The 144,179-nt window shown below is 43.3% G+C and overlaps 1 protein-coding gene across 2 annotated transcripts; it reads left to right on the plus strand.

The window, feature by feature from the left end:
• The first annotated feature begins 39,017 nt into the window (after window positions 1-39,017).
• LMCD1 (LIM and cysteine rich domains 1) lies at window positions 39,018-116,142 on the plus strand. 2 transcript variants are annotated; one of them, XM_006132806.4, is made up of 6 exons: window positions 39,020-39,307; window positions 82,149-82,237; window positions 90,114-90,369; window positions 101,248-101,583; window positions 111,662-111,877; window positions 113,947-116,142. In XM_006132806.4, exons 1-6 carry the CDS (start codon window positions 39,281-39,283, stop codon window positions 114,103-114,105), a joined length of 1,083 nt encoding a protein of 360 aa, XP_006132868.2. In that variant the 5' UTR covers window positions 39,020-39,280; the 3' UTR covers window positions 114,106-116,142. The 2 variants fall into 2 exon arrangements, with proteins under 2 accessions (XP_075794822.1, XP_006132868.2); XM_075938707.1 differs by lacking the exon at window positions 111,662-111,877 and having other exon boundaries at window positions 39,018-39,307.
• Window positions 116,143-144,179: the final 28,037 nt, after the last annotated feature.

A 144,179-nucleotide genomic window follows, 5' to 3' on the forward strand; every position in this document is an offset into this window, starting at 1 on the left:
TTTTTAAAACCCCGCTGGTTCGAACCCCGTGCAGCGCGGCTACACGGGGCTCGAACTAGGTAGTTCAGACTAGGATTCCTATTCTGAACTACCGGTACACCTCGTTCCTAGTCCGAACTACCTAGTTCGAGCCCCATGTAGCCGTGCTGCACGGGGTTCGAACCAGCGGGGTTTTAAAAATGGCGGCTCCCCGCTTATGCAAATGAAGCCCGGGAAATTCAAATCCCGGGCTTCATTTGCAAGTGCGGTATGCCTACATTACCCTCCTAGTTCGAACTAGCGGGGTAGTGTAGACATACCCTGAATGCTGTAAGCCCGGGAAAGAGGCTTCACACACTGCCCCTGCTCCCAGTATAATCTTGCAGCTCCCACTGGCCAATAGGAGCTGCCTGTTTACAGGACAGGCAGCACATGAAATACCCCTCTCCCTCTGAGCTCACAACATGAATAGCTGCACATGGTCCCTGACGCCAGGGTAAGGCCAGGACCCTGTCTGAGGAACCTGCTAGGCTGCTGGCCAGGAGCCACACAGGTATGTGTCTCCCACCCAGAGCCTGACTCTGGCACCCCAACCCCTTTCTCCACTCACCCCTCTGTCCCCCTCTTGCACCTCTACAGGACCCTGCACCTCAATCACTCTCCCCCTCCTCCTGCACTCCTGCCCTACGTCACAACCCTCTCCCAGACACTGCACCTCCTCCTATACCCTTCCTCCAAGTCACAACCTCTCCCTGGCCTTGCATTCCAATTTCCTACCCCTGATCAGAACCCAGATCTTTTCACCCCCTCCTGCACTCCTGCCCCAGGTCACAACCCCCTCCCAGCCCCTGCACTCCCTCTTGAACCCCTCCTCCAGGTCAGAATCTTCTCCTGCACCCATACCCCCCTTCCAGACTCTGCACCCTCTTTTGCACCCCAGTCTCCCGCCCCCTGTCAACCTCCCTCTCCCTTCACCCAATTCCCTCCCAGATCCCATATTCTCTTCTGCATTCCAATCCCTTGTCCTAAGATCCCTTCTGTGCCCAACCCCTAACACAGACCTTGAACCTCTTCCATTAATATCATGGAAGAGTGCAGCCCTTGATCACTGACCAAATTTGGGGTTGCCCCCCACCAAAAATTATTGCCCACCCCTACTTTAGGGCCATATCTCAGGTACAACCAGAAGTTTAACCAGACAGTAGAAGGTACAAAAAGCAACTGTGTTCAAGAGGGTAGCGAATAATGACGTACAAACTAAATCAGAATCAGATTCTAACCTCAGATCTAAAGCTCCTGCAAAGCCAAAACAGCATTTAGAAGTGAAGTCAGGGAAGCGGGCACATGTTGTGTGAATGGCGCCTCTGGGAGAAAAAGTGAACCAGTTACACTGAAGTTAAGATGAATCTGATGGTGACATTTCAGCAGACAAAAGTGCATTTCTCAGTTCAGTCACATAATGCTGTGCCGCAGCTTTGTCAGCTTCTGTTCCAGACAGTAGAACAGACCTTAGCTAACATGCAAGTGAATGGCAGTAATGTGATCTCAAGTGAGTGAGTAGTATGTCCAGAGGTTAAGGTCAGAGTACTGTTCTTATGGTGGAATGGAGAAGTTCACTGAAAAATCTGACCTGCCTTTGGCGAAAGAGAGCTGGTAACTAAATTTCTACTACTCTCCTAATCATGTGAAGCATTGGTACGTATTTCAATCTCATGCCCACATCCCTTCACACCCTCCTTGACACTTAGCTATACACATAGGCTGTGTCTAGACTGGCAAGTTTTTCTGCAAAAGCAACTGCTTTTGTGGAAAAACTTGCCAGCTGTCTACACTGGCTGCTTGAATTTCCGCAAGAACACTGACTTCCTACTGTCTGAAATCAGTGCTTCATGTGGAAATGCTATGCTGCTCCCGTTCGGGCAAAAGTCCTTTTGCACAAAGCTTTTATGCAAAAGGGCCAGTGTAGACAGCTCAGATTTGTTTTGCACAAAAAAGTCCCAATCGCGAAAATGGCGATCGGGGCTTTTTTGCGGAAAAGCGTCCGTGCCAATCTAGATGCTCTTTTCTGCAAATGCTTTTAATGGAAAACTTTTCTGTTAAAAGCATTTGCAGAAAATCATGCCAGTCTAGACATAGCCATAAAGTAATAAAGCATTTACAGGTGGTATGAACCTTTTACTATAAGTTTGAGGGGAGAGGGGAGAGGAAGAGGGAGAGGGAGAGAAAGTAAGCGTATGTGTAGACCGCAAGGCTATTTCAGGATAGCAGAAGTATCTTGTCCAAGGAATGCATCCACTATTTTGAAATAATTTTTAAAATAACGGATGCACTATTTCAATATGCCTGTAAACCACATTCCACGAGAAATAAGGAACGTCTCAAAATAGTGCTTTATTTCAAAATTTGGCACCATGTAGATGTGCCACATTTCTAAATAGCCAATTTAAAAAAAAATCAAAATAAGATAGGTAATTTGCGTATCTTATTTCGATTTTAGAGTGCAGTCTAGACATACCTTAAGAAGGTGCTTATGGTAGTGGTATGTCCAAAAGTAAGAAGATAATATTGTAATTCAAAGTATGTACCTAATCCCTTAGGGTATGTCTACACTACAAAGTTAATTTGAACTAACAGCAGTTAGTTCGAATTAACTTTGATAGGCGCTACACATGCAAACACCTATTTTGAATTTAAATTGAACTAGCGGAGTGCTTAATTCGAACTAGGTAAACCTCATTCTAGGAGTAGTAATGCCTAATTCGAATTAAGTAGTTCGAATTAAGGGCTGTGTAGCCACTTAATTCGAACTAGTTGGAGGCTAGCCCTTCCCAGGTTGCCCTGGTGGCCACTCTGGGCCAAACCAGTGAAACTCTTCTGCCCCCCTCCCGGCCCCAGAGCCCATAAAGGGGCACGGTCTGGCTACAGTGCTTGTGCCAGTTGCAAGCCTGCCAGCACCCAGCCAGCAGACCCTGCAAGTGGCACAGCATGAGCCAGCCACCCGCTACCACCCAACCCTCCGCCTCTTCCAAGGACCAGGCTGGCGGCTCCCAGGAGCCTGCCAGGGGCCACAAAAGGTGGGCGCCCACCTAGTCTAGTGCGGAGATCATGGACCTCATTGAGGTTTGGGGAAGGCCTCCAACGTCCACGATCTCAGCCCTAGCCACAGGAACGCTGCCATCTACAGCTGCATGGCTGCCAGCCTGGCCACCAGAGGCCACATGTGGACCCAGGAGCAGGTCCACTGCAAGATCAAGGACCTGCGGCAGGCATTCTCCAGGGCCTCCCAGCCCGGGGCCGCCCCGGAGGCATGCCCTCATTACGAGGCCCTGGACCACATCCTGGGGGCTCACGCAGTCCATGTATCCCTGGTGGTGATCGACCCTTTCCCCCAGTCCAGTGGCTGCTGAGTGCTGTACCTACATGAGCACTGCTCCGACGGTGGATTTCCCCACACCGAACTGGTTCCCGACGGATCGGTAGCTGTCTGGCATGGAGAGCTTCCACAGGGCGATGGCCACCCGCTTCTGGAGGGGGATGGCGGGCCTCATGGGAGTGTCTCGTCTCTGCAGAGCAGGGGCGAGCCACTCGCAGAGCTCCAGGAAGGTGTCCTTCTTCATCCTGAAGTTCTGGGTCCACTGTTAGTCTCCCCAGTGCTCCAGGATGATGTGGTCCCACCGGTTGCTGCTGGTGTCCAGATGCCAGATGTGACAGGGCACGCTGGCGTCCGGGTTCTGCTGCGGCTCCTCCACGGCCCCCAGGGAGGCCAGGGGGAGAGGCAGGAGGCTGACATGCACCAGATGGTGCCAGGCAGCCTCCAGCCATTGCTGGAAGGCTTGCAGCAGCAAGTCCAAAAACTGAAACAGCATGCCCAGGGTGAGCTCTGGCTCCATGATGCCAACTGCGGCGGCGCCCCAATGGAACCACCGACACAGGCAGGTGGAGAGGAAAACGCTTTGCTGTCCCTCGGTGAGGTAGGCAAGCAAGCGGAAAAGCTGAGAACTGGCTGTCCAGAGGGGTCCCTTTAAGCACAAGCCTCAGATAGCCTGAGACAGCAGCCACACCAAGCAACTACTGACCTGATGCCCTGCCGGAACCGGTTTCAGCTGCCCTTAAATGCGACCCAGTGTCCAATCAGTGTGGACGCACTATTTTGAATTAGCAAAACACTAATTCGAATTAGTTTTTGGGTCTAGATGCGTTATTTCGAATTATCTTATTTCGAATTAACTAATACATTAGTTCGAATTAGCGCTATAGTGTAGACATACCCTTATAGAATCTAAAACCAAAAGAGATCACTTAAATAATCTGATCTGACCTCCATTATAACACAGGTCATAAGACTTCCCTGAATTAATTGTGGTTTGAACTAGACCATATGATCTTTATAAAGTCCAGTCTAGGTTTTAAAATTTCCAGTGATGGTGAATCGATTGCAACTGTTGGTAAACTGTGTGTACTGGATAGATATAATCTGGACACAAGGTCAGAACACAGCACTGAAGTTGGATATAGTGTTGACGTCAAAGCTCTTGGAGGGAAGTTAGAAGCTGCATAGCACTTAATCTCTGTGATGTCGCACATCCTATGAATTAATAGACAAATCAAATCAAACATGGTACAATTAAAAGATTATGTCATCAAAACCTACTGACCTTGATCACAATCTCTAGGCAAACATTTTCCTTTCATGAGGAATTATTCTATTTAATGACAAACAACACACACTTTTTAAACTCCAGATACGTAAATGGAGATAAATTCTACTTATCATAGCTTCTTCACGAAATGGAACCAGTAACAAAAGATTTTCCTGTGATTAATTCCAGTGCTTTCTGCCTACAATGTTAACCTCCTATCCTCCCTTAGGCATTAAAAGATAAGTGTTCTTTTGTGTATTTTTAATGGAACAGAGGAGATTATACATTTTAAAGGCAAAATATTCTCCCATATCACAGGTCTGTATGGTGGCTCTCATCACTAACCTCCGCTGAATAACAACAAACATCACTTGAAGTTATGCATAGGAAGGGAACAGAGCCAAGTTATGTCAATTGAAGAGAACTTTGCCTAAGGATGAGTTGAGCCATTTTATATACTTCCTTGCATTTCTCCCAGGACTCTCTAGGTGGCAGATGCTGCCTTACTTGACACAGGTTTTGCTAAACCTATAGTATTTTCTTAGTAACTTTACAAGCCTTTCCTGATCCTGGTTTAGGTCCAGATTTTGTCTTCTTACTCAAGGTAAAGAAAAAAACAACAAATGGTCTGGTAGAACTTTATAGACTAACAAAACATGTAGATGGTATCAAGAGCTTTCGTGGGCACAGCCCACTTCTTCAGATAACCAGAGTTATGAGTTTAGGATGTGTACACCCAAAATAAATAAGAGAGGGGAAGGGGAGGGAAGAAAAAGGAAAGGGATATGGTTGTGTGGTATGGTTACCAGAAAGAATTTGTTTCAGGTTAGGGGGTTGTCTGTAAGCAAGAACGAATTCTTTCTGGTAACCAAACCACACAACCACATTATAAGTCTCCAGGAACCCAGCCCTGCAACCAAAAACGATGTCAACTCTGCCCACATATCTCTACTGGCGAATTCATCACTAGAGCCAACAACATCAGCCACCAAATCAAAAGGTCATTTGACTGCACATCCAGTAATTTGATCTATGCCATCAAATGCCATCAGTGCCCCACTGCTATATATATTGGACAAACTGGACAGTCTCTGCGGGAAAGAATCAATGGACACAAATCAGATATACATAAAGGAAACATACAGAAACCTATTAGGAAGCATTTCAATCTTCCACATCACACGTTAAAAGATCTCCAAGTAGCTGTCTTGTCATAAACCAGTTCTACAAGCCAGATCCACAGGGAAGCATTGGAATTAGAGTTAATCCGCAAATTAAGCATTTCTTTGTGCAGATTTATATTTATATTCAATCACTGATCTTTCTAAACTGTCTAAGCACCATGCGTGGGTTCAGACATCTAAATTCAGCTATCAATGGCAGCCCAGCTAAGGAATTTCTGCACACCTCTGCACAGTGTACTCCTACATGCCTGCCACTGTCAGAGTCATTGAAGTGGGAAGTGGTTTTCATTTTTAAACTGTAATGGAAAAGAACTTTTTGTTGAATAGGCGAAATGAGGGAAGGACCTAGTGATGATTAGCAAGGGTCCTCTTCTGCATGTTGTGGTGGATGTACAAGCACCTCTGCTGATTTCAGAATTAGCCAGGATGCACTAAGATTGTTCTCAGTATGAGGAAGCTTGTCAAATTGGGTCCCAAGTTTCTCAGATTTACAGAAAAGTTCATCAATACTGAGTTGTAATAGCTTAGCTAAAAGGATAGCAATCTATGAACTGGTTCCTAGTGGACACTTGACCACACCACCAATTATCACAATTTGCAATCCTCATTGGCAATCTCAGCAAAAAGGACAAGAGATGAGTGATCCATGTGGGTGGAATGGACTCTTTCAAACATAGAGGTGGTCACCTCAAAGCAGGATGAATATGAATGATGCTGCCCACACTAGGTCTATCTAATATTCACTTTGAAAAATAGACCTCATTGCTACCTGATATAAATCAGCGTAAGTCCACCAAAATCAATGGAATTAGGTAGATTTACATACACTGAAGAGTGGGCGCTAACACCAGAGATTAACTCAATTGTGTTATTATAATGTCTGGCTCATGATATTACTTTTATGGTCTAGAGAGCATTTCATTCTATGTGAACTGATGTGTGCACATTTTTGCATGTGTAATAGTGTACAATGGGTGTGCAAATCAAGTCCTAAGGATCCTAAAGCAGTTTTTGTGACAGTAAGGATTTGTTGTAATGTCTTTAGCCAAAATTTCCAGTTTCAACAACTGCTTTACCCCCACCAGATGTGGCTGCCCTTCAGTGGAGTACTTTGGAATAACAAATAACATATTATTGATTATTTGAATAAGAGATCCTCCGGAAAAGGGCTTATTTTCCGGAGAATCACGTCTAGACTGGCGCTTTTCTCCGGCTTATCCCCAAGCCGGAAAAAAGCGGCAGCCATGTAAATGCAAATGCCGCGGGGGATATTTAAATCCCCCGTGGATTTTGCTATTCCGAAGTCTACATTAGCATCGCTTTTCCGAAAAGGGGTGCCAATGTAGACACAGCCACACAGTGTATGTTCGCCAAACTTTTGCAGATGCAATCCAAGATTGATAAATTATAAGAGTTCAAACCCAAGGCCAAGTTCACATGCATTTAAGGTTCAGTGCGACTATTTCACATAGTTTGTCACAACTTATCCTGTGACTTTCTGTCAGCAACACAGCACAGGGTATGATTCAGCAGTAGTTGCTCTTCCCCACCCTCACTTACCAAACTTGTGAAAAATAAATGTTTAAGATGTCACTTCAGAATATGGACCTTCTACACATCTAGCTTATCAGAGTTTACTTAGCAGTAATACTATCAAAATAAAACTACCCAATATGTGACTTCTTTGTATTGTGTCCTGTGGTAATCTGTGTCCATTAGCTGTCAAAGAGATGCTAATTTACCTCAACCAATTGGATGTGAAAGTTTGTAGAGCATCATTGGGCAGAGGATCAGTACAGACTGCACAGTCAGTAGGAATTCACAGGTTCATTGCTTGACTTGTTTCCCACTTTCAGATTTCAAAATAAAACAGGTTGCAGGGGCTCCCTGAAGATACAGAAAACATCTCTAGTCTGAGAGCCTTGTCTTAAGCCACTGTTCAGTTTCTTGAATGTGACCATGCTAGCACTGTGAAGGTGTATAGTCAAAAACATGGTCAATGCCTATTTGCTTCCACTGCAAGCAAAATACTGCTGTATTCTGTCAGACTACAGAACAACTCCCATGTCACCAATGGCACAGTGATGTGCAAGTAATAAATGGAATAAAATGACCCCCAAGCACCTATTCTTTACAGGCAACTCAGCCATATTTCACATCAATTAAATCCCACATCAAATGCACTAGAAATATCAGGAGTAGTAGTGGAAATGCTCTGAAACACAGTTGGAAAGTCTTACCTACTATATATATGAAAGAGTGTGTCTGTCTGTCCGTCCATCCATCTGTCTGTCTTTCTGTTTGTTCAAGAACTCCTCCTTGACAGTAAGAGCTAGGAACACCACATTTGATATGCAGCTTCCTCTTATCAGAACTTAAAGCAAAGTAAGGGTTTGGTTGTGCCAGGAAAATGGGGTGTACCCAGAATGGAATTGTTTCTCATAAAGCCAAACGGAAAAGAGTCAGAATCACCAGGCAGTTGAAGGGCTGGCTGGGGGCATCCCCCAGATCCAGAACTATCCCAGCCCCAATTCTTCCTCCTCCTCCCCCCGGTGCCCTTTAGGAAGGGCAAGGGCAAGGGAGCTGAAGCTCCCCTCTGTCCCCATACATCCCTTTTGTCAGGGAGCCAAGGGGAAAGGTCACAGTTTGCTGCATTCCTCACTCTGGCTAGGGAGTGCAGAGGGCAGATGAACCTGGACCTACCCCAGATAGGGGACATGCATCCCTTCCCCTACTTTGCCTTTGGAGTTGCAGCTGCCATGGAGAGGCACTTCTCACCTGGCTCCAAGCTGCTGCTCTGGGTCAGAGCTGGGATAGTCCTCTCTCCCCAGGGCAGCCTGAATATTGAACCCCTCAGCTACAGCCCCAGCCCAGAGCAATGATTTAAATGAAGCATGGACATTTTCGTTCATTTTCCGAAATACAAAAATTAATTAAGTTAAGGGCTCAAGCAATGATGAGTAAATCTTCTAGTAAAATATATTTACCACTGTTGTTATAATGCACATCATTGCCATGGGTTGGAGGGTTTAAAAACATTGGCTAGTGGATCTCATTTAAGATTGCAGAGGATATTGCAATGAGATGGTCAAGACAGTTAGACAAGTACAATTTTTTTACTCTTAGGTTACATCTACACTAGCCCCCTAGATCGATCTAGGGAGGCTAATGAGGGCAACCGAAATTGCAAATCAAGCCCGGGATTTAACTATCCCGAGCTTGATTTGCATGTTCCTGGCCGGTCACCATTTTAGAAATTGACTAGCCCGAAGTAACTGCCCGCGTCTACACGCGGCAGTGAAACGGGATTCCGATTTAAAGCCCTAACTCAAATTAGCTGGTATTCCTCCTATTCCTCATGAGTTCTACCATCTTTTTATAATGAATTGTCATGGGCAAGTCATTTAAACTCCATATGAACCTCTGAAAAAATAGTTATAATACTCCCTACTTAAACACAGCCCTGCTCAGATTAATACAGACCAGAAGTGCATTTTGAGATCCTTAAATGACAGATGTCCTATAAATACAAAACACATTAATTTATTACTCAATGAATTCTGAGAGGAGTTAAGATAACTAGAGATGATCCAAACCAACCCTCTGAATTTCAGTGCCCCAAATCTGGGCACATGAACCTAGATCTGACCCAGACTGTATAGCTAGACACCATCTTTATTTAGACCCAAAACAAATGCCCTGATCAGAACACCCTTAAATGGGCAAGTCTACACTATGGGACAGACCGACAGGGCAGTAATTTATTCAGTGGAGGTTGATTGCTCACATTTATATTAGGCACAATAGATTTACTACAGATCCTTCTCCCTCTGACTCCAGTACTTCACCTCAACAAGAGGTACAGGGGAGACTATGGGAAAGCATCTCCTGTCAACATACCACTGCAAAGACACTGTGATGAGTAGATTTAAGTGCGTGGACGTCAGCTCAGCTATTCAGGTAGCTGCAGTTGAGTAACTTAGATCAATCTCTCCCCCGTAGTGCAGACAAGCCCTGTGTCTAAACCTTTTAACTCTGCATCACTTCTCATTATGAGATAAATAGATGTGTATAGATCTATATATGCCTAGCTTGTTGCAGGGCCCACTCAAACATACACCTGTGTCCAAGCATACTCCCAGGGCTACAGTGGGTCCCATGATAAAAGGGATTCCTGAACAAGAGTTTTCAGGAGCAAGCCAGCCTTTTTAAAGGAGTGAAGTGTGATCAAATAATAGGTCTATTTGCCATATAAATTGTAGCTGAGAACTTTTGCTAGTAACCGGGTGAGCCAACAAACTCATCAGGTCCCGGGACAAGGTATGGGAAAATGGCTCTATGCCTCAGATGGAAGGGGTGGGACCCAGGTAGCTGGCCTTTACCATAGCCAAGACTACATCTCCCTCTCCACCCCCCGCAGTGCCTGGAGTGCAACACCTGGTCCTCTGCAGCATGATGGCGGGTGCTTTGATGGTGATTTAAAGGACTCAGGACTCTGGCTGCTGCTGCAATAGCATCAGTGGTTGGCAGCCCCAGGCCCCTTTGAACACTAGGTTCTGGGGTACTTGCCACCTTCACCCCCCCCCCACTCTACAGCAACCACAAATCCAAAATTAAATTGCGATTAGCTCCCATTTTCCATAAACTTAAAAGCCACAAATGAAAAGGAATGAAATAAATATGGTAACTTCTTGTATTCCTTTGTCTAAAACCTTCTCAGGTGGAACCTCCTGAAACTGTGTAGCTCTAACATGGACACACACTCCATGGTTCACAGAGCTGCTGCTTCAATCTTGTTGTGCTCGCTGTCAGCAAACAACAGCATTAATATTCCAATGATTTATCAGCGGGAGGAATTAGATTCTCAGTGGATCACTGAGTACATCTGGACCTGGCTAATGAGCGCATTCTTCACCAGCACAGCAATTGTGGAGGGCTTGCAAATATTTTAGACATGATTCACAGAACCAAAGGTCTTGTTTACTGATATGCTATTTATACCTAGCGCAATTAAACCTCTTTGTAAGAAGAAAAAAACGCCTCAAGTATGCCAACACTGGCACTCCAGTTGGAAGTGAATATATCCTCATTTAAAGAGGTTAGAAAAACACCATTAATAATTTTGATAGTTTCTCTCAGGGATATTTATGTCACAGTCTTTATCTAACTGCATAAAGTATCATATATTATAGGCTTCTGACAGCTAAAAAAAAAAGTGACCATTCCCCTTGAACCAACCAATTTTAAAAGGTCTGTCCATTCAACTGTGAGCAGTCTGGAGGTGGGGTTTTTGTTTATTTTGTTTTGTTGGCATTTTTTTTCTGTTTTGTTCTGTTTTTGCTCAGCCTTTTCTGACAAATTAGGAGTATCCTCAATTGAGGGAATAATCATTAGATTTCTTTTACCAGTTCAAGATTAATCTAAGGAGTTGTGAGGTGAAAGTCAAAAGGGGCTAGATTGTGGTTGGTCTCTGCACAGAACTTCAAGATGGAGACTAGCATGAAGGCCCAGAGCCTCAGTGGTATTTAATCAATGGATGTTAGAAGCCTAAATGCCTTTATGGATCCTGGCCCAGTGAGCAGACATAATTGCAGTCCTTTCATGCTATAGGGGATGAGATGGGCAAAGATGAGATGAGGCCTCTTCAGATGCGGGCCTCAAAGTGGACAACCAGCTGCATCTTTTAAGGCATGTGGCAGTACTCGTGTACTGTGGAGCTCCAAAAATAGCATGTTCCTTGTGTGGGCCATCACTTTAAAAGCACGAATAAGCCCAAGAGCTGGAGGTTCAGTCTGGAGACTCATTCAAAAAGATCAGAAGACATATAGGGAAAACTTCATGGAACCAAAAAATTTCACTCAAATTCCCTTGAGAGCAGCCCTCTTAAGTCAAGTGGTATTTTCTGTTCGTGGAAACATAAAAAGTAAGAGATTAAAAAAAGCCTATTAGATCATCCAGTCCATCTCTCTGCCAATGCTGAAGTGATGCCGGCAGCACATGCATCTGTGTCAGCTGGTATTTTTGCACTTCAGTTTCCCATCGGCCAATGTCAGGAAATGGGGGGGGGGGGAAGCAAACCAATATTTTTAGCTTCAGATCAGGAAATTTTGGGCAACAATTTGGGTTGAATTATTGGGTCCAAGCCCAGCTCATTGAGTAACACACCACGAAGATTTTTTTTGCATTACATTGTTGAGAAAAAATAATTCCCATTCGTTTTGATGGGAAATGACATCAAACTATTTTACTGTCTCAGACACATTTTGGTAAATTCCAGGATCTGGATCTGTAATCTTTATGTTAACTTGCACATCGTAATGCAGAGTCCCACTATAGTCAATGGGTCAACTCCACTGAACGCTGGCAGTGAGTTCAGCATAAGCAGCCATTGTAGAATTGGGCCCAAAGTAATTAACGTGTCTGTTTTTCTTTATATGTTGGAAAATGGTTAAAACACATTCCCTAGCCAATATCTGTTGGATATCGGTCTTCACCAAATTAGTTTTGTAGTGCATCCCAATCCCTTACCATTGGCTATCAGCTTCACACTGTTTTGTGTCTGCCTCTTACTACTGAGTGATATTGCTACTACAGCAGCTAGTCTTTACCAGTTCCAATTAGTAACCTTAATAATTCTCACTTATTAGTCTGTACTCTAGTGCAGAGCCTAGAGAACAGACACAGAGACACAAAACAGAGCTACACAAATTGGGACATGCAACAAAAAGCTGACTATAAAAAGACATACAATTATTAGCAGAAAACTATTGGCTCTGTTTGGACCAGATTAATACTTACATATCAGAACTTCAAAAACAGCCAAAAAGGTAAAGCCAACACAGAGAGTGACATCTTCTGATAATCATATTGATGTGGGTGTCTTTGTCTTAAAAGAGAAAGTCAAAAAACTCCATACTAATATCAATGTCATAAAGACCTCATATAAACTAAACACAGCCAACTTCATGCATCAGTGTGGCTAATTAATGGTCAAAGTATTTTACGGGTAAACAAAAATTGTAATTTACTAAGACAAACCCCGATAGAGAGGATAGGAATAGAGCTGTGAATAATCTAAACATCATCATATAGCAAAGCAGGATAGTGAATATTGGGCAGGAGCCCTAGCTTTTCCCCCGGATAGCTCCCTTCATAGCAGAATACATTTCCTAAAGGAGATTACAGGCAGTCCCCGACTTACGCAGATCCGACTTATGTCGGATCCGCACTTACAAACGGGGCTTTTCTCGCCCCAGAGCTCGCGGGTGGCGGGACCACCCAGAGCGCAGCGGTCCTGCCACCATGTCCTCCAGGGCAAGAAAAGCTGCTCCGGGTCTCCCTGGTGTGCTGGGGGGGACTCCCCAGCACAGCAGGGAGACCCGAGCAAAGCCGCACAGGCGGCGGGACCCCGCTGCCCGTGCGGCTTTGCTCCTTTGCCCCAGAGCAAAGCCGCACAGACGGCGGGGTCCCCCACCTCTGCGGCTTTGCTCCTGTCTCCCTGCTGTGCTGGGGGGGAGTCCCCCCCAGCACAGCAGGGAGACCCGAGCAAAGCCGCACAGGCGGTGGGACCCCGCTGCCCATGCGGCTTTGCTCCTTTGCCTCCGCGGCTTTGCTTGGGTCTCCCTGGTCTGCTGGGGGGCGAGGGGGTGCAGCTAGTGCGGCCCCCCCCCCCCCAGCAGACGAGGCTTTTGTTGCAGGACACCTGGGGTAGAGCAGCTGGGGTGCTGCTGGGTTGGTCCTGCGGGGACCTACCCGGCAGTGCCCCAGCTGTTCTGTCCCAGGAGTCCAGATTCAGCCGCTGTTGAAACTGATCAGCGGCTGATTCCAGGAAGCCGGGGGCAGAGCAACTCTGCCTAGGGCTTCCTGTAGTCAGCTGCTGATCAGTTTCAGCAGCGGCTGAATCTGGAGCCAGTTCCGACTTACATACAAATTCAACTTAAGAACAAACCTATAGTCCCTATCTTGTACGTAACCCAGGGACTGCCTGTATAGTTCTTTCAGATGATGCTGAGCTCTGCCCTTCTATGTCATATCACCTAAAAGTGACACAACTGTCATTTGTTTAGGTCACTTTTACAAAGAGTAAATCTAATGAAAAGCTAATAATGATGTTTGTCATGTACTTAGCATATTTAGCCATGTTCCTATGGTTTTACAGAGTACAATATGTGCTGTACCTTTGAAATGCATCCAACATAGAGTGGTGTGCAGCAGGCAACTGATTCACAACATGAGACTTGGACATTTTGGCAAAAGGCACACCCCAACTATTAAAAAAATCACTATAGGGTCTAGGGGGGGCTAAATATTACAGTGGTCATTAAATAATGCAAATAGATCTTCCCTTCAGGGAACCTCATTTTCATACACAGAAACTCAAAATTTGTGTGTACCAAATGATGCTTGTTCACAGAAAGCACTCTTAAAAATTTGTGTTCCCAACATATCGATCTATACCCTTGATTGGTATGTGAGAATGCTGTTGGTGCGCAAAAACCCAAGTTTTAGGTTGTGTAACTGTAGGTTTAAATTTTATGTGTTAATGTCTGTGCAGAGCAGATTGGAATTTGGTTTTAAGGTATCACCTGGATCATCTCCACCTGGTAATACATGGAACTCAGTTTATCTCTCTCCCAAAATGAAAAACTGAGTTATTCATCCTAGAATCTGAACCTAGGTTGTTTGAAACCTTATGCTTGTAATTAAAAAGTTGTCCCCTCCAGCAAGAAAAAAACCCACCAATAAGACAAGCTTTATTGTTCATCCTGTGGTAAGCAATGAAAGAATTAACATGAAATATTTAGGTATGAACTGATGGGGGAAAGAACAGTAGCCTTTGTGTAACATTTAAAATGATGTACATGTTAAATAATTAAGTTTTTGTACTATGAATGTGATATTAATACATTTCTGAGTGTCAGCTCTTTTTAAAAATGTATTTTATTCAAATCGAAAGCAAACTAATGTGGATTTAGAAAACATGAAGAGAGTGTAGCAAATTGTAAATGCCTTCTACTTTATCAGCATTATAGAGTGGTATTCATTTTAAAAATAGCTTTTAAAAACATGCATGACATACCATAATAGAGATGATTGTATTTCAATACATCATCCTGATGATTCTCTCCACAGCAATGAGTTATGCAGACACACAGAGCTCTGTTCAGCAAATACGGTATGTTCCAAGTCGCAGTTGAGGGAAAGAAACATTTTTGTCTCTTGATTCAGAATTGTTCACTGTTGCTACTTCTGAACATGAATGATTACTGATTTTATCTACACATACATCAAAGTCCAGGAAGCTGTCATCTGGATTACACCACACTAGGAAGTACTGTCCCTGAAAAATATCCAATGTTCATTATAGCCAAAAAAACCCACCTAGTTCTCTTATGATGAAGTCTCATAAGATTGCAATTACAAATATGACAGATCTCAGGGACCCATTACAAAATTTTCCAACTACATCTACATTGCACAGTTATTTCGGAATAAGCTATTCTGGGATAGTTATTCCAAAATAGCTTATTTCAAAATAGAATGTCTACACTTCAGGGAAGCCTCAAAATTAGTCTGAGGCAGGCTTCCCTAATGTAGACATGCTATCTTGATTTAGAGTCCCAGGAGGAAAACTAAGAATGGCTCTGGTGAGGGGCAATTTCGAAATAGCAGAAGTGGAGTGTCTACTCAGCCCATATTCCGAAATACCTAGGTATTTCGGAATAGGTGTTATTCTTCATAAAATTAGGTTTACAGAAGTTGGAATAAGCCATCCGTTATTAAGAAATTATTTCAAAATAACGTAATGTCTGTGTAGATGCTTGCATAGTTATTTCGGAATAACGGCCATTATTCCAAAATAACTTTGCTGTGTAGACACACCCTAAGCTACCAAAATCAGGAACAATTCCTGAGATCCTCATGGTTCTTGCTTTGTCTTTAGCCTTCAATGAAATCTGTAAGTAGAAAGCACCTCAGGATCTGTCCCAATGGAAATACATGACCTATTTTATTAATAGCCAAAAGAAATATGATCTGATAGATAAGTCTCTTGACACCCAGTCTAGTATTTTAAGTTTTCATTCCTGTTGGCTATGGGCATCTTGCATCACCACTCTGTGCCTCAATTTCCCCATATGTAAAGTACTTGAAGATCCAGGGATGAAAAAAGCATTATAAAACTCCTAGGTGTTATTTGTATTACTTCTTTAAACCGTTCAACAATGGAGCTATGCAGATACCTGTGGTTCTAGTTTGCAGGGGTTTAGGCAATTTTTTTTATTTCACCTTTAAATGGAATAAGTTTGTACCTCTGTAGAAAAGGGGGCTGTGGCAGTGTCTGCACACCCCGTCACAGAAGTAAAGACTATTCTGGGTGAGGACACCACCCGATTGGCCGTAGGGTTGTCGGCCATCTCTCTAGTCTATAAATATCCCCTTGTCTCTGGGTAACACTGAGTCCATAAGCAACCCTGCTTTCAGGGCAGAATAATCCAATGACCAGAGTCCATAAGCAGCCCTGTTTACAGGGCAGAATGGCCCAATAGCCAGAGTCCGTAAGCAGCCCCTGTCTCGGGTCAATACAGAGAGTCAGTTAATAGCCCTTGGCGTAGGACAGTATGGCCTACCAGCCAGAGTCTGTAGGATTCTTGGCTAGTGTCCCGGTAGGGGGACCCAGGTCGACCCTGTTCCACTGGGTCTGAATCTAGGGTCCTGTGAGTGGTAGATCGGTCTACCACTCTCTCAGCAGGGAATCCAGCCAGAACATGCTGAGTGCACATGGGCAGGAGAGGGCAGGCCTGTGCCCTCCCTGAGTTGCTTCCTACTGGTGCTGCTGGGGCATCATCCTATGTAGCGGCTGGATCTCCCGACTCCCCAGCAGTGGCTTCTCCCGGGGGTTCCGATGAGGCTGAGTAGTGGCAGACTCCTGGTACTTTGGTTCCCACTGTCTGGATCACTGGCCATTGCAGTTCCAGAACTCTGGCTGGAAGACCTTGCCCTTTGCTGGCCAGCCCAGACCGTGCTGCTCTCTTGCCTTTTTTGCTGCTCTAGCACTTGGAGCATGCCCAGTTTGGTTGAAGGGGCAGGACTTCCTCCACCCACAGAGTTTTCACACTTCCTGTTCTAGTGCAGGGTATACACACCCCATCACAGGGACTAGCAGAGCTCTAGTTCACCAAAAGATCTAGCCACAAAGCTTCTGAGAGACTGTGACCCTCCCAACTGGCTGTTATCCTTTCACCAAGGTGTATATTTGTTCTTTTTCTTACACATTATTACAGCATAAAAAGGCTTCCAGCAAGGTTTGCAAGCAAGAAAAGGCTTCCTGGCAGCCTTCCTCAGCCAAGGTTCATCCTCTGAGAGCCCCTTACTTCCTGTTCCTTCCATTTATATCCTCTCAGTTACATTGTTAGCCCAGGGATTACCACCCACATCCTCATAATCCCCCAACAGAAAGTGTTTAATTACTTATAGCTGAGCCTGCAGCCTTATTCATCAACATCAATGAGCAGGGTCCTTACTAATAGTGCCCAGTCACAGCTCCTTAGCCTGGATTTTGCTTTCCTGCTGCACTATGGGTGCTTTCTCTGCTATCCAACCCTGACTCCAGCTTAATCCTGAGCTCAACTCCTGATTCTCTCTCCCGTTCTGACCCCTGGCACTGGTTTCTGACTCTGACCACTAGGCCTGACCACTGTCACCCTGATCCTCATACGGGTTTGCTGATGGGACGTGGTTGCCACAGTAGACTTGACTAGACTTGATGACCCAGGGGGGTTCTTTCAGTCCTATGGGCTTATGTTCTTGTGGCCATGTGGATGAGGAGTTCTTTAGGAAGAGAAGCAGAAAATATAAAATCACTTTAACTTTACTGAAAATACATGAAATTCTGGCTGTCTGACTAATATTGGCCCTCAGCCAATCAGAGCCCAGGTATCGACGTACGCTACTGAGAAATAATTATACAAATAATACAGCATGCAACCGTCGGGATGGAGGGAATCACGTATCTGTTAAATAAGTGTGCTATTTACAATGCTCCATTTCACAGCCTCCCTGATTTTAGATTGATTGAGGCAATAATTCCATTTCAAAAGTAATTTTAAAGCATGCTTCAATTCTGCCTTCATTCAAGATTCTCACCTCTCCTGGGAACAAGTTTGAGAGTAGGAAGAGTCTATTGAGAAAAATCAGACCCTGGTGTTCAGTACTGCGGTAGATTAATAGCTTGATTAAGAACATTCAAGCTTTTGTTATAAAGTGTTATTTTCAAATACACCCACCTTCCAGACCGACTCTGTGGACAAGGCTGTGCTCCAATCATCCATCCACCCTGAGGTGGATTCAGATTATGAGCTTCTCAGCACAGCATTGAGCCAGGAGAAGGGCATATTTTCAAGTGACAGGGGCAAAGTGTTACAGCACTCTCAATCAAATTAGCAGACAACCTCTGAGTGGGAGCCTCGGCTAGATGAATGAGCTGGCAACAAGTAACAACAAGATAATAAACAAGATTAATGTGAAACTAATGGAGGAATAGAGATAAATACATGGAATAGCCATGTAACACCACAGAGGTTGTATGGCAGATTTCTGGCAAAGAGTTTGGTTCAGGGGTAGGTGACACATACCTACTGAATCACTAACAAAAATCCTCAGTACGTCAAAGGAACATGAAGCATTTGAAATGACAAAAGCAAGGAAACTCAGCGTTGCAGATACACATCTGGGCTGAAACACAGTCCTTAATTTGCTCTTTAATTTAGACCCAGATTCTAAAAGATATTTAGAAACCTACAAATGCAGGTAGAGCTTTTGAAAATCCTGCCAGGCACTTGTATGCAGCTGTAGGTGCCTAAATACCTTTACAAACCTAGCTCTGAATAAATATGAGAAGGCAAGCTATTGTGATGTGAATTCACAATGTCCATCTGAGTTTTCTCTCCTGCTCTTGTATGCTAAAGGTGGGTTCCAAAAAGCGAATTTAATATATTTTTGCTATTTAATTGGCTTTTGGGGCAGTTTGTAACAAAAACAACCAAAACAGCAGTTTGTAATTTTATAGACAGAACTGGTTGAACAACAACAAAATAGAAAAAATGGAAAGTTTTCACTGGAAAACATAAACATTTTCAAATAAATGTATCTGTAAAGTGATATTTCCAATCCTTTCAAATGAGCCAATACTGAGGATTTTAACTCATTAATGACAGTGTGCCCACTCTACTTGTTCTGCATTTTGTTACCTTCTCACACTCATTTCCTTCATTTTTCACAGTGTTCCAAAAGGTTAGAACAATACCTTATTTCCTCTGCACCAATATTTCCTACCTCTCTCCTTCAATTTCCTACTCTCAATCCCTGCTTCTTTTGCCTTGCTCTCCATTGTTGCCCTGTGTTCGACCTGCTCTTCCTCCCATGTCTACCTCAGAACCCACTCAAAAATCTCACACGTGTAAGATTCACTCAGAACCTACCAGAACTCACATTTATTTTAACCTCTGCCCCTTCTTCCTCCAACCCAAGAGTGGGCAATAATTTTTGCAGGGAGTCACTGCATGAATTTTGGTATGTGATCACAAGTTGACACCAGGTCCCCAGGAGAGGGTGTGGCCTATGGTGGGAAGGGCGGGGCTGAGGGCTACAGAGAGAGAGAGAGAGTGAGTGTGACAGAGACACACTCTGTGTGTGACAGACAGACAAGAGTGTGGGGCAGTGTGTATGTGACTGTGTGGCATAGAGTGGCTGGGTGTGACTAACACTGAGAGGGTGTGGGCTGGCTGCTTCTGGGTAAGTTTCTGAGAGAAGCCATGCGCTGTCTCTTTAAGACAGGGAAAGCTGTCCTGCTGTGTCATCTCCCCACCTCCACCCCTGCTGCGTACAGATGGAGACAGAGAGAGAACAAGATTGAACTCTTGGAAACAGTGCACTGCCTCTTAAGACAGGTAAGTGACTCCTTTGTCACTTACCAGACATGCTTCAGATTAGAGAAGCTCCACTGTGTGTGTGAAATTGCTTTTCTGAGTAAATACACCAATCAACTTGTGCAGAATGAGAACACAATTACATACCATTTAGACTGCTCATTAGTTGCGTGTTCCTTTAGAGTTATTCAAGGGGGAGACAGTGCTGTATTCCTTGTACTCAAACATCTGTAATTCCTGTACTCAAATATCTATAATTTATATTATAGTTCTATTGGCTTCTTTCAAACAAACTTGTATCTGCACCTAAAAGACAATAAAAGGGGAGATATTTGCAAAGGCTCAAATTAGTTCTGAATTAGAACAAATGTATGGCAAGGTGTTCTTGGCTCTGTCTGAGGTTTTGCTCAATAAGTGAGCTTTTTGAGCTCACCCCAGTGGGATGAACATAGCAACTAGCTAAGTAGACACAGAAATCTGTTTCACTATTCTAGACAGTTTTAAGACGTGAAAGTAAGCCAGTATACCTCACTGCACTGCTCCAGCAAGGAGGAGCTGGCAGGCTGGGGTGCTCTGCTGCAGGGGGAGGGTAGCACATGCCCAGCCAGGCTCCCGGGGCTCTCCAGCAGGCTGCCACACTAAGCACTAGGCAGTTTACCAAGGCTCAAAGGGGGGTGCCCCCACACCGGTCCAGGACTGCCTGAGCTCTCTTACACCAGGGCTCCATTTAAAGGGGGGAGCTCCCTCCGAGATTCGTACCAGCGTGCTGATTGCCTTTGTTCCCTTTCCCAACAGGGAGCGAGGGGGGAATGCACAATCTGCTGCAGGCCTCTCACTCTGGCTTGGCAGGGCAGGGGGCAGACTAACTGTGCACTTTCCCCTCACTCTCTAAAGGTATGTCTACATTTGCACCCTAGTTCGAACTAGGGATACAAATGTAGGCGACCGAAATTGCTAATGAAGTGGTGATTTAAATATCCCGCACTTCATTAGCATGATCACGCTGGCGCGTTACTCTGCTCGACAGTTGTTTCAAAAGTGAAAGTGTGTGCCGGGATGTGTTAGTTCGAACCAAACCCCTTAGTTTGAACTAACGTTACGCCTCAAAAAATGAACCCCTTGGTTCAAACTAAAATGTCCCGGCGCGCACTTTCACTTTCGAAACAGCTGTTGAGTGGAGTAACACGCCGGCGAGATCATGCTAATGAAGCGCGGGATATTTAAATCCCCGCTTCATTAGCAATTTCGGTCGCCTACATTTGCATCCCTAGTTCGAACCCTGACACTCCCCAACCCTCTGCCTTGTGTCCCCCACACTCCATCCCACCCTTACATTTCTTACAGGTACTGTTGTATCACAATCCTCACCCAACCTCCAGCTCTGGGGGTCCCACCGCGGAGGGTTGTGATACATCAGTGCCTTCAAGAAATGTAAGTTACTTTCACCCCTGCCTGTTCCTCAGATGAAATAAGCTATCCGAGCAAATACACTTTTTTGCTAGTATTTTTATGTCAACACCAATATAAAAATGTTACTTTAAAAAAATCTCATCCCTAAGCAACAATATTATGTCAACAAATGTTTCTAGTGTAGACTTGAGTAAAATCGCAAATTTGGACATCCTTTTAAACTGAGGTTTTACTCTGATTCCCATGTCAGCAAATAAAGGAAAAACAGTTACATTTGTAATCTTATCTGCCACTGGAAAGAAATGAGTTTTATAGTAACCAGATGCTTTTCATTTTTAAGTCTCCCATGTTTTAAACTTTCAAGATTATTTTATGAGCTAAAGCTAAGCTCCTAGGATATACATACTTGTTTTAAAATCCATAATTGTTTTCCTGATCTTGTGTGCAAGCTGTGAATATAGACAGCTTTAGTGAGGCCCTGGAGTATATGCCTACTGAAATATCAAAACGTAAACAACATTTTTTTCATGTCCATGCAGAGGTAAGAATGCCAAAGGTAACACAGAATTTGCTTATTACATCTAACAATAGCACATTCTTCTTCTTTTAGATATCTTGATTGATATTTATTGTTACAGTAAATGACAGTTTAAATGAATGCTAGTGCTTACGCAGTGCATCATTAATTAAAAAAAAAAACAGGACACCAGCTGTCAACTAACAACAGACCCATACACATGAATAACTGGGACAATTGGAATACAAATAATGCTAATTGAAATTGAACCTCTTTATTAAGAAAGGAAAAATTCCAAACAATATGTATAATTACATATGCTACAGTCAGTAAAAATGTGCCTGAAGTTATCTGCTCTAAGTGGCAACAACAAAATCACTAGGAAAAATTTACATGTTCATTAAAATTAGACTTGTCTCCATGAATAACTTATAGTGAGATGTGCTTCATATTGTGCTTGTATCAGGGGGTAAGTTAATGAGTTCCTGTCATTTTGAGGCCTTTGTGTGAGTTCCTCTGTTTTTTATTTATGGATTCAGTCTGTGAGTAGAACTCTTTAGGTCAAATATGTATTCCTCCAAGATTTTTCACTGGTCTTCAGCTTTGATTTTGGGGCACTCAAGAGAACTATTGATTTCTAAGTTGCACACTTTTGAAAATGCAGAGTTAACCAAATGAATGCACCTGAGGTTAGGAACAGAAGTTAGTAAAGGTTGTCCCTCATTGTCTTATAGTTATGTAAATTATGAAGTTCTGAAAAAGTATTATTGTTATCTTTGTATTCATGAATTTCTAACGTACATCTCATCCTGGGATTTCAGTAACATCTATAAAATGTAAGGTAGCAACCTTTCAATCTACAAAAAAAGATGCTTTTTTCCTCTCTCATGTTATCCTATTTTGGAAGAGGGTCCATTCTGGAAAGTTGAATGTCAGGAGCTATTTTGGTGGCAGTCCATTCTACTGCTAGCACTCTCTGGTGAAGGAATGAACACACGAGTAAAGAGATGAGTTTTACCATTCATTAAGAAGGTGAGAAGAGTTGGACTCATCCTGATCTCATTGGACAGAAAATTTCACTGTAGAACAATGCCCATCCTGCTTCCGCCTACTAAGAATTTCCCCTTGGGGCAATCAGACACAGCACAGGAGCCAGTCATAGGTGTTGCAGAGAGAAAGGCAGTCTGTGAGGTGTCTGTGAGCTTGTTGAAGACTTCAGGATCAGGGCCATCCTTAGGATTTATGGGGTCCTATGTGATACTATTAAATTGGTGCATCTATATCTGATGGGGGATGTGATTTTTTTAGAGATGTGATTTTATAATATTCTGAAATGCAATAACGAACTATTTTAAAGCAAATTTTAAACAAAGATCCTGTAGACTAATAGTAAATTCAGAAAATGACAGTATGTACCTGGGCTCCATCCCACCCTTAAATGGCTCTTTCATAGGTTCAGTGTTCTGCTAATAGGTCTGGAAGGCTTTTTCACTAACTAAATTCTCCCTGGTGGAAGTGAAGCCACAGACCAAGGATAGGAAGAGGCTGGTGGGTGGACATTAAGACCCAGTGGTGCCTCAAATTTTTGGGTGCCTACGCAGCTGCGTATTCAGTGTGGGTATGTCTACACTACAGAGTTTTGTCAGATTTTTCCGACAAAACCTGTGTGTATCCGACAAAACCGGAGTTACGTCCACACTGCAATCGTGTTCTTCTGAAAGTAAATCAAAAGAACAAAGGGGGCTTTCTGGCATTGCTAATCCTCTTTCTATAAGGAAGAAGCCTTTTTCTTAAAGAGTTCTTTTGCAAAAAGGCATGTGTGGATGGGGAAGAGGGAGTTCTTTTGCAAGAAGAGGAAAGAGGAAAAATCACAGGTGCCCTTGTGACCACTCCATCCATAGTAATCACAGCTTACATGCGAGATAGCATCCATTCAGTGTGGATGCTATCTTTCGAAAAAGCAGATCACTTTTTCAATGCGCTTTTGTGTGTGGATGCTCTCTTTTAGAAGAAGCTTTTTTGGAAGATCTCTTCCAAAAAAAGGTTCTTCCGAAAGAAGCCTGCAGTCTAGACATAGCCGGAATGGGTAAGGACAGCCCTCTGCAGGATTAGAACCATGCTCATGAAGCAGATCCAGACGTGGGTCAGTAGCTAGTGCAGACTACAGAGAAGCAGGATGACCTGGCCCAGGGTGATTTCTCTTACCCAGAAGGTGTACCGACTGAAGCGTGCGATCTATCTCTGGTAAAATCCATTGTAGTAATCTAGTGTGGAGGTCTCAAGGGCAGAATGTGTGTATCCAGGTTCACAGAAGCTGGCACAATTTTCTGTCTGGCTAACATGGGGGGGGGGGGGTCATTTTCATTATAGATGCCAGGTGGCTATTTTGAGTGTAAAGATAAAAGTTACCTGAGACCTAGGGAGATAATCTATGATTAGGAAGGAAAAAGGCTTGTTCATGTGAGTGATCCCTTCAGAGAGGCTATTCACTTGTGTAAGGCTCTGGAAGAAAACTCCCCATATACAAAAATAACCAAATTAGGAAAATCTGCAAAACAATTACTATGTCTAGAACCACATGTATTACAGTTTTATTTTTTAATCCAAATTATTGGATCTATTTTTGTCCATAAACTCTATGACTCATTAGATTGCGGGCATTGGGAAAAAGTCAAAATATGCTGCCACAAAATATTTCTTAGAGAAGCAGCTGCAGTATTTTTTTCTTCTTCTTGCAGTAATATATCTCTTCACAGATAAATACAGGGAATATTGACAAGTACTTTGGGTTGGTTTTGTTTAACTGGTAATCAATATGAGAGGAGCTGCCTTGTTTAATTGTTTTTCTTGTATCACTTTCTTTTCTTCCAGACATTTTTCAAGCTCATTTTAATTTGGCTGCTTTACTCTGATTCAGAGTCTGTGAGATTAGAGCATTCTCTAAAGCATATCAACTAAATTCAGAATTTCTTCATATTCTCAATACCTTGTTCAGGGAGTAAAAGCAAAAACAGCCCGGGAGAGGCCCTTTCTACTCCAGTGAGTCCTTTGTGTTCATACAAATGAATAAAATTGTCCAAGAATGTAGTAATACTTGCTCAAAACAGAGCCAGTGTGAAATAACTCCTTTTACCACAGTGTCATCTCTTTGATTTGCAGCTCATAAACTTTATTTTACTGGAACAAAGGACTATACAAGTTGTACAGAAGATTAATATCACTGAAAAAGTAAAAGAATTCTCACCAATATATTATAATGTCACATTTGCAACTCGAGCAATATACTCCTGAGGGAATTCTGCATCAAAAAAATTAAAATTGTTCAGCAAAAAAAAATTAAAATTCTACACAAAATATTTTCAGACTCTGCAGAATTCTGTATATTTTATATGTCAAAATAACACAATATAATCACACCGGTTTCAATTAGTTTTGGCCACTTATTTCAAAATATCTGTCAGCCTGTATGTCTGTAACAATACATACAAAATACGTACAGCAAAATAAGAAACTGTTTTTGTTTGATAGATTGTTTGGTTGGTTGGTTTTTACAAATTCATTCCTTACCAGGCATATTAACACAGAACTCTTGAATAATAATTCATTCAGAACCATATATCCCACACTCCAGAAGCAGTGCGAAGGCCGTGGGGGAGTGAGGAGTAATGGAGGAGCTTAAGGAGAGGAAAATAATTGCTGGGAAGGAGCCTGAATGTGAACTTGGAGGGTTGCTGGGTATGGGTGGGAAAGGTATGGAACAGATTTTTTTTTTGGTGGGGGGGACAAAGAGGGACTGTTAGGAAGCTTCCACCATGCAGACCCTTACTGACCCCATTCATTTTCTCCACACCCACTCATTTACCCAGGCCCCCATCCTCTTGTGGCCCTGAACCTCCTCTCCCTGTCCTCATGTGTTTCTAAGACCCCACTCAGCCACTCCCCTGTAACCATGTAACCCTGTGCCTGCATTCCCAATTCAGCCTCCTCCTGGGGGGTGCCCTTCCCCACCAGCCCTTTTGAGCCCCAGCTCATATAGCCCATGCTCTCTGTCTTTCCATAGCCCCATCTCTTGAGCTGGCCTGACAGGCGTGGTGAAGAAGGCTCTGCAGGCTCTTTCTCTTCATTATCTGGCTAGGAGCAGCTGCTGGGTTCTATTGCCACACTTCCACCTGGTGGGCAAAAGGTGGAACTGTAGCAACTTTTCAGCAGCTGCGTTTTCTGCACACAAAAAATAAATATATGCATGGCTCATTAATTATGCATGTACTGAGTGATACAGAACTCCCCCAGGAGTAGCAAGTACATGTGTAACCTTTGTGAATCTGTATAGCCCTTGCACAGGAAAATTTCTATTGTCTCTGGGTTACATGCTCATTCTTATGTTCCAAAAATGCAAACAACGGATGGGAGCTCTGTTACACTGCAGGCAAACATCCATGCACATTCGGGGATTACAGTAGCATATCACCTGCCCATGGATGATCAGGTTATCTCTGTGAGTCAGTGGATCTACCCAGGCTATGTCTAGACTACAGGCTTCTTGCACAAGAGAGTATCCACACTGCAAATGTGCATTGAAAAAGCGATGCGCTTTTTCAAAAGAGAGCGTCCAGTCTGCCTGGATGCTATCTCATATGTAAGCAATGATTGCTATGGACAGAATGGCCAGTAGGGCACCTGTGCTTTTTCCTCTTCCCTCTTCTTCCCTGTCCACACATGCCTTTTTGCGAAAGAGCTCTTTCACAAAAATGCTTCTTCCTCATAGAATGAGGATTACCAATTACGCAAAAAGCCCTCTGTTCTTTCAATTGACTGTAGAAAGAACGTGCTTGCAGTGTGGACGTATCTCAAGTTTTGTCAGAAAAACAGCCATTTTTCCGACAAAACTCTGTAGTTTAAACATAGCCTTACTCATTAGTTTATCAAGCAACACTCCTAACAATGTCTTTTCTTCAGGGTTGCATTTTGTTTCTTCAAATGAAACAGTTTAAAATAATCTCCACATATAAACCCAATGATTTCTCCTGAGCCAGGATCTTCTGTACCGCTCTCTCCTATGTGATTTCACTCTCCAGCCTTTCTGCTTGGGAGTCAAGGAGAGTCTTTCTGCTCACTTCTCCTGATGCCTTTTTGCAACAGAATGGCTTCAGCCCTTCAAGCCAGCTCCCTATAGTATTGCACTGCCAGGACACCTTCCTGAGGGTCTCTTTGTTACCTTCTTCTCTCTAGCCTGCCCCCTGGACTCAGGCTGTCATTTATATTGGAGCAAGCTTGGCTCTTGGTACCAGTCTTCTGTTGCAAGATCCCAGGACATAGGCTGGATCTGCGCTGCACTTAGTCAGTAAAACTTTTGTCAGTCACGGGGTATGAAAAAATACACCCCTGAGTCAAGGTGCGTTTTTCACACCTCTGACTGACAAAAGTTTTACCAGCAAAAAGGGCCAGTGTGGACAGTGCTTTGTTGGTGGGAAATGCTCTTCTGCCAACACAGCTACTGCCACTCATTGTGGATGCTTTTATTTTGCCAGCAAGAGACCTCTTTCCTGCTGGCTGTGCTGCTGTAAGGTATGCACTATATACATACCTTAATCCCTTCTCCTGAGAAGATGGGCTGAGTCTAGCACAGGGTGCACCTGAGAGCTCCCTATCCCTTTCTCTCATTCTATCTCCTTGATTTGGATATGTCTGTTCTGGAAAAAAAGGTGGTTTATACTGAGATTGCTAAATCAAGAAAGCTATCTCAAAATGAAATCCAGGTGGAGACAAAGCGCTATAGTTATGTAGCTAGTGAGGTGAGGTGTAGAGTTGAAAGGGGGTGAAATGAAAACATTGTCTGAATTCCTCAGGTAAGAATGCTACACTGTCACCATTCCTGTTTTCTTTTCCACCAGGATTTTCTAATTCCTCTGCTACAAGCAGCAAGGCTGTGTCTACAATGGCATGATTTTGTGCAAAAGCGGCCACTTTTGCGCAAAAACATGCTGCCTGTCTACACAGGCAGGGAGTTCTTGCGCAAGAACACTGACATTCTAATGTGTGAAATCAGTGCTTCTCGTGCAAGAACTATGATGCTCCCACTCAGGAAAAAGCCCTCTTGCGCAACTGTTCTTGTGCAAGAGGCCAGTGTAGACAGGCAACATGAAATTCTTGTGCAAGAAAGCCTGATGGCTAAAATGGCCATTGGAGCTTTCTTGCACAAGAGAGCGTCTACCCTGGCACGGATGCTTTTGCGCAAAAGCACATCTCTTGCGCAAAAGCACATGCCAGTGTAGACGCTCTCTTGGGCAAATACTTTTAACACAAAAACTCTTGCGTTAAAAGTATTTGCCCAAAATCTTGCCAGTGTAGATGTAGCCCAAGAGTATAAATCAAGAATATTAAAGTCAACCAAGTTATACCCTACAATATTTGTACAAGAAAGTGCAAAATCAGCCCCAGAATGTGTAAGTTGACTGAAACATTTTAAACCATAAGAATTATTAAAAGAAAAAAAATCCTACCATGCCCCCCGCTCTAGGAGAATGGATTAGATAACTTAATACATCTTTTCCATCCCTTTAACTTCAGAGCTTAAAAAAACCTCCCATCCCTTCCAAACCAATAAAAAAGTACTTAAAGGAGACCGGAAATTGACTTAAATCTTCAGCATCTTGTCAGAATAAAAAAAGGAATCCCGTTTGATTACAAGTTATGACTGATTTCAACCTTTTACTGTTGATTTATCAGTTGGCAGCGATTTTACCTCCATAAAGCAGGCTCCTGTCTTTGTAGTTCAGTTGACCTATGAATGCTCTTCAGGAAGCAGGAGTCTGATGACATCTCTGCGGGGATACTTTTGTTCTGATAAAAACTGCTGGTGAATCAACAGGAAGCTCAGGATCTTTTGCTGTTCTGCTTCTGATAATTGAGCATCATTCTCCTTCATCAACTGTCATCAATTTCCCGAAAATGATGGCTACAAAGATTTAACTGTGTTGAGTCATAGAAAGATTTTGTGTCTTCATCACCTCTCACCAGACTTCTTATTCAGAAGCAGGCAGTGATAACTTACTTTGGAATCTTTCCCGTGCCACAGTTTGTGTCCTATGTTCCTCAGAACTGATTTTCTTTTCTTTTCCTATATTGCTAACCAAAATTACTTCTCTTTCTGTGTCACTGATCAGCTGGCCAGTTTCACATCAAGAGCAAATTTCATCTTCAAACAGCTGCCAGTCATGGTTATTTAATGCTGCTTATAGAGTGAGTTTTATTTAGGAACATAAAAATTTCCAGATTGGATCAGACCCAGGGTTCATCTCACTCACCCTAATCCTGACAGTGGGCAGCAGCAGATGCTGCAGGAAGAGGTGTAACAACTGCATAGCTGGTTGATGTGGGACAATCTGCCCCGCAATAAAAGTCTCTTCCTGTCTGCTAATAGTGAGCGATTGGAATAAACTTTGGGTTTCTGAAGAGGCATCCTGGTTATGGTTTAAAACCACAGATAGAAAACACAGTAAATAAATCATAAAAAGAGCACAGTGGTAAGAAGAAAATAATTTGAAACATACCCGCAATATGCCCTTTTTATTGATATGCAAATTAAAAACATTAATTAAATAACCATCTTTATATTTTTTTTCTTTCAGCTGTTGTACTTACTTGACAAGTGTCTTAGATAACACCAGTATGTAAACTAGCAAGATGACTGCTCTATTATTATTTTTAGGAAGTCCTATGGTTTGGGTTATACAGCAAATCAGATTAGATAATCATGGTGGTCCCTTTTGGTCTTGTAAAATATAAATCTATAAACCACTAGAATGTTTGAGAGTTTATACTGGATGTTCCTTAACTATAATTAACACTAACTTCCTGGTTCGGAGATCATGTTGCACGTAGTTCAATCGTGCCATAAAAGCGGAGGACTTTAGCTATATGGCTTCTGACTAGGGGTATGTCTACACTACAGCACTAATTCGAACTAACTAAGCTAATTCGAATTAGCGCATCTAGACTTAAAAACTAGTTCGAATTAGCGTTTTGCTAATTCGAACTAGCATGTTCACACTGAGTGGACCCTGAACGGAGGTTAAGGATGGCTGGAAGCAGTGCCGGCAGGGCATCAGAGTAGGACTTAAAGCATGCAGCTGCTGTCTCAGGCTAGCCGAGCACTGTGCTTAAAGGGACCCGACCCCCATCTCGGACAGACAGTTCTCAGGGGTTCCCCACTTGCAAAGCAGTCCTGGCTTGGAGTGCCCTGAGTGCCCACACTCGGCACATCACAGCACTCGGCCATCAGCCCGGCTGCACTTTCCGCAGGCTGCCATCCGGGGGGGGGGGGGGGTCAATCAAGGGGCTTCAGGAGAGCTTCCACCCTGAGGAGACCTCAGAGCCAGCCCAGTCCTCCCCATCGGGGGCTTGTACCCCATTCCTCCCTCACCTCCTTCCACTTACCCCTCACTAGCCCCCCTTCCTGATGTACAAAATAAAGGACATGTGTGGTCAAAAATAGAAACTCTCTTTATTGAACAAAACTCGGGGAGACTGGGAAAAGGAGGTGGGAGAGGGGAAGGGAGAGAGTGGGAGAGGGGAAGGCAACTAAAATGATCAGGGGTTTGGAACAGGTCTCATATGAAGAGAGGCTAAACAGACTGGGACTTTTCAGCTTTGAAAAGAGGAGACTGAGGGGGGATATGATAGAGGTCTATAAAAGCATGAGTGGCGTGGAGAGGGTGCATAAAGAAAAGTTCTTCATTAGTTCCCCTAATAGAAGGACTAGAGGACACCAAATGAAATGAATAGGTAGCAGGCTTCAGACTAACAACAGAAAGTTCTTCTTCACAAAGCAAATAGTAAACCTGTGGAACTCCTTGCTGCAGGAGGCTGTGAAGGCTAGAACTAGAACAGAGTTTAAAGAGAAGTGAGATAAAGTCATGGAGTTGGGTCCATGGAGTGGTATTAGCCAGGGGGTAGAAATGGTGTCCCTGGCCTCTTTTTGTGGAAGGCTGGAGATGGATGGCACGAGACAAATGGCTTGGTCATTGTCTTCGGTCCATCCCCTCCAGGGTCCCTAGGGTTGGCTGCTGTCGGCAGACAGGCTACTAGGCTAGATGGACCTTTGGTCTGACCCAGTACGGCCATTCTAAGCTTAGGGCTCAGGATCGGGGGTCTCAGTGGACCACCTTGATTTTCATGCACACCTGCTCCTGGGTGGCCAGGCTGGCAGCTCTCCTGCCCTAGATGGCCACTTTCCTGTGCCTAGTGCGGAGGTCGTGGATGAGGTCCACGATGTCTGCACTAGACAAGGCGGGCACCCGCCTCTTGTGGACCTGGGCAGGCTCCCGGAAGCCGCCAGCCTGGTCCCAGGAAGAGGTGGAGGGCTGGGTGACAGCGGGTGGCTGGCTCGAGCCGTGCCAGGTGCAGGGTCTGCTGGCTGGGTGCTGGCAGGCTTGCACCTGGCACGGGCACCGTAGCCAGCCCGTGCCCCTTTAACGGGTCCGGGGCCGGGAGGGGGGCAGACAAGTTTCCCTAGTGGTGCCCAGAATGGCCACCAGGGAAAGCTGGGGAGGGCTAGCCTCCCACTAGTTCAAATTAAGTGGCTACACACCCCTTAATTCGAACTAGTTAATTCGAACTAGGCTTAGTCCTTGTAGAATGAGGTTTACCTGGTTCGAATTAAGCACTCCGCTAGTTCGAATTAAGTTCGAACTAGCGGAGCGCTAGTGTAGCGCCTATCAAAGTTAATTCAAACTAACGTCTGTTAGTTCGAATTAACTTTGTAGTGTAGACATACCCTCATATGTTTATTTTCTCTCTTTCTCTCTCTCCCTGCCCCGCCCCCCTCACTTTCCCAGGTCCCTACCCTGATTCCTGTATCCCCCACACCACTACATATATATATAGAGAGAGAGAGAGAGAGAGAATGCATGTATGTATTTTAGAAATCTGAATGTCTGACTGAGAGTCCATTTGTTCAGGAAGTCCTCCTAAATGGTAAGAGCTAGGACAATCATATTTGGTATGCAGCTTCCTCTTCTCCTAATTAAAACCAAGATCAGGGGTTGGTTGTGCCAAGAAAACTGGAAGTGCCAGGAATGGGATTGTTTTCCATAACATGGAAAGGGAGGGGCTGTTTGGAGGGACGTGATACTGAGAATTGCCACTGGGGGCAGCAGGCTGACAGAGGAGAGCTACAGTGCACAGAGACAATTGGACAGCAGCACCACAGAGACACTGGCCAATAGAGCTGGGGCTCTGCCATTTTGCCTGTCAATACACCTGGTAAATAGCACTCATGCCCCAACTACACCCCCCCAACCTTTGGATGCAGTGCTAGGATGCATGCCAGCCAGGAGGGAGGTCATCAGGGGGGGCAAAACAGAAGGTCCCTGGTGGCCAGAGGCAGCTGGGGAAAACAGAAGACCCCTGGTGGCTGGGGGAACTGGAGACTGACAGCCTGTGTTGGCCAGAAGGGATGGGGGAGGAGAAAGCCCCACCGGATGGGATTGCCTGCCCTGAGCTCCTCCTCATCCACCAACCCTCACTCTCTCACCCCCAGCTCCATGCACCCAGCCTCCTGCCTTGCCCTGCTTCCCTCACTTTCCCAGGCCCCTACCCTGACTCCTGTATCCCCCACACCCCACTAGCCTCCTGCCCTGAAGGACCTGGGCAATGCTGGGTAAGTTTTCTAGTGTGTCTGTGCAAGTGTGCATGAGCAAAGGAAAGTAAGAACAGCTCCTTGCTTTCCTGTGCAAACTCTTGACTTTGTATCCAAGTGCACAAGTGCAGTGCAGATAAAACTGCTCCCTGATCCCTCTAAATGACCTGCACGAACCCTGAAGCATGAGGTTGGATGATAGCCACTCATTTCATGCAGAAATGTGAGGGCACGTCTACACTGAAGGGCAAAAGTTGAATGACGCTACGCAACTTCAGCTATGTCAGTTGTGTAGCTGAAGTCGAAATAGCCCAATTCTGCTTTTGGCGCTGTCTACACAGCAGGAAGTTGAAGGAAGAACACTTTTCCTTTGGCTTCCCTTACCCCTCGTGAAATGAGGGTTACAGGAGTCAGAATAAGAAGTCATCCAGCTCGACATTACAGGCAGTCCCCGGGATACGTACAAGATAGGGACTGTAGGTTTGTTTTTAAGTTGAATTTTTATGTAAGTCGGAACTGGTACATATTGTAGGGGAAACTCTAGCCAAACATTTCTCCAGAGCTCAGTTTTATTCTCCCACACCTCACTTCCCTCAGTCCTTTATTCTCAAGGGCTGTGTCCAGACTCAGGGGTTTTTTCGAAAAAAGTAGCCTTTTTTCAAAAAAACTTCCCCTGCGTCCAGACTCAAGCCGCGTTCTTTCGAAATTAATTCGAAAGAACGCAGCTTTTCTTTCGATGGCGGTAAACCTCAATTTACGAGGAAGAACGCCTTCTTTCGAAAGTTCCTCTTTCGAAAGAAGGCGTTCTTCAATGTAAATAGGGCTTCTTCGAAAGAGAGCATCCAGACTCACTGGATGCTTTCTTTCGAAAAAGCAAGCCGCTTTTTCGAAATTTCTCCGTGCAGTCTAGACGCTCTCTTTCGAAAGAGGCTCTTTCGAAAGATGCTTTCGAAAGAGCCTCTTTCGAAAGAAGCCTGCAGTCTAGACGCTCTCTTTCGAAAGAGGCTCTTTCGAAAGATGCTTTCGAAAGAGCCTCTTTCGAAAGAAGCCTGCAGTCTAGACATAGCCAAGCTGAGGTGTCTGCTGAGAAAAGCCGCTACGTGTCTCCCTGGTCTGCTGGGGGCGGGCGCTAGCTTCGCGTCTCCCTGGTCTGCTGGGGGGAAGCAGCTAGTGCGGGGTTGCCTCACCCCATTTGTAAGTAGGGATGCGATGTAAGTCGGATCCATGTAACCCGGGGACTGCCTTTGTATTTCAAAATAATGGCTTCCTGTGTAGACATCAGTTATTCCAAAATGCTGCTGCTGTATAGATGTAGCCTGAGTGTTGTTAGCACATTAAGGGAATTGCAGAGCCTTCTGGTCTCTCCAGGCCCATGAAGCAGAGAGTGAATGATTCCCAGACTCATAGGCTCCAGCCAGAAGGGGGTACCATTATCATCTAGCCCAGTGGTCTCCAACCTTTTTAACCTCAAGATCACTTTTTTAAATGTAAGTGCAATGTAAGATCTACCTCAAACCCAAATACTCTTGCCCCACCTCCTTCCCGCCCCTACTTTGAGGCCCTAACCCAACTGCACCCCTTGTCCAAGGTCTCATCCTGCTCTCTCCATCCCCCTTCCTCTTCCATCCTCGCTCACTCTCACCAGACTGGGGTAGGAGGTTGAAGTGCTGGCTCTGGTCTTGGGCCAAGGGGTTTGACATGTGGGAGGTGCTCTGGGCTTAACCCAGGGTGGGGGATTGGGATCCAGGAAGGGTTTCAGGACGCAAGTTCTGGGAAGGAGTTTAGGCGCAGGGGGACTTGTCTGGGGCAGGAGGTTGGATGCAGGAGGAGGATCAGGGCTGGGACAGGGGTTCAGGAAGCAGGTTCTGGCTGGGCACCATTTAACTAAGATGGTTTCCGGATGGTGGAGCAGTGGGGTTAAGGCTGGCTTACTCCTGCCTTGGCCCTGCACCACTCCTGAAAGCAGCTGGCATGTACAGCAGTGGCTCCATGGTGCCGTGTGCTGCCCGTCATCCACAGACACTAAGCCCACAGCTTCTCCTGGCCAGGGTTCCCCATTACTGATCAATGGGAGCTACAGAGTGGTGTCTGCAGGCAAGGACAGCATGTGGAGACCCCCTGCTCTGCCTCTCTCAGGGGCTTCAGTGACATGCCAGCCACTTCCAGGAGCAGCAATTTCCACAGGGATAATGACTCGAACCACAACAGGTTCAGCATTTTAGAACTCACTATTCAATGAATTAAATTTAAGTGTGAGAGAGAAATGAAAATTCTGAAAGGCACAGCTCCATCAAACCCCAAAATGACCACACTTTGCAAGCAGCAAAAGAAGTAACAACAACCGCCCACCCGTGTGTTGGGTCGGGAGATGACAGTGAAGGACAGTGTGTGTTTGAGAGAGTGACAGAGATTTGCATTGCCAAACTCCCTCTATCCCCTTCTCTTTGTGTGGAGATGGAGTACAGGAGTGGGGGGGGGGGAGAAGGACACCCTTACATCAACTCTCCCCCTCTTCTCCCTCCCACACCCTGCACAGCAAACAGGAGGCTCCCAGGGGAGCAGCTCCAAGGCAGAGGGCAGGAGCAGCATGACAGTGGGTGGAGGGGCAAGTGAAGTGCCAGCGCTTGGTAGCTTCCTGGCCAAACCAGTCAGGATCACCTGTCAGAGGCTCTAAGATCTACTGGCAGGTCCCAATCTACTGGTTAGTGACCACTGATCTAGCCTGAACCCCTCTGCACACAGGCAATTGAATTTCCCTCACAAACAGGACTTAGAAGAGTGGTTCTCCAACTGAAAGGCGGGCTCCCCTCAGGGGCGGGGAGGAACATTGGGTTGGGGCGCTTGCTGAGGGCAGGATCAGTCCCCATGGTGGGCAGGGAGGGAGCACGATGCTTTTGGCCCCACTTCTCCCCTTGACCAGCACCATCTCTGATCCTATTCAGCCCCCAGCTCGACTCTGTCTCCACGCCCAGCTCCACTCTCCCTCCCTCTTCACCCTCAGACCAGCTCCAGGCCAAGCCACCATTCCATTTCCCGCCCTGCTCTGTTGTGTCCATCCCCCCACCACCAGACCAGCGCTTCCTTCATTCCCTCTCCACCCCGAGGCCGTCTCTGACTCCATCCACAGGACCACTCTGCTAACGGCTCTGCCTCAGCTAGGTTCTGCCTTCATTCACCCTCTCTGCACCCTGACCAGCTTCACGTCCAGTCCCAGCTCTTCCCCCATCCCCAGTTCTACTCCCAAGCTCCACTACCAAGAAAGCCTTGGCCATGCAGTAATGGGGGCGGGAGGGGTGGGGAGATTGCAGATAGATTCTGTTATTGGGGGGGTGCGTCTGAAAGAATTTCAGCACCACAATTTTAGAAAAATATTTAATGTCCCTTTAAAGACTCCAAAGGGGTGGCTAGTTCAACATTGCCCCTGGCAAACTGTCCCAGTGTTTGATTAACCTCACTGCTAGGAAGTTGCAATTTTCTTATTTTAAGGTTGCATTTGTCTAACTTCATTTGTAGTCAGTGGATTTTGTAATGGGTTTTGTCAGCAAGACTGAAAAGCCCCATGCTCTTAGACAGCTTTTCCATGTGTGTGCGCCTAGCCACAGTGCCCAAGTGTGATCCAGGAACCTCTCAGTGTCAACTGACAGACGACACCGGGGGTGAGTACAGTTTTACAGAGGTCCACCTGGTCAAATATATGCCTAGTAATTCACTAAAGGGTGACATGTGAGGTCATCATAATCACTGAGGCATGTATATATTGCTGACATTTAAGGGGCTGTGAGTGTACGCTGAAAATTATGTTCTTACAGCAGGTAACTTGGAAGACGTGTCTCAGACAGGTTTCTTTCAGGCTAGGGGTAACAGACTCCCTGTCTGGCAATTGTGTGTTGTATGTTTCACAATGTGAGCGTATTTGCACACTGAGCCAGATGCTGATTAAGTGACTGTGAAAAGTACATGAAAGGAGCATGAAGATAAAAACAACCAGTGGGGGATTTCCTTTTTATTAATAAGGACAACAATTGTTCCGATCTATCTGGAGTGCAAACAAACACTCTGGACAGTCACCAGAGAAGGCAAACTGACAGGGTGATTTGGCTCATGAATGGAAGAACATCGCCAACCAGTAATCAGTTGTTTCCAATACTTTTACTTGCTATCCCTAGAATCTCTGTATGTTGTTAAATACACTTTTACTTGTTTTCACTATCTGAGTGCTGTGTGCTAAGCAGAGCAGTGGTCGGAGATATAACCAATAAGCTGGATTGTCCTGCTTCCATAGCAACACCGACTCTGTGAACACTGCAAGGCTATGTCTACACTAGCGGCTTCTTGCGGGAGTAATATGCAAATGAGGCTAAGCCTGGAATATTGCTGAGCCTCATTTGCATACCTAATGAGCCACCATTTTTTTCAGAAGAGGCCCTTGCTCAAGGAGCGTCTACACTGCCCCTTCTTGCGCAAGAAAAACCCTCTTGCGCAATGCCGTTATTCCTGAAAAGTAATAGGTGTAATGGCGTTGCGCAAGAGGGTTTTTCTTGCGCAAGAAGGGGCAGTGGAGATGCTCCTTGCGCAAGAGCCTCTTCTGAAAAAAATGGTGGCTCATTAGGTATGCAAATGAGGCTCGGCGATATTCCACGCTTAGCCTCATTTGCATATTACTTGCGCAAGAAGCCATGAGCGTAGACAAAGCCCAAGTGTGCAGGGGAAGGGGGACTGGACCGTTCAGGGAAATGTGTGGAGGACTCAATACTTGGCATTTGCCTCTTAATAAGCTTCAGAGAAGCAGCAGGATCAGTGAGGCCTAGAAAGTCTCATGTTGTCTGTGGCTAGTAGAGTCGGGAAGCTGGCAGGCACAGATTAGCTTTCCTCACATTAAGGGCAGCTGATAGTGAGGTGCCTCACAACCATGGTTGCTTCTATGAACCGTCACATCAGGTCCCCCTTCAAATCCTCTACAGCAAGAGAAGCAGGGAACTGTAGCTCATTGTGCTGCTTTTGGAGTGACACGGCCACTGGCTGCCCCACACGCATTCCATGTGGCAAAGTCACAATCTAGCCCTAAAACATTAAAAGTGCCCCGCCATTTCCTGGTTCCTCAGGGGAAGCTACATGCATATGGATTTGAAAAGTGACTTCGTAAACTTATTTCCATTTCCCAGACTGCCTTTTTTAACAATCTCAGAGATGTAGCCGTGTTAATCTACATAACTTTAAAAAACGAGTAGTCCTGTAGCACTTTAGAGACTAACAAAAATAGTCCTGTAGCACCTTAGTCTATAAAGTGCTATAGGATTACTTATTGTTGGGTTTTTTTAAATATCATTATGCCATTCTAGTCTCAAAATGCCTCTTTGAGGTGTGTGTGGGGGCGGGAGGAGGAGGGGATCTGGCTTTAGAATAACTCCACCAGTGGGGTTTTTAGGTATGTCCAGATTTTCTCCCGTTTAATTTCTATTCTGGATTAATTTAAAAATGTTCAAATTTATCTAGTGGAAACTTGAGAGACAGGTCCCCACAGTACGTGTCGGGTGGCATAATCAGTGGTTGCCACTCCAGATATGAGCTATATGTATATGGAAACCACTCAGGGCTGAGCAGTTGTTTTTCTTCAATGCTAAAATGTCTATTTTCACTCCTGAACACACAGTAACAGGATCCTGCTCCTTGCTGTTTTGACTGGACTTCCCATTTTCTCTGTGTTTTTCAGCAGCTTTTGGATTCAGGCACCAGTTAGGAAGTGGGAAATAGGAGAGGGAAAGGGTGGAGGGAGGAAACTGAAAACGTTGCCCTGTAGGATCCACTTAGACTTTCTTCTCGACACAGGGATTTTGTGTTTAAATCTCTGAGGAAAAAAAGAGTAGAAATGAACTTTTAAGGGAGATCAAACAGTTCCATATTAAAATGAAGGGCTAATGTATATTTATTCTACTCTGTTGCACTGTTTTTCCCCTCACCAAAACAATGACAAGGGAATAATCTCTTTAGATTCTTGCCCTTCCTATTTGATTTATGTCCACTCTGAAAGACTGACTGGGCACACTTGTACCTGATTGAAGATTAATGAAATCCCCCTCTCCAGCACTTCCCAGTGCTAATATATAAAGCACTGGCAGTTCAAAAAAGAAAAAAGAATAAGAATAAGCGTGTATGTGCATAGGATTATTGAGAGGATGCCTGTTTTCACTGTAAAATGTTTTAATGACTCACCCATGTACTGTGGTTTTAACAAATCATATATCACCCCACAACCCTCTCAGAGCTCACAATCCTACCCCTTTTCTCCAAACACACCCCATCGCAAGAAAATGTAAGGTTGACTTGAAAGATAATAGCATGGTTTAAATCAACACCTTGATTATTGTAAAGTGGAGATGGGAGGGGGGGACAGTGAGAGATTGGGGGAGAAGAGGGCAGATCAGCTTTTATTTTCCCATTTTAAAGGAGTAAAAATATCCTTGCTTCTCTTACATAACACCCCACCCTTCCTTTTGCTCTGAATGAGTTGGTTTTCCAAGATCAATGCTTTCCCCCACTTCTTCCTTTAAAGGGAAAGAGGAAAGGGGAAGATGTGATGCAGATTCCAGTTTCCCTGCTTGTGATTGCGTGGGACAGATGTGCAGCAAACTCTCAACAGCTGGGACTGGGTGGGTCTACTCCCCCCACCCCACAGCTACCCGCCTCGCTCAGGGGTTAAAGTGAGCGAAAGAACCTGAGGATCAAGTCTCACTCCGGCATTGGAAGGAAAAGTTGGAGCCCCGCCTCGGATTGGCTGACAGTATTTTAGAGGGAGTTGTAGCCTCCAATTAAAGGGGCACGGTTCAGGCAGGCTCTGCACAAGGTTTGAAGTGCAGCGGTGCTCACTGCGACCACGCTAGTCTACGGCCATTTACAAGCACAAGTCATTCACCGGCTGCTGCCTGGCGTGAGTGGAGAGAGCTGACCCCTTGAACACCAGAAGGGCGAATACACGGGCAAGGCGTGTCATGGATCTGAGCCCAGGCATTCAAAAGGTGAGTTGCAATGTGCTTTCTGCTTGGTGCATTCTTCCTACCTAGCACTTGCCTGGCAGGCTAAGTAGCGGCTAGCGTCTCCTCCCCCCCACTTCTGTGGCTGTTGCCAAGTAAAACCTCCAAACTAGTTTTGTCTAATGAAAACTTTAGAGACAGGTCCCCACAGCACGTGTCAGGTGGCATAATCGGTGGTTACCACTCCAGACATGAGCTATCTGTGTATCGAGACCACTCAGGGCTGAGCAGTTATTTTTCTTCACTGCAGAAATGTCTATTTTCACTCCTGAACACCCGGTAACAGGGTCTCTGCAGTTAGCTTGTGTGCAGGGAGAATATGGTGTCACCTTGATCTTTCCTGGGCTCGTGCCAGTGGAGGTGTTAGCCTCTGGGATGAGGCTACTGTAATGTTTTCCAAAGTAGACAGTTAATCTGCTGACACTTCCTAGGATTTACTTTCTGCCACCGTGTGACTGAGTCCAACTTGACAGAGGCTGATAAACTGGACAGTCTACCTTTCTTAACAAACTGGTAGGTAGCCTGTTTTAGTAGTGCTCTAATAACAAAACCCCAGTCCCCTTTGCCTGTTGGAGCTTCTTTGGCCACTGCCAAAATGCTCATTCAAAGTACTGACCGCAGCAGCTCAGACAAAGGTGCTGCTAGCCCCTGGGATTGAACACTTACTCCCCCAGTGCTGGCCTGGTTCCCAGCTTGGTGCTTCCTTAACAAAAGTGCAGATCAACAAATAAAAAGTGAGTAGTTTAGTCGCCTAGCTTGAGGGCAGATCACTTACCTGCACAGGATGGAAAGAAGCCAGAGTCTGGAAGGAATTCAGTTCCCCATTCAATGGAGTCATTTATCTGCTAAGGATATGGAGAAATAACCCCAGTGGATGCAGTTTAAGGATTCTTTCCAAATCTCTTTGAGGTAGTTATCTAGCGGTGGAAGACTTGTCTGACAACACTTGCTGCCTAAATGCATGATGGGAGCGATATCTTTGGAAAGTTGAGATTCTTTATGAACTATTCCCCCCCAGGCTGTACAATGAGGGAGCGTCATTTAGAATTCACTCTCCTCAATAGACTGGAAATCTGCATAAAAATGGGTTTGGGCTTGTTCCTTTCCTTGGCAGAACTGGAGTATAATAGGAACATTGTCATTTCCTTGATTTTAGCACATTGTATGTGCCTATGAAGAGCTTTCCACTTTTCTCCAAGGCTCCAAATATATATTTGGGAAGGGGGAATTCTTGTGTTGTGGGAGGAGAGAGATTTTATATACCTGTGAGCTGCAGATAGTGGGAGGATTTTTTTTCAGTTCTATATTTTTGCACCACTGTGTGACAATTACACTCTGCCTGGTGGAAGGGGCAGTATGTAGCTGTACAACCCCAAAAGGAGCTGTGATGGAATGTTGGCTAAGTGGCATTCATGCTTACATATAGAGCTTGATCCTTCAAGCGCTGAGTGAGGGATGTAAAATCCAGTTAACTGGTTAACCAGTTAAAGGGGAAGGCGGCGGCGGCGGTGGCTGCGGGGGGGGGGGGGGGGGGGGCGGAAGGAGGGAGAGGCGGGAATCGCTCCAGTGGCCACTCTGCCCACCACTGGGATGGAGCAGTCATTGTCCCCCACACCTTTGCAGGCAGGGGCTGCTCTTGCCCTCACAGGTGTACGCCATAACCAGTAAGCGTCACCCATTTAGCATAAGGCTTACTATTTAAACAATTAAACATTCACATCCCTATTCTGAGCGCATGCTTAATCTTAAACATGTTAGTAACCTCTAACACCAATAGAACTACTTCTGCTTAATTATCAGCTGGTGTTCTTGGGTACTGTACTGATTCAGGGAAAGTATGAGTATCCTGCTGAAGTGATCAGGGTTGTGAGTGGTTTTCACTATGCATCTGAGAACTATAGAAATTAATTGAGTGATTAATTCTGAGACTTTTTTTGTCCCTTTCTGGGCCTAATCCAAAGCACACTGAAATGAAGGGGGGAGAGGAGGTCTATTGACTTACATGGACTCTAGATCCATGCATAAACAGCAGACACAGAGGAAAGGAATGCTACAGAGTAAGTGTGTGTGTTACAAAACTATGCACTAAGGACATAATAAAAATCCTCAGGGATTTTTATTAACACAAGTTGAACTATATAAAGCTTTTGGACAGGAAAATGTGTATCAAGAAAACTACTTCAGTTGGCCAATGCTAGTCCTTATCTAAACGGATATGGCTCAGAGCTCCAACCACCAGTCTCTACTAAAGACTCAGTTGGCTCTTGAGAAATGCTTGGGGAAGGGAGGAGTGTTCAAGACTGGGGTGTTTCCAGTAACTTTATCTAGGAAAGCTCCACCCCTTTTCTGGAAGTGAAGACCCAGGCCTCTTCCATGCTAGCCTTTTGAGTCACAACAGGCAAACAGTTCAGTGGCTCCTGAATTTTAGTGGTCCGTCTCCAGAGAAAAGATACAAGGTGCCTGTTGCCTGGGAACTGGGAGTTCTTTGGCCTTATTTCATACACCAGCATGGCAGCATAACAAGGGAAAGAGAAACCACTTCCTTAAAGTGAGATTGTAGAAACCTAGGGATGCATTCATTCTCACAATAACACATTCTGGGTGTCTTTAGCAGCTTAATGGCAACAGTCCAGTATCATAGTGCCCCCAGGAGTCCAGTATCATAGTGCCCCCAGGAGCTGGTTCGGTACAGCACATGTGGACTCACACTGGCGCTGAATTTCAGGGCTTTTGTTCTAATGACTATAGTCACCCTGGGATCTACCAGGTTTTGGAGGCAGGTCCTCTTCCATGGCAGGACATGGGGGGGGGGGGGGGGGGGTTCCCCATGGAACCTCCAATGATCATCTTCACCAGAAATCCCACTCTTGGCTAGGAGTGGGGCATCTGTGTACAGGGCCAGCCTTAGGCTGATTGAACCTATTCCCCTGAATGTGGCCCCATGCCTAAGAGGGCCCCATCCCCTAAAGCCGCAATCGACTGGTTGATCACAAGGCCTCAACCAGTGGATCGTGAGGCGTTCGGGGCCCTCCATTCTCCCCCCCCCCCCCCAAGAAGCCCCATTACCTACTTCCAGCGTAGTGCCAGCTTCCCCGGGGTGGACGGAAGTCCTTCCTGCAGCTTCGCGCCACTTCTGGGGATTCTGGAAGTGCACTGGCTGCTCCCCTCCCACAGCTCTGTAGTGTGCTGGGCACGTGGCAGGGGGTGTCAGCGCTGGAGGAGGAGTGCGGTGCCGGCGGCTTCCCTGCAGCACTGTGACTGCAGGACTCAGGAGAGGTGAGTCAAGTGCAGGTATTTTGGCCCGGCCCCCTGGGCAGGCGTGGTACTGCAAGGGGTTTTGGATGTACCATGGGTGGGGGGTTTGGCCGGCTCGGGGGGGGGGGGGGGGGAGGGGAGAATCCTGGGAAGAAGCTGTGCAGGGGACTCTCTGCCCCCACTTCCCTCCTGTTCCCTTCCCCAGCCGCAGAAACCTGTCCCCAGTACTATGTCCCCTGCTCCCACCAACACAGTTGGGGCTACACTAGTGAAGCTTGGTGGGGGAGGGGGGGTTGGAGGAGGGTTTTTTGCATCTCACTTGTGTGGCCCCAACTGACTCTTCTGTGGGTTAGTGACCTCTGACTCAAAACAGGTTCTCTGCCCTTCTCAGAAATAAAGGCAATGAAGAAACTTTTTGTGTTTGACATAGTATTCTATTTAAAAATGAAGCCTGGCCAACAAACCCCCAATTGGGGCCAAGCCCCCATCTGGCCACAGCATCATTGCACTCCGCTTTCCCGCAGGCCCTACATCTGAAAATCAGTTGTACAACTATCAAAACAAATTATTTTTCTACTATTAAAGTGAAAACCTATAATATCTTTAGAACATGGTGACTTCTATCAATGGGTGTCTAGACTATATGGCTCCGTTGGAGCCATGTAGATGAGTTTACTAGACATAGCAAAATGAAGCGGCGATTTAAATAATCGCCGCTTCATTTACATCAATATGGCTGGCACAGCGTGGCGGCCATATTGATGTAATCAGCTGATTGTCAGCACGATGCAGTAGTCTAGATTAGGATCAGCCGACCCCAGAACCCTTTGTCAGAGCCTGTAAGCCTCGTTTCACTGAAAGATTTTGCTGAACAAAAACTAAGGAAGATAGTTTTAAAAACATAGGTGAGGAGTACAATAAAGTCCCTCTTAACTAACGTGATATTTAATGACGCAATGTACCAAAACATTGGTGTGTGGTGTACTTTTTTTTTCTCTGCTCAACAAAAATCCTGGGTGCCAGGGCCCCGTCAAAACTATTCAAATTGTCCCTCAGAGGCACAATCCCTGCCATTGATCTGTTCTATATGGAGATAGCTATGTGTCAGTCACATACAGATAGGGCTGGCTTTAGGAAGTGTGGGGCCCAATCTCCCACTAGAGATCTAAAGGGGTAATTGGTTACCTGGCTAGTATTGTCTTAACTGAGTGCTTTCTGAGGTAACTGGTTAACAAGTGCCTGGATGACTGCATTACAGGCAGAGGGCTATGCTAATGGCCCCTGCCGTGACACATGGCAGGCTGGTTAACCATATAGTTCAACCAGTTAAAATCCTGTTTAAAATGTTACATCCCTGTGTCTCTCTAGGCTTTCTCAAGAAAGAGTCTGTATAGTCTGTCTCCCTGCACCTTCCTCCCCCTGAGATTGAGACCATAGCCCTGTTTTCTCACTGCCCTACTTGCTCCCTCTGGCTCAATGACCCCATGCATGCACACTACTGTCCTCTGCTGAGCTTTGGGAGCTAATACTGTGTGACAGGCCCCTGCACCAAGTTCCTGAGGAGTCAGCTTGCTCATATTGCCCTCTGTGAACCCTCACAGTCAGTCCATCCCTGAACCTCCCTGATCTGTGCTGTGACTTCTCCTGCCCATCATCTTCCTCGCCCCTTCCATCTCTGCTGTTTGTTCTCGTGGCCATCCACTCCCCATCTTTCATTCCCTCGCTAGGCAGGTTGGAATGCACCCTGGCCGAGGAGTAACGGTAGTCCGGACTAGGAAACCTAGTCCGAACTACCTAGTCTGTGCCGCATGTAGCCGCGTGGCACGGAGTCCGCACTAGGGGACACTTAAAAATGGCGGCACCCGGCTATAGGCAAACGAAGCCCGGGAAATTCAAATCCTGGGCTTTATTTGCAACTCTGTATGACTACATTAACCACCCTAGTTTGAACTAGGGTGGTAGTGTAGACATACCCTCCTTGAGTAGTGTTCCCTGTAAGCTGAGTGCTTGGGTGGCCACTCAGGAAGGATTCAAATGCTGTCCAGCAGATTGCTTGCAGCCTGTGTTCCTACTGGTAGAACACATTTGCATACGTGGTGATGCACACAACAAAATTTATGCCACATATAGAAGGAAACATTTACAGGGAACACTGTCCGTGAGTGTATGTGTGGTGGTTGGCATGTTTGTACTCAGGGTGGCTAGCACCAAAAAAGGTTGGTGTTTTGAAACCTTTCTTGGGGCAGAAAATACTTTCTGCCCCAATCTGCTCTAGCTATGCTTCTCTCATGAGATGGTGGGGTGCCTCACAAAACCACTAGCTGCTCCATGAGGCTGTCTGTGCTGCATGTGGTGGAATGGAGGCTTCATGCACTGATCATACCCGCAGCAGAGTATCTCAGCTCTAACTGGTCAAACTGGCCAATGGGAGCTGAGAAATTGTGCTGGGGGCAGGGACTGTGTGTGAAGCGGAAAGATACATGGAATAGCGGATGCTTTGAGCCTCGGGCAGTGGCAGGCAGGGAGCCTCCCTCAGGGTCTTGCTGGGCTGCTAGCCAGGAGACATCTAGGTAAGTACCTCCCAGCCAGAGCCTGCCTCTGGCATCCCACCCCTTCCTGCATGTCATCTCCCTGCCCTAGGTCACCACAAACACTCTGCACCCCCTTCCCCAGGTCACAACTCTCTCCCAGACCCTACACCCCCTCCTAAATCTCTCCCCCATGCCAGAATCCCCTCCTGCAGTGCTAGGGATGTAAAATCCAGTTTAACCCATTAACTACTTAAATGGGATATGGAGGGGGGGATTGGGCCGGGCTCACTGCAGGGACTACTCCGGCTGGGCCCACTGTCAGCCTTGCTAGTTGAAGCAGCCCTCCTGCTTATCTATAACTGGTAAGCATCACCCTTATCGGGGGATACTTACTGGTTAACCATTCACATCCATGTCCTACACCCATGTCCTGTCCTGGACCCTGCACCCTAATGCCTGCCCCAGATCACAATTTCCTCCTTTGCCCAAACTCTCTCCTGAAGTCCAGTCCCTTACCCAAGCTCTCTTCTGCCCTCAACTTCTGTCCCAGATCCCACACGCCCTCCATAGAAAACTGTGGCCCTTGACCATTTATCAAAATCTTGGGGTGGCCCTCCAGCACATATTGCCCACCCCTGTGATATGGATGACCTGTGCAGGAGAACAAGGGGGACTCCTTATTTCCCCTTCTTGCCCAGTGTGAGGTGTCAATTATGTACCGAGATCACAAATCTGCACATGTCAATTCAGCCATCTATAGCTCTCTTTTGTGGATACAGATTCTGTATCTGAGCAGGGCTCTAGTCACAACCTCTACACTAATCTGTTCTCTCCCAGAAGATCTTCATATGTGATATGAAGGCATCTGATGCTGCACAGCCATGGATCAGAGGGGATATTTTCTACTCTGAATACAGAAACTTGTTAGTGACTTTCCAAAAGATTAAGCTTGACACATATCTGTCTTTCTGTAAGATGGTGTCAGTAATTTTGAACTTCCTTTAAATGTACAAAAAGAATCGCCTGAGTATCTCATCTGCATTATGGAGATGTGCAAAGACATGTCAACATGACACCACAGTTACTATTTAATGGTCAACATGGGGCTAAAACTTCCATGCAGGGAGTGAAGGAGATAAATTATTGCTTATCTTCTACCATTGTTCTGACAAACTGTCTGCTGAATCAGAACCAAGCACAACAGTAAAACAGAAACAAGTTTGCACTTAAAGGGAAATGCAGTTGCATAATAAATACCTTACATCAATCTGTCTGAATAATATAAGATGTTTAGAGGCACATGAACATCTTTGCAGTAGACAGCTGTTTAATTTCCTGAATTGTGAGAAGGGCACTTTTTTTCCTGGGCACTGGGTGAACTACTGTCAACATTTAATTTGGCCTGGCAATGTCGCACAGCCAGTTTGAGCAAGTCTGTGAATGTGAGTCTGGAATTCATTAAGGCTTGTTCCATGCTCCTAAAAGTGTTTTATTTTCAATTGCTGTTGGGTTTAATTATTGCTGATGTTTTGCCCAGTGTATTATGGAACTCCTCTGAGGAAATTAAAACATTGGGGGGGGGGGGGAAGCATTCAGCTTGGAGAAGTAGTTTAGATTAGTTTTGAGAGAATCTTGCATTCAACACAAATATATAGGTTATTGGAAACATTTGAATGGGAACTGGAAAATAAGGGTTCATGGGCTGTCCCCCTCCCCCCCCCCCCCCCCCCCCCGATTAACCAACAATATGATCAGAAAAGGGAAATTAAAAACTGTTCAAAGCCAAGCTGAAGCTTTGTTTCGGGTGATGCAAATGTTTTCTTTTTCTTTCTTTAAAGAAGGGGGGGGACTGTGCCCCCCATACATGGGATCCTGGTTAACTTTTTAAATGGGATTTTACATCCCTAGTGTAAATACCTAAGTAGTTTGCCCACTTTGGGCAGCACAACTTAGAGGATGGATTTCAAGTATCCATTCTTCTACAAAGGAATGTTATCTTGCAATTAGAGGGAGATGGGTGCGTTCACTTACAAGTTCAACACTAGCCACTTAAAACAAGTAATGCTGTGGCACCGTGGAGACTAACAAAATATATTTCATCTTAAGAAGTAGGTTTTGCCCACAGAAGCTCATGATACTACATATATTTTTGTTAGTCTCTAAGGGCATGTCTACACAGCAGGGCTAAAGCCGAAATAAGCTATGCAACTTGAGCTGACTCAATTGTGTACCTTAAGTCGAAATAGATTATTTTGGCTCTTGGTGTTGTCTGCACAGCAGGAAGTCCAAGAGAGCACTAGTCCTCTGACTTCCCTTACTCCTTGTAAAATGAGTTACAGGAGTTGGAGTAAGAAGTCCTCCAGCTTGACATTATGTGTAGATGTGACCTAAGGTGCCGCAAGACTACTCATTATTTTTAAAGTTGCAATCCCTCACAGCTATCCCTCTGAGATTATTCAAGCCTAAAAGGCTAAAGATCTTAACTTTTTAATACAATAAAAAGGCTTTTTTTCCCCTGCCTTGATTTCCACATCACATGCAATGAATGGGACACTTCCAACCTTAATTAGCTTCATTAACACAGGTCCTATAATTGACAGGTAACTTCTTTTGGTGTTACAGAATACAGCATATCTATCTAACTTCCACTCCAGTTCAACTGATGAAGTCAGTTTCCCCACGAAAGCTCATGAACTAATATATTTCTTGGCACTTAGTGACATGACTGCAGGATTGCTTGTTGTGTTTGGAAAACACAAGATGTTTCTTCTTTGTTTAGTTCCAGTAGATATTGATGGTTACATGTAATGTATAATTCAAGAAACCTATCTGTCCTATTTAAATGGTAGTCCCCAGGGGTCATGATATCTGCATGCCATGAATAGTACATACCCTAATGAAAGCAATAGTCATCCCAATGGAGTTGAGTGACTAATAGCACTGCAGCCATTAGTCTGCGAAGGAAAACATTCATGTTCCTACAGAGGTTTGTCTCCAAGTATTTCTATGTACTGAATCAGAGTTTGTAACAGTCTGAATTTGGTACAGGGGGATTAGATGTTATACCCACTCCCACACCTTTCTTTCACTTAGACCTAAACTGTTAAGGCACTAATGCTGTTCTGTTCTGTCAACTGTGACCTGTTACTTTAGCTTTCCCTGATCTTGACTTAGACTGCCTTGAATGAGACCAAACAAATTGTCATGTACCTTTGGCAAGTTGCAGAATGCATGGATGAAGAGCTTGTGTTTTGGGGCTCTATCTAGACTTCAGTTCCCGCTATAGATCACCCTATGGTTCAGCCCTCTTAAAATTCCTCCTACAGGAAGAATGACTGGAGAACTTTGTATAGCAAGTTAAGTGAGGAGCAAGTCTGAAGTGCCAAGACTAACTCCTATTTTTGAATGAAAGGATACTTAGTGAAAGAAGGGGAAGGTCTCTGGAGGTGCTATTCTGGGACTATTTAGCTAACGAGGTCAATATTTTAAGCGATGCCTCTTTCCCCACTCCAAAGACATTCTCACCACACCTGACTGTGGCTGTAAATTCTTTACTTCTGTCAGTCCGCTTCCAGCTAATCTCATTCTAATTATAGACCCTTCCTCTCATCACCACCACCACAACACCTTGTTGGTATTTTATTCTTTCCTCTCCACTCTAGGCAGAAGTGCAGAGTCTTCAAGCCCTCCCCCCTCTTCATGCCTGACTTCTTAAAAAATGCTGTTGAGACCACTAGAATTAGCGTCAAGTTTGGGGATTGGAAACCTGCTGCCTGAAAAGCCACAGTTCAAAAATCTGGTCTAAAAATAATAATAATAATGAAGTCATTGCAAAACATTGTGGCATCTGATTTAAGAGTTTAAATTCATCCAAATTTGACTATTTGGACTCTGGAGTACCATAAATCCCTCTAGAAAATGAAATTTAGATTCCTGAGTCTGTCATGTAATGCTGAGTGCAGCAATGCTTAAATACATCTAAAATCTGGGCCGCAATGCTTAGCAACTTCTCAAGGAAGAGTCTTTAAACTAGCTAAGAATTGAATCCTCAGAGTGGGCTTGAGGAAAGAGAACCCCTTGTCCCTGGTATTGGTGGGAATACCCATGTAACATCACACTCATTACTGTACATGACCTACTTTCTAGAAGTGAGACTCCATCCACTGCCTAGCAGACATGTCTAATGGCTTGCCATAAATTCCAAAGAGGTGAGTACAAGAATAGGGTCCTGAGATCTTGAGTAAGGATTGCAAATGAGCTGTTAAAGAGATGTCTTTCTGAAAGTGTGGCCTTAATTAGTAGGCTCTGAAATGTAACCCTTGTGTAAAATCCACATGTAACTTTGAAAATCCAGGCTGTGGCACTTATGAGGCCCTCGGAGTGGCGCAAGTGGAATGATAATTCCCTTCCCCTCTTTCATGCACCCCTGGAACCAGACCAACTAAGATGCTGCCCACGATTGAGCAAGGGTCACCCTGATCATAGGAGCGCTTCACAAAAAGGGAAGAGGGAGTGGATTAAAAAGCCCATAGGGAGATACTTTTGACTTATTTAGCAGATAGTGTGGGGGGGGGGTAGGGGTGTATGTGGAAGTGTAATATCCCAATACAAACAAAAGCAGCACAGTCCAAATCTGATCTCCATGCACTTGATCTTCCTTTTACTAAAACTCCTGGGCTATGTCTACACTCGCAGCTTCTTGCACAAGTACAGCTGTTCTTGTGCAAGAACCCACAGAGCATCCACTCTGCCCGCCTGCTCTTACACAAGGACAGCATGGTAAGAGGGCTTCTTGCGCAAGAGCTACACTCTTTTCTAATAGGTGTAACCTCTCTTGCACAGGAGGGCCGTGTGGACGCTTGGCAGCAATTTCTTGCACAAGAAATCCCTATGGCAAAAATGGCCATCAGAGCTTTCTTGCGCAAGAGAGCATCCACACTGCCATAGAAGCTCTTGCACAAAAGCACATCTCTTGTGCAAAAGTACATGCCAGTGTAGACACGCTCTTGTGGAAGACTTTTTTTTGAGCAACAAGCTGCCAGTGTAGACGAAGCCCTATTGCTTTCAATGGAAGCAGGTTCCAGTTCTATATTACACTTTACACTAATACTTGCTACAGTCCCATAAAGCTACAGGAAAGTTCCCCCGGGCTTGCTCAACCCCTGACAACCTGACCAGGAAAATGTGTTAGGTAGGGAAGAAAGCCTTCCTGACATCAGGGAATCTCTTCCTGTCCCCAGGAATGCATAGGGGAGCAGAGCCAGTCAAACAGTTTGCTGCAGTGGCCAAGATGATTCTACAAGCAGGGCAATGTTTGGTGCAGTGCATCCAGCCTGCACCCTCAGCTAATGTGATTTCTATGTATTGCCAGCCATAAGCAGAACTAAATCTGCTGTCTTCACTTCAGGAAGAACACTGAGGTAGGATGGGTGTAGATGTACCTCCCTAGCCAACCACCTTTCCTCAAGGTAAAGGGAGCATCTGTAGGACTCGTTTATTTCTCTGGGGATCCACAGGGGAGTCACATAGGTGTTCCCTACAGCAAAAGGGGCCTCATCTGATGAAGTGGCTCTTACCCATGAAAGCTCATGGTTCTGTTTTTTTAAGTCCGTGAGGTGCCCCAGGATTATTCATTGGTTTTTAAATGACCCTGTGTCCGCTTCATTGATCTCTAGTTTTGAACAATATAAATTGTGTTCATTTGTAGAACAAGTCCATTTGATTTGATGTTGGCTCATTAAAAAGATGACAATTATGCTCAAATATTCTAGACTACAGTATAACTGTAAAATATTAACGAGCTAGAACTAGTAGCTCTGTAAAGCCATAGCTTTTTTTTCTCTAAAGTCCCTTTGCCTAGGTTACAAATAGATAAGGGTCTGATGTTCACATGCCTTGGATTAAGATCAGCCCTGTGTTTAGGTACCAAACTCCTGTTGGTAGCCGTGCAATTTAGGTGCCTAGAAACCTTGAAAGGATTAGAGCCTTCCTCCTTTTTAGATAAATATCCACACTTTAAAACTTGTCATGATTGTTTGTTTTAGCCTTGGGCCTGCATTGTTTAAACAGTCCTAGAGTGGTGTGGATTTGGAATGAGGTCTTCTGGCAGACCGTGCTCCCTGAGTGGCACACTCATACAGCCACTCCGATTCAAATGCCACCCAGCTGATTAAGAGTGCCTAGTTAGGCTTTTTGTTTCTACTGGTGGTGCACATTCATACATGCCTTGGTGCACACAACTTATTCCTCCCATGGATGGAAAATATTAGAGGGAACATTGCTGGCAGAGCTATGAGGAGAAGCTATGAGCACAGTTTGTGCTTCTGATCTTTCTTTTGAGATGAACACTCTTCACTCTAAAGCTATATCTATGCAGCAATGTTACTTTGGAATAACGGATACTATTCTGAAATAACATAGTCTGCGTTTACACTATAAGCAGTTATTTCAATGTTGAGCTGGAGGACTTTACTCCTCATAAAATGAGGGTGACAGAGGAAGAGTGCTCTCCCTCAGACTCCTGACTTTCTGCTGTGTAGGCAATGCCAAAAGCTATTGACATAGCTCAACTTGTGTAGCTTATTTAGGCATTTTAGCCCTCCTGTGGAGACTTACTCTAATTGACTATAATGGATTCAGGATCAGACCCAAGAGTAATAACTGTCTGGCATGCACTGAGTCCATGGTAGTATCTTCCACATAAGAAAAATTAAACAACAAATAGTCTTGCAGCACCTTAAAGACCATCTACATGTGTTAGTATCATGAGCTTTTGTGGGCTCAACACAACCCACAAGTGGGTTGTGCCCACAGAAACTCATGATATCTACATAAGACTACTTAAGGTTTTTTCTGGATAGTCTGTAACTTGGCTACCCCTCTGAAGCTTTTTCCACATAGTCACAGTATATGTCTACACGGATATTAAAAAAAGCTGGCCTACGTCAGCTGGCTTGGGCCGCAGGACTAAAAATGGCTTTGTAGATGTTTTGGCTCAGGTTAAGCCCTGTCCTTGTGAGGGCTTCACTTCATCTTGAATGGTGCCTTAGAGGTGCTAAGCACTCTCACTAAACTTTGCCCAATCTTGGATTTGGCAGTGACATGCTGAGGACCTTTCCCAAACCTGAAGAAGTGTGGTGGCTTCAGTGTGGCTTGACAGCTTGTCTCTCACCAACAGAAGTTGGCCCAATAAAATATATTAACTCACCCACCTTATCTCTAATCCTGGGACCAACGTGACTACAGTATAAGAACAGCCACCTTGGACTAAATGTCCATCTTGCCAGTAGCCTGGTTTCTGGCAATGGCCACTGCCAAGTGCCCCAGGGGGAATGAACAGAACAGATAATCAAGTGACCCACTCCCAGCTTCTGACAGAGGTTTGGGACACCAGTGGCTCTGAATCAGGATAGGCATGGATGAACAATGCTGCAAGTCACTTTAATCTCAAGAATGATTGAGCAATAACTGTTCTTGCATACCAAGGACCTAGCCCTGTAGTCCTGTGCAGGAGCTCTTTTGTTTAAAGTCTGTGGGAATTAAGGATATGCATGCACTACTGTCACTCAGCCATGTAGGTTGCTAATGTCAAGTACCTAAATGTGAATATACTTTGCCTTGAACCTTTAAATACATTTTCCCAAGCATTTCTTCTAAAAGCCCTGGATTTCCATTCAAGATTTTGCTGTTTGTCTTTTGTGATAACCTCACCTACACAGGCCCAAGAGTTCCACCTAGGTGTTAAACAGTGGTTATCATACTCAACGACAGGCTTTCTCCATGTCAGTTTTCTTCCTGATGGTGCCTACCTCCCTTTGAGCAGTAAATACTGTGAGAATAGGGAATGGAATCTATTTCCATCCTTGGACTAATTGGAGTCAGGTGTTCAGCCACAGCTTTCTCTTATGTCCATAGGCAAGCTTTAACTTCTGTCAAACAAGGACAGTGGTGCTGGAAGACAGGGAGGGGATGGGGGGGGGGGGGGTTGAGATTTTAATCAGTGACATTTGTGAGCCTCTTTAGTAGCCTTGAATGGAAAAGGCTACAGAACTATGAATTATTGGTGTATATTACGACCATAATATGTTGCTCATGGTATTTTAACTAAGGTTGCCAGGTGCCTGGTATTTGTGCCTTCCATCTGTTTAAAAAAAATGCAGAAAGTACCAGACATCTAAAAGGTCTGTTTTTCCCGAGGCTCAGCTTGGGGCACTTAACAGGAGGCAGCTTTTTTCTTTTTTGGGGGGGGGGAGGGGAGGTTGTTCAGTATCTTATTTATTTTGTGAAATGATCTGGCAGCCTTAATTTTAACCCTTTTTTGCCTCCAGTGGGAAGCAAACTCAGGGGGCACACTTAACTGAACTGCAGTACTTGAATGAAACACACTTTAGTGCTATAATTTAGTTCAAATTTGGACAGATGCACCCCCACGCACTTGCTTTTGTGTTGATAATTCACACTAAGTTTTTGAAGCTCCAGTTGCAAACTAGTGGAAAAGTCTCTTCATCTTATTTTAAGAGCCTGTCCTTTCTTTATCATGAATTCACACTCTTGTTAGAGGAAAGGAACTCTGACTGCCAATTATGTGCTCTTGGAAGAGGCTGATATTTGCAGAGGCTACATTATATCTTTGTGGCACTAGAGGTTGAAATTTGGCAGCTCTGCTGAAATAGCTTCCTTCGATATTAATGCCTTTCTCTGTGCTTTATGTATTGCCAAAACAAAAAGGCATTGTTTCTAGGGTAAACTTCCCACAGGTCTGAAGTGCAATGTCAGCTACTACTCCCAATGTTCCAGATGGCACCAATTCATTCCCTGACATCTTGCATCCAAACCCTCTTTACTGGAGTAGTTTAATACAGCCCTTAAAAGCAACTTTTTCCTAAGGTTAGTAACATGAATATTGGCCCTTGACCAAGACTTGGTAACAAATTAGCTTGAGATATTGTATACAATAGACCCTGCAAATGGTAAAACAGTCACAACAGTCCCTCTTTATCCCAAGACAAAGGAAGGCATGTACTGATAAATCAACTGACAACTTGTCACTTTTTTTAAGTCAATGTAATGCTGAGGAAAGGTGCAAGATTGACAGCCCTAGATGGCATCTTTGCTATATCTGTAGAACTTCCCAACGCTGCACATTAATGGTTTGAGACGCAACTGAAGCTACTGTCTCCTGGGGAAGTACTGTCTCCTGGGGAAGAGGATTGTTCAGTTGCCACTTTAACCCCTGCTGAGACTTCCAGCATCAGAGCAGTTGGCATGATAGTGCTTGCCATTAGGAACTTGGTAGTGAATTCACAGGTGAGCAATGGGCAGGGCTCACCAAGCTGCGTGGTTCAGCATGCTGCACATGTGCTGATGGCACTGAGGCACCATGCTGGGCTATCATCTACTTGCATGTGGTGAGTAATTACCTAAATTGTCGAGCCCTGGCAATGGGCATGTTAGCATGGTTGAGGAGGAGCACCTTCCAAAAGTCACAAGAGCAAGATTCTCTACAGCACAGGAGTAGAATATGAACTGTGTGCCCTGAAAGTAGTCCTCTCCACGGCCATATCTACACTAGGAGTTATTTCAAATTTACTAAGTTTGACTTCTGGGCACCCAATTTTACAGATTTGAAGTTGTCTTCACTATGGGAAAGAATGGAAATTAGTCTGAGGCAGGCTCCATTAATTAGCAGCATCTGGACACAAGACCCCAATGCACTAAAGTCAATGAAGAGTTTAATGGGACAACCCCATTTAAGTCAATAGGGAGTTCTTGCCACTGACTTGAATACAGAACATAGCGTGTGTGTATATATATAAATTACAGACCTTATCATCCAAGCGCTACATCTTGCATTCAACCAGTGGAGAAGCAATGAAGTAAACATTTTGCTTAATTGCAAAATAGTAAAACCAGAGAGCTTTCACATACCATGCAAGAGGCATATCAATTCCAGATACAAAGTGAATCAAAACACATTGAGCCAATGTGAGCTAAGTTCTTGACTCTTCAGTTTAACAGTTACTGCTACCACCCAAGATTTATTTGTTACAGGGCTAAATGAGTTGCAGGGCAGGGGGAGGAGGAATTGATATTTGGTGCACACATGTTTGGTTTTACCCCCACAATTTTTATTTTAATATTCATTCATGTCAATATATATCAACTCGAGCAGAGTGTCAATATTTCTTGAAATGTTATCCCCCTTTCCTACAAACAGTCACGTCTGTCAACTTTCATGGTAAAAATTGGATTACCTGATACTAGGGGAACACATGGGATTGGTGCATATTCAGCACTGGAATTTTTTGAACAAAACTGAGTGATTCAAACGTTTTAACTTCTTCTTTGAGAAGAAACCTGCTTCTTATAGTTTCCTCTTAGAAGAGTTTGTCAAAAGGTTTGAGGCAGAATAACCAAGGAAAATTGTACATAAGGTGAATCCATAAACAAAAGCATGAATTGGATAACTCCAGGCCAGATTCCTACTACCCATTGTGCAAACTGATAGGGAATGTTCTGCTTATGTATACCTACTACCTATAAGGTTGCACAACACTTCGCATTCTAGGGCCCAATTTAGCAAAGCTTTTTATAAGCAGCTGAACTTCAAACAGTTGTGATGAAATTTTCCATGTTGTATGTTATGCTAACTGGTGTATGTGCTCTTTATCAATAAGGCTGGGCTCCTGTAATTTAAAAAAAAATTGTTTAGCCATCATAATGCACAAAGGTGCATTGTCTACCTTAATGCTATCACTGCCTAAAATTTGACTGACTTAAAAAAATGTTTTTCTAAAAGTTTCAAACGCAGGACTAGTATCAAACTACACAGAAAACCTGACAATCCGCCAAAAATGTACCCTTTCTGTATCTGATGTGTCAACCTTCAAACATTTTACTCACATAAATTCTGTATCCCTGAATAATCCCAGATTTAATTTTGGTCACTCATATCCATGCTTAGCTTTATGCATTATAAGTCTCTGTAGGGTTGAGACTCCAATTTACACAACACTTAACACACTTCCATGTACAAATGGTGTTATGCATGTAAATGTTAAGCTTTGCACACAAAAAACCCTGAATCTTATGGCTCTCACCAAATGTGAAATGCAGCTGCAATATGCTCAATTGCTAATATGCACATGCAATCAAACGTGGACTTCTGAAAATCAGATTCTGGACATCCTTTTGGTACATTTATCATGTAATTTAAACTTCTGCATGGGCCAGCAATGCTCACCAAGAAATGCAATTTTAAATACCATTAAGACAAACGGCACTTAATAGTAAATGCCAGATGTATCAGGTTTTTTTATCCACTGTGTAAGGTTCCCTGCCTACTCTGTACCACATGGATTTTAATGGGTAGTAATCCCAGATTATTCCTCTTGAGATTAACCATTAATTTTAACTTGCATAACAAATTGTAAGGTTATGGCATTAATCTACATACTCTTAAAAAAATTTCCCTGTTTATCACAAGATCTGCCAAAGTATCTGTGGAGTAGATGACCATAGGCTTCTCACTTACAATCTCCTAATTTAAGAACTCCCCTCCATTTTAAATAGCAAGTAGTGCCTATATAATTGCAGTGCATAACTGTAGGTTTGCAATTAAATATGCGGCCCCAACAAATCAGGTGAGTGGGTTTTTTTCCCCCACAAGGCCTCATGTCCCATTTAGGCACTGACACAAACAAGATTTTGAAATGTTCTGCACCTCTTCCATTGTGACTAGTCATACTTACAATACTCATTGTGTTGAGCCCTTCTGAAGTTATGTCCATTTAGTTAGTCCTAAGTAAGGGTATGTCTACACTAGCCCCTTAGTTCGAACTAGGGAGGCTAATGTAGACATTCGAAGTTGCAAATGAAGCCTGGGATTTAAATATCCCGGACTTCATTTGCATCTTCCTGGGTGCTACCATTTTTAAAAGTCCCTTAGTCCGAACTCCGTGCCCGCAGCTACATGCAGCACGGAATAGGTAGTTCGAATTAGGGTCTCCAATTCAAACTACCTATTCCGTGCCGCATATAGCTGTGGGCACGGAGTTCGGGCTAAGGGACTTTTAAAAATGGTGGCACCCAGGAAGATGCAAATGAAGCCCGGGATATTTAAATCCCAGGCTTCATTTGCAACTTCGAATGTCTACATTAGCCTCCCTAGTTCGAACTAAGGGGCTAGTGTAGACATACCCTCAGATAAGATCTTCTGACACCCTGGCCTCAGCTGTGGTTGCTGACTGAATTCCATATCTAACATGCGGTTCATGGTATATGATAAATTTTAAACAGTCTTCTAGCATGTACTGGCTGCCACCCCATGCTTCTGCCTTTTGATACAGAACATAACCATGAACATTAATCAACACAGTTATACTTTCATATCTCTAGCACCCATGCATTCTGATGTGGTTTACCAGAAAAATCACCTGGAAGTCTCAAGGGAGGGAGGGACCTGAGTTCTGGTACTTAATCTCATTTTGAAAATAAACATTAAAATTGAGACTTACATTGGGATGCACTTATCACAGTGTATGCCCAGAATTAAGATGTGAAAAGGCACTTTTGAGGTTCCGATACAAACCAGTTCCAAAATATTGCTGCTTGTCTTGAGGAGAAATTTTGGAGCAAGTTCTTGTCCACAGTGGATCACCCCTTTCCCATCTGAAACACCAATGATACATCTGATGCATTTCACTTTACAAATTCAGATTATATACCTTCTGAATCCTAGAATCATAATGTAAACTTTCAAGCTCTAATTAGAGTAGAAATAAGACTTGCTAGCTGAAACACAATTCTTTATTTTCTCCTACCGAAGCAGATCCAGCTGCTATAGCAATGTCCTGACTTTCATTGACTTAAGGGCAGGTCTCATGGATTCATTGAGAGATTTATGTATACTGTATTCTAATCCTTCCAGTTCCTTGTTCAGTTATAGTAATAAATGCATGAATGTGATGTACTTTACTTTGAACAAAAGTGAACTAGTTTCAGAGAATGGCATTTAACGTAGTTGTAAAGTCCAGTCACTGTCTAATCCAGTCTGTATACACAGGGTTTTGGCAGCTGCTTTTGGTAACTGTTGCACATAAACACAATCAGCAAAAAGGCAGATGTGTTTCCTTTCCTCTGCAGTCATAGTCATCTGTACATCTGAACTATAAACAAGAGCAAATGCATTTATGAACTTTGTCCTAGAGTGTCTCCTGAAGATTTCAGGATATGAAGGTGGGTGGGAGTGATGACCATTATATGGGAATTCAAGAAATGTTGTTTGTTCCACCAAAATGGAAATGAAACACAGAAGAGGAATGATAAGAATCCTGAGGATGGGAGTTTTTTCCTACAAATAAAACTTGCTTCCTTTTTTAGTAGCTGTGGAACTTTCATTCTTTCAGGTAAATGTAAGTTTTCCCTGAGTGACAGGAGCAGAGCTGCAAACCTGTCATAACTTGGTAACTTTGTTCTCCTAACAATTTTTTTTTTTTCCCCCTGGAAGCCTCTCTAATAGCTGGTGCTCCAATACAGGGGCTCTGGCAGAAAAGAGTGCTGAAGTCTCTGGCCTTGGTTGAATGACTCAATAGTTTCTCTCTCTCTCTCTCTCTCTCTCTCTCTCTCTCTCTCTCTCTGGGGATTTACTTAAGAATAGCTTCAAATAAACTGAAAGGAATGTTATTCACTCTTTAAGTTTCCCTAGGGATGTGGATACAGTGTACAGTTGTCTAGAAATCTAGATGGATCACAAGGGTCAATAATGGCTATAACAAACCAAAGGGAAAAACAGAAGTATTTACACTAGGCCTGCTAAATGCAATGAAGAAAGTGTTTGTCCATATACTAGGTATTCTAATTCTCCTGTACTCTTCCACATTGCATCTTGGGTGTAATCTTTTCCACTCCTCCTCCCCTCTCCCACACTGTTGGCATTGCTTTGACTTTTTCCCTCCCTCAACTCCAGTGAAGAAATATAGGGGCAGTCATCCTTGTTCCGATCATGCAGCAACATTACCAGTGTAACCCCGAAGGAGCTTATTTAGATTCCCGGGGCTTTGTCTGTGGCAGCTCAGGGAGAGGCACTCTGAGTTTGCCTTGACTCCCCTTCCCTACCAGGATCAGTCTGCCCTGCAACCCATAGGGAGTGAGATGCCCCTGCAGCGACCGAAACACTAACTTCTCAGGATTTGCTACTTTGGGTGCACTGAGCATGCGCACCTGAACTGAGCAAACTCAGTATGCCTCGTTGTAGCCGCTGCCCTCTCTCTGCCCTCACTGCCTCCTCAGATTTGCTTCCTCCTCTTTGGAGGTATACACCCCCTCCCAGGGAGTTCAGGAGGGGCCATTGTGGAGAGAGTCTGGAGCCAGCCAGAGCAAGGGGAGGACTGGCTGTGTGGGAGCTAGTAAGCCCCAGGCATGCATGCAGGGTTCCCTGTGAGAACTGGCCTCTAGGGACCTGAAGGTAGGATCCCTCAGCTGGGTTTTATTTCTCCACTGCTGATTCCCAGTTTGTGGAGTTTGCTGGGAGGCTTCCACAGCCAGGCTGAGTTGGCGTTCCAGCTCCCTGGATGAGAGGAGTCACCGCATGGTCAGCTCTGCTCTGTCTGCTGGTTTGGGGCTGCTGCCTGCTGTGTGTCTGAATGCTGGGCTAGGAGGTTATAGTTTGAATTTTGGTGCAGCTGTGTGGTCTGCACCTTGAGCCTTGCACCCCTTCGCGGTGAGGGGAAATTCTGGGATTGAAGCAGCCTGATTCCTTCCAGAAGACCAGCCCCTCTGCAGAGACTGAGTATCTCTGAACCTGAGGCTGATTCATGGAGTGTGAGTGCACCATTTTTTTTAGTTAGTAAGTCAGGGAATCTGTTTGGGGATTTTATTACCTGCTGCATATTAAACCTGTGGAGGGATTTACTGCCTTCTCCCATGTGAGTCCTTTGGGCTGTACTGGACCTAGTCAGCCCCACTACTAAACCACTGCAGAGAAGAATTTTGTGGTCAAGTCATCAAGGGCCCCAACAAAGTACACGTACCAACGGGACACTAATCTTACAGTTGCTGGGCACCAGTGAACCTAAAAATAGTGTTTTACCCTGTACACAAAGAACAAGTTAAAAATCACTTAGGAAAGTTAGATGTCAGCAAGTCACCAGGTCCTGATGAAATGCATCCCAGGATACTCAAGGAGCTGATAGAGGAGGTATCTGAGCCTTTAGCTATGATCTTTGAAAAATCATGGCAGACAGGGGAGATTCCAGAAGACTGGAAAAGGGCAAATATTGTGCCCATCTATAAAAAGGGGAATAAGAACAACCCAGGAAACTATAGACCGGTCAGTTTAACGTCTGTCCCAGGGAAGATAATGGAGCAGGTAATTAAGGAAATCATATGCAAACACTTGGAAGGTAATAAAGTGATAGGGAATAGCCAGCATGGGTTTGTGAAGAACAAGTCATGCCAAACTAATCTGATAGCTTTCTTTGATAAGATAACGAGCCTTGTGGATAAGGGAGAAGCGGTGGATGTCATATACCTAGACTTTAGTAAGGCATTTGATACGGTCTCGCATGATATTCTTATTGATAAACTAGGCAAATATAACTTAGATAGGGCCACGATAAGGTGGGTGCATAATTGGCTGGATAACCGTAGTCAGAGAGTGGTTATTAACGGTTCTAAATCCTGCTGGAAAGGGATAACAAGTGGAGTTCCTCAAGGGTCTGTTTTGGGACCCATACTGTTCAATATCTTCATCAATGATGTAGATATTGGGATAGAGAGTACGCTTATTAAGTTTGCAGATGATACCAAACTGGGTGGGGTTGCGACTTCTTTGGAGGATAGGGACATAATTCAGAATGACCTTAGCAAGTTAGAGAAATGGTCGGAGGTAAACAGGATGAGGTTTAATAGAGAGAAATGCAAAGTGCTCCACTTAGGAAGGAACAATCAGTTCCATACATACAAGATGGGAAGCGACTGTCTAGGAAGGAGCATGGCAGAAAGGGATCTAGGGGTCATAGTGGACCACAAGTTGAATATGAGTCAACAGTGTGATGCTGTTGCAAAAAAAGCAAATATGATTCTAGGTTGTATTAACAGGTGTGTTGTAAGCAAAACTCGTGAAGTCATTCTGCCGCTCTACTCTGCACTAGTTAGGCCTCAGCTGGAGTACTGTGTCCAGTTCTGGGCGCCACATTTCAAGAAAGATGTGGAGAAATTGGAAAGGGTACAGAGAAGAGCGACAAGAATGATTAAAGGTTTAGAGAACATGACCTATGAAGCCAGGCTTCATGAACTGGGCTTGTTTAGTTTGGAAAAAAGAAGATTAAGGGGGGACATGATAGCGGCTTTCAAATATCTAAAAGGGTGTCACAAGGAGGAAGGAGAAAATTTGTTCCTCTTGGTTTCTGAGGACAGGACAAGGAGTAATGGGCTTAAAGTGCAGCAGGGGAGGTTTAGATTGGACATTAGGAAAAAATTCCTAACTGTCAGGGTGGTCAAATATTGGAATAAATTGCCAACGGAGGTGGTGGAATCTCCCTCTCTGGAGATATTTAAGAACAGGTTAGATAGACATCTGTCAGGGATGGTGTAGACGGAGCTTGATCCTGCCTTGAGGGCAGGGGGCTGGACTCGATGACCTCTCGAGGTCCCTTCCAGTCCTATGATTCTATGATTCTATGATTGTTTAGGAAAGGATTAGGCAGTAACTTCATCTATATTCAGTGAATTCAAATCACCTCATTGGAAGTCAACTTCAGTGATATAGATTACCTTTTTAATTGGAGCCTGTGTTGAAAAATACCTTGAAGTGTTTACCTGGGTGCTACCCTATATGCAATAGGGTATTTGCACATTTCTGTTGAGATTAAATTTTTAATCTTTTTGCTTTGAGAATGCAGAGGCCTCCACTAGGTAAATGGAGATGAAAGGCTAGGATAAGCATTTCAATAGCTAAATATTTCTGGGTCCCTATAGGTAACGCTTTTAAAAGCACTCTAATTTAAGAGCAGATGTTTCCTTAATTCTTGTAGCATTATTCTGCCTGGTACATTTATATATGCTAGATGTGCCTGAATTTGAGAATAGATTTTTATTAAGCTAGGATGTGTGTCCTGGAAGACCAAAGGCACAGGATGGAGAGCTGAGTTCTGTTTAGCTCTATCGCTGATCTGCTTTATGAGCTTGTCAAGTCATAGGATTTTAGTCCAAAGGTACTGTTGTGATCATCTGACCTTCTGCTTAACACAGGCCACGGGATTTCCCTCACAATTCCTGCTTCAGGTTGAATAGCCTTGCTTGAACTAGAGGCTAGTGCTTATTTTTTTTTCAACAAAAATCCAGTGTTGATTTGTAAACTTCCAGTGATATTGAATCCCCCAAAGCTTTGAGAGCTGTTCTGTAGTATGTTTGTTTAAAAGTATACTTTGAAGCTAAACTGATTCAGACTAGACAGTTTTCAGCTACACTTTTTTAAAAATTCAAGTCTCTAATATAAAACTCCTGTTTCCCACTTAGACTTATATGGGTCATTTACTTTGATGCACTAAAAAAAAAAAAAAACCTCTTCCTTAATTCTGCTTGCCATAGATAAAAACATGAGGAGAAATGGTCCTTGCTTCGCTTTCAGTTTTCTCCAATGCTTAGTACCTAATGTCATTAAAAGCTATCAACTTCCCCTATTTTCCATGGGTTTTTGTCCATGTATGAAAACTCAAGTGAGGGGAGAGTGCTTTCTGAGAATCTTGCAGGTACACTCCTGTGCCTTTTTCCTTTCCCCCTTTGCCTAGTCATTAAGGTCTCCAGAAGAGGAAATGTGTCTTTACAGTGTCTCACAATCTTGGCCCTTATTTTGGTTGAAGCCTTTAGTCTAGGCTACTACTATAATGTGTAATGCAAATAATCCGATAGATCCTTCTGCACAGGCTTCCAGATAAAAACAAAGCTTTTATCAGTGAAAAGTGCTCTAACCATTTGGAAGGCTAGGGCACAAATAAGGTTATTTTGATTTTTTTTTTTTTCTTTCAAGGAGGGGGTTCTCAAGTTCTTTTGTATAGTGCTGGTCTGCTGTTAGTCATATTTCCTCAGAAATCTGGGACCAAACTGAGCCCTGTTTATAAGCAGGCCCCAGTACGTGGGTTGTACTTGCTTACACCAAAACTAAAACCGGACTCCAGTCTGAGCTGTATGTATTAAACCCTTAATATAAACTAGAAGAGAAGGAAGGTTACCATGTCTCATAACTCCAGTATATGAATAAGGCTGGGTCTGGGACAAAATACAGCAAATAGTGTGGGACAATTGGTAAAATATACCAGTTCAATGGTAGTTGTCATAAAGAAGGGTTCTGGGAGTACTGATGAGCAGGTCACTTCAGGGTGAATTGCTTCAAGACAAGGCTACTGACAGCCCAGCCCTGGGGGTTCTCCACTATAAAGCATGCCAAACTGGTCACAAATAGCTCTTTGTCACCACACTGACTAGCAAGAAGTCCTAACAAACAATTTCCTTAGACACTCCAGTTCTCCTGTGCCACCACCAGTATCACTCCTTGTACAGGTGAGAGGTAATGAGAACCAATCTCACCAAATCAAAACATGTTTGTCTGATCCAAAAGGACCAGATGCATTCCTAGGTCAACTTTATAACTCAGACCTTACCCAAAAAGCAAGCTGTTGGATTCAGATTTCAGCCAGTCCTTTGGAAAGTTTATTCATAAAGGGTTTGAGAGTGATCATTGTTTAAAGGGATCAAATTGCACACACCAGCTGCAAAGTTCTTGGTGCAGCCTTATAGCAGAGATGAAATAACTTGCTGTCTAAAGCCTCCGGAATACATCTGCTGTTGGGATGGGTCATCAGTTCTTTCAGTCATCAGCTCCCCTCTGGAGGATCTTTGCTATGTTGAGCTGGGTTGAAGACAAATGGAGGAATCCTCAGGGCCCTTTTTACAACAGTGGCCATGTGGAGGAACTCCCATTGTTCTTGCTTTGTAAAAATATGCCCCAAGATAGTTTGCCACAAGTCACCTGTTCATGTTCATGCATGACTCGGTCCCTTTGAGACAGCAGCCATTGCTCACCTATTGGGCAGAAGGTTCACAGAGGAGCTCATCAGATGTTGATTGGCATCACCCAAGGTACTTTAAACAAACAGGACTATGTAGCACTTCAAAGACTAACAAGATGGTTTATTAGGCGATGAGCTTTCGTGGGCCAGACTTGAAAGAGAATCCTCTGAACTGTCATTCATGCTTAATTTGACACTTTAAGACAGCTTCCCCAATTATCACCTCTAATATTAGCTTACAGACATTTACCTCCCCCCCCCCCCCCCACCCCCATCCACCTTCTGTTCTGAAATTTGACTTGTCCTTTTCATGTATGTTCCTTTTTTAAAAATTGTATCCTTTGGTGTATATATGGTTGGGCCAATTTTCTTCCACTACTTGATCTGAGGAAGTGGGTCTGGCTCACGAAAGCTCATCGCCTAATAAACCATCTTGTTAGTCTTTAAAGTGCTACATAGTCCTGTCTTTTGTTTCAGCTACACCAGACTAACACGGCTACATTTCTATCACCAAGGTACTTTGTCACTCCAAGTGAAATAGAAGTTCTTGACTAATTGTTCTTTTACAATAGGTTGGCGAAGCTTGTCTCTCAGCAGCAAACACTTGAAATACAGGTACATAGCCAATACTCATAACTTCAAGTACAAAAATGCATGCGTATGAACAGTATAAATGGAATCAGCAAACCATAATCTTTCTATAGACTCCTCACTTGGCCCACTTTTGCAAGATTTGGTGCACGCAACAGTTGTTGCAACAATGACTTGTCTGGTCATAGTCCAGTCCAATGACATCACAAAGTCATAACTGGATAGGCCTGTGATCAATGTTTCAGGCGTTGCTTTAAACTAGAAAATATGTACTATGTACATGTGTGAGGAGGGTTAAGGCTGACAAACTTGTTCTTGAAGTTTTGTTTAAAAAGTCGTTTGGTTTCCAAATGTGAATGCATATCTCATTAAATCGGTAAATGCCTATTTTCTGCATCCCTCTTCAGAGAATGAAGGGAAAGGGGGTGAAATGGCCTTCCCTGCCTCTTGAAAACAATTCCAAATGTTATCTTTAAAAAAAAAATCTGGGGGTGGGAGAGTTTGATCAAATTTAGATCACAAGCTGAGTCTAGACAAGAGTTTCCAGTTGATTAGAGCCATTGAAAGCTATTTGGAAGGAGAAAAGTAGTACCTGTTGCCAAGAGAAATGGCTCTTTTTTAATTTAAAAAAAAAAAAGCTAAACATCTGTCCAGGGTTCATATAATGCTATTCACTTTGTATTCTATGACCCTTTCAAACTGAATTTTGTGTGTGTGTTCAAATTAAATTGATCTCTGGCAAACAAATCTAACTAAACTGGGTTTCCAGGTTCTATGGCCACTACTTTCACAAACATCTCTGGGCCAAACCTGACCATATGTTTTAGAACAAGCCTGATGCTGTGATTCCTTTCATGTGGATGCCACCTGTCTCAGAATAGAGTGGTTAAACCTCTGTGGTCTGGCAACATCAATGGGCCAGCATGATTTTAGTTAATTGGATGTCTACTTCTCATGGTCACTAATCCCAAGCTTCCTGTGGTCCCACTAAAGGCTGTTTACAGATAACAGTCCTGGCTATCAGTACTCTGTGCCATTATTTAACTCTACTGTACCCCTAAATGTCTAAGAGCCCAGTAAGCAGTGGAAGTGTTAGTAATGCTGCTAGACAATATTGGCCTCTTGTGGTCCAAAAGATTCTCTGGTTCAGCACCCGTCAGGTCCCAAGGGTGCAGGACTAGACCTATTCAACCTGTATCTGTACAGACTGATACCAAACTGGAATGGCTAGTCAATCCCCCTCTAATTCTATGGATTATTTTGGCATGCATGGCTGTGAGGGAGAAAATTGCCAGAAGGAACTCAATATTTAAGCAAATGTTCGAGTTTGGCTGTTAATCTTGGCCAAGGCCCTTCAGTCCTGATTGTGTTAACCACTTCAGCAGTGCTCAGTACTGGAAGAGCTAAGGTGGTACAAAAAGATCAGTTAGTCAGACCTAGCTCTGCTTCCTGCTTCTACCACCGCCTCAGCCACAGTGCTCATCCTCCATGTCTTGATTTCCCCCTAACTGTGAAATGAGGATAATTTCTCCAATGGGTGCCAAAACTGCATCTGCACAAGGGTTAATCTGGGCCCAAGTTAGAGGTGTTTGTCTACGTAAGGGGCCTTCCCTTCTTTCACTTCCCAACCTGCACAAATGACTTGTCATGTTCTTCAAATTAAATGATTTCTGGTTGACAAATGCAATTCAACTGTGCTTCCAGGTTCTATGGCCACTACCTTCACAAAAGCAAATGAGTCACTAATCTCACTTTCACTCATGACTCTTGAACCGAGGCCTCCAAATAATACTTAGCCCATGCCTGCTACAGGGGGATCCCAGTCTATAACTGGGGCTCCTAGAGCTACAATAATGAAATGGGGGTGGGGGAAGAGGAGGATTGTTGGATATGGATAATGGGGCTCGAATTCTTAAGGAAATCTCAGTAGTGCTTGGAAGGACCTATAACTGGGAGAGACCAAAGCCCTGCCCTTGTTACTTTTTGCAGTTTTGCTTGCAAATTCTCCAATAGGTAGAGTGGAAGGGGAATATGTAGGACTCTTCCCTTCTCTATGACCAGCCAGCTCCTTGGTCTGAGGCAGGAAGTGTGGGGAATAGTCTGCATCATCCTAAATCAAGTCTCTCTCTTGGCTATGTTAATTACACACTGGAGTACAGCTGATTGACTTACTAGGGTTTATTGGCCTTCTCTTGTTCTTGGTTTTTTGTACAATCACAATATAGAATGTATTGTTTTTGTTTTTCCTATTTGTGCTTCTCTCAGGCAAATGCTTTTTTACCTCCATATTCCATGGCTAAAACAGGGCATGTTTGCAACTAGGACACTGTAGTGCATGTAGGAAAACAAACTTGACAGTGAATGTGTAGACTTGTCTTGCTTACAAATCAAACATTCAATCCACACTTTCTGTGTTATCCAGCTGTGACTGGAGATGTAAAATGAAACTTTTCTGAGTGTTTGCTTATATAAATACTTGGATTCAGCAAGTTCAAGTGCTTTGCTTTGCTTCCTTTTACTAGCTTATCAGGGGAGTTGACCAGGAATAAAGTTTGCCTTTTCAGTAATTTAGTCTAATGCTGGACTATTCAGTGTGACTTCAACCATGTTTTCCGTGACTGTACCATACATTTATGAATCCTTGTCTAATATTGCGTATTGGGTCTGTTTAACACAAGCAACAAATTCTTGATCTTCAAAGCTATTAGTCTAATTCTTTACACTATTGATAAGTCAAGTCAAGGCACGTCTAAAGATTCATCAATACTGAAAAGAGGCTACTGGGCCATCTCCATTGCTGAATGTGATGGCAATGGCAGGTTGAGGATGATCAGCACTCTGGTTTTGGTGCCTAAATATGAAATCAGATGCCTGGTGAGGCATCAGGTTTGAAAAGGTGCTGAACTGCATGTATCATTAGCATCTGTGGGGAAACACAAACATCTTATTGGCATGTCTGCCTTCATTGTAGGGAAGGAGCATATAATGCTCTGAGCAGTGTTAAAAATGTTCCTTTGTATGGCAAATGTTGGACACCAGCCTGGCATAGCGAAAGAATCAGGATGATCATGGGTATAGCCCTGAAACATTGAGAGTTCCCTCCACTCCTGTTGAACTCAGTCTGAGTCAGTTGTATCCAGCAACTTGCAGGATAATGCTTTACATCAGGAGGTCGGTCAGCTACTTCCCTGGGAGTACCTGGTGAGCACCTGAGTCTGATAGCTTCAACAGACACAACACCAAGCTCCTGATCAATGTGCTGTTTGACTTGATAGCAAAGTAGCTGAATTTTCCTGACAAGGCCATAACCCACCACCTCTGATGCACTGTCAGACATGACTGGATCCCACATCTGGTGCAGGGGGAAACTGTATGAGAGAGTGAAGTGATGGTGCCATGGCTCCCTACTGGCTCAGGAGGTAACTGGTTGCAGAGGGCAGGGAGAGGCTCAATGCAAGACTCAAGCCTGGTCAAAGGGGGTATGTCAGAGGCACAGTGCCCCTAGTGCCATAGAGCTGTTGTATTTCATGTTGCTCAGAAGTGGTGCATCAATGCACCACCAAGCCCTCAACATTAAATGTGTTAAAATCATGGTGACAATTTGTAATCAATAGACTTGTTCCTGCAATTGTCTATTTCACACGATGCCACTGTTTCTTGTGGCTATAACAGGATCTGTTGAACAACAGCACCTCAAGGTAAGCCCCTTCTAGTGTGCAATATATCACAGGCTGCATGATAACATCTCCTTGCACTAGTTTTGCTGTCTGCTGTTTCCAGCAGTACTTTTTGAGCCCTTATTAGAGCTTTAGATTGGATTTGTTCATACCCTAAGATCTTGACTAACAATAGGCTTTGAATCCATTTGGAGTGAAGTTTGGAAGGTACCTGGGTGTTTACTTGGACATTACCTCCAATAATGTTGGAGGAAGGGCTCTCTGAAGCGACTGTGGTGGCTATTGTCAGAATGTCTGTTCAGCCCTGGGAGGTCTCTGACTCTAGCCTGTTTCTGGGAGCCATACCCACGGTCTTATTCTTCCCCACTTGTCCCAAGGTGAGGAACCTGTTTTTTCCCGTAACCTGTCTCTTTGGTGTGCTGCATTATATAGACTTGAAGGTCTTAAAGATTTGAAGGAGAGTGAGCACATGCAATGACTTGGGGAAGTAGCTCTTGCACCCTTCCTTGCACATTTAGTGTTAGCTTTCCTTTTCACTAACCTCAATGGCAGTTTTGTTTCCAGGAGTCTTCCAGCCATGCTCCTGTCAATGCCTTACTCAAGTGCTTGCAGAGTTTAGTTGAACTCCTTTGGGCTCAATTATGACAGTCTTACTAAACTACAGATTCCATCCCTGGAGCAACAGAAAGATGGCTTGAACCATCATCATTCCTGTAGTGAGTGGAATATATAGAACTTAAAGGCTTCGTCTCCAGGCAGATTTATTCCTGGAGAATTTACCTTATCACCTAAACGCTCCCCTTCATCAACTACAATGTCAAACTAAAGAAGTAGTAATAGAGGGAAAACTATTGTCAGTCACTTCTCTATAGCCTAGCACTATAGAAAACTAAGGCAAAGTTTTGCCTTCAAAGGATAGTCAAACTTGCCTCTAATTGAAAAGGCCCAGATCTCTGCTGACACTGGGGAGGTGAATGGCTAACCAATTAACTGGTAGGGGCTAGTGCAGCACCTCACCCATTGCGGGCAGAATCTGCCTGCGTCCTGAGGGGCCTACTGCAGGCAAGGGCTGCTTTGGCCAGAGCGGCCCTTACCCGCAGTGGACTCCCCGCCCCCTCCTTAATTGGTTAACCCATTAAAACATAATTAACTAAACAGGATTGTACATCCCTAGCTGGTATAATGACTTCATTAGAGGTATGCTGATTTCTCTCTGTTCAGAATCTGGCCCATCATTGCTATTTCTCAAAGTGGTTTTTCTTGGATGGAAAAATACACTGAGCCCATTCTGCCTCTGACTTTATGAATCTAAATTTCCTTGGCACTGGATGCCTTTTTAAATACTAAAAAATAACAAGCAGTGAAGACAAGAACCCCCCCAAAAAAACTACTTAAATACGTTACATGTGGTAAGTTTGTGGACAGGCTAATCAGGCTGAATTTCTCTCTGGTCCGGAAACCTGTCTTCTGGAACTATTTTAGTTAGCCAGATGTTCACTTTTTATGGGTGTGACCAACTTTCCTGTCGTCCCATAGTATGTGGGGGTTTTTTAACCACCAGTCTTAGCTCTCAGTGTTCGGTGGTGGTGGTGTTTAGCTCTAATTTACCCCTAAATGTCCTCAGCCCAGTAAGCAGTGAAGATGTTGATAATGCTGCTAGATAATATTGACTTCCATGGTCTGGAAAATTCTCCAGTTCAGAACCGGTCAGGTCCTGAGGGTGCTGGACTTGAGGGTCAAGCTACACCTTATTTTTAAAGGGTTATGCATTTAAATGTACCTCGTCTTTCACAGCTGCTATGTGTAAGCATGTTTGTACATAAGGAGAGTCAGAATCTGATACCAAGTTCACAAGCACTTGTTACATTTGCTTGCTGCTAGTCCCTGCAAGGTTTCGTTTACGTGGGGAGTTTTGTTTGTAATCCAGACCCTTAAACATACATAAAGAAGCTGTCAGCCGACGGTCAGGGCAGTGTGTGTGTGTGTGTGTGTGTGTGTTACACCCAAGTCTTCAACTGCTGAGACACAAAGTCTCGTTGCAGTGGGCAGCCTAGGAGGCTGGAGGGTGCCCCGAAAAATAGTTTAACGTCTGACTTTACTGCTAGGACCGGGGTCCCGTCGCAGAGGGCAGCCAACAGGCTCTCAGACGCCCTGAGTTTATAGGAAGAGCTTATTACACCTTAGATTTCAGCTGCTAGAATTTGTAAATCCTTTGCAGCGGGCAGCCTTGGGGAAAGACTGAAAGGTGCCCCAGTGGATTGTGCCACCTGGGTGTGACACAAATCCAAACGCCCAAGCTCTCCCTATATCTGTCCCTAATGACTGGCTGAAGTTCTTTTAAATTGTTCTTGGTTCTATTACAGCAACTGAAGGAGTCAGGTTAAAACTTAAACAGTTACAGGTTTATTTGAGGAAGCTTATAAATCATATGGTTGCAATGGCTATTCTATTTCTTAACTACTAGCAAAATATAGATCTTAAAAATGGTTACAAAGAAGATAAAGATAGAAAAATAGAAATAATGGTATCAAGTAACAGCTTACTCTTTCTTTGTGTACACTTAAGACAGAGGACCACATCCAGGTACAATTTTTACCCCCTTCTGTGCCTCTCGACTCCAGCATGTCAGGCCAGGGCTGGTCCCTCAATTCCTAGGAAAGATGAAAATACGAGGTGGGCGTCCCCATAGAACCTCGGGAGGCCAAACACCTAACCCGACCAGCAGGTAGAGGGTAGAATGACACTCAAAAGAGTGTGCTGCTGTACCACCTTTATACTCATGGGATCACGTATTTCTTTATCTGTCATGCCAAATGGGGCTAGTCTGTCTTTTGTGAGACTAGTTCTTACAAGGGAGTTGTAAACTTAATTTACACTTGTGAGAACTAAATTGGAATTACTGGGGATTCTTTTCTCAGTGGGAAATTCCTCTCCCAGGGACTGTGTGTTCGTATCAACATGGGTGCCAGCCGGGCACACTCGCATATCCTGATCTTGCATCAAAGCTTAATGGCTATGCTGATTACCTTTATTTTTTTTATATACACAGGCAGTCCCCGGGTTACATGGATCCGACTTACATCGGATCCCTACTTACAAATGGGGTGAGGCAACCCCGCACTAGCTGCTTCCCCCCAGCAGACCAGGGAGACGCGAAGCTAGCGCCTCCCCCCCCCACCCCCCCCAAGCAGACCAGGGAGACGCAGAGCGGCTTTTCTCAGCAGACACCTCAGCTTGAGAATAAAGGACTGAGGGAAGTGAGGCGTGGGAGAATAAAACTGAGCTCTGGAGAAATGTTTGGCTAGAGTTTCCCCTACAATATGTACCAGTTCCGACTTACATACAAATTCAACTTAAGAACAAACCCACAGTCCCTATCTTGTACGTAACCCGGGGACTGCCTGTATATATTAAGGTAATCTTTCTCTTTCTCTCCACATATCTGTTTTTTCAGCTTCTCAGGATCAGATGAGCCAGCATAGACTCTGCTGATTTTACTGCTCTTTCTCTGCCCTGTATACAGACATCTCAGAGGGCAAGCAAGATTGTTTGAGATGGGGGGGGGGGCTGTCTGGCTACAGAAGCAGACTAAGAAGCTCCACTTCTTTGGCAGAAAGTGCTGCTGCTGATGCAACTCCTAACACAAACACAGGCTCTCGTGATGGCCAGCCCCTTTACAGGGGTGCAAATGAAGAGTGGCTAAAATCTCCCATTCTGGGAAGAAATGAACACCCATGCAGTCCTTGTGAAGGAGCTTCCATATTCAATCACTGACCATTCAAACTGAGATGGGGAAGAGGTTGGCTGTGTAGAGGAAAACACGCACTCAGCTGAAGTAGTGCTGTAGAACCATACTCTGCCCCTGAGTTTGGAAACTTTTGAGGTGTGTTAGGCTTCCCTAATGTGTGATGTCTCCTGATGCTCTAAAGGGGATAGTGCCACTGCACAGGATTGTGCCTGCACGGTAACTTTGGTTTCTGTGCTAAGTGGCTACTGAAGGCCTCTGCAGCTCATTGGTTGACCTGATCTCCCTTTCCAGTCATGGTGCTAGAAGCAAACACTGTCAAATGATACTGTAAAGTGTCTTTTGTCTGCTCAGTCCTGCACAGTAGCCTCCTGACACTATTTTTTTTCTCCTTCCCCATTCTGCTTTAGGCCTAAATTTTACACCAGGGTGGCCTTGTGCTGGTTCATGTGCCTAGTACCGTGACTAGCAGTGCTGGCCTACTGTCAAAAGTTATGAAACTAAAGTACCCTAGGAAAGTTTAGCAGCATGTTGCTGCTTATCTCTGAGGCATGGAATTAGCTCTGGCAATTAAACAAGTGGGGAAGGGGAGCCACAGGAGGCATTTTCCACTGTTTGACTGATAACTTGTTTCTACGTTTGTCTAAGAATAATGACTTTGTTTTCTGTAAGGAAATGAACCATCTGTTTTACATCTCTAAATCAAAGCAAATGGGTCATGTGGAAAGGCTGAACTGCTTAATCCAAGAAGTGCACTGCTAGTTTATATTGACAGCTCAAGATAAGAGTTCGTTAAATCTCCAATACACTCAATCTGATCTGTTATCTATTCAGCTGGATCAAATATGTGTAATCTCATGCACGATAGGGGAGTTCAGAGATTCCATTGCAAAGGAGGATGGTTGGCAAAGTGGCTGTGTTGCCTAGAAAGCAAGTGAGAAGTCGAAACCTATTTAATCTCATTTATCCTGATAAGTTAACAAAGGCAGGCAAAAATCTTGTATATGAGGAATTGATTGACAAACAGGTCCACTGTGCAGCCTCGCCTATTGTCAGAAAATGCACACTAAGAGTACTGCTGAATGGTTAATCTGAGTGCAAACCCAGGTGTAATCTGTAACCCCCCTTCAGCCAATCTCTGGAGTCTCCAGAACACTGTAGCCTTAACCTTGCACACCCCTGCATCTTTATGCCCCTCTAAAGTAAAAGGGGCAGGTCAGCTGTAAGGGTCTCCATCTTTGACCAACTCTTATGTAAATCAAGTCTCTTTCACCATAAAATAGTGCAGAAAAGGGGTGACAAACTATAATAGGCTTTAACAAAGGGATAATATGGAGCTGGTAAGGTGCATAAAGTCAACTAAGTCCTTTTTCTAAATTGATATTCCATAAAGCATCTATATCCCAGATTCAAATCACCTAAAGGCAACAGTGACTGACTTCTAATAAGCTTTGGATTAGGCCCCCAACGCAGTATTTATATGGAGATACACCTACTGTCCCATCCACACTCAGAACAAAACTCAAGTGAAATACCCGTTTCAATCTCAAATGTATCTGAGAACTTCTAATCTCTCTTGCTCTCAATCAATCCAATATCTTTTAAGGGTACTTGTATTTTAGATCTTTAACTGGCTGACAGGAAAGCAACCAAGTGAGGTCCCTCCCACCAATGTTCTCCCCTACATTATTTTCTGTGGTCTGCGTATTGTAACTCTTCCAAATGGATTTTATTTTATCCTAAAACTCTAGTTGTAAGCCTTACCTATAAGGACTGAGGATTTTAATGGGTTTTTTGTATTTTAATGCACTGTTCTAAAACAGATAATGTTCTCACTTGCTTTCAAAAAAGTTCTTGGGCAGGGATGGCTTTTGAAGTGGGGGTGAAGGGAAGGGGAAGAGAAGCAGCAGTGACCACTTCCAGATATACGGTGTAAATTCTCAGGACTGAGGACATGTCTACACTAGGGAATTGTCAAAATAACTAAATTTGAAAACTCCCAAAATAACAGAATTGAAATAGTGTCCACATTACAGGAAGCCTTGAAATTAGTCTGAGACCAGTTCTGTTAATGTGGCCATGCTATCTTGAGTTAGAGCTCCCAGAAGCACTGGAGAGTAATTACTTTGACTTCAGGGAGTTGTTAGTTCAAAATAGTAGCAGAGCATCCACACCACTGTTGTTTCAAAATAAGTGGTGTTCCTTGTGGAAAGCAGGAGTTACTATTTCAAAGTAACCAGCTCCTTAGTTTGAAATAACAGGCTTGATAGTGTGGACACTCCTCTTGTTTCAAAATAACTCCCTAGTATAGATCAGGGCTTGAGGGTTGTTGCTCTTCAAAGATTTGTAGCAATTTTTTCCCCTTACTGTGGTGGATGATGAGTTATGATGCCTAGACTTAGTCTCAGATCAGCTGTGTTCTTTGTTTGTAGCCAGTTTGCTTCATTTATACAGCAGTGATGTTTTTATCCAGTTAACGTGCCTTCAGGATGTGAACAAGACAGCAAGCTTGTATCTGGGACCATATCTGGTGAGGCAAGTCAGGCAAGAGCATTTGTAAGAATGCCAAGTCTTAAAGTAGAGGCCAGACCAAAACCATTGCTTTAAACATCTGACCTTCAGTGTGTTAGAATTCTAGAACTAGATTGAATCTGAACTTGGCAGCCTAGACCCATACAAGGGCCAAAGATGATTACTTAAATCCTTTAAAACATCATTTATAACACTTGGTCTAAAAGCAGAACCAATTCCAACTAAATCATCCCAGCCAAGGCTTTGTCAAGATGGGACTTAAACTCTAGGGATGGAGATTCCACCACTGCCCTAGGTAACCCATTCCAATGCTTCACCACCCTCCTAGTGAAACAGGTTTTCCTAATATCTAGCCTAGGTCTCCCCCACTGCAACTTGAAACCATTGCTCCTTGTTCTGTCACCACTGAGAACAGCTTCTCTCATCCTCTTCTCCCTCTCCTTAATTTTTTTTTTAAGTTGCTCAAGGATAAATACTCTTCAGTGCAGACTCTAACGCCTAATTACAGGTAGTACTAATGATAACTGGGACTTTATTATAAAAGAGTTCTAAAATCTCTAGATCTTATTCCTCCTGTGTTGAGGCAACTCCTAAAAACTGGAGCTTTGCGTATCTGCTTCATATACTTTGGTATCCACATCAGTGATTGTAAATATGGATATCCATGGCTCACTCTTATGGCTTCAGGAACAAACTTTTTCTGTGCAGGGCGCTGCTAAAGTCCACAAATTCTTGAACAACTTTGGGAATTTATATGTAGCCTTTTATTAATGGAAATAAAGAAAAATCTTTGGTCTACTTAAACTGCTCTTAAAATTCTACAGCTTTGAAGCTGACAGGCTACAGTGTGGCCTTCTTGAGGATATGCTTATGCAGATGAAGTGGGGTGTGGCATATAGCTGTGCTTCATTTGCATAATTAGCTGTGTTTGCGCAAAAAGGAGCTGTGTATAAAAGAGGAAGAACAGCTCTTGCCTAAGGGGTTTTTGTGCAAAAAGGAGCTGTCTATACAGCTCCTTTTTTGGGCAAAAGCCTCTTGTGCAAAAGCGACTGCTAATTAATTATGCAAACAAAGCACAGCAATATTCCATGCCGCACTTCATTTGCATAAGCTTTTCTGCAAGAAGGCTACAGTGTAGCCGTAGCTATAGTGGGTCTCTCGAAAGCTAGTATTCAAACTAGTGCCCTGGGTGGAAGCGCAATTTGTATCAATCTGCATCTGCAAAAAATGTTCCCTGGATATCCATATCCATGAATGCTGATACTCCTGGACATAAAGCGGATAGCCACAAATTGTTTAGGATTCTAAAGATCAAATGTGTATCCACATCCGTGTCTGTGAAAATGAGCAACAGCTATCCATATCCACACTTGTGTATTTGCAGGGCTCTCCCTGTCAGTCTTGTCACCAAGAGGAAGTGATCTGAGGAAGTGGGTCTGGCCCACGAAAGCTCATCATCTAATAAACCATCTTGTTAGTCTTTAAAGTGCTACATTGTCCTGCATCTTGTCACCAAGGCATGCAAAGACATTCACACCATAAAGGGAGTATGGTGTGGGATCAGTGACTGAGAGGAGGTTCAATACCCATTATGTAAATTTCCTGCATCTGAATATAGTTGATCTGTCCAAACTGAGTAAATAGTAACAAGATGTCAAAGACAAGTAAAACTCACTATCTGCAACATTCCATCTTGGGAGAGACCATTCTCCAGAAGCAATCTATGGACTGCTGTATGTGCCACAGCAGTTACATGATGTGCAAAGCTTTGGCTGTTGCATGGATGAGCAGGGATGGGGGATACTCCCCAGATGGTTTCTTTGCAAGTTAATGGAAGGTGCATGAGACTACCAGAGATGAGTGCTACATTCAGTTCTTCTGTTTAATGTCCCTGCCCTTTCCAACCATTGACTCAGAAGTTTCATAGCAGGAATGGAGGGGAAATATAGTTCAGTTTCTTCTGCATCAGTTTCAGTAGTTCTAAGATTTGGAAGGGAGGGGTTAAGCCCAAATTATTTGGCAGTGAAAATATATATTGTGTTAGGGAAGGCAGCTAGTACTGCCTATTAAGATTGTTCAACACTATATGTAATAAGACCCTGTTCTGAGTGGCTTTAAACATTTGGGCTCGATTTTTCCTTATGTTCTGTCTTGGACAAATTTGCCTCTTAGATCAAAGCAGTTCAGTGGCTTCCAAGAATACAACTAGGAAAGGAAAGATGATGGAGTTTTGTCTTTAGGTTTTTATTTTTAAATTTGTCCATTTCTATGAAAAGCTGAATTATGTTCTGGAGAAGAGACTTTAAATTTGGCAAGGTGAGGCTTTTGTTTCAGATATGGGATTCTCCCATTCCCATGAAAACCTGCCTTAACATTCCCAAGTTATGCCTGTGGGCGGAGGGGATTACAACTTGTACAAGGCCCAGTGGAGACTTAATAGATCCTTTATCTTCCCTGAAGATTCTTTGCACAATAGGGATGCTGCAGCGTGGGGTGGAACAGGGCTTCCTCTGCAGGTGCCCAGGCCAGAATTGCAATTGAACTGAGCAGGGAGCCTGTCTCCTGTGATCTCTCTGAGGCTGTGTGCAGGGGAGACCGCTTCATCTTTGCAGCCTTTGTGCTCTTTTAATGGCTTGCGTATTTGTGTATAAATGGATCCTGAAGTAGTTTTAACAATTTAGAAGGGAATAATGGATGTTGAGCTACCAATGGGAGCTGTCTCTTTAAGAACAAAGGATATTGTTAATATGGAGAGCCATGTGTGATGCTTTGTCTGTCTGGAAGAAGAAAAACCCAGTCTGCCTAAACTCCAGAAAGGTCAGAACTTGATTTAGTACGCCTCTCTCCAGAAAGCCAGACAGCACTGGCACTTACAAGAGACTTGATATGTTGGGGTATTTCTAATGAGGCATTAACACAAGTGAAAGTCACTACCAGTTGAACCTCTCAAAGCTGGGGCTGTGCTGGACCATGGATGGTGCTGGACCAAAAAGTGCCAGAGGTGAAGCACAGGAGGCAGCTGCGAGTCCTGCAGGGGAGGGAGTAGTCAGAGCCAGTGGTGGCTGGGCAGGGCTGGGGATCACCATCCTCCCACCTCCCCTTTGGATGGCCAGGTGTGGCTGCCGGTGGCTAGGCAGAGAGCCCCAGCCTTGGGATCCCTAGAGCTCGGAGAGGAGTTCGGAAGCAGGGCCAGGAGGGGAGCATTGACTTTCCCTGGTCTAACCAGCTCCCTGCTTTAGGACTGCTCAGGTCCTGAGGGTGCCAGACCAGGGAAGTCGAACCTGTAATCTAAATCCTATGTTGCTCACAGAGGCTAAATATGACTACCTTCCAAAGGATGCTTAGATCTTTTATGAGATTAACTTAAACCCAGTTCCCATGTCACAACCTCCCTCTACTGCAAAGCATGGCAGCATGAGCTTTTTGGGATAGAGGCCAATCCTATGGCAGTGGGTCCCTGATCTCCATTGTGTCCTCGAGTGGAAAATCCCACGAAGCCCAAATTCTTTACTCTAAACTTAATGAGTTGGCAACATCGGAATTCTCACATGGAGTGAGGGAAGACTACAAAGTCTAAGAGTAAATCATATTTTGATCAGTCTTGATTATAACTTTTTTTTAATTGGGAGTCTGGGGTAGGGCTTGACTTGACTTTTTTCAAATCCTATTAGTTGGCAAAATTTTGTGTGGGGAGGGGGGGATAACTTGAATTCTCTCAGTCTGAGTCTTTAGCCCAATTAAGGTCTAGCGATAACGACAGGCTGAAATTCAGGATGCCACAATCACTTCTCCATAGTGGGTTTTTCCCCTTGAAACTTACTTCAGTCTTGGTTCTTGTCAGACATTTCACATTCTCTAAATTCAGAAAGTCGCATCTAATCTGCCGTGTGTACACGTTATAAACGTAGTCTGCCATCTATCTTGAATGAATAGCATAAAGTGTAATCAGATATTTTTTTTTCTCTTCCTCACTTGGGCATTTATCTTCCTCACTTGGGCATTTATCTATTTCCCCACCATGTTTCCCCTTCTCCATGGAAACCATCTGCAAACATAACATGACAGATGGAGACGTGCCATACTCTCAAATACATTTGAGTCTCTGTAGGGTGAACAAGGAAGCCCGCTCCCAGCTATCTGAATAGCATGGGAGCCATGGATTTTGTTCAGGTAATTTGAGGACAGAAGCCACTCTGCAGCAAGGTGGCCTCCCCTGTGCCTCAAGGCTTGTCACTGTCCTTCCTTGCATCCTGTGTGGGGGTCTCTGCTCTGTTATCCAAATATCCTTATCTAAATTGCTTTGTACCCTCTGTGCCTTGTGCTGAAGGGCATGTTTACACTGCAGTTAGACACCCCTGGCTGCTCTCTGCAAACTGACTCGTGGCTGGATTGTTAAATTGTGGTGTGGAGTTTGGGTTGCAGCTGGAACTGAAATTATGGGGTACTCTTGCTTCATAGGGTCCTAGAGTTCAGGTTGAGCCTGAATAGCTACACTGCAATTAAACAACTCCAGGACTTGGGGTTTGCAAATCATTACTGGGCATAGGCCAGTTATGGGTTTAATTGCAGTGTATACATACCCATCAGGGATAAAGAAGGGATTCTGCTAATGTAGAGGTTGGGGATAAGGGTTTGGATACACTGTTTATCAATAAAATGTTAACTGTAGTATGTTACCCCAATGTATATAAGGATCTGCCAAATTCATGGTCCTTTTTGGGTCTATTTCATGTCATAGGACTTTGAAAATTGTACAATTTTCATTTATTTTCTTAAATTTTAGTGTTGTGATTGCAGATGTCCTGACCCAAAAAGGAGGCTTTTTGGAGGGGGTTGCAAGGTGAACTAAGATAAATTGGTATAAACTAATTCAGAATAAAGCATTCTGATTCTGGAATAAGTGTCTACATATGCAGATAATCAGGAATAGCTTCCCAGGGAAACCCTTAAACTTGCATGACCTGAGAATAGTCCCATAAAGTAATGACCCTTAGCTCCTATTCATCTCTCTTGCTTTGAGAGGATGTTCTGCCTGACTATAATACCAAATGAAAGGCAAGCTGTTGTAACTTCAATACATTAAAAGCCACCGATTTAGACTTGTAGGAGGAGCATGGTGAAGAGTGTGTGGTTTCTTCTTTGCAGTTTCTCTGAACAACTACAATGGTGCAGCCTCTACATGGTGGGGTGAGGAGGCAGCAAATGGAGGGGGAGAGCCCCCCATGAGGTGCTGGGGGGGGGGGGATTTCCCTTAAAATCTGGTCTCTGTTTAAGTGGGCAGTCTAGCTTTTTAACGGCTGATCATTGATTCGTGGGTTTTTTAAATTGTGCTGGTATCTCTGTGTCCTTATAAATTTCCCACCTATGTGTTAATTGTGCATATGTAAATAATGCCTCTCACTCAGTCCCTTCTTCCTGGCAGTTTCTCTCATGGCAAAAGCCAAAACAAAAGACAGAACTAACAAGATAAGATGGCTTATTGGGTGATGAGCTTTCATGGGCCAGACCCACTTCCTCAGATCAAATTGTGGAAGAAAATAGGCATGACCATATATACCAAAGGGATACAATCAAAAAAGTGAATGCATATAAAAAGGACAAATCAAATTTCAGAACCGAGGGAGGAGGGGGGGGGGGGGCAGAAAGGAGGTAAATGTCTGTGAGCTAATGATATTAGAGGTGATAATTGGTGAAGCTATCTTTGTAATAGGTAAGGTAATTATGCGGGGGGGGAGTCTTAACAGATGCTAAAGTGTCAAATTTAAGCATGAATGACAGTTCAGCGGTTTCTCTTTCAAGTCTGGTGTGAAAACGTCTTTGAAGCAGTATGCGGGTAATAAGTCATTGAGACAATACCTTTTTTTTATATTTTTGATAATGTCTATCTGTGTTGTGTGCAGAATAGTGATAGAAATGTAGCCGTGTTAGTCTGGGGTAGTTGAAGCAAAATGCAGGACAATGTAGCACTTTAAAGACTAACAAGATGGTTTATTAGATGATGAGCTTTCGTGGGCCAGACCCACTTCCTCAGATCAATGTTGTGTGCATTGATTCTTTGAAGCATCTGAGACATTTATCCAATGTACATACACTGTCGGCACGTGGGTGGGTGGGTGTGTGTTTTTTTTAAATATATAAACTTAAGCTTCAGAGGTAGCTGAGTTAGTCCGTAACTGGAAAAACTTAAACAAGCAATAGTCTAGCAGCATCTTAAAGACTAACAACATGTACATGGTATAGCTTTCATGGGCACAACCCACTTAGTCAAATGATGGGAGTATTAGAAGTCCAGATCCAAAAATAGATAGAGGAAGGCAGAGGAGGGGAATTGTGAATTGGATTGTTCAAGTTACAAGACGCTGATAAGTATCAAACTTTATTTACAAGTTTGATAACGTTCCAACCCTTCTCTTTGTATTTGCAGCCCATGAAACTCAGATTCATAGACTCAAAAGCCAGAAAGGAGCACTGTGATCATCTAATCTGAGCTCTTGAGTAGCACAGTTCATAGAACTGCCCCTAATTATTCCTACAGCAGGTGTCTTGCAAAACCTATCCAATCTCCCCTTTTTAAAATTCAGTGATGGAGACTCCACCATGACCCTTGGCAAACTGTTCCAGTGGTTAATTACCTTTTTTAAAAGAGGTCGTCTTTCTAGTCTGACTGTCAAGATCAACTCCACCATTAGCTCACACTACGCCTTTCTCTGCTAGATTGAAGAGGCCCCCCCCCTTAGATTAATATAAAAACACTGAAGAGTTCAGTCATTCTTACTCAATAGTCTGGAGTTGGTATGTATACAATGTACATACCAAGTTGTTGTAAGTTTGAGACTTAGTTCATTGATCACCTCTCAGCAAGACACCATAGGAGATCATTTCTTCTCACATTAATAGATGCATCTCAAGCAACCTCCTAAATGGAAAATATAAGTGGTAATTCAATATCCTGAGCTAAAATTAAATATAAAACATACTCCTAACCACAGTCTCAAAACATCTGTTTAGATTGTGGCTAAAATGCAGCGCATGTCTATTAAATGAATGGGCTAGAAGGAAAGGGGTCTGAAATTTAGCTTTGATAAGAAGTTTCCAATTGTACTGATTGGTGGGACTAACTTATTAGCCCCTAGAGGTTTTATTTCAGTGGTTTTATAATGGATGGTAGAATTATTGGGAGCTAGCACCCTGATAGTCCATCAGCGTTCTCCTTCCCTTTTCATCTACATTCAAAGCCAGAACATTTTCAGCTGTCTTGCTGAACTGTGTGTAGTCAGTTACCCAATGATTTATTGATGTGGATCCCTCAAACCACAAAAGGCATAGTTGTAAAGGAGTCAACATGCTTAAGAAGCAACACACAATGAAAGGACTCGGGGCCAAGATATATATATATACACACACACTCAAAACTTTTTTCTCTTCCAGATGTCTGTAAGCCAGCAGCAATCAGGAAGAGGTGTGCCTTGCCTAAGATGCCGAGGGATGTGTACAGGCTTTGAGCCACATTCTTGGAGGTAATTTATCTTCTGCTGGAGGGTTCTCCTATAAATGTCTCCCTTGTGGGTTTTCCCTATAATCGAACTTCACTGGCTCTCAGCATAAGTGCAAACTGATAAATGATTATGTTGGAGGAGAAATGGAACTGCAGTCTGTGCATACTCAGAGCTGGGGAAGACAGTGGTGGGGGGGGGGGGGTAGATCGTGTGCAAAGGCCTTCTGGTCTTATGATACATTGACACTGTAGCCTTAGCTCATGCACCTACATATGACTTTTGTGGTAACCCTTCAGCGTGTGCCTCTTCTTTGCTTTGAACCTGTGTTAGCATGTACATCTGGGGTTATGGGTTAAAGCTGTGTGGTTTCAAGCTCAGACGGGAACCTGCCCACTTTGCAGTGAAGATAGACAAGATCACTTGAGTGTTCATCCTCCAAGTCTTCCTGAGACACAGGTATGATCCTCCACAATTGACACAACTGACTAGAGAAGAATCCTTTGAGTATCTAAGCATAAAGAACCATGGAAAATTCCCCCAGACACACGTGTGTAAGAACAAAAACAGTGAGGACACCATGATAAGGTCTTGTGCTTTGAAAGTCTACTTCTGTATAAGCAAACCCAAGTGCTCAGACTTGGGTGCCAATCAGCCAGGTTAACTGCACAGTGTAGAGGTAACCCTTGACCTGTTCTCCTCTTCTCTTCTCTCCCTCTTTCTGGTTAGCTGATCTTCTCCTCCAACCCCATCCAAAAATTAAAGAAATAAATAAAAATTGCGGACTTAACATGATACTTGGAGACTGATGTCCTGTTCACCCTACCAGCAAGGTGTATGTCATCCTCCTCCACCTTTTAGGTTGGTCGGTCTGTCTTTCTCTCTTCTTCTCTTCTTCCCCCCCCTCCCCCCCCCCCCCCCCCCCCCGGTCTGGGCGGGACTGTCTCTCACCCAAATTGTCCTAGTGCCCACTGTACTAAGATTGGAGAATTATTATAACACTAGTATTAATAGGCTCATTATGGGTTCTAGGGGAAGCCCCCATATTTGCGAACTGCCTCCAAGGTGTGTTGGTGGCATAGTGGAGAGGGAAAGGGATTTTTAGCAAAAAATTGCTTCACTAGAACCCTCTCCAGAAGTAGGGATTGGCTTTTAGCGAATGAAGAATGACCCAGAAGATACAAACTAGCAGATAATATCCCTTCTATTCTGGCATCCTATAGAACTCTGTAGTTCTAGGATCAAGGCAGGGGGAAAACCAAGCTTAAAACCATCCTCCTCTTGTCCTTTCTTAGACCAGAATCAATACTACCAGTAAGAGGGTCTGAAACATAAGCCAAATGATATAAACACTTCACAGTTAAATACTGCTAGACTTCCCCTTCGTTTGCTTCTCTGGGTTCTTCAACTCTTGGAAGTTCTCAGGCATAGTAGCTAGGCTTATAATGTCAAGTGTTTATCCCTGTGTGCTTACAATTTATAATAGTTAGTGTGTTCCTCAAACACCAGTCTGGTATGTTGTGTTCATGACATTTGCTCCAACTTTGCTTTGTGCCACTCAACCATTCTCAGAAGGGTGCTGAAGTGACCACAGGATAACAATCATGTCCTTTTTTCCCCCCAAATCCTCCTAAATCTGCCACAGTGCAGCTAATGAAAGTAACAATTGAAAGGATACAAATTCAGAATTAAAAAAATATATATTCAGGAGTGGACTTGTCTCTCTAGCCAGACTTTGTGCAAACTATCAGTGGCCAGTCTCCCTGCAGCTGCCCAGGAGAGATTCAGGTGCTGCCCAGATGATTGGCAGAGTGCTTACAGCTGACTATAGCCAGCAACATGTTTGGTGGTGCACATATGCACATGTCTTGGTGCATATAACACCATTTATTCTGCACATAGATGGAAAAACTTAGAGGGAACATTGTCAGTGGCCCAGTGTGTTGAGCTACCATTGATTCTATCCAGACACCTTTTGACATACAAGCCTACGATGAAGAACTGCAGTCATTCTTTACGCTGTTCTAACTTTATTCAATACTAGTCAAAATGTCTCCAAGCCCCACCCTCTTCTGCTGGAAACAAAGGCAAAGGGAGTATCTCGGATCCACAAATCCATGCCCTCAAACAGCTCTGCAACAGTTCCTAGGAGGACCCCTTTAGTACACTGACCCTTTTAGGGTCACATTCTCATTGGGTCACATTCTCATTGGGTAAGTCCCTTGGGCCTGAACTTTGGAGCCATCAGCTCCCTTCAGTGAGTGAACCTGAACTGGACCCTTTGGTTGTACACATTTTTCCTAAGGGAATAATGAACCCCTGACTGCTTGGCTCTGGAGTGACTTGGCCAGCATTCTAAAACCAGAAGGGGTGGTTAGGCTGTGTTCTAGACCTCTCGGGTTAAAGTGGAGAATGGACTGTTACTGCAAAATCCATCCCAGAGCTGCCCTCCAACCCCTTTGTAGTTCCACCCCAGAAGGCTCTCCTCCTTCCAACAGCCCCACAAAGCCTCTTGGGATTAGTCTTCCTTTACAATTTGTTCTTGTTCTGGGCAAACATTATCACTTTGTTCTCCAGCTGATCAAAGTTACCTGGCTTCCTGCAGAGGGCGGCCCCTCCGGTCACTAGTTGCTAGGTACCACATGGCCAGGCCCCATACAGCAAGGAGTCAGTCCCATCTGAGTCTCTGTAAAGATCTAAATCCCACCACACCACACCACACACACCCTAGCTCACTATGCAGCACATAAGGGAAACTTAGGGTCACAACATTCATATGAAATATTCCCCCTCATGGGAGCAGCTTGAAATGGGGAAGAGTGTTAGTCATGGCAAGTATTTTCTGAGAAATATCCATACTTGTTCATCATGTCTAGGCTCTGCTGCTGCTGGCTACAGTTCCTGATGGGTATGGGGAGAGGGTATAATCGGGACATCCCTATGACTTAGCTATCTCCAAATGGCAAATACCCCTGTGAAGTCATGACCAGCTGGTCCATATAAATCACTTCAGAGAATGCTGTAAGTTTTTTATGGGGGTTCATGACTGAGAGGATTAAATGTCTCACTTTGTCCCCAGGTAGTTCTCCAGAGCAGCTACAGAAGGGGGTGTGGTTTTTTTTGTGGTGGCTTTTTTTCATTTAAATGATTACCTAAGTGTGAGGCAATAATTCTTCTCTTTAGTAGGCACTTTTTATAGTAGTGGGGGGTTTTATAGTAGTGCAGATGTGGCTGTACCTAGAACCCTTTTTAAGGTGATATTTGGATGAAGGCTACATAGATGCCAAAATCCAACTAACGATACATCATCTTGTACAAATAAAAACACACGTTCAGCTTCACTTACATAATGGTTTCTTTGGAGCCAAGAAACTATAACTGCTCTGATGGGATTGCCTGCTGTTAATAGAATAGGCTATAATATAAAATCTGTAAGAAAACACTAGCTGGCTAGAGACTTGCACAACCAAGGAAAATAGACTTTTAGCTGTCTAGGTTTGGATCAGGATCACTCAACTGCACTAAACTCTGCCAACATGTTGCAGGTGACATACTGAGACGTAAGGATTATTTTTGACCCAATAATGTATTCACCTAGGCTGTGTCTAGACTACACCTTTCTGTCTACAGAGAGGTGTAGATTTAAGTACAGGCAGTCCCCGGGTTACGTACAAGATAGGGACTGAAGGTTTGTTCTTAAGTTGAATCTGTATGTAAGTCGGAACTGGCGTCCAGATTCAGCCGCTGCTGAAACTGATCAGTTTCAACAGCGGCTGAATCTGGACACCAGTTCCGACTTACATACAGATTCAACTTAAGAACCCCAGGCATCCCCAAGTCAGCTGCTGCTGAAACTGATCAGCGGCTGATTCCAGGAAGCCCGGGGCAGGGGCTTCCTGTAGTCAGCCACTGGTCAGTTTCAGCAGCGGCTGACTTGGGGACGCCTGGGGCAGAGCAGCTGGGGTGCTGCCGGGTTGGTCCAGTAGCGCCCAGAGCGGCGCTACGGGACCAACCGGCAGCGCCCCAGCTGCTGTACCACAGGCGTCCGGAACAAAGCTGCGGAGCACGGGGACAGCCCAGACGCGCCGTGGCTGTCCTGCTGCCCTCGGGCTCTGCGGCTTTGCTCTGCTTTGCTCCCCGACTCCCTGGTCTGCAGACCAGGGGGACTGGGAGCAAAGCAGAGCAAAGCCGCGGAGCCCGAGGGCAGCAGACAGCCCAGACTCGTCTGGGCTGTCCGCTGCTCGCGTGTTCCACCGCTTTGCTTCCTCTCCCTGGTCTGCTGGAGACCAGGGAGAGGGCCCCGTTCGTAACTGTGGATCCGACATAAGTCGGATCCGCGTAACTCGGACTGCCTGTACATCGAAATTGCTAATGAAGCGGGGATTTAAATATCCCACACTTCATTAGCATAAACATGGCCGCTGCTTTTTTCAAAACTGAGCTTTTTCAGAAAAAACGGCAGTCTAGATGTGGCTCTTCCGGGGGAAAAAATAAACCTTTTCGAAAGGTCCTGTAAACCTCAAAATATCTGTCTAGACTGCTGGGGTGTTTTTTCAGCCTGTTGCAAAACACATTTCTATTTTTCAACCAACTCAACTAGTGCATGTTGGAGACAGGAGCATGCACAGACTGTGGGGGGGAAAAAAGTGCAAGTTGATCCTGCAAGGGTGACAAGCTCAGATCCTGTGGCAGTCCAAACTGAGTGAAACACATGCAAAAATAAAATTCCAATGACTAATCAGCAGGTTTTTTTTTACAGGCTGGAAAGGAGGGGAGCTCTCCTATTTAAATGCCTCCCAACTATTGTGATTGTAGTGGGGAGTATTTGTTGTCACTCTAGCAGTTCTGTCTACCTGCTCCGTGTGCCCTTGATGTAACTGCAGCTGTACCATTTAATATAATCCACCAGTGAGCTAGGCAATTTCCAAACCCAATTGTCTCCTATACATGAGGTAATGCTGAGCCAAGGCGCTAAGGATTGTTGAGATTCCATGTTTGAACAAGTCAATCTCTAGAATGCACAATGTAAGTGCAAGCTCAAATGCAAAGAGTGTGAGCCACTCTTTCGCCGTTTTTTGTACTAAATATTTTTAAAAATTGCACTGTGCAATAAAATTTGGGCAGGGATTTGAACAGGGTGTGAATCCTAGAGTATCACTTACTGCAGTCTGCATAATTCTCAGAATTTTGGTAAATGAAACTGAATATTGATGTATGCTTTGACATAACTTTTGGGGGACTGATACTGAAGGAGGGTGGCTCATTGTGCTACTGTTGAAGAATTCTTGTTGCATTCTACCTTGGGGGAGCCCAGCCAAAAGAGCCAACATTTTTTCCTTTTGGCATCAGCCTGTTGCAAAACAGCAGACATGTACTTGATGCTATTCAATGACACAGCAGGAATGGGACTTAGTGCCAAAGTAATTATACTCTTTCAGACTTTAGCCACCTGATGCATTGCATATGGGCTTATATACTGTAATCCTATGTGTGTTCACAGGCTAAGAAGCCTGTTTACAATTACTCGAAACATGCTTTTTAAAGGAAACCCATGCTGTCTGTACTTGCTCGTTTTCAAATCAGACACAAGCCAGGAGGATAATGCCAAATGTCCATAGTAAATATTCCACTCACAGCCTCCCTGCTGTCAAGGACAAAAGTGACAAACGTGGCTGGCAAAAGTGAAAATTCAAAAGCTTTGGTTTCACAGGCCGTTAATTTGCACACATGAACAGGTCTACCTTAGCAATAGTTATCCTACACCTATTTTTGACCAAACTGGAGTTCTCAACAGGATGGCTAGTATCAGAAATCTCTTTTTTGTGTTTCTAGATATCCCACTTCCTCTGTGTGTGTGTGTGTGTGTGTGTGTGTGTGTGTGTGTGTGTGTGTGTGTGTGTGTTTTTTTAAACTTTAGGCAAAATCTACCCAAGAATTCTACCAGTAACACACTTGTTAGCATAGATGTTAACTCCTATTCAGGATAAGATGAGGAATAATACCAAAGTATTGAACAGTTGCAAACCAAAAAGAAACAGATTAAAAATTAGAAGGTAACTTCTGTCCAGTGTAAGAAGGGTCAGAAGGGTTACACCAGCATATAAACAAGAATTATGATTTGAGAATCTAACAACTGTTACAAGCATGAATGTTTAGTTGCATTGTGTTTTCAGTATGTTATGTAGTTAAGTACTGCAGTTTCATATGTACAATACATATGAAATCTGTGTACAGGCAGTCCCCGACTTACGCGGATCCGACTTATGTCGGATCCGCACTTACGAACGGAGCTTTCTCGCCCCGGAAGTCGGGGCGAGAGAGCCCCGTTCGTAAGCTGCTCCGGTGCCCCTGGTCTGCTGGAGACCGTCTCCAGCAGACCAGGGGCACCGGGCGGGTTCCCGCGCTTCTGAGGCTTTGCCAGAGCAAAGCCTCAGAACCGCGGGAACCGCTGCTGCTGCCCCTTGAGACCCGGTGCCTGTGGTCTGCTGGGGACGGCCCCCAGCAGACCACAGGCACCCAGACTGAAGCCGCAGCCGTGGCAGGGTCCCTGCCTCTGAGGCTTTGCCAGAGCAAAGCCTCAGAGGCGCGGCACCCCGCTGCCGCTGCGGCTCTGCTCCCAGTGTCCCTGGTCTGCTGGGGGGGGAGGGGGCGCAGCTAGTGTGCTCCCCCCCTCCAGCAGACCAGGCTTTTGTTTTGGACTCTGGGGCAGAGCAGCTGGGGCGCTGCCGATTGGTCCTGCAGTGCCCGTGGGCACTACTGGACCAACCGGGCAGCACCCCAGCTGCTCTGCCCCAGGTCCTGATTCAGCCGCTGCTGGTCAGTTTCAGCAGCGGCTGAATCAGGACGTCTGGGGCAGAGCAGCTGGGGTGCTGCTGGGTTGGTCCAGTAGCACCCCAGCTGCTCTGCCCCAGGTGTCCCCAAGTCAGCTTCTGCTGAAACTGACTAGCGCTGACTACAGGAAGCCCGAGGCAGAGTTGCTCTGCCCCGGGCTTCCTGGAATCAGCTGCTGATCAGTTTCAGCAGCAGCTGACTTGGGGACGCCTGGGGTTCTTAAGTTGATTCTGTATGTAAGTCAGAACTGGCGGTCAGTTTCAGCAGTGTCTGAATCTGGACGCCAGTTCCGACTTACATACAGATTCAACTTAAGAACAAACCTACAGTCCCTATCTTGTACATAACCCGGGGACTGCCTGTACTACTACAGATTTCCAGCATGTAATATGTAATGTCACATACAACTGTGAATTCCTGACTTCCCCACCTATGCAGCATGAAAATCTCAACCTTCAAAGTTCAGTATTGTATAACTTCTAAATCACTCACTAATTCTAAAGAATTATCAAGTTAATCATTACTGTCAAATTCCACTGAACTCAGTTATACAAAAAATTAATTTAGCCTTTTGCTTTCAAAACTATGGAATTTGATTGCCAAGAAAAAGAATATGAATTTATAGCTTGACTACCAAAAACCCTTGCAATAAAGTATAAGCCCCAATAATGGAGGCCAATGCTTTGCTATTGAAAACTGCATGTTGTACTACCATGAAACTAATCAGGTCTTTGAGCATCCTTTATAAATTCATCAGAACTGGCTGCCTGCTAATCCGCTGCAACACAGCAAAGTTGGTTAATGTGTGCTGCTGCACCCTCCTTTGTCAGGGACAACAGTCTGGCATTGACAGTTTTTATATTTCATACCCCTGTAAATTCCTTTGGGCCATATCATGCTACCTTCCCAAATATAGTTGGCCTCACAAAGCCCTTTTGTCTTATGTCATGATCCCATTTAGTAACTTTAAAGGTTAAATATTAAAGTTCAGTGCTGAGCCTTCAAAAAGAGCACATGCCGATCAAGGTTCTGCTTATATCAAAAGGATGATCTCATTTGTCTGCCACAGGAAGATATGCAAGTCATGCAAATGTAGCCAGGAGGATCACGGTCTGAGCTCTGATGCAGAAGATGATCGGAAAATTGGCCGCTTGTTGTCTGACTCCAAGTATTCTACACTTACTGCCCGGGTGAAAGGTGGGGACGGCGTTCGCATCTACAAAAGGAACCGTATGATCATCACCAATCCCATTGTGTCTCGGAAAGATCCAACATTTGACACAATAACTTACGAGTGGGCTCCACCAGGACTGACCCAGAAGCTGGTAAGGATTCACCAAAGGAGCAATCTGCTCTCCATTGCCTACCAAAGTCCCCTTTGGAAATGTTGCCATTAAAAGCAGTGGCTTCTTTTGAAGTTAAAGATCATACAATTGTTGGTATATTATGAAAACCACACAACTGCAGAAATAACTTCAGTAGTTACAGGCTGCAACAATAAGATGGCTTGTGGTAGGTTTGTGGGTTTTTTGGAGAGGAGCTATATGGGGGGTTAGATTCACTTACATTTCTAGGAGAAACATTAATGTATCTTACAAAGGGAAAGGCCATCACATTAATATAGCTAATGCCCAATTTAAACAAATTACTGGATAATTGGTTATACCAAACTTGCAGCCTACGCAAGTATTTTTAAGATGAAAACATAAAATGCATAAAGCAGAGTTTCTCAGCTTTCTTCAGGATGGTCATAAGGAAGATGGAATGTTGCAGTTTGTTCCAAAGCCTAAACAATACCAATGCGGATATCCCATGGGTACTTGCTGTATTGGTCTGACTCTCTCTCCTGCAAGTCTAAATGCAAGACCTACTTAAATTTTGGCATTCTTAACTGAAGTTGGTAATTGTGACACATTTCAGGGCTCTGAGTAAAGTTTAGCTGAAAGTAAACTGTACTTCACTCCATCTTTCAAATCAAAACCATAATATTAATGCTGACAGGACCCACACAGCATCTACATCTGATGCTGTTTTTGCAAATTTCCTGTATGAGTCTCCATTTTTATTGAATGGTTATTTCAGATTTGCTATTGAGACAATCTCCTTTTAAAGGAGCCATGTATTTTTTTTCTTGACTCTAAGGCCATAAACAGTGTGGGCTTAGTTTGAGGTGCAATATGTCTCCATTTAACCAGAAGCACAATCAGTGCTCATTTTCTAATCTAAATCACATGCGGGTTCTACGTCTCTCTAGGATGAAGTATTACTTCCTTTTTAATTCTCAGTAGGCTTCTGGATTTTCTTCTGTTATTTCTGCAGACACAAACTACAGCAGCCATTGTAAAATGTTTACTTTGTAGTTTAAATTTAATAGCTTTTGTAGCTTGTTTTTAGGTCAGTATCTTATGGTGTCTACAAAGCAGGGCTTAACTCAGCTCAATTTGCATAGCTTATTCCATGTCAATTGCATAGCTTATTTTGAAATTGGGAGTGTCTACACAGCACTCACTTTGAAACAGAGCACTCTTCCTCGGACTTCCCTACAATGAGGGTTACAGGAGTCGGAGAAAGCAGTCCTCTAGCTTGACAGTATTTTGACAACTGCCTACTGTGTAGACATGGACTAAGTTATTTCAAAATAATGTTGCTGTGTTGATGTTCCCTTGGTTAACTGGCTAATAAGAATGATGCATGCAAGTTTCATATTTGTGCCACTGTATAAATATGCAGATGGAGACCAGTTAATACCATCCCTTAAGCATGACTTCAAAATTGGGGAAGATGTTTACTTATAGGGTACGTCTAGACTATAGGCTTTAGTGGACAAAAGTTTTGTCGACAGATACTGTCAACAAAGCTTCTGTAGACAAAGAGCATCTAGACTACATCCAGTTCTGTTGACAAAGCAAGCCGCTTTGTCAACATGACAGTGTAGACGCAAAGGACAGTTCAGATGCAATAATGCCTTCTGTCGACAGATCTCCATTGACAAAAGGCATTATTTCTCATTGAACGGGGTTTACCGCCATCGACAAAACTGCTGAGTTCTGTCAACGTTACGTTGACAACTCAGCGGCAGTGTAGACGCAGGTATAGTTTTGTCGACAAAAATGGACTTTTTGTCAACACAACCCTGTAGTCTAAACACACCCATAGTTCCAACAGAACAGTAAGCAATATTCAGGTGGGAAAAGATCTGATCCCTGCCCAGAAGTCTACAGATTCAGGTCCAAGGCCATAATAAACCCTTGCACAGAATAAATTCCTCATTTGCTTACTCACGTGAATAATCCTATTGAATGCAGCCCTCTTGCTTGTGTAATGACTAGCACTCATTACTGCCAACCCATGCTCATGGCCATAAGTGACTTGCATCTGTTCAACACTTTGCTTCTGTAGCCACTGTTGTCCTTACCCCTCTGCAAATGACTAGATACGCAATCATCCCTTTCCAATTGAAATGAGCTCTCCCAGAATGATCAAACGCCAGTTCTCTGCCAAAAAGCTTTCCCCGCCTTCCCTTGTTCTCAGTATCTTGCATCCAGAAATCTTTCCAGAATGCTTGTGAAAACATGATTTTTCATAGAATTCTAGTCTCTCCTATTTCCAGCTGGCTTGGAATAGTGAGAAACGAGGCCTCTCAATTCTGCTGGGACTTGCAGTCTCTCCAGAAGCAAGTGATGCATGGAAATTGAGGTAGTGAGCACAAGGTGGTCTGAGGGACAAGTTAGGGAGTTGGGTTTGGAGGCATCACGTATGTTGGCAAATATCCTACAAAGGCTCTAGATGACCTTCTAATGTTACAGGTAGGGGGACTGACTTAATATGCATGTTTTAAAAAAGTTCATTGTCACTTGAAAGGAATGAGGATCCTCCATAAATTCAGTCAGCTCAAAAGCAGCTACAGAGACTAGGATTTACAATGGACTAACAATTGTTTGGAATGCAAAAATTTCCGTAACTCCAGGTGGAAAAAGCCAAACCCTGGCCTCATTACTTGAGTCTACACTGGAATAAGACTCCCAACACAGCTATGGCTGGCTTAAATAGGCTGAATGTGACCCATGGGCTGGAGTTGTGGGGTTATATAACTTTAATTAATGGAGATTGCCTATCTCTTAGAACTGGAAGGGACCTTGAAAGGTCATTGAGTCCAGTCCCCTGCCTTCACAGCAGCACCAAGTGCCATCCCTGACAAATTTTTGCCCCAAATCCCTAAATGGCCTCCTCAAGGATTGAGTTCACAAACCTGGGTTTAGCAGGCCGATGCTCAAATCACTGAGCTATCCCTCCCCTCATATATGACAGTGTAAAAGTTTGGGGCCTAGGCTAGACCCTTAGCTCTGGGACACCATGAGGGGGAGGGGGCTCTAATAATCTACAGTCCAGACTGAGCCCAAATGTCTTCACAGCAATATTGTAGCCCTATAACTGGAGTTCGCTGACCCAGCCCAGTTGCAGATATTTTTAATTGCTGTGTAGATGTACACATTGATTAGAGCAACTAGAAAACTTACCTGGTATTGCTCACATCCTTAACTTTTTTATGTCTGATTCATTTGAATCATTGCTGTGGGGTGGGGCTGGGAATGAGGGGTTCAGTATGCAGGCTGTACCAGGGAGAGAGGACTCTGGCCCTCTCGTTTGTTGCAGCTTGGGGCCAGGTGAGACGTGCCTATCCACTGCAGCGCCTGTGGGCATAGGTGGGGTAGGCGTGCATGTCCCCTGGTTGGGGCAGGTCCAAGTTCATCTGGCTCCTGCGTTCCCCAACCAGAGTGAGGAATGCAGCAAAATGCTGGCTGTTTGCCTGTGTTGGGGAGCAAGGGGAAACTGCATCGTGTTCCTGGAGCAGAGAGGAGCATCAGTCCCCTTGCCCGCCCTCCCTCCCTAAAGGGCACCTGGGGGTTGTGAGGCTTGGGGCTCTGGCTCCGCAGAATGGGGGGGATGCACCCCAGTCAGCCCCTTTCACGTCTGTATGGCTTTGAGGAGTAATCCCATTTCAAGAACATACCATTTTCCTAGCACAACCAGCCCCTCACCTTGCTTTAAGCTGTAAGACCCAGCAGTCTATCAAATTTGGTAGTCCTAGCTCTTGCCATTGTAGGAGTTCTTGGATGGACAGACAAACTGTCATGTATAGTAGATGGGAGTTTTGCTATTGAATCGAGTGGAATGACACAATCTCTGTGGGCGGTTGGTGCAGCTAGGACTGGGAGGCAGGCCCCCAGCCCAATCTACAGCCCTGCCCCCTCTGGTGAGGCCCCGCCCCCACCACAGGGAGGAGGCAGGGCACGGTGCAGCAGGCGGGCTCCTCCTGTGGAGAGGGGGAGAGGAGACTGGGCAAGCATGCACCTGCCCTGGCCCCAGAGCACAGAGGGCAGGTGCAGGGGGCAGCAGCACTGTCTCCAGTACACCTACCGTAGGCATTGTGTGGGCAGGGCCAGGCCTGGCAGTTTCGGAAGAATGTACCTTACCCTGTCTAGACTACCGAATCCCTGTGACCACCTCCCATTTTTAAACAACTTGCTGTACAGCTTGCTTGTGGGAAACACTAAAATTTTAATGTTTGCCCTAAGCTATTAAGGATACTATTTTACTGCTAAGTAACACTCTCAGGGTGTGTAATATGAATTGAAATCCATATTCACATGGGGGTGAGTTGAAATGGAGGGTTTAACAAATTCAGGACATATAAGGGACATAACTTAGTGACTGGTCAGTCTGCATTCAGTAGTATACCGATCATTGCTGCTTATTAATGTCTTGTGTGTACTTCAGTTCTTAAGGAACTGAGCACAGATTTCAAGCTACTAAAAATACACATGGACTTTATCCATGTGGAACTGAAATGTATGGTAGGATATAAAAAAAAACCCTAAACATTACCTCCATGTCTTATGAAGCACAGTACCCTCCATCTATCCATACATACATGTCCTGGTCATTTTATTTATATATATATAGAGAGAGAGCAAATGTAACCATTGGAAAATTATGAAGTTTATTTAAATATCTGTTTTCTCTGAGAACCAATTATTGCTGAACTCTACAGTTTTGCATAATGTCATGTTAGCAAGTGCTGTTTTCTTTTATCCCCTTCCTTCTTAAAAGGGAATATGAAGGAAAATATCTGGACACAGGTACCACAGTCCAAACTGCAAGAGACTTGGTGGCTGGGCAAACTTTTTTTCCTTAACTTTCATGAATCCGTAACTAGGAACTCCATTGGCATGTAATAAATGCAACTGGACTCTAGATGATAAAACCATTGAAATGACCCCTATTGCATCACATTGAAGAGATCTTTCTTACAGCTAAACAGTCTAGAGCAAGTCAGCTATTTAACACTAATATAAACTTCTCTCTTTTTTTATGAGTTTTAACTAGAAAGAGGGTCTATTTCAGAATGGAGTTGGAGTGTTTTGTTGGCTTTAATCACTTCACATTCTTTTCCATGGCACTATTTGGATTTTGTTCCCATAATGGCATAATATACCAATGAAGACATTTTTAAAATATTTGGAAGTATATTAGCTGATAGAAGGACTTTTAGGGGAATTTGAGACCTCAAAGCAATTTGAGCTATGTGCTCTGGTATTAAACATCCTAGAACTCCACACCCTTCCATGGGCAGCTTCCTCTTCTAATTTAAACTAGAATGATTTTTTTAGATGCTCCCAAAATGTTCTTCTCTCTGCTCCATAGGAGGGTTTAGGAATAAGGTAAAATTGTAGGATTGATCAAATCAGGAAAGCATACATAGAATTTAACTAAATGTCTTCCCTAGTTTTTTGAGGGGGGGAGGAAAGGGGAACAAATTATTGTTCACAAGAATCATGACAATATTTTTTAATTAAAGACACAGCACTGTGTAATAGGGAGCCAACATTACATCTTATTTGACTGTCTGGCTATTTAATCAGAGAGCTACTACTGGTGGCATGTATTCTTTTTAAAAAAAAATAAAGCTGGAATGTTTGTTTAGCCAATGTTTGTCTTTCACAGTTCCCCGGGGAGATAGGAAACTTGCTGGGGGATCCAGAGAACAATAATGGCAGTTCTCCAAAGTAACATGATTTATTAAGCACACTGCCTAGTTCAGATTTAACAGCAATCCAGTTTTCCCCATGACGAATGCTGACGATTGAATAGTGCTGCTTGGACTAGACTGCAGTAGGGAAGGTTATTTTCTGTTCATGGAATTTAAGATTATTCATTGTTTAAATCTTAACTTTTTAAATTCATAGCAATACTCTGTGGTTATGAATCTACCACATTCCTACTAGTATTCATGTGTCTATACCAATACAGTGTAAGAATACTGTTCAGAAAACATTTTGGAGAGCTTCATAGTGGTTAGGCGAGTTGCCAAACACTGATCTTCAGATTAACTAAAGAGCTGAAATTAGATTCTTACAGATGGGACAGGATAAGGTGTTCATATGAGAAAGGATCCACTTTGAAGGGGGGGAATTCTAAAATCTTTAACTTAATTTCCAACATGATTTTGACTTATCAAATGTTCAGTAAACACATGTTCATTAACTTTGAACATAACTTTGATAAGCATGTAATTTTCATAAGAAATTCTGAACATGAAAAATTTGTGCCAAGCTTGAGAAAAGGCTGCCTTGCTGTAGAAAAACCTATAATTAACCAGCAGTAATGACTTCCCCTTCTGAACACACAGTGGAAAACTGGGGATTTTTTTTTAATATTGTTGTCCTGAAGTGGCTGGCTCAAGAACAGAAAGTTCAGCACTTGTTTGCAAATAGCTGGGTCTGTAAGTAATGAAGTGGGTATCTAAAATTCCAGTGGAAAATGAAGAAAACCGCTTGTGAAATATCTGAAGAAAATAGGGGTGGAGTTCTAGATTCAAATGATCGAAGTGGAAGCAACATCATGAAGCATTTGTCTATACATAATAGTAACTAAAGAGCAAAATAAGTCACTCTTATTGCCACTGAATCCAGTCTTCAGTGACAGGTTGGACTTCTCTGACCTATTCTGCAGTCACATAGGCATCTTTCATCTGGAAGGGGGAAAGCTTGCTGTATTTGACCCTGCCGAGATGACCAACACACCTTTTTTGTGGCTTACAAAGGCTTGTGAATTTTGCGTCCATTTTCTTTGCTAACTTTTTTGTTTGTGTTTGTTTTTTTAAATAATGCAATATAACATCTGGCATTGGAATAAGATGCCTCAAATAGGTGTATTGACATTTATATTGCTCTCAGGGCTCTTCTATAGAAGTGCATTAGTCTAGCTGAATTCTTATTACATTCTTTCATTAAGGTGTACTAGTGTAGTGTTTTGTTTTTTGTTTTTTTTTGTCTTTTGTACTGCAGCTGAACAAGGCCAGCAGATTTTGAGCTCCTATTCTGAATCTTTAATATGCTTGGATAAACTGCCTTGGTTCTTTTCCCACTCAATAAATTCTTATGGCAGTATATTTTCACATTTAATTTTGTGAAGGCTATGTCTGTGATACAATATTTGTGGTTTAAGTAGTTGCCACCTTTCTGTAGCTTGCTTTAGATTTGACACACATACCTAAAGACTGGGCCAATGTTGTTTTTCCTTGTGTGGTCTTCTATGGAAACCTTTCTTCATTAAGGATCAACTGTTTTTAAAGAAGGCTTAACATGATCTTGAGTTTAGTACCCACAGTGGTCTGAGATGCTTTTCTGCTGGGATTGTAAATTATCAGGAGCGACCAAAAAAGACACACTATTTACCTTCTGAATGGATAGTTTGAAATACCATTGCTTGCAACCACATCTGTTTACACTGTCAAAAAATGAGGTGAAAAACTGGTACTTGGAGAACTGAATGGGCATTTTAACCAATGACGGACTTCTGTGGGGCCAGGATTTCTCCCATTACTCGATGGCGATATCCTTTTTCTAGCTGAGCTCTGAAATCACATGGAAATTTCATGATTTTTCTGAAAGATCCTCTTTTTTGCTAAAGGTAGCTAGGAACATTTGCATTAAGGTGGTTTAACTACTTATTAGCTGTTTAATGTTTGCTGCTCTGTATGTAAACTTCTCTGCCTACTTAAGACATATGCTAAACAGTTAATAGTTTCTCATCCCATTACTGTCCACTTGTAAATGCTGACAAAATAAGAAGCAAATCTAATGCAGCTGGATTGTGGTATTAAAAATGAACAAAAGGCAGCCAACTGGCTGCCTCTTAGCCCTTCACACTAAAGCAGGAAAAAAGGCCTCCAGAGGGAAACTCCCTTTCTTTTAAGAGCTATGCCAGAAATCATTTCAGTGTACAGAAAACATCCTCCTATAAATGTTAATTCAGCATGGGACAAGACTGGTCCCAAAAAAGCTATGAATTCATAGCCAACTAGCTACCCAGGGGATCTTCATCAGATTAACCTTATTCAGAGAGCTGTTTCTTAATTACCATCTTCCGAATTCTCTCCCCACAGTTATGCAGTATTGAGAAGCTGACCACCATCCACCTACAAAAAAATCAGTAGCGTTGGTGACCATCCAATTGAAAGCTCTAGGGTCAGTAGTAACCCTATATGCCAATAAGCATTTGAGTAATCTAGAGGTGACATATTGGTCATGTTCCTCCTCCTCTTTCCCCAGATTTTGTTGGTCTTCTACTGAATGTCCTCGCACACAGACGGAGCATGCTCCATAACACTGCTGAAGCCAGCTACTTTCACTGTGCCCTCCTGCCCTGCATCAGCAGGCATGGATAGTCTCTGGATTTTCCCTTTATATAGCGTATAAAATGATCATCTGCCAGTGTAGAGCTTGGAGTAGTTTTATTTGTAACATCTTACTTAAGCTAACCAAAACTCATTAACATCTCACCCAAGTGCTGTTTGCCATTCTTGAGGCTTATAAGCTGCAGTTTTGGGTTGTACAATGCTATAGACTTGCTTCTGACTCCTGGTTTATAATGGCTGGTAGCCACCTGACTGTTGGCAGCTGCTTTGTACGATTGCTCAGCAATAAGAGTCAAGTCCCCTGACATACTCTGTTCTTCTTGTAGCCTTTTACCTGAAAGTGCCTCCTACAGGAATATTTTACCCTAGAACATTTAGGAGCTCTTATGCTCAAGTGAAAAGAAACCATTACTGAAAAAATACTAGACCTGCCAGCTTTCCACAAGATGAGAATACACAGATTCAATAACCTCAAGGAATTCATTTGCTTGTTAGTATTTACTATCTCTCTAACTCTAAAAGGCCTTTCTCTGAAGGTAGACATTGGCTGCAAAGGATGAAAACCTCTTGATGAAAACCTAGCATGGTGGGGGTAGAAAACTGCCTTTTCATTTAGGGTGGTTTTGTCTCCTCTCAATGCTTTAACAAGCTGTTTGAATTAAAGGGACCAGGTCATGGAACTTGGAATTTTGTTGTACTTCAGATTTATGGTGCCTTTAGTGAACACTGTTAAATAAGGTCCTGATTCAACTCCCAACTAAGTTATCTGGAGTTGGATGACAACCATAGACAGGTAGTTGGTTTCTGCACTGTCGGAGGCTTTCAAAAATAGGGTATGTCTACACTACAGAGTTAGTTCGAACTAACGGATGTTAGTTCGAACTAACTTTCATAGGTGCTACACTAGCGCTCCGCTAGTTCGAACTTAATTCGAACTAGCGGAGCGCTTAGTTCGAACTAGGAAAACCTCATTTTACGAGGATGGGCTTCTAATGCACTACTCACTAGCAGGGTCAGTATTCAAAACTGTTGTGACCGTGCACAGGGGTGTAGCAACTGGTCTGTTTAGAACTAAGCAATTAGAAGGGATCTGAAGCTAAAGATTAAGGGACTGACTCTCAGCTCAGAACTCTTTTGTTACCAGATATGCTTGTATTGGATAAACAGCTTTTTGGGGGCGGGGAAAAATCTCTTGGCAACTAAACCATGTTGGTTAGAATGGTTTAGGTAGACGAGAACGTCTGTGGATTTTTAATTTTATTTTTTATGCTAGGATCGCGCTTCAAAAGGAAGTCCATTTAAAATAGAAGCTGCATAGGTTCATATAATTATACAGGTTTATCCAGATCTATCAGTTGGACAAGCTAACTTCCCCTCACCTTCTAGTACTTAGATGACTTTGAGTCAGGTGTATTGGGATGCGTACAAGAATGTGGCCTAAAAGCTAGTTCACCAGAGTGCTGCCCAGAAGACCTGGATTGAAGAACTAGTACTACCACTGGCCAGCCTGGTGGTGTTGGGTAATTTGATATTTTACAAATGGGAATTATAATAATTGTGTAAAGTGCTGTGACTCCTATCAATGGAACATGTTCCATAAGAGCTACATATAATGTGTTAAAGATAGTATTTCCATTCCTGGTCACAATGAAGATGTCCAAGCGGAGATGAAAATATCAGGTTGGCTGATTTCTAAGTCAGTGGTGCTCAGTGTGGTCCATGATGGTCTTACAGGTAGGCTGCAGGCTTGGGGCTTGCCCCTTCCTCCCCCACCATCATGAAGTGAGAGTAGCAGCACTGGCTACCTACTGTGTGGTGCGGGGGAGGGGGACTAAGCCTCACAGGCCGGATCCAGCTTGTGGGGGAAGAAAGCAGCTCTGTGTGCTGTCGGTCACCTTCCCCCAACTGGGGAAAGAGCAGCAGAGCGAACGGCTCACCTGGAGGCTTTCCCTGCTGCGCTCATTGGTCAAAATCGATGGGGGCAGGGGAGGATGATGGACAGCACCTGGGAGCAACGGGGGCCATGGAGCCAGGTAAGCATCCCTCATGCCCAGATCCTGCAACCTCCTCCCACCTGTATCCTACCTCCCACCCACCACCCTCAGCCCACTCCTGCACCCAACCTCCCAGCCAGACCCCTCCAGGACTCGTTTTGTCATCATGGGTGGTTGTCTGGTGGTCTGCATTGAGTGGGGTGGGCCATGGGCCAAAAAGTTTGAGAACCACTGCTCTAAGTATTTATGCAGCTAGTTAGGGGAAAAAATGAAAAGAACAAAATCCAACATTTCGTTATTTTCCTGCCTCTTATCCAAATTTTATTTAAACTTTTGACCAGCTCTGCCTTTGAAACCTCAGAACTTAGCTTCCAGAAGTTCAGCCTACCTCTTATTTTCTTCTGAACATGTTCATCCATTTTTTTCTCTAAAACTATGAAGCACACAGTTAGTATTTCTGTGTAGGAACCACTTTGAGAATGTTGATCTCTTCCTTCTCCTTCCATCAGGCTATACAGTACATGGAGCTAATTCCAAAGGATATGCAACCAGTAGCCGGCACGGAAGGGGCATACTATCGTCGCAGGCAGCTGATGAGGCAGCTCCCCATCTACGACCAGGACTCTTTCCACTGTCGTGGCCTGGCTGACAGTGAACTAAAGCTTATGGAAGATTTTGTAAAGAAATATAAAAGCGATGCTCTTGGAGTTGGTGAAGTTGCACTTCCTGGCCAAGGTGGCAGTGCTAAAGAGGAAGGGAAGCAGCAAAACACAAATGCAGCTACAAGTAAGCCATCTGTTGCAACCAATGGAGCCCTGAGTGATGCATCAACAGGAGTGGAATATGTAAGTGCTTGAAAACCATGATGATGTTGTGGGGGCTGGTAGTGTTGCATGGTGACGTGTTCTCATTGCCTGAACAACTTACAGATGCATTCGATGTTAGACCAACTCTGCTCTCATTCAAAGTAGAGTTCACCCACTATTGATTTGTGTCTTAAAATCCTATTATCCAAAGTCAGAAGCTGACTACCTAAATTTAAGCACATGGAAAAAGCAGCCTGGTTTTCATTAACAGCAGCTCCCACTGTGTTCAGTGGGAGTTATGGGTTCTCAGCACTTCTAAAAATCAGATACAAGCTGTCTCAAGTTGGGCATGAGAAAACAAGGCGCACACACAGTTAGTGGCTTTATTTTACTATGCCTATAAATTACTGAATAACTCAATTAGGTCTTCAACACAAATAAAAACAACTTCAGTAATAGCAGGTAGTGTTTTACCTGAATGTAACACTTTGAACATGTAATGGAGGTTCTCTGTGCTGAAGTTACAGGAGCAGTTATTTTTAGTTAATATTTCAGAAGTTTGATTTTAGTACATCTGGAATACATCATGTTATATATGTGCACAGCTGGGACTGAAATGCTTTTCCAAAAGGATCCAGATTCTTTACTAGTCTTTTATCCTTGGAGAATATAAATCTAATGCAACAAAGTTGAAAAGGTGTCTTAGGTGGTCAGTGTGACCATTCCAGGAAATACTGTCATAAAGTGTATTCATTGAGCTGGAAACTTATTTTGTGCTAATACTTGCCAAGATCATTTCAGTGATTGATTTTAAAACTGAAAAACTAATGTGTGACTTTTAAGACGATTATTGTCTTGTAATTATTATACTGAGATGGTAACATGTCAAGTGCAGTCACTTTTCATTCCATATCAAGTGTAAACCTCCTTATTAACTTTCACTTTTTATCCATGTCCAGTGGTTATGTAACTAGTCTTTAGAGTCTGGGAATACAGCAGGGATTTTTGAATATTGCAGCAAAACTTCAACCTGGGTGAAGAATCGCAAACCAAAAAATATACCATCCAAAAAAGGAAGGCTTCCATTAAATTCCTTTATAAAAATCCTCTTGGCACAGAGGGCTTTAGACTGGAAGTTTGTCATTCCAAGCAAATACATAACACTGATATTCTTCTTAGAACTTTTTTTCTGTAGATTCCTGCTGAAAACTGAAATTGTCTCCAAATCAGCACAAACATAGCTCTTGTAATTAACATATAATGTAGCTGAACTGCAAGGCAGCACTTTGCTATACCAAAGAGTAACTGCACATTTCCCAGTCTAACAGGAGCACCTATTTTAGTATGATTTGATTGTTGCAATTAACAGAGCTGAAATGGTATGAGGCGATAGGACATCAGGAAGCTGAATATGTTAGTGTGTTAAATGTTTATATTGGCTTTCCTAGAACTGCCCAGGAAGTAATCCTGTTGAAGAAACACAGGCAATGGGTTTGATTCTCTAGCCTTGCTGTGAAAACTGGTAGCATTTTACATCCACGTCATACACGTGTAAATCAGCAAGGAAAGTAGGATAAGGCCAGATAGAGATCAAGGCTGAGATTCCTGCAACACCAATCCTAAGTGATGTACTTAAGGCGCTGCTTCCTGAGAGTTGCATGGTGATGTTTACTTGTTTCCTGAGCCTCTGTCAGTGCCTTGTTTGCACGTATCCTAGAGTGCTCCCTCTTCCTGTCCACACCAACTCCCTGTCCCCTTAGTTTCACAGACAGTCACACTAAGTACTAGGTATGCTCTGTATTTTTCTTGCCTCTAAAAGTAGCATGGGAGGAGGCTGTGCAACGAAGCCATAAAGCTGCACTTTGATTCCACTAAGCTTCTCATACTCCAGTGACATTACGCTAGTCACACAGGTAAGAGTTGGGCCTTAAGAGTTGGGAACAATGTTCCCTCTAAGCTGCATGTCCCCTCCCTACCAGCTCCTCAGGGAGCTGCTGCTGTAGCTGAGGAAGAAATACAGAAGACTTCCGATAATCCGGAACCTATGGGACCTAGGTGGTGCCAGATTATCAGATATGCCGGACTATCAGGAGGTACTATAAGCTGGTTTTTTATTTATACTATATAGATATATAGTATACATTATATACTGTATATAAAATGTTCTTAACCCTTTTTTATTGTACATACTGTAATGTTAGTTTTTTAAGCCTTTTTGCTCAGTTCAGCTGCTGCCGCTGTTACCTTGTGACTCATTTTTTGCCGAAGCTCCCTCACTAGGCTCTTGCCATTTTGATGCCGGACTAGCAGGAGTGCCGGACTATTGGATGCCAGACTATTGGAGTTTTACTGTACCCCTCTCCTAGCCAGGCAGCTCCCTGCCTGGAGCACTAAGACCCTGGCTGGGCAGAGCTCATTAAGCAGCTGTAGGGCCGTGCTACCATGCAGCTTACATGGAACCTTGGCTGGGAATTGCAAAGCAAGCTTGTGGTTTTACCAGGGGTTCCCCCATTTGCTTGTAGTACCCCAGCAGAAATTTGTCTTTATGCCAGGTTCCCATTAAATCGTGCACAATTCCCCGATCAATCTTCAACTCCAGAAAAGGAGGCAGCTATGCACTGGGCTGTAATTCAGATCTTTCCATTTGTCCAGACTAAGATGTATATTGGTATTTTATTCCTTGAAGAGGCAGGCCAGATATTTAAAATGCTGTAAATTTACAGCAATCTTCTCCTAAACAATAAGCCTAAATATGGCAACATCTTCATGGCATGGACTGACTTATGTTTGGTCTGTGGGATCTCACCTCTTCTCTCCTCCTTACCACTGCTTTTGCAAGGAGGCTTCAGTCAAATGTAGTGAGCCATCTTCATGCCATCTGAAGCTGACCTCAGAATGGAGAGTGTTTAATCTTGGCATTATCCAGAGAGTAAAGTATATTTGCCAGTGTCTGAACACCAGGGGAGCAAGACAGCTTCCTTGGACCCCTGGGCATGGGATGTGGTGGGGAGGGAGGCAGTGGAGGGCCAAGTCAGCCAGCCCTAAGCACTACCAGGACTGTCATACTGCCCCTTCCCCAGACTGTAGCACCAGAGCCCTGGGCACTTTTGAATTGTTGGCCCTTGTGGCAAAGAGGGTAGTTACCCCCTTCCACCCTCCCATGCCACTCCCTCCCCCCATCAGTGGGCCTGCTGGGCTCCCATAATAGAGGATCGTGAGGTCGCAATTTCCAGCCACTAAAGGATACAAGTGCCGAGGGTGAGGGAGGAGGCCCATCTTGGAACTTAGCAGGGTTGCAAAATGTGAAATGCTAGGGTATACTGTTGGATTTTCCCAACACTGAGTTCTACAGCATTTTGCTTGTCTTCTATTACAGCTCCAACTAAGAGGGTATGGACTCAGTTCTATCCCAGTGGGAAGGTTTGCATGAATTTCAGCAGCAGAGTGGCACCCTGGTCTAACACAAACTCATTTTGCTGTCAAAGAATCACGTAGAAGTAGAGGACAAAAACCTTGTGCCAGACTGGCTCCTAGCTTTGTGTTGTGACAACAGTCGCTCTACATGGGGCCGTTCCAGTTTGTGTGTCTGTGGCTATTTGAGTTCCCTGTGACAAGTTCCTTTCATGTTAATTGCATGTATCAAGTGGCGAATACTAACCTTGACACTGGTGTTGCACACTCAGGCAGCTGTTTTCTATTGGAATCCAACTGTAGAAAGCAAAACTTATTAGATCAGTGTAATTTTCTCCCTAAGAAAGGGAGCTGATCTCAAACCATTCTGGCTGCCCTTTTTTTCTCCCTATGAGGGAGGGGTTCCATAACTATCATGGGACTGCGCTCCTTCCCTCCTGTTAGCCAAACTAGTTTTCTGTCAGGCAGAAATCAGAATATTTCTGACCCACCCAGTCTCCAGAAATGTTCCAGTACTGCAGCCAGCATGCTGGAATTAAACGAACCAGAGAGCTAAGCAGTCAATCAAAATTAGCCACAGTTCCAAATACTCAGAGGCCAGCAGACATCTATTAAATATTCAGTGGAAGCACAGACCTTCTTTTTTTTTATTAAAACAGCTTTGACTGTGGAAACTTCCCTTGTAAGTGAGATTTGAGCATGACTGGCTCTTTTGAGAGGTCAGGTTGGAAACCATTCAGTTCGGAGGGGGTAGCATTCAGTTACCCCAGGTGGTAGTCAGCAAATGAAATATTCACTCCTCCCCAGAGAAATGGAGCTGTAAGGCAAGAATGCCTTATTATGATCACTCCTAAAATGTGCGAGTGCCATTTACCACAAGGAATAATAAGCAGGAATATTACTGTACAATGCTTTTTGATGGTTAGTGAAGACTGAATAACGGCCATAAGATGGAACAGACACACACGTGTTTGTGTTGGCAAGAAACATGAGCTTGAACCCAGTGAGAGAGTTTACTCATTTAATATTGCGGTTTGAGTCAGTTGGATATTAAAAAAAAAAAAAAAACCAGCAGAGTTGGGTTGGGTCAGTTCTTAGAGGCCGCCTCCTATGGGGCAGTAAGCAAGTTGTAGGTTGCTGCTGAATACGGTGGTGAATTCACTAGATAGCCTGCTCCTCCCTGAGCTGGGACAGAGCCAGTGACCCCAGACAGACCTAGATAGAGCCCTGCAAATCCACAGATATCTACAGCTCATTTCTGCAGCTCTGGATGAGGATATGGATACAAATTTTGTATCTAGAACCCTGCAAATTGGTGGATATCCATAGGTATCTGCATCTGCAGATGCAATGTGGATATCCGCAGCTTGCTTCTTGTGGCTACAAACTTTGTATCTATATCTGCATCCATATGTGTGGAGGGATCTAGATACAGATGGTCCCAGGGAAGTTTCCAATGGCCAAATGGTCTCTAAAACCATGCCCTGACATTTAAACAACCCATCGGTGGTGGTGGTGGTGGTGGTTGGTGTTTGTATTTTGGCTAGAACATCAAACTTAGACTCTCTGTACTTGTGCAAAATAACGAACACAAAAACAAACTAAATGATGATTCTCCCTGTCACTTTCGAGTGCAGAAGTTATGCTTCAGTTTCCTTTTTATACACAGTCTGGCTGATGCAAAACATGTTTGCTACTCCGGAGATGGATGACTGTCTCACTATCTATTGGTGTGTTAGGACCCTTCAGGATTAAAGGCATTGAGAAATGTAACCACCGTGTGTGTGTGTGTGTGTGTGTGTGTGTGTGTGTGTGTGTGTGTGTGTGTGTGTGTGTGTGTGTGTGTGTTCAAGTCAGGCCTTATTTATGTGGCCTCATGTTTCTAACATCTTTCTCCCTGCCTAAGATGGGGCAGAGCACAATATTTGAACTCTGCAACACAATGGGCATGTTCCCAGGAGTGTTGCCCATACAAGCGCCTTTAAAGCTGTAAAGGGGCAGTTAACGTCATTCAGCTCCACAGTAATTTGTAGATATTGCACAACAGCAGAACATCCTGGGGTTGGGATGTGGTTCCGCTTTGAGATTTTTTTCTATTGTTAGAATGTGAAACCGAGTAAATCCACGTCCGCTGAAGCTGGGGAGGGGTACAGTTTATACCAGTGGTCTCCAACCTTTTTATACCCAAGATCACTTTTTAAGTCTCAGAACAGGTGAAGATCTACTGCCCCGCCCCTTCCTTGAAGCCCCGCCTACATTACATGAGGAAATCTAATGTAAATGTACTGCGCAGGTGTGCAGTTCAGAGGGCTCAAGAGCTACTCTTAGAGCCCCTGAGATCTACCAGTAGATCGTGATCTATTGGTTGGTGACCACGGGTTTATACAACCCCCTGGAGGAAAGAAATTGTAGAGCTTGGATTTTGTTACATTTCCACCACCTTTTCTATAGTTTAGGACTTCATTGTTCATGCCCTTGTGAAATGTGACCCTTCAGAAGCCTGTCTCAAACTGAAGCCCGGAATGGTTCACTCCTTAATCTGAACGTTGGAACAAGAAAGTGTTCCTTAAGACGGCTTGTAACACGGGTTGATCCTCCTTGTCAAAATGAACAACGGGATCCTCTCCGGTACGAAGGGAAGGTGCAGTTGTAATAGAGGGGAATCAAACTTCAATGCTGTTTGGGTTCAAGCCCTTTCTTGCAGCTCTAACTAAGGAAAGCAGCAGCAGCGTGTTGTTGCAAGCCCACATGCTGGAAACGTTTGATGGTGGAAAAAACATATGAAGGGCAATGACCATACAGCAGAGAGTTCTGCTATAAAAGAGAAGACTCGTCTAGGCAGTCAAGGAATGTGCTCATCTGGAAATAGTATTTTCTGTACTTGAGCCCTGATGAAATCTGGTGGGCTCCCTTCTGTCAGGAATGAAGTTGGGGAAGGATGAATCTTCAGAAGAGAGATGATTATTGCTCCAATACTCTGCTTGGTTTGGTGGAGGTATTCTTGGCACAGTGCTCCCCTCCCCATCTTCTGATTGTGCCTGCATTTGGTTTCTCTAGGTCTTTGGAAGTAAAGTCAAATGTTACACAACTTAATATTTTTTTCTTATTCCTGTCCAAGTACTGCTTCCCCTGGAATATTGAGAACAAAATTGTTGTTTGCCGTAAATAGGCATTGGAGGTAGCTCGAATCGAGATTTCCTAATGTCTGATTACTCACAACTCTTGTAGCATTAAACTCTGAGAAACAGTTGGAAATTTACTTGGTGAAACAATTAATCAGGCAGAGCAATTTAAATCACAACACGTGTGAAACCTAAGTTGCTTAAGCAGTACATCTTGTTTTGATGAAACTTTAACCAGTGCTTCAAAGACTGCTGGTAGAAAATTGCCTTGCAGCCAAAGGCTGTGCTGGAAGAAATTCCAGCTGCCACTTAAAAAGCACTTCATTTGATGGCTGAGAAACTAAAATGCTGATCAAGTGCAGACTCAGCAGCTATAAGGCAGACTCTGTCCATCCAAAATTGTAAAATAGGAACATCAAAGGCAACCTGTCAGCCACAAAGTATGCTTTGGAGCTGTAGAAAACAGACTTTAAATATATTTTAAAAATGGTTATAGGATTTCCTATTGTGACCTATTTAAAAAAAAAAAAAACCTAGCCTTAATTGTAATTTGAGCTCTCTGATCTCCAAGTACCTGCAGCTTGCTTTCACTTCCCATCCTGTGTGGACATGTGGAACCTAGGCCAGGTCTATGCTGAGGAGAAAAAAATGACTTAGTCTTGTAGCTGGAGTTCTGTCTGTCATAGCTGGAGTCAACGTACTTAATCAAATTTCTGTGGCATCCCCCTTGCGGGAAGTTGACATGAGTTTCTCCTGTCAACTTCCTGTTATTCCTTGCAAACTCATTAATACCTGGGTCAATGGGAGCACTGTCAGGGATTAATTTAGTGGGTCCTTACTAGACTCGCTAAATCAAACCTTGGAAAAATCACTCTGGAGCATCGATCTCTGGGTAAGTGTAGATCTGCCCTGATTCTCTTGCATGGTGTAAATGAAGAGTAAAACGACAAGTCCATGGAATGTCACCTGTTTTAAAACCACTATGTGAACAGAGAACTATGCTTTTAAACTTTCAACGTCTGCATAAAATTACACTAGTTAAGAACTGCTGAATTTTTTGTTTTGTTTTGTTCAGTGTTAAAGCAGGTCATGTAAATGTAAAATCAAAACTGGTCAGCTTTATAGATTGGGAGAAATAATGAAGAGGACAAGTCACTGATATAGGCAGGACCAGATTAACTTTCGGGCCTGGGGCTATTAGATTGTTTTGGGGCCCACTAGCTCTAAACTGAGGGGTTCAGAGCAGGAGGGTGCTCTGGTTTGAGGCACAAAAATGGGTGCAGGAGGGAGTGATAGCTCCAGCTGGGGCGGGGGTTCTGCGGTGGGGTGGAAATGTTTGAGGTGCAGGAGGGGGCTGCAGGCTGGCATCAAGTGATTGGGAGTGAGGGAGGGGGCTGGGGTTGAAGAGTGACGTTCTGGGCAGTAGGGTTGCTAGAGTAGGGTTCAGGGTTGGGGGTGAGGTCCAGGAGGTAGATATGATGCAGGATTGGCCAGTGGGCTTGTGTATGGGGAGCTTCCCAGGGGGCAGCTCCTCTCGGGGGGGGGGGGGAGAGAGGAGGGAAGCAGATGGCTTAGAGTGGGCTGTGCTGCCCTGTAGGACAGAACCTTCCCCGGTGCACAAGGCAACACTGCTCCAGCCCAGGCAGTGTGCAGAACCATGTCGCTGCACACATACACGCACACCAGTTAGAGCCAGAACACAGGGATTTAGTGCCTGCTGCCCAGGCGAAGGGAGCCTCTTAAAAAGGTCTGGACTTCTGGCAGCCCAGAGATCATTTTGTGGGGGCTCCCCCCTACTTAGTCCAGGGCCCTGGGCTGTAGCCCCAAAAATCCTTTTTTTTTTTTTTTTTTAATTGAGCTCTGGATAGAGCCATTCAAATTGGTACATTGGAAACAAGCATAATCTGTTTCACGAAGGCCAAGTGTTACATTAACCCCTTAAGAGCAAAGATTGTAGGCTGTATTGAACTTTAAAGGAGAAGATCAAGAATCGACTTGAGTCTATAGGTACCTACATGAGGAACAGAAACTTTGATAAGAAGGCTCTTCAGTCTAGCTGACATATAACCCCTCCCCCTGGCTAGAAATTGGAGGAGGACTAATTGAGACTAGAAACAAGGTGCAAATCACTAACTGTGATGGTGACTATTATTTGAGCAGCAGATCAAGGGCCGTGGCAGATTCTCCCTCATGGGAAAGCTTTAAATAGAGATTGCATGTCTTTTTCTAGAAGACCTGCTGGAGTTCAAGCAGGAATTCATTCAGACAAGTCCTATGGCCCTGTTACGTGGCGATCAGATTAGATCATTGCAATGATACCTTGCAGCCTGTGTAACTGTTACATTAATCAACTCATTCTCATCAGCCAGTTACAGGATCAGATCTTTAGTCAGTGGAAAATTCATGTCACTCCATTGACTTCAGAGGAGCTGTGCCCACTTACCCCAGCTGAAGCACTGGCCCTTGTTTCTGATTGTGGGGTATCAAGTCTGTAATGCTTTCCATGGGTCAGCTTCTCAACACTGTCCGACAGGGATGTAAAATCCTGTTAATAGGTGAACTGGTTAAACATAACATTTAAACAGGCTGGAGCACCTCCCCTTTCTCTCTGTCTGTGTGTCTCTCACCTGGGCTTGGCCTGCCATGGATGAGGGTGCTTCAGCTGGGCTGGCAGTGGGCAGGGGCTGCTCTAGATGCCACTGCTTAACTGTAACTGGTAAGCCTCCTCCATTAAAGGAGAGGCTTATTGGTTAACCATTAAGATCCCTACTGCATGCTTAAGATCCTTGAGACTGGTTTCTAATTTCACTTCTGATATGTCTACACTACAGAGAGATCCCTGAAATTCTGCCGCATCCAGGGAACGTGTCTGCTCTTCTGAAGCTTTTTTTCAGAAGAGCAGATGTGCTTTTTTGGCACCCCTGTAAACCTCATTTTACAGGGAAGGGATGTTCCAGAAAAGGGTTTTTTCCGACATTTGGCCCATGTAGAAATGTACTGCAGTAAAAATGGACCTCTGCTCAGTTCTTCCACCTACTATGAGGATAAGGGGACAGTTTAAGCCCAAATGATGCAGAGCAAGCAATATATATATTGAACACTTTTTTATAAAAATTCCTACATGTTCTGCTGTTAAGTCACTGATAGATTTTAATCCTGCTTCAGGACATAAGCTGCTTATCTGACTAAGTCTGAGACCAGAAAGCATTCCTCTTGGTATATTATTGAATAATTAGCAGCATTCCTGTCTAAATATTGCTTCCCCTGGAATATTGAGATGCCCTCTGTGTGGGAGACAAGACTAACTCTTTCAGGCTATGTGGATTACTGTATTAGTCCACCATTGCGGTTATCTGTTTGATACTAGAATTTAAGATCCAAAATGCCATAAATCAAGAATTCCTTGTTTAAAAAAGCCACTAAAATATGCACAATTTCTAATCATGAGCGTGCCTCACGCTTTTTTCTGTGGGTTTGATTGCCACGTGAATTGCAGAAAGTATTCTTGTCCGGTAGAAGATACGAACTAGCTTGGCAGTCTTCCTCTCTGCTATCCCCACACAGTCCTCTATTCTCTATTCTAGTGCTGCGAGATCTGCAAAGAGGTGGTGCCTGCGGACTACCCTGTGGTGTATGTGGACCGAGCAGGCTACAATCGCCTGTGGCACCCAGCCTGTTTTGTGTGCTACAAGTGCTCTGAACCTCTGGTTGACCTGATCTACTTCTGGAAGAACGGCGCAGTTTGGTGTGGACGCCATTATTGCGAGAGCATAAGGCCGCGCTGTGCAGCTTGTGATGAGGTAGGGCCGGTTCCCTACTATGATTCTGCTAGTCTCCCATGCAGACAAGCTGTGTGGGATCCTATGCAAAGAGATAGGGAGGGCCTGTTCCACTTCTATGTTCCTCCATCTCTATATACTCAGGAAATTCTCTTCTAGCTGCATCCTGCTTATTGGTGGGATTCTTCCTCCCGGCACATGGATGCTTTTTGTGTGTGGAGGGGGGGAGGGGAAGGGGTGTGTGTTCATGCATACATGCACTTCTGAGGCTGTGTGGATCTGATCTTCCTAGGTGACTTTTGAGGCTCAAATACATGTGGAAGGTAGAGAATTTGTTCTCTGATGCTTCCTACTAGCTCTAGAAACGTCAAGGACAATAAACGTGGCTCGTGAGTTGGGGATGTGCAGTACAGGGCTACTAGAAGAATGAAGTCTCCATGCAGATGATAGTAAGGATTATGAACTGGAATCTTAATGAGATTCATATGCTGTTGCTTTTGTTGAAACTGGCAGTTGTGGTTTAAATACCTTAATTTTTCAGAGCTTCTCATAGGCCAGCAACTGAATCAGGATTAGATTTAAGATGAGGTTCGTGGCATAGGGCTGGGTTTCAGGTATGGAATTTACAGTGGAGAAAATGTTGTTCTGGCTGTATTGTATTTCTTGCCAACAAAGGCACAATCTTGCAACTTTCCACTATTTCCTGCCAAAATCTCCTCAGAAGGGCAACCAATCTTGTGAGACTTTGCTCATTTTAAAACCAGAAAAGAGGCTATATTTCTCCTTTGGTTTTGGGATCTGGACTAGAACCAAAGTCACTGGATAGACCCAGACTCTGATCCAGAGATTGAGTCTCAAATTTGAAGTGGTTCAAGTCTAAGATCCTAATTTAGGGCAATTTAACCATTAAGAAGCTTGGTCATAGAATATCTACTGGCTATTGTGGCTATTGAACGTGGTCTTTGTTAAAATGTCCTGGATAATGGTCTCATTGAAATGTAGTTGAGAACAATTTCATATTTTACCTTCATAGGACTTTCTTATCAACATATACAAATGGTGCAAAACTTTGAGAGATTTTTCTGATCCAAATTGTGCGTGTTTGTTTAAAAACAACTTAAGATGTTGAAGCTAACAGTATTTGCATTATAGAATTACAGTATTGTAGGGAAATAGTCATGCACTGAAGCATGATAAAGCACTGACATTGCTCCCTATTAGAAAAAGAGACCACTAAGGGGGGGATATGAAAGACGTCTAAAATCTAGGCAAGGTGGAGAAAGTGAATATAGGAATTTTTCTCCTTTCCATAACACAAGAACTCTACAGGTCACCAAATAAAATTGATAGCAGGTTTAAAGCAAACAAAAGGAAGTACTGTTTCTCACAGACAGTCAACCTGTGGAACTACTTGCCAGATGATTTGTGAAGGCCAAGACTAAAATAGGGTTAAAGTGCTAGATAGGATCATCAATGGCAATTAGCCAGGATGGGTAGAGGTGGTGACCCCAGCTTCTGAAAAACAGATGTTATGAATAGGTGAGAGGATGGATCACTTGATAACTTGTCCTGTTCATTCTCTGAGGCATCTGGCACTGGCCATTGTCAAGAAACAGAATACTGGGCTAGATGGACCTTTAGTCTGACATCAAGTATGATGGCTGTTATGTTTGTCACAAATGAGTAACTCATTTTGTGTTCATCCATACTCTTTGGGGGACAGTCATTTTCTAACTCCACTATCATGAATCTAGAGGTACTTCATTTTGCTTGGTGTGGATATACTGGATTTATATTAGCGTAACAAAGCTAAATTTCCCCTTTATTTGCCTCTAAAATCGATGGGATTTTTAGTTCTTCTTTTATGAAGCTGTAAATAATTGTGGTCTATGGACTTGGTTTAACAAACAAGAATAATCTCATACTCACTGTTTATGCAATCTCCTAAAACATCCTTTGTATCTAATGTCGACCAGTAAGCATGTTCATTTGGTTTTTTGTGCTCCAATTTGGCAATTGGAAGGGTGACTATTGCCATAGTTTTCCCTCATACAGAGGAATTAACAGGATTATCTGTTTTCCATCCACAGATAATATTCTCAGAGGACTACCAGCAAGTTGAAGGGCTGACCTGGCACAAGAAACACTTTACCTGTCTGGAGTGTGAGACGCTGCTTACTGGCAAATCGTTCAGTCTGGATAAAACCAAGCTTCTATGTACGACCTGCAGTAAAACCAAACATCCATGAACACCCAGTAGTTTGAGAATCTAAAGTCTGCTCTCTCAGATCCAAGCTAGAATTGGTGTAAATTGACAAATATGCAGAAGGGGATGGAGGAGGAGAATCTCTCCCTATTGGGCTCAATTTAGAGTCTGGTGGTTCACTGCCAGGCAGATAGAACCACTCTCCACCCCTCCTTAAATGGAACTGATTTTTTATTTTAAGGAAAATAACCCTTTTTTTGGAGGAAACAAAGGAAAATTCCCGTGCTAGGGGGAAGGAAGGAGATCTCTGTTCTCCTAATGGGAAAGAATTGCTCTAGCACATTGGTGTTAGTAATAACTGGGAGATGAAATACACTAGGCTACATCTTATAATTAGCCTATGACTAATATGAACCCAAGACATTCAGAAACATGCAGACTTTTGGTTCAACTGTAAGATCTTGATGAATCCTTTTTATAATGACATTTCATATGCCCTTTTTTTGGCATACTATACTTCCAGTTAATGAGTTTTAAAATACATGTATTCATAGAAAACTAGCAATTAGTAGCAAATCAATGGCTTCAGGGAATTAGATTAACCCCCACAATTATGTTGTGACCAGGAATAACATGTACATTGTGGAAATCAGCAGGCTTTTCCTTGTTGGTGTATAATGTCCCACCTTTTCACTATAATGTGGCATCTTAATTGTCCACAAGAATTTGATTGCCAGTAGGTTATTGCAGCCTTCCTATGCACCAGGCATATCTAAGTTGATGGCAGAATGGAGTGATAAGAGCAATTGACTAATCCCACTATTTAATTGGAGTTTAGAGAAGATGAAAAAATTCTGGAAATTCTAGACTTGTAGCCCCAAGAGTACAGGCTTTAACCTCATGCTCATCTTTGTGATCCCCTTTATCGTGTGTGAATTTCTGGGCAGAGGCATATTATTAATGGGATGGCCTCAAAAGTGGGACCCATTTGCATTTTTATAGCATTTGGACTTGGGTCTGGAAGTCTCACGGGAAAATAATTTTCTCAATTTGGTTCTTGCTGTGCCTGATATAACATTTTAATGCTCCTACCCAAGAAACCGAAAGGATTCTTAACTTCCAGACCCTTCTGATCCTATTATCAATTCCCTACAGCCATCAGATTCTTTTAACAGACGCAAAGAATATCCAGATGGTACACATGGTGTATAAGCCTAGTTTTCTATATTATTATACCCAAATTACTGACAAAACTGGAATATCGTTTGCAACAATATTTCCATGCTAGGTATGTTATGCTTGGGATTTCTGGCTAAACATTCTTCAAACTATAGAAGATGTCTTACTTGCAGACAAAGTGTAAGTGCATGCTGAGTGTGTGAACAATTTCTTTAATATGACTAGAAAATGAGGTGAATAGGCCTATGCATTTGAAAGCTGGAGGCACAAATCAGGTTCCTAGCTCTTCACCCCTTTATTATAGTCACAACAGTCTCAGTGTTTGTGTACCATATACCTGTTCCACATGAAATTGAAGTGTAATCAATCCTAACGTCACACTAGACAAAACATCTGCTACTATGAATGAATCCATAAAAGTCTGTATCTGATAATAGGGTAGGGAAAGGCTATATCCACACATGGAGGTCTGTGGGTACTCTTACAATACACACACTGAGGGTTTTGTTAAGAAGACCACTCACTTAGATGATATGTTATAATTGGTATTCCTGGACATTCTTGGACACTAAATATAAACCTTGACCTCCAGGACTGATGTGGTGGCATCAACAGTTCTGAAGTTGTGCTGATGGCAATAGTCATAGAAACAGTGAAAATGCATCATTTGTGGAGTACCTACAGTATACATATGACTGGGATTGCCTGTAGCTACTTTGTCTGACTCATCTCTGACTCAGTTACTTCTGACCTGGGTAGGACATAAATCATCTTAAAATGTGTTGTCTCCAAGTTATACTAGGAATTGTTAAGCTCTGTTTGAATAGCTTTGGATACAAGTAGACCATGGTTATTGAATGTTAGCAATATGTGAATGAAAAATAAATTTAGTTTTACTGCACCCTTTTTTTGATATCCTTTATAGTATCCTGAATTATTGCTGCCCAAAGTATGTGAACTTTCTTAATGACACTTCGAAAAAGAAAGGTAAAAGCACCCACTGCATGCAATCATTGGTAAAAATAACTTGACTCATATAGGGAATATGCTTTCAATAAAGAAATTAGAATCTAGACAGCATTTACTTTCTATTTGTTCACTCTCCAAAGTATGCCATGTTATAGTCAGATTTCATAAGAGGTAAATATAAAAAGAAAACTACAAATCACATGCAATGAGTCACTAAAACATTGAGTTTTTTAAATATAGTAAATATCATTGTTGCAGTGCATAGAGAGTACTTTGTTGTGATCTATCCCCTACCCAGAGAGTAATTGGTTTCTAATTTTGCTTAAAATAAGAATGTTTATTCCTTGCAGTATATCTTCTTTGAAATGGACACGAGTCTGAAGCTGAAGATACTCAAGTTCAGATTTCATCTAAAAATGTCTCAGCTACAGCAGCTTGTAAAGAAATGGTGTAGATGTCAAGTGATCTTCCTCTTTACATGCTCAGATCAGAGAGAACATAAGAACAATTTGTTCTACCTTATTTCAAAAGAATTTCTATAGTGGTAATATGTGTAAATGTCAGACCCAATGAATGCAGACTACTGGTGCCTTCAAATCAGAGGACTTTACTGTCCCATGAAGTTTCACTTTCATGCGAGCAGTTTGTCCTGCTTGGGGCCTGACTGACCTTGCTGACAATGGTTTTGTATCTGCATCTTAAGTTACTTCTGGCTTCATTTTTTTTTCCATTGTGCCACAGTCTCCTGGAGTACAAAGAAGTAAAGTTGGGGGATCTAGGCACTTGACAGTCCAATGTGGTGTAAAAGTAGCCCAATGACTCTAGGTAATGCTTCTGCCCATCCACACCCATCTCAGGGTGTGCCCTGGCAAAGCAGGGTTGGAGTATTGGCTAAAGCACAACTTCACTCTGCCTATTCCTAGATGCCATAAGGGCATTTAGTGCTCTAGGTAGCCAAGCTATAAGTGTCACTGTTGGAAATGGCCCCCCAAATAGGAGGAGGTATCTGGGGGAAGAGAGAGGACATAAACCATGATGGACAACTTGGCTGTTGAATAGCCATGCCTAATTTAAACTGAGAGAACAGATCAAATCGGGGTGTGAAATTATACAGAAATAGAGGTCTTAATATTCTGCCGTTTTTCTGTTAGAATCTGGTCCTACAGATCGTTGATATGTGAGTAATCCTCATAAGAAAAGAGATCATTCACATAAAGAAAGGTTGGTAGAATCATGTTCTTAATTTCCATTCTGAAACTTTGCTGTGGTGGGCCAAACTATTTTGTATTATAAGACTATAAGAGCAGAATTCAGTCTAGTTTTTGAATTACTGGAATAAAATTATGTTTTACTCCTAAATTCTTTAAAATTGTTTTTTTTTTTAAAGTTGGCAAACCAGAAGTTTCATTCTCAACACCATTATACCTGCTGTTCTTTTATTGCCCCATCTTCACAAGAACATCTCATTCTTTCTCTCTGAGCTATTGCAAATTGAACCGATTTAAAACCTGGTTTGTTTTATTTAATCTTGCCAGATAAAATAGTAAATTAAACTTTCTCAGTTTATTCTGGGTGTTAATTTCTGATTATGTAAAAAGAGTCATAATGCTAATATCTTCTGCATATCTTTCCTAATCAATGAAGATCACAGGCCATGGATTAGAATTTACAATTATAATTTAACATTCAATACCAACCGTATACATTTGTATGTAGCATGTGTCACAAGCTCAATGAGTGCCTTTTTTTTCTATTGGTAAAAAAGACAATCTTACAGGGAACTCTTCAGGCCCACTGCCCCTAAGTGGTGGATAAACTACTAGGGTGCATCTACACAGCAGTTTTATTTCAGAGCTAATCAATTAGCCTGTCATAAGATGGGATTTTCAGGTCTCTCCTCCATGTTGGTCTACTCTCCTGAGCCTCCAGTCTCTCTCTCTCTCTCTCTCTCTCTCTTCTCCTCCCCCTTCTGCCTCTCACCCGGGGAACTGCAGCACCCAAATGGCTTTCTGGGCTCCGCACGCCCCGTGCTGCATGAGGAGCGCAGAGCCCAAATGGTTGCTTATGCCACTTGCTTCCATGCGGCAGCCTGGCTGAGCAGCTCAAAAGTTAGCTGAGCACCACGGCGGGAGTCAAAGGGGGGCGGGGAGGTAACGGTAACAGCCAGGGGGCGGGGCCTAGAGCTGCTGTCACGCCGCATATCACCACCCCACCCTCCTTCCTCTCCGGCTGTGGTGCTCAGCTGAGTTCTGCGCCGCTCAGCCAGGCTGCCATGGGAGATCAAACGGCCGTTTGGACCCCACACTCCCCATGCAGCACAGGCCGCCCCGAGGGAACAGACAGCATTTCAGCATTACAGACTAACAGACATTGGGCTACTATGTATAGGATAACTGACATTATTCCAAAAGAACAGTCCACATCTACAATGCAAGCAGTTATTTTGGCATATTGTCGAGCTGGAGGACTTCTTACTCCGACTCCTGTAACCCTCATTTTATGAGTAAGGGAAGTAGGAGGACGAGTGCTCTCTCAGACTTCCTGCTAGATAAATAGCTTATTTCAGTTTTTGGCTGAAATAAGCTATTTCAACTTGAGCTATGTCAATTGCGTAGCTTAAGTTGTGTAGCTTATTTCAGCTTTATCCCTGCTGTATAGACATACTTACTGCATTAAATAATTAATTTGATCACTCAGGATTTCAAAATGCTAACATACCATGTTCTAGTTTCGATTTTGCTCTGATACCAGTAGATAAAACTATAACTTCTTTTCTGCAGAAGTTCTAGCTTCAGATTTGTACAAGTCTCCCTGAACCCTAGAGCTTTCTTAACCTCTGAGGCCTTCGTACTGCTCTGTAAAGTCACTTTGCTCAAAGCTTCTGTGACATTAAGGGTGCACCTACACCACACTCTATTGTTGGAATAAGTTACGCAATTTGCGCTATGCAAATTGCGTAGCTCTTTCTACTTAGATTCGGAATAAGCTTATTTTGAAACTTGGCGCTGTTTACACAGTGCCAAATTTCAAAATAAGCTTATTCCGAATCTATTTTGAAATTTGGCACTGTGTAAACCATGCCAAACTTCAAAATAAGGCACTATTCCAACAAATCCCTTAACCTTTGTGGAACGAGGGTTGCAAGGACGCCAGAATAGCATGCCTGCTATTTTGGTAAATAGTGGGAGCATTTAAAGATATGCTATTTTGGGATACTGCCGGTATCCTGGAACAGCACTACAGTCTAAAGGCTGCAATATTTTTTCACTTCAGGCATCAGTATCTAGATCATAAGAATTATATGAACATCTCAAAGCGTCCTAGTCTTTTGAATCTCACTTTTTATGTCAAAACACATGCAAACATGAAGCCTTACACCAGGCAATAGCTAATAAATGCATTGGCCTGTATTTTTATGGTGCCTCATCCAGAACAAAGATCACTTCTTATACAATGTATGCCCTTAGCAAGAAAGCTATACCTACCATTGCATGACAACCAATTCAGTGCAAACGCATAAATGAAAGTGTGTGTGTGTGTGTGTCATAGACTTTGAGCAAACCACCTAATGACCTGAAGCTCCATTAAGCCCTGCTGTGCAGACATGCCCAAACTCAAAATTGAGCTACGTCAATTGTGTAGCTTATTTCAAAATCGCCTATTTCAAGTTTTGGTGCTTTCTATACAGCACTAATTTCAAAACAGAGCACTCTCTCCAACTTCTCTTACTCCTAAAATGAGGGCTGTGAGTCAGAGTAAGAAGTCCTCTAGCGTGACAGAATTTTGACATTACGTTGAAATATCTGCCAGCTGCGTAGGCGTGGACTTTATTTTGAAATAATGTTGCTGTGTAGACCTATCCTTAAAGAACGAAGACACCCAGCCACATCTATTGTCAGTGAATCATGGTACTAGTATCCTACTGTCTTTCCCAGAATACTAATACATGTATGTCCATAAAAATGGACCAGCTCAGGGAACGGCAGGACTTTTCTGTTCCTACCTGATCCATACAAAGAGACTCCCTCTGAGAGAACTTGTTAGTATCAGGGTATAAAAATTTAGTACTGCCCCCTGACTTGGTTAGTTATTACCTTGTTACATGGTGGCTTGGTTAAAACATTTTTATTGCATATTGTCGTCATGGTCTTATTTTAGGGGGAGTCTGTGTTTTCCTGTTATCCTTGCAGAATGTGTTAGCACTACTTAGAATGGATACTGCAGAAATATACACCCTGTTCTTTCCTGACTTTGCGAGCAAGGCCTGCTTCCAACCAGGCCTTTAATGCAAGGGGCTTATGACTAATGGCTCTCTTCCCACTACACACAGGTAAGAAAAATGAGAGGAATGTAGTATGATGATTACTATTGCTTAAGCTCTCTGAGTCTGGGACTGTCTGTTATATACTTGTACAACTCCTAGCCCCTTGAGGACTTGTACCAAGACTCTGTTTCCCCAGCTAGCCAATGGGGGTGGGGGAGGAAGCAATTGCTCAGGGGCCCAGGAAATCTAAAATGGCCTGGGGGACCTGGCCACTGCTGTAGTAGTTCTACATGTTCTGGGGGATTCAAACGTGATTTTTGAAATGCTGGGACAGAGTGAATAGATGCTGCTGCTACTTTTCCCCAGGAGGCAAATTGGGCCCAGGGAAGGTACCATGCCACTACCCTGGGACTTATCCACGCAGGTGTGGGACAGGGCTGGGCTGACCCAGGACTCTTCTGGTGGGGTGATGCTTGGGGGTTTTCTAAGCAGAGGGGGGCAACAGGAGACCCATTGACTGTTCTGCCCTGAGGCCCAGAATTGCTGTTGGGGCACCTGGTGTATCCATTTTACTATGGCAATGTGAATAATAGCCCAAAAGAGGATGGTACAAACCACAAACACTAAGGCCTGGTCTAGCAGGGTATGTCTACATTGCATTCCTCTTTTGAGAGGAATGCAAATGTAGCGGAGCGAAATTGCAAATGAAGTGCATATTTGAATTTCCCGCACTTCATTTGCATAATGGCATCCGGGCGCTTTTCAAAAATACCCTATTTCGAAAGAAAAAACACAGTCTAGATGGGGCTATTTGGAGGGGGAAAAAACATTTTTTTCAAAACAACCCTTAAACCTCATATTTTTTTAAGAAGTATTAGAAAAAAACCTTTTCAAAATAACCCCATCTAGACTGCGGTGGGTCTTTTTTTTTTTAAATAACCCATAAACATCTTTTTAAAAAAAAAGAGTAAGGGTTATTTTGAAAAAAGGGTTTTTTCTCTCAAAATAACCCCATCTAGACTGCATTTTTCTTTCAAAATAGGGTATTTTGAAAGCGCCCAGATGCCATTATGCAAATGAAGTGCAGGAAATTCAGATCTGCACTTCATTTGCAATTTTGCTCGAAAGAGGAATGCGGTGTAGACATACCCACATAGGCCAGGCAGGTGGGTTTAAGGTATACCATCCAGATAAGCCAAATCCAGCTACGCATTTTGTGTACCTTAAGCTGAGCAGCCGCAGTGTCTATGCTGTGGGAGACTTATGGGAGCTCACAGAATGAGGAGTACAGGATGCCAGCAGGGGCTGCTCTCAGCATTCATTTTGGGGGTCTACATGAGACCCACTAAATTACACACTACCACTAAATTACACACTACAAGATCGACCTCCTAGAAAGTCGATCTTCTCTGCAGTGTAGACATGCCCTGAATGAGTGCTATGATAAAGTCTTTGCTGTTACAAGGTGCTGCAGGTGCCTTCCCTACTGTGTATCATTTTAGCTGACAGCTGCAAGAAGGCCTCCATTGAATATGCAGTTGATTTTTGTTCTGGTCTAGCCAGCCGAAAGGTCTGACACGAGAATGACTTTGGTCATCCCTGTTGCTTAACTGAGTTCAGATTCACTGACAGAGCTATGTGTTGCTTCCCTTAGATCCTCTACTAAAACTTAGTTCATTCTGATGATTGAGCACTTTAACGCACCTACCAATGTTATTGCCACCTTCTGGAAAATATTCCCCTCCCTTTAATTTGCTGACATTAGTCACCCTTCATATTGAGAACTGGCTCAGCTTCAGGAGGGTAAAAGGACTAAATACACCAGCATGTGCAATAAGCACATAGGACTCCCAGTTGGGAATGACAGACATGGAAAAACTGGCTGTCAGTGAGGAGCATACAAGAACTCCAATCTTCCTGTAGTGTTTGCAGCTGCTAACATATTCTGTGTGATTTGAAGAAAGCCACTTGACTACTAAGTGTGGAGTGAACTGTTAGGATGAAAAAGCTTCCTGTCAGATTTGGTTGTATGTAATACGACTTTAGAATATCAGTCTCTGTTTCTGGGCTAAGTAACTAAAAGATGCTGAGCAACAATGTAAGCCTTCAGAACTGCCTCAATCAAAAGAATAACATCAGTCATTCTGCAATGTTTGGTTATTTGCCCTGTGAATTGACAAATTTATTTTCCCCTTAGCTCAGTTCCTTTTAACTGGAATCTAAAAACTGTTCATTCAGATGGTGTAAAATTTGTTTTTCTAATCACTATAAATGTATGGGACTGGGCAAGTGGAATTTAATAAGCGCCACAAACTGGAATGAGCTTCATTACTATTCATTTCAATGAAACACTGCATTGAATTTGGAATGCAATCTGTGCTCAGTTTGCTCTCCACTGCAAGGATCTATGCTAGCGGGGATAATTCAGACTTTAGGTTGTGTGATTAGCTATGACACTAAAATCCCAGATACCTAGCAAATACCTTTCTTATTGTCACTCTTTCATAAAGGATTTAGATGTAATTTATTTTTAAACTCATGTATGTGCTGCTATTACACAGTCAGGCCACAGGACAGCTGTACAAGACAGTTTGGTTTCACACAAGAATGAGTTGTTGCAAATAAATTCTATGAATTTTGGTTTTATCTGTTGCTTTCAGTTGATTAGCAAATTGCTCAGTAGCAAGTAGGAATAAATGACTTTTTAATTTGATGGACATGTTTATAATGTAGCTCTTCCACGAGAGGAGAAGAATACTTTATTATTTACATGCAATTTAGTAACTCTTCTTCTAATAAGCAAACTTGTAGCCAGTTTTATAGCTTGAGTCTATAAGGGTACATCTAAACAGCAGCATTATTTTGAAAAATTGTCTTATTCTGAAATAACATACTGCACATCTACACAGCAAGCCCATTATTTCAAAATAAATTCTAAATAATGGACTTCTTACTCTGACTTCTGTAAACCTTACTGTATGAGGAGTAAGGAAAGTCGGAGGAAGCGTTCTCTATTTTGAAATAAGTGTTTTGTAGATGTGCCCAAATTCAAACTAAGCTATTTTGACTTGAACTGCGCAATTAGAGTAGCTCAGGTTGCATAGCTTATTTCAAGTTTAGCCCTGTTGTGTAGACATACCCTAAGGCTTTGTCTACACTGCAGGGTTTTTGCACAAGAAGCTTTTTGCGGAAGAGATCTTCTGCAAAAACTTCTTGCGCAGAAGCGCATCCACACCTCAAAAGCACATCGCAAAAGCAATGTGCTTTTGCACAAGAGCATCCACGCTGCATGGACGCTCTTGCACGAGAAAGTTCTGATTGCCATTAACAGAATGACCATCAGAGCACCTGTGCTTTTTGTGATAGTCTCGTTTTGTGTAAGAAACCCCTGTTCAGCATCCACACAAACCTTTTTGTGCAAGAACTCTTGTGCAAAAAGGAGTTATGCCTCGTAGAAGGAGATATACCTACACCACAAAAAGCCCTCTGTTCTGTCGTTTGACTGTAGATTTTCTTGCGCAAAAACGCGCTTGAGGTGTGGACGCTCTGCTGTTTTCTGCGCAAAAATGGCTGGTTTCGTGTAAAAACCCTGTAGTGTAGACATAGGCTTTGTGACTAAGTTTTTAATTTACTTTCTGCATTTATTCTCAAAATGGTAAAATATAATTTGTATATAAATATTTGTCTGATTACATTTTAAATGTTCTGTTCCATGTTTGTAGATATAACTGACCAAACATAAATGTTTCTAAATATAAATATAACATCACTTTTTTAAGCTTCTCAATATGCTCTACCCTGTCTCTCTGGAAAGTGTTTAAATGCGAAGCATAAACCTGTGAAATCTGTAAAGAAAACTCCTACTTCCCACAGGGTGTCATAAGGATAAAATCCATTGACTGAGTTGCTCAGATATGACAATGTGGAGAAAGAAAACAATAAATTTGGGAGATGCTGTTTAATGCTGAATCTCCTATTTTCATGAACACTCCAGAAAAAAGGTGTATATTCAACTGTCTTAAATCTTTGATCACAACAGCAAAATATGAAGTACGACAGAGCACAAGGATGACAGAGACAAACTGCAACTTGAGCTGGAGAGATTAAAACAGTGACTTGCAGGTCCCAAGTTGTATTGAAACAAATATGGAATCCTACTATTTCAAAAAAGAAATACGCAGCAAAAAATGACCACTGTCAATTTAATAAAGGTGACTGGATTACTCATACATAATTTCATCTAGTACCAATGAATTATCCTTTAAAATCATGTTTAAAGACTTGAGTTAGTATAAAATAATAGCTCAGTGCTTTAGTCTATTGTTTTGTATTAAGTGTCTTGCAAAGATGCTTTGGAGGAAAAAAAAAAAAGAATCATTATCCTCAAACCCAGGCTTGGGCGATAATTTTAACAAGAGGGCTCACTTTGTGAATCTTGATATATGGTCACAGGCCAGCTCTAGGTCCCACAGTAACTATGGGGCTGAGGGATACAGAGAGAGAGAGAGAGAGACAGACACTCTGTGACAGACTTTGACACACAGATTGTGTGTGTGTGGCACAGACTGGGTACGTGCCAGTGATACAGAAAGGCTGTGTCTACACTGGCATGATCTCACGCAGAAGTGGCCACTCTTGCACAAAAACTAGCTGCCTGTCTATACTGGCCACGTGTTCTTGCGCAAGTAAACTGATGTTCTAATGTATATAAAATCAGGGCTTCTTGTGTCAGAATTCTGACGCTCCTGCTCAGGAATAAGCTCTTTTGCACAACTGTTCTTGCGCAAGAGGCCAGTGTAGACAGGCAATATGAATTTCTTGCGCAAGAAAGCCCTATGGTTAAAATGGCCATTAGAGCTTTCTTGCGCAAGAAAGCATGTACACAGGCATGGATGCTCTTGTGCAAAAGCATATCTCTTGCACAAAGCACATGCCAGTGTAGATGCTCTCTTCTGGAAGAGGTTTTTGCAGAAGAACTCTTGCGCTAAAGAGTTTTTGCACAAGATCACGCCAGTGTAGATGTAGCCAGAGAGTGTGAGCTGGCTGCTACAGGATAAGTTTCTGAGAAGCCATTCACTGGCTCTTTAAGACAAGGAAAGCTGTCCTGCTGTGTTATCTCCTACCTCCCCTGCTCTGCAGAGATAGTGTGGGGGGGAGGGGGGAATGTGAAAGAGAAAAATCTTAAAACAGGCACTCCTCTGAGTCACTTACCATCCATATTTCAGATTGGAGCAGCTCTGCTGTGTGTCTCCTCCCTGACTCTGCTCTGCAGAGATATGTGCAGGAGCAGGGAAACGCCCTGACTTCAGCACTCACACAAACACACACCCCAGACACACACCCATACACTCTGCACAGCTCACATAAGAATCCTGGGTACATTTACACTACAGAGGAAGTCCGAAGCTGCCTCTGTTGATATTCCAGGGTTTGAACTAGCAGTTTAGTGAAGACAGCTAATTCGAAGTGAGAGAGGTACTCCAGTCAATGCCAGTAACCCTACTTTCACAGTTAGTAAGGGAAGTTGAAGGAAGTGTGTTCTTCCTGCAGTGTAGACAGCACCAAAATTCAAGTTGAAGTACTTTGACTTCAGCTATGTAATTAGCATAGCTGAAGTTGTGTCTCTTATTTTGAATTTGTCCCATAGTGTAGACATGCAGCCTAGTCACTCCCAGGAGGTAAGACAGAGCAAGGTGGGGCTGAAGGACAGCTGAATATATGGTTCCTGCTGTAAGTGTGCATGCTCTGCTAATCAGCTGGGCCTCAGAGAAATGCTTGTTGGGCTGGATCCAGACCCGGTACCTGATTTTCTCAACTCTGCTCTAACTCCTAGAGAAAAGTGGGATTTGCTATTCAAGCAAGGGAAATATTCCGAAACAGAAATTAGTGTTAGACTCTTCAATGTGTATTAAATGAGCAGAAAAAATAATGGAGAGGCTTTGGACAGTCTGCTGGTAATCAAGATGAGTGACTTTGGATCATGTTGTAAAGCCTCTAGAAACATTGCCTTAGCACAGGATTTTTTTTCTTCCATCCATCATACAGTTCAAAGAAAACGAAGCATACACCCCCTGAGTAGTTTGGGGAGGTGAAGACTGCACTGGGACAGTTTTTAATGTCACAGTATGGTTAGAGGAACAAAATAGACATCCGTTAATGGAAATGGTTTGACTTGTTTTTGTTTATTTTAAAGGCTTAAATCTGTAGAGCTATTTGTGTATGGTAAAAGGCAGCCACCTTCTCTAGATTGAAGGTGAGTTTTTATCTGCAGTAAGAAAGACAGTAACTGTCCCATTTATTTATAAAATTAGGCTTGGTCCTGGAAAAATGCAAAGGTCAGAGGATTGCAGGCAAGTGTCTAACGTCTACTCCCAGACTCCCTACCATAGCTCAAGCTTATCTTCTTGTGTCCCCACCATGCCTCTTTGATGCCAGCATCTTTCCTGTCCTCATTCTTGCTTCTGTCTCCATGCCTACTTTCATGCTTCTCCCAAACCCAGTTCCTGAGGCTATCTGTTGTATTCAAAATCCTTTCTAAAGATCCACTTCTACTGTGCTGCCTAAATGCTTTCACTACTCTGCTGCTGTACTAAAGGAGGAGAGTTTTTGGGTAGCAATGATAACAGAACCAAAAAGCACCCCTGTGTTCAGGCTCTGAGAGTTTCTCCCGAGTGCCTATAAGGTTCTTCTAAATCGCTTTCTCATTTGTCATCTGATTCCCATCAGACCATACAAAATCCTGTTGTAAAAGCTTCTTGTTTCTGGCTGGTTGCTCCAAACACGTCATTCCCCACTTCAAATCCCTTCCTTAGCTACAACTCACCTTCTCCAGGCATTTCAGGCTTATGACTCTCCCACTCTAGGCTGGAGCCCTGATCCAGCTCACAAATCTGCTCTTTTCTTCCTGTGCCTCCTTGTCTTCTCTGGTGCTTTTCTTCAGGCCTTATTCCTTGTGTCCCCTAGACCTGTGGCTCCCACCCCTTGCAAGCCAAGCACCCTCCTCATTCTCCATAGATCACACTGCTCTCAGGCAGTAGGTCATGCCCAGTTCTTAAAAGAGGTAATAAGTACACCTAGACAAAAACTTCAATAAGAATTGATTTTCCTTTATTTTCTGTAATGGTTACATGCAGTTTGGAAATGCATTTGCTTGGCCCATGCTCAGACCCTATTTGTGTGATCGACTATAAACATCGGCATGATTGTATTCTGGTCTAGATGTTTGTGGCAGGTAAATTTCAAGGCCTGGCCTTCCTGTGTCCCACATTTTGAGGGTCACCATCCTTCACTTCAGAATCTGGGGACTGACAGATCTGAGTCCAGGTCACCTGTGCAGATATTGGCAGAGCCTTAGGCTGGAGTCCTGGACCTGTTGAAGCTAATTGGGCCAAAAATTCATCCCTGGGCTATGAACCTCACACACGTACATTAATGGAGAGGGTGACCCCACATAAATATGTATGGATTTCTATAGAGAGGGTAGGTAAGGGACTATCTTTTATGGGACTAATTTTTTGGAGGGCCCAGTACAAGCTTTTGAACAACACAAAGCTCTTCTTCAGCTCCAAGAATGGAAGCAGAGCACCTGAACTTATGAAAAAACAAACCTATGATCAACTGTAAATGTCTAGTGTGACCGACTGCTGGCTAAGCTAGAGCTTTGCCACTATAGCCTGGTTGAAAAGGCTGATGCCAAACAGCTGAGCAAGCCCAGGCCTGAAGGGCTATTAGAAGCAGCTGTGGGCCTCATTAGCCAGAGGGCTATCTATATAGGGCAGTGGAAAGGAGCCAGGAGGGAGGAGCCAAGGTGTGCCCAAGGTAGTAGAAGAGGTTGGCTGAGTTTGTTGCAATCTACATCTCTGTAAATAGAAGATGGTGGGAAACTGGCAATAAAAAGACATGGGTGAGTGTACTAGAGGGGGTCTCTGGCTGATTTGTGGACTAGGAGGTATCCCAGGGCAAGGGGCTTGAGTGAGGATCTTACTACGCTAGTCATTTTTAATACCTGGAGCCAGATACTGAGCTACCATAAGCCAACAGATGCTCTATTGATAGTAAATGAGGATCTTTTCTGTAATCCCAGACAAGTTCAGATTTCTATGAACCTTGTGGGTGGGATGATTACATAAGATTGTTTTAATGAGGCTGATTATTTATTCTTAATGCTGAACAAATAATGAACCTTGTACACAGATATTTACCATTCTTGGGGAAACTGGAGCCTTTTGATCAGCATTATTAGTAATGTCAATAGTATGTTTTGGCAGGACTTGCATGGGCAAGTCTTATGATTGTTAGTCTTTCTCCCCAATAAGGGCTACAACCTAATACACTTCTTCCACTGAAATAGTTGCCATTTAAAGATTAACTGTATTGTTTCTCTTTGAGAATGTATTGCATTGCATAAAATTTAGGGCAATGAAAAGAAAATCTGTGAGCTTAATAGTACCTCAAAAACAAAGGTGATAGTCAGATGGTACTGTTGTCTGAGAGGGAGATGAGAAGCATCAGAAACACATTTTTAAATCTTTAATATGGGCAGGCAGTCTGGGAGTCTTGAAACTCTCACAAGTTCCTGGCATCCTTCAATGCCAACTCTGAGATCACACATGATGGTGAAAACTAGGGGATATTCACAGATAAACAGTAAATGTCCAGGGGACAACACTGTGAGTAGGGGAGCTATCTGTTAAAGGACAGACCTGAGGGTCAGCACATCTGTTTTAAATTGTAATCCTGTCAGGGGAGAAGCTGACATTTGTCTGGCCTAGAGGGGTCAGGTGCAAGTGCACTCTCCTGCTATGTAAGAAGAAGAGATGGTGTGTTTCTGGATGTCTCTCCACAGTGGCTTAGAGTAGAGGCTTAAGTAAGGGAAATATGGAGATACTTATGGGTTTCTACTAGAGGGCTGTAGTAGAAGTTAAAGGATAAAGATCTGTTTGTGGATGAAGGGCTGGGGTTCAGGTGAAGGCTGACAACTGGGATAGCACAGGGGAAGGGCTGTCTGATCTGGCACAGTGGCAGTGCCATGGGGCTGAGGCATTCTCTAGGCAAATTGCTTTTTCTGAAGAGGTCTCAAGCTGAAACACTTTTTAAAAAGCATAGGAGGAATTATTTCCCTCTTCTCTCCCTGTCTTTCCCCGCCCCCCCCACCCCAAATCTACACATTTGCAGTCCAGGGGAAGGACTCAGCCTGGAATAGTTTACTAGACTCTAGGTTTTTACCTCAGAAGGCAATTCTTTTGGTTTGGTCAGGGGACTGTATGTACTTAGCCGGAATCAGAAAGGACCATGTGAGTGAAACTGAGGCATGGCTGCAACCTAATCTGTATTCCAGGTAAGAATGCCCTACTACACCCCCCCCCCCCCCCCCCAGTAACAAGATAGGCCACATTCTGTTGACACTATTTGTTAAAACTAATAGAACTACTCAGAAGAGATAACAGGCCTAATCTATTAACTGTAATAGAGCAGGGACTTCTGATGACAAAATCAGGCCTACAGCAGCCACTGTAACTTAGTCATGATCATCTTGCCTTGGACACAGGAGAAATGTGCTAAAATCAAAATAAATAGAAATTGTCAGGAGTCTTAATTTTTGTAAAAAAGCTTCAGAGGGGTAGCCGAGTTAGTCTGTAACAGGAAAAATTTAATCAACAAATTAGTCTGGTAGCACTTTAAAGACAACTTTAAAAGTAAATGCAATTATAGAAAGATACATTTAATTAACTAATAAAGAATCATATCAGCAACATTAGGTAAGAAAAACATGAATCAAAAGCAGGCTAAGGTCATTGCATAAACATTATTATGAGGCTTTCTTACAAACCCTAGAGAGAAAATCTGAGTTGTAAAAATAACGTGCATTCATTTTGAATTATGTAGTACTTTTGTGCTTCTGAAAACTCCCATTTCACATTCGGTGGCCTGATATTGCTTTCAGGCTATCCTACGATAATGTTGATATGGATATATGTTGTCCTGTAAAAAGTGAAGTTTGTAATTTACCAAAATAATTTTAAAGAAGAATAACTGTTTTTACTGGGGAAAATTATCTAAAGTAAATCTGTACAGTTAAGATTTTTGTGTTTTGTTCTATTTCTGAAGTTAATTTACATGGACATCACATATATCCTGCAGGAGCTTTATAGTAAGTACTTATCTAATTGTTCCTGCTTTTACTCTGACTTCCACTGCTTATGAAAATACTTTATTAATTATTATTTAGTATTTGTTAAAATATTGGCCATAGTTGGTGGTTGCAGAGAAAAATAACTTTGTCCCAGTAACTACCAAATATCAATTGAAGCAAAACAGGTTTTTATTAACTATTTAGAGGGTCTAAAATTGTCTAAATACTTCAGGTTTCTAGGGGCAAATTCATCTGTCTGAAGTTATGCCTTGGGCACATTTGGGTTCTAATGCACTGAAAAATGATGATGATCCTTCAAAACAGAGTTGATTATTTACAGACAACAGAACTGTTTTGATTTAGGTTTTCTTAAGCATAAATTGCTGATCTGTTGAAATATTTTCCATGCTGTTCTGTTGGAACATGAAATTTTCCATGTACTTATTACTTGCATAGTTAGAAGCTTGCTGCTAAACCAGCTTGGGTCTTTTTGTCCTTTCTTTGACAAAGCAAGGAAACAGAGACTGTGTGAATTTCTGAATCTATCTGTGAATGAAATGAGGGTTAAAGATATGGATTTGGGGGCCCTCTTCCCCTTAATGATTTTCCTTTTGTGCTGATCTCCATGACAAAGCCAGCAGCCAGCTTCTTGGTGCTGCGTACTTGGGTTCAGAATCTTAAAAGAACATGCTTTCTTATACGGCTTCTGGCATTTCCAGCTTCAGGTCATGCAACAAATACTGTGAATGTGGTGTTTGGCGGGGGGGTTCCTGCTGTGTTTTGTCAGTTCATGTTCTAGGCCCACCTCGAACCCCGGAAATGAAAACTTATTTTAAAAAAAAATTAACGACACTTTCAGAAAAATCAAAAAGGCTTATTCTGCAGCTGAGAGTTCTGGAGATGAGTAAATGTTTGGGAGAAGAGAAGATGGTTTCTTTCTTTCCAAAGCAGATCTGTTTTCTGAAGTATTGCTATCAAACTGTAATTATCATTTAAAAATATAAGTGGGCAAAGTATAGTACCACTCGATAGAAACATGGTATTTGTACAACTGAATATAGGAGGCTTGTTTTCAAGGAAGTGCATGAACAGTTGCACTTGCAACTACTGCACAAGCTGTCTTAGTGACTGTAAGCACATATGCACATGAAAATGTATAACTGAACACTTGGGCACAGTTGCAACAACTTGAACTTTTTTAAACTTCATAGAGATTTCATCTCCTTAAGGCAACATGTACAATGGATGGCTGTTCAATATTCCCTGATTTGGTAAACTTGTATGTGTTATGTTTGCTTTTCCATAAGGACAGGATCCGTATTGTATACAGTGTGCCATTTATTCCAAATGCACATGGTGTTCTGTTTGCAGAGTACAAGGGTTCATCACAATTATGTAGCTTTAAATATGCACCACGAGTTTTAAAAGGGATATTCTAATATCAATCTTTCAGAGGTGGCTATTTATCTCCGCCATGTTATATCAAAATAGAAAACTCTGAACAAAGGTGGTATTGTTGGACCAGCTGTTTTATTTATTGGGCTAATAAATTCCTTTGGAGACTAACAATCAGAGCTGAAGCATGGAGGCCTTTCAATACAGCCATTTTGTGTGTATTTTAACTTACAATCTGAAACAGACTAAGGCCAAATTACAGCTCAGTGAGTAAAGGTCTCCTTATAAAAGAGACCTATTGATATACTGCCAAAGTCCTCCCCTGAGACCATCTGAATAAATTTCCTTCAACCAAAAAGCCTGAAAAAGGTACCCTTTTAGTAGAACAGGATTCCAAAGCTATTTAACAGGGAGGTACCAGCCTTGTCCTTTTCTGCAGAAAAGAATTTACTCAAACAAAAGGCCATTTTTCAAACACGAGGAAAACTTGTCACGGTAATTTTTCTTTTCTGGTAACATTACAAGATCTGGGCAATTAAGTAGTCAAAGAATCCTAAAATCAATATAGAAGTGGTCTTTAATTGACTGCTCTGGATTTGACTACTCTACACGAAACTACTGTTTGTGTACTTCTTTTTTACAGATAAAGAACACATTTTCATTTGCAATGGAATCACTGCAGGGTTTTGTTTGTGGGGCTTTTTTGAAGAAGTGGACATACAAAATATAGCCAGAGAAAAATCTAAGAGTAAACAAGCCAAGATACTTAATACCACAATAACATCAAGATGAAAAGGCAAGTATCTTTTCTTTGGCTGGGGAGAAGAGCAAGTGAAAGGGGGGAAGCTTTTTTTTTCTTTTTTTTCCCCTTCTCCTCCCCCCCCCCCCCCCCCCAAAAAAAAAAAGTTAGTGGGTCAAATTCCTACCTGGTGGAAGTATGTGGAACTCTACTTCCTGTAACAATTGTCTGAATTGGGCCCTGTATTATTGGTATGATTTTGCCTGAGTGAATAGAGCATAAAGACCCCACCAGTGATTAGGATTCCATTGTGTTAGACACTGTATTGACAATATAAAAATACACTCCTTTCTCAGAGTATATGGGCTAAACATATGATAAGTCAACAGCCGGAGAAAAACAGGAAAATTTGGGTAACTATGGGAGGAGCATGTTTATCCAGACAAGTTGCCTCTCACATTTCTACTGGCTGGAAACAGTGAACCAGAGCTAAAAGGCACCATGAGGCTCCGTGGCTATGGACCCACTAGGAAAACAAAGTGGCACAAGCCCACTAGAGGCATTCCCAAAGCAGGCCCACAGCCAACTTTGAGAAACACTGGTCTCCAGAATAACTCGGGACTGGGAAGCCACAACAGTGGCTTACAGCTGCCTTAATGTCCCTTTCCCCCGGATTGTGAATTCCGTGTGTTCCTCTCACAAGGATGGTGTTTTGTTTTGGTGAGAGGGGGGTTGCCATTACTAAACTTCAGAAAATTCTCTCTGCAATTTTGATACTGTTTCTTCCTAATTGCACAGCCTACACTATTACACAGAGCTATATAGGTACCAAAATGATTAGGGGGGTGGAGCATATGACTTATGAGGAGAGGCTGTGGGACTTGGGTCTGTTTCTTCTGCAGAAGAGAAGAGTGAGGGGGGATTTGATAGCAGCCTTCAACTTCCTGAAGGGAGATTCCAAAGAGGATGGAGAGAGGCTGTTCTCAGTAGTGACAGATGGCAGAACAAGGAGCAATGGTCTCAAGTTGTGGTGGGAGAGGTCCAGGTTGGATATTCAGAAAAACTATTTTCCTAGGAGGGTGGGGAAGCGCTGGAATGGGTTACCTAGGGAAGTAGTGGAGTCTCCATCCCTAGAGGTGTTTAAGTCTTGGCTTGACAGCCCTGGCCGGGTTGATTTAGTTGGGATTGGTCCTGCCTAGCGCAGGGGGCTGGACTTGGTGACCTTCTGAGGTATCTTCCAGCTCTGATTCTATGATTCATTTTTCTTAAGTGTTCTTGGTATAAATGCATATGCAAGTCCAGCTGTCTTTAAAGTAGCAAGTGGTATAGAATGTTCATAGCCCTATGGATTATCTACTCATAAAGACTAGTCTATCTGATTAATTTTCATTTTGGGCAAAATAGAGAAGTGGTTCAAAGAAGCCATTTGCAACTGTCACTCCTGTGGCCAATTCTATGTCATCCTGGGCCCTGGAATAGGTTAGACTAAACTTTAGAGCAGTGGTTCTCAATTTTTTTTACCTGTGGCCCTCCCCACTCAATACAAACCTTTCCATGTACCATCAGCCAATCACCCACGATGACCAAATGGATGGAGGAATGGGTGGTGGTGTGAGGTCTGGCCAGGAGGAAGAGTGCAGGAGTCTGGGGGTGGGGTCTGTGCAGGGGGGATGTGTGTGAGGGGGATGTGCGTAAGGGTCTGGGAATAAGGGAAATGGGGGGGGGGGGTGCTTACCTGACTCTGTGCACCCTGCTGTTCCCAGGCACCAGCTTCCCCTACTCCCATTGGCTGGGATTCTGGCCAATGGGAGCAGTGGGAAAACCCTCCGTGGAAGCAGTTTCCTGCACTGCTGTTTCTCAAGACACAGGGAGGAGGAGCAGTAGTGCACGCAGACGCTTCCTTCCCACACGATCCAGATCTGATCTACAAGGCTTGGGGCTCCTCCACTGGGAGGGGAGTGGGGCCAAGCCCAGGTCCCACCTGCAAGACACTAGTGGTCCACAGACCCTACTTTGAGAACCATTGGTTTAGAGCAGTACACTAGCCGCTAGCTATTCTTCTTTTTTTGTTGTTGACAATGCATCCTATGCCAGCAAGAGGAAGCCCAAAGGAAGAATCATCCACAAGGATTTCATAGTTTTCTTGCAGAGCTTATTCTCATTTTCCATGGAACAAAGCAGACCCAGCAAATTCTGAGGCCCACCACAAGATCCCAGGAAGGGACAGATGGTATTTCAGCAAACATTCACTTTTCCCCACCTCTACAGGCTATAGTGCTGAACCATGACAGAGGGCTCACAGGGGAATTTTCTGGTCCCAGTCAGTTTATTTGTACCATTAAATCTGGTAGTCAATCAAATTGCTCTGTAGTACACAGTGTTTTCACTTCAGACTATTCATAAATAACCATTTTGCATATACCCTGTAGTTATATTTTATTGCCTTTAGTCTTTTTGTGAAACTCAGGGGGCAGATAAGTTCTGTGTAAATTCTTTCAAAGGAAAGCATTAAATAATGCTGAACAAATCCTTTGGAAGAAGCAGGTTGGTGGTCTCCAGGTTTGAAAATCAGCTCTGTTTAAAAAAAAAAATGCACTTGAAAAACTGCAGTAGTCAAGGAAGGAAATGTAAAGACCCTTTCTGTTTTGTGTTCCCATTTTGTACCAAAACAACAATCAATTCCTTGCACTGAACCTTTATCTGAAAGGGAGAAATTCATTGCACTGAGAAGAATCAACTGTTTTAGAAAATCTGATCTCAGTCAGACATACAGGTTTGGTAATTAAAACAGAAGGGGCGTTAAAGAGACAAATTGTGTTTGTTTTTTGTTATTCTGAAGCAGCTTAGTGGAAAAGTTTTTTACAGATGGTGTTACAAGGGGTGATTTATTACATTCAACATTGATTAATGAGGTACCTCAGAGACTTGATGAATAGAAAGGATACTTCATGGCATTTCAGTGGCACAAACTCTATAAATATATTTGCAGTGTGAAATGTTAGAATATGAACCAACTCCTTAAATTGTCAGCCAGGACCATAACTCGGAGGAATGCTAGAAAAATAAACAAAGGAAAGTTATAAAATGGGAAACTATAGTTTGAAAAGCAGCATTTTATTTATAGGCCTTTGTATGCACTGATTCAAGAAAAATGTGAATGGATTTGAGTTTGATGAACAAGAATAATAAACTATAATGCAATGATTTCATACAGAAAGAAATGGCATCATAGAGTATGTCTACACTACAGGACACTAATTGGATAGCTGAAGTCAAAGTAGCTTAACTCCAACTTTGGTGGTGTCCACCCTGCTGGAAGTTGAAGGGAGAACACTCTCCCTTCAACTTCCCATATTTCTCATGGAAGCAGAACGACTGCCATTTCCTGAAGTGCCCCTCTCAGTTCTAATTGTCATGATGTCTTCTCTAGACCTGCTAATTTGAACCCTGGAAGATCAGCAGTGGCAGCTTAGATCTTCTCTGTGGTATAGACCTAACCAGAGGGTACATATTTATCCATCCACAAAAAACAAGGAGTTCTCTCTAAATGCTGTGCTATAAAGTAGGATCATGGCCAGTGCTTTGAAATATGGAAATCCTGAGAACGTTATGCCTTTCTAATGGAATATATACACTGAACTGAGGACCAGTGATGCATTTTAAATGAGGAACTGCTCTTTAAGACTATCCTGGGAATACACAGGGTTGTACATCATGTATTTCAGTACAGGATTTAGTTCCATGTTGCCAATAAGACTCTGCTGCTGCATTCCTTTGTAAGAAACCACCACTGACCCAGATAAAAGATAAGATCTACAGATAGGACAAAGATTGTGATGCACAAAATACATCTTGTATTTTCCCCTGGAATGGGGCATATACACTTCCACTGAGCAAATGCCTACTGACTAAATAGCTATTTCCTTAAACACAAAGGCTATGTCTACACTTGCAGCTTCTTGTGCAAGAAATATGCAAATGAGGCTAAGCATGTAATATTGCTGAGCATCATTTGCATACATAATGAGCCACCACTTTTGCAGAAGAGGCTTTTGCGCCGGAAGGAGCTCTCTACACTTTTGTGCAAAATCTTGCCAGTCTAGATGCACCCTCCGTGTCCTGTATATCTGGGTGCATGGCATGTTAGAGGCTAAATGGGGCACTCCATAAGACATAGGCCCAAACTAATTTTCATTATTTAGTCTCTGATCCATCTTCTACTGAAGTGTATGTACTCTCCTGGTGTTATCACTTCCCCAGAAAACAGTTGAATTTGGAAACATCATTTTGAAAATGTACGTCACTGGTGGTGGTGTACCCAGTGTGGTGTTGATATTATTTATGACATACTGCAAAAGCTTTCTGGTGGGCGTGAGGTTCTCAATCTTTGATGGTCTTTTTTTTAGACAGCTTTGTGCAATTGGTAATCCACCTTCAGTGATCAATGGCATGCAATTGATGGCGTTGGTGGACATGTAAGGAAAGCTTGTATTTTATAAACCAATGGGGCAGTCCTATGCTGTCTCTTTGTGCCTAGTACTACAGGTAAAACAACTAGACTCCGATATTGTAGTTAGTGTTTTAACGCTGTTTAATTTAACAAAATAAAGAACTTGATACCCCTTAATGTTTAATGTTTGACATGATACTGGAATAGTATCTTCCATTATAATAGCTAAGGGCACAGCTACACTACAAAAAAACCAACAAAAGTGGCAAGTCTCAGAGCCTGAGTCAACAGTCCTGGGCTTGCAGGGCTAGCATTAGAAGGCTAAAGCAATGTAAACATTCCCCTTTAACTGAAGCTCAGTCTCTAAAACCCCAGTGATGAGGGAGAGCAGAACCGATCTTAGGGGTGGGCAAGTTGGGCGGTCGCCCAGAGCTGCCGTTATCAAGGGGCTGCTGACAAAGCTGTGTGTGTGTGTGTGTGTGTGTGTGTGTGTGTGTGTGTGTGTGTGTGTGTGTGTGTGTGTGAAAAACCCTCTGGCAAACCTACATGTAAGCCGAGTGATTGCCTGGGGCTGCCAATTAATTAGGACTGGCCCTAAGGGGGAGGGTCTTAGAACCCACACTCCAAGCCGAGTAGGAATGTCTACACTGTTTATTTAGCCCTGTGGTGCTAGTCCAGCAAATCTGAGTCTGTTAACCAGGGCTCTGCGACATGCTGCCACAGGGTGGGCAGGGGGCTGGTTGTTGTACAAATGTACCAAAAACTCTGGTCATCTGAAGAAGTGGGCTGTGCCCACAAAAGCTCATGATATCATCTCCATGTTTTGTTAGTCTATAAAGTGCTACCAGACCATTTGTTGGTTTTTAAGTTTATCGTAAAATACATGTCTTGTGGCCATAAAATACAGACACATGGAAATCAGCTGTTTTATTTGCCAGTGTTCCCTCCTATAGGTGGCTACTGTACCAGTTGGTCCACATAAGACATAAAACAGCACTATTGTATAGAATTGCTTTTTCCATGGTCACTTCCAAACTCAAAACCACATCTCTTGAGTGAGTGCCAACAGCAAAAAAATTAGAGCTTAAATGCATAAACGAGAGAATATTACCTTTACTAACAAACTCTGACTTTGATTTTAATTTCTTAGAATGTGCTTGCTTGCAAGGTTGTGCATTTTCTTTCATTCACACACTATTTTATGATTAGAAGTCTTTTTTTGGGGGGAAGGGGGCATTTAGTTTTCAGCTATATAGATTCTGTCTTGCTGATGTACCATACATAATTTTAAGAACTAGCACTACTATCCATTTAACTGCTATCTTAATAAATAGCAATACCACTGCGAAAAATGTTTACAAAAACTTCACTTTGACATTTTAAAAATATTCTCCTCCTTTCTAAAAATATGTTCTCTAATCTTGCCACCTAATGATGCTTATACCCAGGTTTAGGGTAGAGATGTTGCTTTAGGAACAAATGCAAATTGAGCTCATTTGAAGAAGAGGGTCTATCAACTTCCCAGCTCTGAAATCTGTTGAATGCTTGGACATGCAATATCTGAGTTTTGGGACTTAGACTTATCATTAGTCCCCACAAATACTACAACAGATAGTAAAGGAGACAGGAATAAAGGGAACAGCCAAATATGACAATATTAGGGACCGACTGATTTTTTGGAAGTGAGAGACACAATGCCAAATAAAATGCATGCATCAAACCAGAGTAGCTGCAAAATCTATACAAACATTTTGTTTGTTTTATAATATTTCTTCTGGCATAGACATGATGGCAGAAGATAAGCATGTTTATGTACAAAAGCATGCATTTTTGAACATTTGGCCAAAAGTAGCTTTTTGATTTAGTTTAAACATTGGCTAATTTAATTGTGACTGGAAAAAATATTCAATGAAAACTGGAGTCAGTACTACTGGAAGTAAATATTTCACTGGGGGATAGTTTGTTTTACTCTAATTCGTGTTGACGAGGACCTTAGTCCAAAAGCTGTCCTAAAGTCAACAAGTTGTCTTATGGAGTAAAGGTATTAAAGTTTGGCCTGTACTTAGTGGGGAAAAAAAAATCTTTAGTTGCTTTAACATTATCTGGGTCTCATTTGACTCCAAATCGTGGCTTATGCACATCTCTCTTCATGCCCAAACTAGGACTCTAAACTTGAAAATTCCTGAACTTTGGAAATATTTTTGCTTGGATCTGAATCCAAACTTCTTCCCTCTAGCCTAACTCCATTCCATGGCAGTTCTAACATGCTGAGGAAAGTTTCCTTTTTTTCCAGTTTGGATCCAGGCTTCTGACCTTAGGGAAAACAAAATTATGAGTTTATCTTGATTTCATGCAGCACTAACCGTGACAAATAGACCTAAGACGGAGTTAGTTTTTGTTCCCAAGGTACAAGGGAAATGGCACTAAATCGCAAAGGTCAACAGTTGGTAGCCTCATATTTCTTCTTAATGAATGTTAACAATGTATCAGGACCAATAATGTTCTCATGAACATGCCCCCAAACTCTCTCTCCTGGACTGCAAAATCATTCTTTACATTATAGAGGGGGAAAAAAGAATTTCAATATCGCTTGTGTAAATATCTTGGTTGAGCGGTTGTAGTATTGATTTTACCCCACCATTCATAATCCAGGACTCAGTCCTACAAGTCCTTCTGCGAGCACACAGACACAACTTTCATTGACTTTAATAGGTATTTTGGCTACATAAAGAATGTCAGTGTTAGGGGTAACTCATGCACAGCTGGATTGTTTAACGAAGAGCCTGATGAATTTGAAACGTGACTTGTGGTTTTACGAGTGCCAGTGAACTACCGTGATGTTTATTTAAACTATGAAATACAAATGACGTCCAAATATTATAAATGGTGCCACAGTGATTTGTGACATGTTATCATCCAGAATGTCACCTTCTGTACCCAGATGGACTGGAAAAGTAAAATTTGTCTAGTAATGGGAGAAGATTCTGGGCAAATGATGAGGCCTCTTAGACAACATAATGCACTTACAATAAATACACTTCTCTTTTTTTTTTAGCATCTTTCATACAAACTATGCTTTAAGTGTTATACACATTTAGGCCTGATTCTTCAAACACTGGGCCACATGCTTAACTTTACTATCTTAAGAAGTTCTATTAAAATCAATAAATAAAATGGTGAAGTTACACATATTCACAAATGTTTGTAGGATCAGGGTAGTAAATTGTAACAACCTAATTTAACCAAACTTGAATTCCCCACACCTCCATTGGCTTAAATAGAAGTCATGTCGTGCCTTCTAGATAAATGAGAGAGAGAGAATAAAAGAGTGCAAAGGAAGATTTGGAAAAGATGAAGAGCTGATAAGGCAGGAGGATTTGAGAGAGTTGCTCCAGGTTAAATAAATGCAATTAACCCATGATTTTCCGAGCTGTAGAGCTGAAATTTCAGGTTAACAGACGGTTATGTTCCTTAGAGCTATACTTGCCTCCCGCATAGCTCTTAAAAAGAGAAGCTTCAGACAGTGGATCTGTGGGGTCCTGAACTCCAGGGCTATGTCTACACTCGCGGCTTCTTGTGTGAGTAATATGCAAATGAGGCTAAGCGTGGAATATTGCCAAGCTTCACTTGCATACCTAAAGAGCCACCTTTTTTTTTTTTTAAAAAAAAAAAAGAAACTCTTATGCCTATTACTTTTCAGGAAGAACAGCATTGTGCAAGAGGGTTTTTCTTGCGCAAGAAGGAGTAGTGTAGACACTCCTGGCACAAGAGTCTCTTCTGGAAAAAAATGGTGGCTCATTATGTATGCAAATGAGGCTTGGCAATAGTCCATGCTTAGCCTCATTTGCATATTACTTGCCCAAGAAGCCGCGAGTGTAGACATAGCCCTGCAGATGAAAACTAAATTCTTGTACAACTCTTCTCTACTACTGAAGATCTTTTGCTTCAGCCTTGAGAAACTACTACAATGACAGCTGCCATTCATGTGATTACTTTCTTGTTCCATCCTCCACCCCCACATACATTGACACAATTTTCTGATCAGCCCTCTGTATTTTAGGAACATCAGGGATTATCTCCAGAGAAACAAAAAAGCAAATTGAAAGAGCCAGACGAATACCTAGAAACCATCTACTTCAAGACAGACCCAAGAAAACCAACAATAGAACACCACTTGTCATCACCTACAACCCCCAACTTAAACCTGTCCAACACATTATCAATAAACTACAGCCTATATTGGAACAGGATACCATACTCAAAGAGGCTCTGGGAGACAGACCCATAGTCTCCTATAGACAACCACCTAACCTCAAGATGATTCTTACCAACCACCACAGGACATACCACACTAATACCAACCCTGGTACCTTCCCTTGCAACAAACCCCGTTGCCAGCTTTGTCCACATATTCATTCTGCTGATACCATTATTGGACCTAACCAAGTGAGTTATAAGATCAAGAACACATATTCCTGCGCATCCAGAAATATAATCTACGCTATCATGTGCCGAAAGTGTCCGTCTGCTATGTACATTGGACAAACATCTCAGACACTTCGCCAAAGGATTAATGCCCACAAAACAGATATCAGACAAGATCACAAAGAGAAAACAGTTTCTTGCCACTTTAACCAGAAAGGACACTCTCTAAATGACTTAGCCACCTGCATTCTGCTACAAAGACCTTTTACATCTGCACTTGAAAGGGAATCCTCTGAACTGTCATTCATGTTAAAATTCGACACTTGCCAACAAGGACTTAACAAGTCTTTGAACTTTCTCACCCATTACCAAGACAGTTTCCCCAATTATCACCTGTAATACCATTAACTCACAAACATCCCACTCTCCCTACCTTTAATATCAGCAATTCACAGACACTTACCTTCCTTCCTCCCCCTTCCCACCCCCCCGCATCCCCCTTCTGTTCTGCAATGTGATTTGTCCTTTTCATATTTGTTCATTTTTTTTAATTGTATCCTTTGGTATATATGGTTGTGACTACTTTCTTCCACTATTTGATCTGAGGAAGTGGGTCTGGCCCACGAAAGCTCATCATCTAATAAACCATCTTGTTAGTCTTTAAAGTGCTACATTGTCCTGTATTTTGCTATCTCCAGTAGTGATTCTGGGAGAGAAAGGGAGCTAGTGCTTGAGCAGACGACAGTGGACAAGAGTAGTAAAAAAGACAACATCCATGAGACCCCTTTAAAGGCAATGGGCCACAGTATTTGCTAGTGGATATTGATGCAGCTCCACTGAAGTGTATGGGTCTGCATTAAGTTGCACCAGCAGAGGATTAATTGTATGGAATTGCTTATTTATAATATTTTATCATTTATTATTTGGCCTTTGTTATACTTACACTTTTGAATGCCCAAAGTTAAAAGCTTCCCTGATACCTTAATAAAACCAACAAATATTAATTTGTGTCAATAAAGTGACCCAGTATCTACTTTCTAAGTCCTTTTCTGGTGAGAACAAATAACACCTTCAGAGGTGGATTAAGGTTTCCTGGGACCCTGGACCAGAGCAAGTAGGGAGCCCTTCCCCACACTGGCCACTTGTGGTCCCACCCTTTTCTGTCCCTTAGGCAGTGCATTTGTTACACCCAGGATTCCCTTCTCTTCTCCCCCCCTCCCCCTTCTGCATCCTCACTATGGTTCTAAGTCCAGAGAAGCTTTGTCCTCTGTCTGTGAACCCAGATTCCCCCAGCCCTGAGGTTGGAGCAGGTAGCAAGAGCTCCTCTAGTCCTGGCTCCAGTGGGAGTCCCAGTGAAGGGGGTTTCCCTGCTACACTCAACTTCTGCTGGGGATGGGACTGAGATTGATGCTGGGGGTTTCCCCTGTGGTCAGCCAGCTTCCACTGGGATTGAGGGGTTCCCCTGCAGCACCCCAGCTGCTGCTGGAGATGGGATTAGGAGGACACATGGGAGCTTCCCCAGAGGCCAGATGGCTTCTTCTGGATTAGGGGACACCATGGACTTCTTCGCCACCTTGCTGGGGTCATGGTGGTGTCTCCTGCCGGGCCACTAAGGAGCAGGGTCAAGGATGCAGAGGGGGCTTCTCCTGCCACCAGGGCCACCTGGAACTGCTATCCAGAAACAAGGTCAGGGCATGGGGGGGCTTTCCCCATCTGTCTGTGGCTCCAGGGTCTCTGGGTACAGGGCCCATAGGCCGACAGGCTAATCTGCCACAGCATATACTCATGGACCACATTGTGCCTTCAACTATGATTGTTTGATAGCAGGAGAGAGACAAGGTGGATGAAGTAATATCTCATATTGGGCCCGTTTCTAATTTTCTTGCATTTATCCAGGACATAGCTGTTGCTGTTAAATTGGGCTTCCCTCATCTTCATATTAGGGAGATGCCATTCAGATGGGAAAAATTGATTTCTTACATTCTTGTTCGTAGTGCTGTTATAATTGTGTTGGCACCAAGATATGAAAGAGAGACAAGGTGGATGAATAAAGATAGTACTTGATCCCTCATCTCATATCCTAGGACTGACGCAGCTACCGCAGTGCCACATGTTGTATTAGATGAATCTCAATAGACTTTAAAAAATAGGTGCAATATTAACACTTGGTACCAACAAAAGAAGACCTAACTGTGCTTCCAAGGAGGTATAATATGTTGCTTTCTCCACCATGTTCTTCATGCTTATTACTCCACTGGGGCCAACATAAGAATGCACACTTTAGGAATGCACACTTTACTTGTCTAATTAATAGCACTACCCACATGAGAAAATATCCAGGGGTGCTGCAGCATTTCTTAATGTTCTTAGTCTAGTGCCAAACATTGTACATATGAAGCAAGCTAACCACAAGTTAGAATGAATTGCAGACAATTCAGAACATTCACTTTTGACATACCTTCCTTATGAAACACAGCTGGTGAGAAAACAGAGGGAAAATTCTTTAGTTTTGTTTTCCTTTTTCTTTCAGTTTCATTGTTTTACATTTTCTAATCATCTGTCAT

The sequence above is a fragment of the Pelodiscus sinensis genome, chromosome 11 (assembly GCF_049634645.1).
Source record: "Pelodiscus sinensis isolate JC-2024 chromosome 11, ASM4963464v1, whole genome shotgun sequence".
NCBI classification, from domain to species: domain Eukaryota; kingdom Metazoa; phylum Chordata; order Testudines; family Trionychidae; genus Pelodiscus; species Pelodiscus sinensis.

What these genes read in the sequence shown, in the direction of transcription:
- LMCD1 (XM_006132806.4), top strand. Translation starts at nt 39,281, where the DNA reads ATGGATCTGAGCCCAGGCATTCAAAAG. An exon ending in TGAGCCCAGGCATTCAAAAG is followed by an intron (nt 39,308 to 82,148) that starts GTGAGTTGCAAT and finishes TTTCTCTTCCAG; the next exon opens with ATGTCTGTAAGCCAGCAGCA. An exon ending in TTTGAGCCACATTCTTGGAG is followed by an intron (nt 82,238 to 90,113) that starts GTAATTTATCTT and finishes TGTCTGCCACAG; the next exon opens with GAAGATATGCAAGTCATGCA.